The sequence below is a fragment of the Erpetoichthys calabaricus genome, chromosome 8 (genome assembly GCF_900747795.2).
Source record: "Erpetoichthys calabaricus chromosome 8, fErpCal1.3, whole genome shotgun sequence".
Classification (NCBI taxonomy): domain Eukaryota; kingdom Metazoa; phylum Chordata; class Cladistia; order Polypteriformes; family Polypteridae; genus Erpetoichthys; species Erpetoichthys calabaricus.
Genome location: NC_041401.2, coordinates 40952148 through 41096326, shown reverse-complemented (window position 1 = coordinate 41096326; position 144179 = coordinate 40952148). Strand labels below are relative to the sequence as shown.

General features: G+C 38.4%; 1 protein-coding gene across 1 annotated transcript; it reads right to left on the bottom strand.

The window, feature by feature from the left end:
* Nucleotides 1-24333: 24333 nt before the first annotated feature.
* chpfa (chondroitin polymerizing factor a) lies at nucleotides 24334-123843 on the bottom strand. Its single transcript, XM_028806480.2, has 4 exons — nucleotides 122845-123843; nucleotides 90662-91229; nucleotides 29444-29626; nucleotides 24334-27358 (listed from the first exon to the last, which is right to left on the bottom strand). The coding sequence occupies exons 1-4, from the start codon at nucleotides 123135-123137 to the stop codon at nucleotides 26096-26098; spliced, it is 2307 nt and encodes a 768-aa protein (XP_028662313.2). The 5' UTR covers nucleotides 123138-123843; the 3' UTR covers nucleotides 24334-26095.
* Between the last annotated feature and the right edge of the window lie 20336 nt (nucleotides 123844-144179).

The following is a 144179-nucleotide window of genomic DNA, read 5'->3' as shown; positions in this document are numbered from 1 at the left end:
ATTCAAAAGACGTTAATTAGCAGCAAAAACAGGTCAAAAATTAAGAAAAGGATTAGAATGAAAACCTACAGCCACTGTGGCCCTCCAGGACCGGAGATTGAGACATCTGGTATAGAGCATCATTCATGGAGCTTGCAGCTCAAGGCTCTTCTCACATACTGCATAACCATCCATTCATCCACTTGCCAAGCCTGCTTATCCAGATCGAGTTTACAGGAAGAACCAACCATGAATGTGGCGGAAGTCCACTGCAGTGCCCTTTCATGGGCACATTCTCAATCACTCATGTAGGGTCACCTTAAGGGTCACCAGTTGAAGACCTTAGCTCAGTACAGGTGCATGGATGGTCAGGCAGTATAAAGTGAGCAGCAGATGTAAGAGAGGAACGCTGTGCATGGGAAGTTAATCCATAATTGGACATACAGCTGATTTATCAATGCACCTAAAGTAAGGGATACGTAAAAAAAACAGACACACTTTGGAATAAGATCAAGCACACACACAGGGAGAATGCGGACTCAAAACCATCATGCCTAGGGCCCAGATTTGAACCGAGTTTGCCAGAAGTGTGATGTGGTGATGCTAACCAATAGGCTTCTCTAATTTATATATATATAAATAACAATACACTGTGGCACAACTACAGACTGATACAAAATAAAGAATTTTAACTTACCTCAATATAAAACACTTTAAATTTTCATTAAAACGTATATCCATGCAACTGGAGTGCTGAAAAATGACCTGCTTGGAATCATAGACTGTGACTGAGGTCTGCATCTTGAAGCTTTCAAGGTCTTCACCTGAATCTGCGTTCTGTGGTGCGTTTGGCGTGAACATTCCGGTGGGGCCACATGGACTTGGAAGATGGAATCTGTTAGAATAGGAACTGCCATCCAGTGAAGTATTGGAGGACATGTGTGTGTGCACATCTGTACTTGTGTGTGTGTGAGTGTCAGTAAATAAGTGAGAGATAGAGAGACAGACAGATAATCAAGTGCTTAAAGAGCAGAATTAATGGGACACGCTCCTCTACTAAAATTCATTGTCCTCATTGGCCACTGGCAATCGCGAGAAGGATCCTAGCTTGGATTAGCTCATTGCTTGGGAGAAAGTGAGTGCACATTGGGTTGCCTGTAACTCCAAGTGAGCAGTGAGGGGTTGAGCCACTGACATGACTGCGAAGGTAGGAGACATGGCAGAAAAAAAAGATTATTACAGCTACAAGGAAGGAAACCATGAAAGACTGGAGTGGTAACAGCATCCAAGGAAGAAGAAAGCCTCTGTAAACCTCACCTGAGGGACAGAGGGACAGACATTGCACTTCCCAATTTATTAGGCTTCTAGCACCAGTAATGACAAAATGTTAGCTGAATAATTCTACAAAAAAAATCACATAAAATCAGGATCTACCAACGCGTTACAGGGTAAGTATCCCTAATCCAAAATTCTTGAGGGGAGCAGTATTTTGGATATTGGAATACTTGCGTATACATAATAAAATATCTTGGAGACACCCTTGATCAAGTATCACCAGCTAAAGGACAACTTATACATATAATAAATCATATCACCAAGCTCTTTTATGTTGACATGTGAAGTAAAATGTGAAGAATATGAAGTAGACTCTGTGTTAGTTCCTTTTTAAGAGGGCCAATGCTGATTAATCACACTGAAGAACCAAAATGTGTGTACACAACTTTCCATGAATTTTCCACTTGTGGCATCCTTTTTTTTTTACAGGTGACATGTAGCACTTTTGAACTATCAGGTGCTATCGTTTCATTCTCCCCTGCGTAGCATATTGAAACTGATGCCCAGTATCTATCCCACATCATTTCAGTGGGAACCCCCCCCCCCCCACTAATAAACAATGGAGTGATGGTACTTTGTGGCACTTGCTGCTTCATAGGTGACTTCCACCCCACTCACCGATCATGTGTTGTAAGTTTGTAGCAATCAATCCTTGGAATCTGCACATATGGTGTTCACTCCTGCGCAATAATAATAATAAAAAAAAAATCAAACAAACATAGGCAATGTCAGGTCTATCGTTACGTTGCCATGAAATACAGAAACCAACAGACAGTACTAAAAGATACCTGAACATCGACCACTCAGCACCAAAAACAGAAACACAAATGAACACTCATAAATTTTTAATTTTTGTTCAGTGGGTAAAGTACTAAATTGTGTTGTACAGAAGTAATGTGAGTCATAAAGATGATGACTCCTCCAAAATAGTAAGATGTACATCTCATTCTTCTTTCGGCTGCTCCTGTTAGGGGTTGCCGCAATGAATCATCTTATTCCATATCTTCCTGTCCTCTGCATGTCCTCTCTCACCACATCCATAAACCTTCTCTTAGACCTTCCTCTTCCCTGGCAGCTCTATCCTTAGCATCCTTCTCCCAATGTACCCAGCATGTCTACTCTGCACATGTCCAAACCAACGCAATCTCGCCTCTCTGACTTTGTCTCCAGACCATCCAACCTGAGCTGATCCTCTAATGTATTTGATTCTAATCCTGTCCATCCTCGTCACACCCAAATTAAATATTAATATCTTTAACTCTGCTACCTCCAGCTCTGTCTCCAGCTTTCTGGCACCGTTTCCAACACATATAACATAGCTGGTCTCACTATCGTCCTATAGACTGTTCCTTTCACTCTTGCTGATACCCATCTGTCACAAATTACTCCTGACACTTCTCCACCCATTCCACCCTGCCTGCACTCTCTTTTTCACCTCTCTTCCACAATCCCCTTTACTCTGTACTGTTGATCCCAAGTATTTAACCTCATCCACCTTCGCCAACTGTACTCCTTGCATCCTCACCATTCCTCTGACCTCCCTCTCATTCACACACATGTATTCTGTCTTGTTCCTACTGACCTTCATTCCTCTCCTGTCTAGAGCATATCTCCACCTCTACAGGGTCTCCTCCACCTGCTCTCTACTCTCACTACAGATCACAATGTCATCAGCAAACATCATAGTCCACGGGGACTCCTGTCTAATCTCATCTGTCAACCTGTCCATCACCATTGCAAATAAGAAAGGGCTCAGAGCCGATCCCTGATGTAATCCCACCTCCACCTTGAATGCATCCGTCACTCATACTGCAGACCTCACCACTGTCATACTTCCCTTGTACATATCCTGTACAGCTCTTACGTACTTCTCTGCCACTTCCGACTTCCTCATACAATACCACAACTCCTCTCAAGGCACCCTGTCATATGCTTTTTCCTGGTCCACAAAGACACAATGCAACTCCTTCTGGGCTTCTTTATACTTCTCCATCAACATCCTCAGAGCAAACATCACATCTGTGGTGGTCTTTCTTGGCATGAAACCATACTGCTGCTCAATAATCATCACCTCCCTTCTTAACCGAGCTTCCACTACTCTTTCCCATAACTTCATGCTGTGGCTCATCAATTTTATCCCCCTGTAGTTACTAAAGCTAAGATGTACATTAGCCCTTTAAATTATGTGACAAAACAAAAACATGCATGGACACCTAAACAAAGCCATGACAAGAATACTGAAGGGTCAAAAGACCCACCCAAGCAAACCAGAAACAGACTTGTGGCACCGTTCAGAAAGAAAATTTCACATGCTCCATATAGAAAACTTCATCGAAGCTTGCTGTGGTGAGGAGACTTGTGTGTTAACAGGATCTAAAGAGCTATGCCAGCATGACCAGCAGCTCCTGGTAGGAAAAAGCAAGCCAGACAAGTGTTTAGTGATGAGCCACACAAAGCGTGGTACCCTGGACCTCCAGACTGGGGTGTGGGCATGAGGCTAACAACCCCATGTAGCAAAATAACATTTGTTACACTTAGTAGACAACAGACAATGGGGCAGATTAAAATTGTGATTGAACCCATCCCATTACTGGATTAAGAAAGAAGGGGAATTATATGATCTTGGGAATGTGGAATGTATAAACCATGGCAAGATCTGGTGCATTGAGAGTGTTGAGCGAAGTACTCAGGAAATACAAGGATACAGTGTAGAGGAAGACCAAGGAAAAGGTGGATGGATGATATGGAGGAGGATTTAAAAGAATGAAAGTTCAGAAGTGAAGCAAGAGAGCAGATAACAAATAAGACTGGAGAAGTGTTGTTCTTGATGCCAGCGTCTTGCATGGGCTGTACAGTAGTTTCAAGACTGATGATGATGATGATGATATAAAATAAATATTTTTCTTCTACTACATTGAATTGATTATATTATGAGAAACAGTGAAAACACGGATTGTTTTAAGAAAGTTAAATTATTGAGGCGCGTTTACTTACACAACAATGCAATCTTCTGGGAGATGGAGGACAGTACCCTACTTACCCTTAATGCAGAGATGTCACTGGACGCATCATCAGTGTAAGTGAAGTGAAACCTTGGCAGAGAAGCTGATCATGAAAATGTGTCTGAATTATAGACAAACATAGTTGGGCTGGAAATGTACTATAAGAACATATGAAAGGGAAAACCTTCTCAGAATTTTAATTAAATACTTTAACGTGTGAAATTACTCCACTAATACTATCTAAATTTTATAGTAATGTTTGCATTATGATATTTAATTACAACACATTTTCTTTGGATAAATTGTGCTTGCAATATTGTGTCCATGCCAAGGTGATTCCAAAGCTTGGAGGGTATCCAGCTGAGCATCTAAGGGTTGAATCTCTGCTCTTTGTAGATGATGTTGTCCTCATTGGTGCACACTGGAATGGCTCCTTGCTAAAATGTGGTTGGAATGACAATTAGCACCTCCAAATCGAAGGACATGGTCCTCTCCTGGAAAACAGCAGCTCATTTCTACAGGTATGGGGTGAGCACTTAGCCCATATGGAAGATTTCAAGGATCTCAGGGACTTGTTCCCAAGGGTGATAGTGTGACTAACCAATGAATTGTGCTCATGTCATACCAGATTACGCTAGTGAAATGGGAACAAATTTGGTAATAGACCTTTCATTTTACATGTCAGTCTACCTCCACTTCCTGTCTAATGGTGATGAGCTCTGGATAGTGAGTGAAAGAATGATATCATGAGTACTAGTGGCCGAAAGGAGGTTCCTACACAGGGATGCTGTGACCACTTTCTGTGACAGGATGAGGAACACAGCAATAAGGGAAGACCTTGCAGTAGAAATGCTGCTTCTCCTGACTGAGTGGAGCCAGTTAAAGTGAACATCACTCACTGGAGGTATACAAAGTATGGATGACTGGGACAATGCTCTGCTGTGTCATCTATAAATCTCACTGGATAAGGCATAGAGTTGTGTGTTCTGACCAATTTCATATACTACCAATAAGACCCTTAACCAGGACATGCAGGAAGTGGAGTGAGGGTGACGGGCCCTAAAGCTTATCCCAACAGCATGGAAACACACCTTCAGTAGGCCAAATTGAGCACTTAATCAATCAAAAATGTGTATGGAAGGCAAAAGAAAACTGGGGCTTAGTCTAGGATGGTTCCCAATGCTGTTGGGTGGTTACTGCCCTGTTCCCAATGCTGTTGGGGGTAATCTTTAACACCAATTCCCCAGTTTTCTTCTACGTTCTATCTGAGGGTAGGTGACCTGGAACAAATTTCTAAGGAGGTGGAGAGAACATGCAAACTCCAGGCAGACAGTGACTGAGGCTGGGATTTAAACTGAGTCTTATGGAGCTGTGAGTGCTAACCAATTAATTCTTGTATGACACTCTATTATAAAAAACTTAAAAATAGTACCAACATGCAACATTTACAGGCACAATAAAAAAACTCATTAAATATAATGAATATAACTTTGCTCTACAGTACTCTGAAATAGTCACAGAACAGCATATTATGCCTTTCATCAAAATAACAATCTGAAAATGACGCGTCTCTCGGGTGTGCTTTGTCATCAGCCCCATCCCTGTTGGGTGATCTAAGTATGAGTCAGATACTAATAAAATGTAAAAACTGTAAGAGCTTCTGTGGTTGGTACATTAATGAACAACATGAAATGTCAGCTTTCTATTAATATATTTGCTATTATTTTCAAAGTTATTGTCATGTGAACAGAGTAAAGTGAAATTCTTACCTGCATGTCTGACCAACATGCAACACATTCTTGACTCTCCAGCACCATGATCAGTAAATATTAATTGAGTCCAACATGACGGACCAGTCTAAAAAAGTTCCCATGTCTTGTATACATTTTTATGAAGTTAATCTTGTTTGTGCTGCACTTACTGCCAAACAATTTTTCAACCCTAGTCTGTAACCTCAGTTCTTCTTTGCCACCTACAATGCTACCAGTTGTTCATCTGGAATGATGGGAGGTGAAAGCACTATACTGGCCAAAGGAACAGTTTCACCTCTTAACTCTGTTACGTTCTTCTACACTAAATATCCCACTGAAAGTGAGGATTATCCCACTAATAACACCAATGTACCCTAGGTTCTTGTCTATAAGCCGGACTCGTGTATAAGCTGGAGACCAAAAATCATACGAATTTTTAAAATAAAATCTTATCATAGATAAGCCGGACTCATGGATAAGCCGAACGTACTATAACCTATAACTAATAGAAGGGAGGGAGGTCAGTGGTCTCACTCGCACCCATTTAATTTCTTTAAGGGGGGAGAGAGTGTGAGATATTGGCGTCTCTCTCACTCCCCGCATGGCGCGGTTGGAGCAGCCGGAGCGCGTTCTTTCTGCTCTGGGCGTCGCCGAGTCAACACGCACGCGTAGCGGTCATTTAAATTGTGATTTTATATGTAAGCATATTTAAATATATATCGCTGATTTTTTGCTGGTTCGCGGATTTCTGCGGACAATGGGTCTTCTAATTTCTGGTACATGCTTCCTCAGTTGGTTTGCCCAGTTGATTTCATACAAGGGACGCTATTGGCAAATGGCTGAGAAGCTAGATTGCTTACTTTTCTCTCTCTCGTGCGCTGACTATCTGTGATCCTGACGTATGGGGATTGAGCAGGGGGGCTGTTCGCACACCTAGACAATACGGACGCTCGTCTAAAAATGCTGAAGGATTATCTTCACGTTGCAATCTTTTGTGCAGCTGCTTCCTGAAACGACATGCTGCACAGTGCTTCGCATACTTAAAAGCTCGAAGGGCACGTATTGATTTTTCACTGTTTGTTTTTCTTTGTCTCTCTCTCTCTCTCTCCCTGCTCCTGACGGAGGGGGTGTGAGCTGCCGCCTTCAACAGCTTTGTGCCGCGGTGCTTCGCATACTTAAAAGCCAAACAGCACCATTGATTTGTTTGCTAGAGATTGTTTTCTCTATCTATGTGACATTCTGTGCTCCTGACGCGCACTCCTTTGAAGAGGAAGATATGTTTGCATTCTTTTAATTGTGAGACAGAACTGTCATCTCTGTCTTGTCATGGAGCACAGTTTAAACTGTTGAAAAAGAGACAAATGTTTGTTTGCAGTCTTTGAATAACGTTCCTGTCTCTCTACAACCTCCTGTGTTTCTGCGCAAATCTGTGACCCAAGCATGACAATATAAAAATAACCATATAAACATATGGTTTCTACTTCCCGGATTTTCTTATTTCGCGGGTGGCTCTGGAACGCAACCCCCGCGATGGAGGAGGGATTACTGTATAAGCCGATATTCTATTTTTTCATTTTCACAACTTTTTTCCTTAGATAAGCCGCGGCTTATAGACAAGAACTTAGGGCAATAACCTTTTATCATGTCCAACTCAGGTTGGCTCCATATACCACTCAAACTTACATTCTTTGGCCAAACAGTAGAAAAAAACTGAAATTTATCTCCGTGACAAAACTAACATTTTATCTGCTGAGCTAAACCATCAAATTAACAGTCACTCTTTTTCTAAGCAGTATGATGACAACATTGTACCTCTCAAAGAAAGCATTTCACTCTTCAACTTATCAGTACTGAGATAGTACTTCACAAGTGACAGCGAGTGTAAAAGTTTGGAACCATGTTCACCTCATGTCAGCCTACTCCTGGACTTAAACTTATGACTTTGCATTGACCAGTCAGGCCAACAGAGTAGGACAAAAAGGGGGAATGTGTGCTGTTGGGCTGCACCATCATCACTTCACTCTTGCAGCTGAAGTTTCCCATCGTTCTGCTCCACAAACAGATGAATTTGTGGATAACAAAGACATCCATCCATCCATTTTCCAACCCGCTGAATCCGAACACAGGGTCACGGGGGTCTGCTGGAGCCAATCCCAGCCAACACAGGGCACAAGGCAGGGAACCAATCCTGGGCAGGGTGCCAACCCACCGCAGGACATACACAAACACACCCACACACCAAGCACACACTAGGGCCAATTTAGAATCGCCAATCCACCTAGCCTGCATGTCTTTGGATTGTGGGAGGAAACCGGAGCGCCCGGAGGAAACCCACGCAGACACGGGGAGAACATGCAAACTCCACGCAGGGAGGACCCGGGAAGCGAACCCGGGTCCGCAAGTCTCCCAACTGCGAGGCAGCAGCGCTACCCACTGCGCCACCGTGCCGCCCGATAACAAAGACATGTAAAATAAAAAACTGTCATAATAGTTTAGTTTTTGATCTGTCAGACGTGAGTCAGTATGATAATATTTGAAAAACATTTTAGGATATCTTCATTACATCCAGGCCAATTTGAAATATGATTACAGTATCTCAGAATACTGACAAGTTATTTTAAGAGATCAGGAAATGCATTTGGAGACACGTCAAACAAAAGCAAGATACATTTCAGGACATCTCAAAATGAGTTCCTGTTTAGTTTCCTATGTTTTCAATAGGACTTCTTACTATTTTATGATATATTGAAAAGTTTTCTTAGAGTGACATCTTGATTACATTTACAAATATTTTGAAGTAACATCCTGATCACGGTGAGACAGTGTACACAAAGTGTCCTTGCAGATATCATACAGTAAGTTCCCTGGTATTTTGGGAAAAAAACTTTAGACACATGGAATTAATTACCAAGTAGTGTGGTAGAGAGTAGGACTTAAAAGACTTTCAAATCTTTGAAAAACATCAGTGAATAGGTTTGGTGAATTTGTTGTTCAGATGTTCTAATATTAAAAGAACAAGGACATCTAACAGGAAACAATTTTAAGATATATCTTGGATTGTATTACAGGCACATTAGTCATTCTAAAACGTCTGAAAATGTATTTGAGATATTTCAAAATGCACTTAAGGCTCTTTGGTGACATCTCGAAAAGCGGTTTAGATATCTCGGGGACTGTTGTCATTTTAAGATACCTTGAAATGCATTTGAAATTAGAGGTATAATCAGGTGTCTTTCATTTAGTTTCAGATGTCTTAAAATGCTTTTCTAAATCTTCTTTAACATTAAGTCGGGTTGACACACATTTACTGACAATGAATCACACAAATGGGCAAATCATTCAGAAAAGTTAAGTAAAAACGAAGTGACAGGCGAAGACGTGAGAATACCGAACAGAAACAAAATATGTCTACTTGTTCGCTTATTATAGCGGTGTCAGTTAAGAACGAACTGTTTGTCTTATTGTTTAAAATACACTTTAGATTAAATGAAAACTACAGTGAGTGTATGCAAAAGCCGTGTATCCCAGCATCACAGTGAAACATCGCAGCTTCAGTTATCATACTGTACAAAGTGACTGCTGCGCTTTTTATTTTGAAAACGAGATGTCCCGTTACTGTGGTCTTTGCTGACATCTAAGGGTCGATACCAGAATAACAGGGTCGTCTATTACTCACCTACTTCTTTCGTCTTCTTTCTCCGGCAGTTTTTACAAGGTGTAACAGAAAATGACAACTTTTTCATTTTTTGACAATTTTTAATTCAGATGCGAGGTCCCGGCACAAAATGTTTACTATCACAACCCGCTTTATCCCGTCTCGAGTTCGCGTTGCGTCTGCAATCATACGCAATTCCACAATATTTAAATTTGTTAATTGGTAGCTGCGTAACACTGCTGTTTTTATTACCTTGAAGAAAATCCTTCCATCCCTGCGGTGGGTTGGCACCCTGCCCAGGATTGTTTCCTGCCTTGTGCCCTGTGTTGGCTGGGATTGGCTCCAGCAGACCCTCGTGACCCTGTGTTCGGATTCAGCGGGTTGGAAAATGGATGGATGGATGGAAAATCCTTCCATCCACTTTCCTAGTGGACTTTTTTCCTGGCTTAGTGACGAGGAATCGGAAAGATCTAAACCCAGATGTGACAGCCGCCGGGCGCACGCAAAGCTTTACAAAATGGATGTAACTCTTCGTTTGGCGCGTTAACATGCGCTGGGCTTCAATAACCCGATTATTCACGGAAACTTGGCTTCTAAAATTCCGTGTAAAATCCTATTCCGATTAGAGAAATCCTTTCTTCTCCTGGCATAAATAATCCGTCACCGTATTTCAGAATTCGATAAAGTTCTACTGATGAGCAGTGCTAAACTCGGCAAACAAAACGTCGGGAGCAGTAGAGGAAGACGTAAAAGTAACGTGCGTCACATAGTCTGATTATTTTTTATATTAACGAGTATAACCTAAGACAATACATAATCTTATTGAATTTTAATCAAAACTATTTATGCATAGTGTAAAAATATGTAATAATAAATACTTCAATTTTCAGGCATTACATATATAAATACACAAAAGGATGCACTTTCATTGAATAAGAAAAATCTTTATTATTTGCTGTAAAGTTTGTTAAAGATGGCCTTAATGTACAGGTGTCTATAAATTCTTAACCTCCTTGGAAGTGTTCACATTTTATTAGTATACAACATTGAATCTTAGTGGATTTAATTTGTCTTTTTCGACCTTGATCAACAGAAAAGAAAAGACTCTTTAATGTCAAAGTGAAGACAGGTCTCTGTGAAGTATTCTAAAATACCTCCATATATGAAATACACAAGAACTGATTGCATAAGGGTTCACCCAAACTCAAGTCACCATGTAGTAGATGCACCTTGGGCTGCCATAAGAGCTTTGAGTGTCCGTCCACAGGTCTACTGAGATGAAGTATGAACAGCAAGTGAACTGCTCTGATCTGGCTGTTCTGGACTAAAGAAAGGGTCCACAGTCCAGATGTCAGTGCTGGGACTGATGGGGCACCATGGAAGATCAACCACAGCTTTGGGGTCCTGTGCTAAAGGTTCAATAATAATAATAATAACTTTATTTATATACAACCTTATCATGCATTTACATGCAACTCAGATCAATCAACAAAAAAAAGATACAGTATACCAAATTTATACCAAATACCAGATATACTAAATTTACTTATCGTTAACTAATACTATGATAATTTCTAAATGTAAGTATACTAATTACAAAATCAACCAGGTATTGTTAACAACAACATTTATTTTTATAGCACATTTTCATACAACAATCATGTAGCTCAAAGTGATTTACATGATGAAGATAGAGAAAAAGACAAAATAAATAATTAAGATTAGGGAACACTAATTAATATAGAATAAAAGTAAGGTCCGATGGCCAGGGAGGACAGGAAAAAAACAAAAACACAAAAAACTCCAGACGGCTGGTAGAAAAAAATAAAATCTGCAGGGGTTCTGAGACCACGAGACCACCCAGCCCCCTCTAGGCATTCTACCTAACATAAATGACCTCAATCAGTCCTCATTATATTCAGGGGAAGAATTTGATGATGACGGTCATGTGGACTTCTGGCCTTTAATCCATCATTGTAGGGACATCACGGTGCTTTGATCAGGTGGTGGTGGCGCAGGTCGCCAACACAGAAAACCGGAAAAAGAAGCAAGATTATTTACAGCTTTTGTAAACCATAAGCAGTATTTTAAAGTCAATTCTGAATGACACAGGTAACCAGTGTAGTGACATCAAAACTGGGGTGATGTACTCGGATTTTCGTTTCCGAGTTAAGATTCTAGCAGCTGCATTCTGCACTCATTGCAATCAATTGATGTCTTTTTTTTCGTATTCCTGAGAGGAGTGCGTTACAGTAATCTAGCCGACTGAAAACAAAAGCGTGAACTAATTTTTCAGCATCTTGCAACGTTATAAGAGGTCTAACTTTTGCTATATTACTTATGTGAAAAAATGCTGTCCTAGTAATCTGATTAATATGTGAGTAAGTAAAATGAAACCATTAAAGTGCAAAACAAACCTTCACCCTTATCAAACAAAAGGTTTTCTAATTCAATATTTATACATTAAGGCTGACAATAGAACAAGCAGATCTAATTAATTTATATAAAATAAATATGTATAGTATGTGTCTACATTTTACATGGACAACTCATTTAGTAGAAACAGTTTGATATTATTAAAGTTAATGAAAAGATCCAAAAGCAAATAAAACAGAATGTATATGGAGTTCTAGATTCCTGAATGTGAATGTTTGACCAGGTGACAAGAAGTTAAACTTCTTGAGGCCACGGTCAGAAAACAGAAACAAGCAAGTCAAATAGTTAGGTCTGATGGTAATCAGTTTCTGCATCATGAAAGTCAGAATGACCCAGGGCTGCTGGTCACCCACCCTCTGCTGGGCACAGCTGATCAAGTTAGCACAGTTGATAATAAAGGTTTCCAAGGCCTCCTCATTTCCTCCAGGTGACTGCAGAATAGAGCGCTTTGAGCAGGTGTGGGTGGGGCAGGATAGGAGACAAAAAAAACAACGGATTAATTTCTGCGTACTTATTAACACATTAAAGAGCTAAACTTATCATTCAGGTCACTATATTATGATATAATTACTGGAAAGCCAGATTACAAAAAGGGTTTTTAGGAGTTTTCTTGAAATGTTCCACAGATTTATCCTGGAGTATTTCTATTGGTAAATTATTCCAAATTTTAGATGCATAAGAACAGAAACCTGCCTCACCAGTTCTTTTATGCTTTGATCTTGGAATAACAAGCAAACCAGAATTTGCAGATCTAAGATTACAATTTAGTACATACAGTATGGAAACAGGCATTCTGAGATGTAGGTAGGGGCAAGACTGTTTAAAGCCTTATATACAAAAAGAAGTATTTTAAAATAGAAACTAAAGAACACTGGCAGCCAATGTAAAGATATTAGTATTGAGGATATATGCTCATATTTTTTCCTTTTGGTTAAAATTCTTGCTGCTGCATTCTGGACAAGTTGTAGCCGATTTATATCCTTCTTGGGTAGTCCTGATAGGAGAGCATTGCAGTAATCTCTTTAAATGTGATACGAGATTGCACCCTTGCAATGTTCCTTAGATGGAAGAAAGCAGTCTTGGTAATATTATTATTTTGTTTAATTTTATTGTAATCATTCATATAAATCGATCAATTTTTACAAAAAAATAGGATTGGTAATATTATTAATGTGTGATCTGAAATTAAGGTTGGAGTCAATAATAACACCGAAATTCTTGACCTCTGGTTTGATTCACAGGGCCAGATGATTAATTCAGTTTTTAAGATTCTCACTTTGTTTATTGCTGCCAATAAGTAACAATTCTGTTTTTTTCCTTGTTTAGTTTAAGGAAATTCATACTAATAAGACAGTGGATTAAAAGGTTTAGAGTCTCTGGGTCATCAGGCGTAATGGCTAAATAGAGCTGTGTGTCATCAGCATGTCTATGGTAATTTACATTATACTGTACAACTGAAGCATGTAGAGTGAAATGCTAGAACAAGTACTGATATTTTATTTGCATCTCCATTAATTCACATGTCATTTACTAATTTCACTAGAACTGTTTCAGTACTAGGGGTGGCACGGTGGTGCAGTGGTAGCACTGCTGCCTGGTAGTAAGGAGACCTGGGTTCGCTTCCCGGGTCCTCCCTGTGTGGAGTTTGCATATTGTTGTCTGCGTGGGTTTCCAACCACAGTCCAAAGACATGCAGGTTAGGTGCATTGGCGATACCAAATTGTCCCTGGTGTGTATGTGTGTGTGTGTGCCCTGAGGTGGGCTGGCACCCTGCCCAGGATTTGTTCCTGCCTTGCGTTCTGTGCTAGCTGGCATTGGCTCCAGCAGACCCCAGTGACCCTGTGTTAGGATATAATGGGTTGGAAAATGACTGACTGACATGACTGTTTCAGTACTATGATTTGATCTAAAACCTGACTGATACTTATCAAGAATAAATTTTACTGAGAAAAGGCAAATTGGAGATTGGCTTATAATTACCTAAGATAGAACAATCAAGGTTATTTTTCTTGAGCAGGCACTTAATTACAGCAGTTTTGAAAGAATCCAGAATCTAATGAACAATTTGCTATTTCAAGAACGTTGTTAGTACTAGGGTGTTGTACTGTGTTAGCCATTAGGAATGTTGTGAGAACTCAAGCAAAACGACACCTTTTATTGGCTAACTAAAAAGATTACAATATGCAAGCTTTCGAGGCAAACCTGCAGCAACTAATCGTCCGAAGCTCCTTAAGTGAACCAACAGAAAATGAAACAACTCCCTGCATACAGAAAAGATATAAATGTGGGCACTAGTGTGGAGTTTGCATGTTCTCCCCGTGTCTGCGTGGGTTTCCTCCCACAGTCCAAAGACATGCAGGTTAGGTGCATTGGCGATCCTAAATTGTCCCTTGTGTGTGCTTTGTGTATGGGTGTGAGGGTGTGTGTGCCCTGCGGTGGGATGGTGCCTTGTACGGGGTTTGTTTCCTGCCTTGCGCCCTGTGTTGGCTGGGATGGTTCCAGCACACCCATGACCCTGTGTTAGGAAATAGCAGGTTGGATAATAGATGGATGGATAGATATAAAATTGAATGTATTACCAGGAACACGACAGTGACGTAGCTTATTGTTCCCATTACATCTTTATATTTACATGGCATGTTCAATGTGTACACATTATTATTAAAATGATGATGCATAAATTAAAATAAAATTAATAACAGTTATTGATTTTAATATTAAAGTTTTTAATATTGTGTACACATTTGTATTTCCATGATACAAAAAATGTGGATGTTTTTTTAAATAAAATACTACTTCCGTTCGAGTAATTTTTCTCAAATTTCATATCTGTTTGGTTTTTATCATTATAAATATCTATACAAAATTTGAATCATCTATCTATCTATAGATATAACCATAGTTTACCTGAAAATTTGCAAAAGTATTCAGTTAAAGTACCACTTCCAGGTGTCGGAAGTGGCCCAAAAGTTGATAGGATTCCTGCCTGATTTTTGATATAAAGCAAGTGTACAAAATCTCATTGACCTAGATTAAGCATTTTTGAGTTATCGTGTTTACACACAGACAGACATAATTTATGGTATGGTATTTTTGGACTCGGGAAGCTCTAAAATGTCAAGATTCATCAAAATCTCGAGATTGAATTTCTTCACAATCCCTATACTTTGTCTATACTATGTATACGAGAAAGAAAAAAAAATGGTCCATGACAAGGCTTCATCCTGCAAAGCTGATCTGTCAACTGCTATACAAGAAAGCTGGAACCCAATTGATGAAGAATATTGTTTTTTATTTGTGAAGTTCATGCCTCAGAGAATTCCAGTTGTCACAAAGGGTGCAACAATGTGCTGATTGTAAGTTTTTGGTTTAAGGATTCCATAATTTTTTCCTCATCATTGAGTAATTCCATAATTTGTTCCTCTACTTGGTCTGAATAAAAAATGTGCCATTAATTAAAATTTCATTTAATTTTTTGAGGTATGTTTAACAATGCCAGAATGTTCAGCTGTTCGGTAAAATAGTTTTGTGTCATATCTGTGATTTGTTTTTTGCAACAAAGAAAAACAGCTGAATGAACATCCACCAAGACAATAATTTTTTGCTAGTGGTGGTATAAACCTATGTCATTTAATGCAGTGCCTTTTTCAAGTGACCCTAACCCACCTATTGTGAGGGAGTGTAAGAGGTGAAGAAACACATTTACTGTTGCAATATGACAGCACTAGTGGTAGCTCGTCCTTTGGTGCCTTCCTGATCGAACCCACTGTCTCCTGCTTTGGATGCCCCTGATGTTCTATGGCTCCAAGTGCTCCTGGTTGCCTCACCCTGAGCCTACACACACACTGCTCTCCTGGGGTCAGTGGCCACACCATCTGTCAAACTTTCTCCAGCTCCCTGAGCCACTCCAAATCCAGGATCCTATTTAAGACTTGCTGGTGGTCACACACCAAGGTCGATGGACATTAGTAGCTGAGGTGCAGTCTTCTGGACGTGCTTCTCTGAAGTGCCATATCTGCAAACCTCCTATTCATGCTCTTGACTTTTATGGTCATATTCTCCAGGTAACTTCATCTCCCTTGACAGTCCTCGACCAATTGAGAAACGTGTCTGTCTTGGGTACAGACCAAGAACCTTACAATGTCTCGCTCAACATGTTATTAGGGTTGTACAGGGATTACAACATGCATTTTTGTTTCACATTTAAACATGAACTCTGCCATTTCCTTTTAGTATACTGCTTATTTACAGACTTATAGTTAACTAGGAAACAATTCATTTTAAGAAAAAAATATCTTGGTGACCTTCCACGATCCCATCTTGGCAGTCATGGGCACAGCCATTTTGTGAACATTTGATTGCCAGATTATTGCTACGTTCACATGCTCCTGGACTATTTGATGCGCCAAGTTGTGACGTTTCACCTTCCCACTTCAATACATTAATGTGAATTTTCAGCAGGTCTTTTTGGAGAAACACGAGTTTGCTGTTAATTTGTTACTCGCTCTGCAAATAAATAAATTATATAAATAAATGAGAAATAGCATTGTTATGTGGAAGGAGAGCAAAAAACAAATCTATTGAACGTGTATCACTTTACTCCAAATGCAATTCAACCAAAAAATGGCATTTCAGGCTGCCCAGGATACTGTTTTATTTTAAATAACTGTCTAAGGTGAAAGGTCAGCACTAACTCAGACAATTCGGTCGCTTTGCTTTGTCCAAATTGGATTTCTGAGTTTGTAGAGTGTTCAACATTGAATTTCTGACTCTGCAACTCAGATTTACCATGTTTGTGTACATGAATGCAGTGTATGACTGGAAGATCACAATGTTTGACATCCTGGGTCAAATGTGTAAAGGTCAGCGAGGACACTTCCTATTTGTTCGAGTTTGACAAACTGAAAGCAAGAGGAGTGTGTTTAAAGTTGATTGGCTGCCATTTGGCAACTCTTCTGGTTTCAAATTAGATTTGTTTCGACTATGACTTTCTCCCAGTCCCTTTTTTAAAAAGTATTTGTTCCACCAGTACCACCTTATGCAGATCACAATATTTATTAAATTTGACTTGTTATTGTAGAACTTGACAAATGAAACATTTTCTGTTAACAGTTTACACATGCTTACGGGCAACTGGCTATTCCTGCAATCGATCGATCGACAAATCTTTATATGATGTAAAATGGAGATATGCACACCTAACAGATTCTCATTATCAGCCCTAAATCTAACAAATGCTTCTGTATAAATGATGTACATATTAAAATGTAACCAGATTAGTCAGGGCCAAGTCTGAATTTACCTGAGGAAAATGTAAGGATGGATGGAGTGGCTTACCAGCCTGTGTCTCTGTTGCAGATAATAACGTTTCTGTTTAACTCAGGCATAAACAAAGGCACATTTGTTTTCTAAATGATTTTGTGAGGCTCTAATACTTTATGTAGGCTTGATTGATAAGTGTACATAATAAAAGAGATGGAAATAAGATAGTGGATTCTATTAAATTGTTACAGATTATTGGAATTACAGTAAGTCTTCATTTTCACACATCTCTTTCTGGGTGTACTGAATGACAAACTGATCAAACGCTTTTGTTTATATGCATTTTTTTATTGTATTATTTCTGCTTTCAGGTTTACTTTGTGCAGGATAATTGTTCATGTTTGATGAAGGTTCATGGTATTCCACCAGTACAGTTTGCCAATTTTGTAGTTTGTTTCAAACTGTAATCTTCTTTTGTTGTGCTACTTGAAATGTGCCACATGGCATACTGAACAAGTAACAGGTCATTTGGATTAAACATGAACTCTGAAAATGAGTAAAATATGTTAAGGACGCCCAGCTCAGAAGTAACTCCAGCTCACCAGTTTCAAGGACTCCATTACATTAGGCAGCTTTAAGACACATTAGCACAGAATCAATAACCACACACACACACAAATCAATATTAAATAATATTTAATGGATTAATCTTACAAATTCACAGTTGTTCAATCAAGTGTTTAGTGATAAATAAACTTTATAATTTGTACCAAATGATCCTGATACACTACATGCCTCATATCGTCTTAATGTGCACTGACACTTTTCTGGCTGTTAAATGTCTAAACAGAAGGGATCTGTGAGAATATAAATAATTAAAAATGATCTCTGGACCAGCTACTCTGTCAATGGATCAGAATGTTTTAAAATCTTTGCAATTTCAATAAAGTAAATGCCCTATTCATCCATTTCTACGTTGTCTTTTTCAAGTTCAGAGATTGGGGATTCAAAGTTTACACGACAGCTAAAAAACCTTCCCCAGACAGAATGCCAGTCCATCACTAAATTAAATATTAATGCTGGCCAAATGGCCAATGATATTTACAGTTATATTTTAATACTTTATATTCACACATCTTTATACTGGAATATGCTGTACTTTTACTGCAAAACATCAAACCTTCTGCTTATCAATGGTTGCCATGGCTATTATATGGTACTTTTAATTTTCAACTTACACATTGTCAAAACAAAATTATACAAACTTAACAACCGAAAAAAGGCAACATTTCGTGGTAGGTGCTGTCAGTAAGAACACTAGTGAAGAAAAAAAAGCAATGACTTATCAGAAGCCCAACAACTTTTATAAATTTCTGTGCATATTGAAAACTTCCTAAGATTTAGTTGGCATGAGTAAAGCTTGATAGGTAATCACAATGGAACAGAGTAACATTACTATAATTAACAAGTTATCACTAAAACAGAAATAGTATAGTGGGAGCAGCTAAGTAACATATACACCTCCAGCTATTAACAAGAATTTCATAAAGAAAAAAAAAAAAGAAATAGCCCAACACTAGTCTAATGTATACCTGTGCAAAGGGAAGGTTATCAGCAGCTAACATAAAATGTCCATAGGGCCACTTCAGGAAAACAAAGTAGAATGGTTGTTGATGTATATATTAGAGCATCAAGCAATGGACTGGTCCCCGTTAAAGGTTAGTTCCTACCAGGAGTGCAATATTGCTGTGATAGGCTTCAGCTCCCAGCAACCCTAAACACTATCAGTGGAATAAAGAAACAATGGTGGATAATACAGGGCAATTTGCTCCAATGGCTGGTACAGTAAGTGTATGTACATATAATGCCAGTTATTTGTTTCATTTACTCTCTATAGACTCAAATCAATATGCTACAGTATTAGGCAGCAGGACAAGAACAGTCTGGAAAAAAATTGTGTCAACCTCAGAGAAGCTGACAACCTAACTGTGGTAATTCAAAGTCTGACTCCATCTTCTTGTAAAGATTAGCAAGTACAGACAATGACGTATTGGCAAAAAGCTTCATTGGGGTTGGTTGTCTGTATCATTCCTTTCTGGAACCTGCCAACTTGTATTATATACACATCAACCACATTAGGTGTCATGTTCGCAGTTAAAAGACAAACAGTCCCACTGATGTGCCACACATGGAAATGTAGCAGCCTAACGAGGGTCCCATATATATATATAGTCAAGTAGGTTAAAGGTGGGTGAGGTTAGGAACAGGAAGTCTTATGCTGCATCACTGTCACCAATCACATTTTGAGTCTGTTCAAAACTTTACCATCTCCTTAGCTAAATAATGCTATTACAGTTCAAAGTACAAAAATGAAACGGGCACAAAATGCAGCCAAATAACCCTAGCAGTACAGCTTCCTTGGGACTTAAACCAGCTCCATGATAAACAACATTAGGCAGGAGTTTTATTTCTTATTTAGAGTTCCTCTTGAGGTACAGATTAGACAGCTGTCAAAAATTTGCGTTGGCTCAACACAGCTATAGTATGTAGGCTGATTTCATGTAAATCTACAGAAGAATTTCAGCTGATTGGTAGAAGAACAGAAAAGTTACAATTATTGCAGGTGAAATTTATTGCATGGGCAATAAAGCCCGTTATGCTTTTACTTTTCCTGCCTAACCCCAGTAAAGGACTGTTGATTCTACCCAAGAAATATGACTGTTCAACCTATTGCACATGCACTACCTTATGTAAGAAGAGCACTATCTGAACAAAATAAATGGTTGAGTTTATTGGCTCAGTATGACTGTGTCTTGTTATTGACTGGCATTCTGCCCATGGTTGGTTCCTGCCTTGTGTCTCATGCTGCCAGGATAGTCACTAACTCCCTCCTAACATAACACAGATTAGCTAAATTAATAGATCCTCCTATTATATGAATTTCAGCTCTGGATTTTACCACCAATGACATTGTTGTGCACTTTAACATATTTCGGAGCATTTTCTTCTATTACAGGAAAGTCATTTTTTTCATAAGAGACTAAACAGCATGATTTATTATTGAAAGCAAGTAAGTAATTGCAGAGTCTGCTGGCAAAACATACAGTGATGGCCACAGACTTGGGCTAATGGAATAATTTGAACAGCTTTCTTGTGGGAGTCTCAAGGTTTTGACGACTAAACCTCAACGCACCATATGGGCTTAAAAACTGAAGATTTACTTCTTAGACACTGCAGATCCACAGATGAGTCATTTGGTACTAATTGTGAGAATCAATAAATCATACACTTGTCAAGAAAATGAACGCCATTTTCTTCCCCTTAACAGACCTCTGAGTCAAAGCCTATTTGTACAGTCACACGACAATACTGCAAATACATTTGGAACTGCTGTTGCTTTTGCCAGGCTGAATTATTCAGTTTACACTTGAGGCAACAAACTACATGGGTATACTATATGCCTGTAGTAGCTCTGCAAATTAGACGCTGGAGAGAAAGCCTGAAGTGACATTTATTCAAACACAAGTGACTGTAGGCCTTGAGAAGAAGAGGTCTAATCAGGCCAAGTCTAGTAGCTCTCAGAGGTGCAAATCAGACTACTGTTGGGCCACAACTGGATGAGGACAAGGAAAGTAGAACAATGGGCTAAAAAAAGTTGCATGAAGGCCCATGAAAGGTGCCTTCATTTTTTAGTGTCAGGTTAGCTGCTTTCAACTTTAGGGAGGCAGGATTTAAGAAACCCCTGTTGAACCTTTAGTCATAGCTGTCACTTGTTTTCTTTTTATAGTTAGAAAAGTTAGGAAACGTTCCTGAAATTATGGTATTTACGGGTAAGTAGGAAGTCCTGTGTCTGAAGCCTGGAAAGCCATTTAAGACAATGTCATATTAGACAACCAGCGATTTTCAGTAATAGCCTTCATTGACATAATCGGTAATTACCAAGTTAGAAGCATTTGGCAACGTATTTCCATGAAGGCCAGTCATCTAGTATGACTCACTCACACTAGTCAATGACTCACCTCGACAAAATCATCGCAGTGCATACGCATGCACACACAAAGGAACCGTACATCTGTCACGTTATACCAAATTAAAGTCTCCCATTCACCTAACCTTCATTCCTTTTGGATATGGGATCAAACTGACGTCCAAGTGGACATGTGAATAGTGAATCCAGCACCACCAATTCTAAATACTACCTCATTCACGATGATGATGATCGTGATAATAAATGTCATTCTCTTCATTTTGCAAATGTGAGCTCATTTGCTTTTTGCCTACCTATATATACACATCAAATGTTTATTACTGTAAATCTGTGGGGCACAGAAAGCCATTCACTTTACTTGGTGATAAAACTCACATCTGCCCTGTTCTGTGTTCTGTCCATCCATCTATTAGATGAACCATCTGTCTTTCATGGCAGCATTCCTCACAAGGCAAGATGGGATGCTATCTATCAAGGGGCACACACTGTACATACTCATGTCAGCCTCAATTACAGTAAAATTCACCATTGAGTATTTAACCCTGGAAACAGCAGGGTCACATTAAAAGCTACATCATAGAAGAAAATGATCAAAAAATTCATAAAGTAGTAAAAACAGAAAAATATATAAGAAACATAGCAATTACCAAGTGTATTGTACCATGAATAAAACAATCTTTTTACAACAAAGGGCTAAATACATATTGATGACTGAGACCCATCACTCAGCACAGAGGGTCTGTGTGAGACAGCACTTCACAACACTTTGGTGAAACACACAAACATTAAAATTGTCCTTTCAAATGTCTTCCTACTATGAGCAGCTTGCTGCAGGGACTTGCAAGTGACAGGTCTCAGAGATCAACAGTGAAATATACAGAGTTTGGATTAACTTTGCCAGTAAGTCACCAAAAGCATAATGTAAAATAATATCTGAAGCAGAGAGAGCAGTATCAGGGTCATTTGTACATCACAAGCTGCAAGAGACACCTTGGTTCTACAAAGATAAATAACTCAAACTGCAACATATACTTCATTAGTGTACAGACTTTCTTACTGCTTATTACCATCCACGTTACTGTGTATTCAACATTTGAGACAGCTCCTTGTTGTCAGAGTTAAATAACAAAACGTGCTTACAACAGACATTTCAAATCCAGAGTCAGTGCTAACAAAGTCATGTGTATTGTATGTACTTTATATTTTCTAAAATCCATTTGGTCTATTGCTCATCTCATTAATTAGATTTATGACAAATTTACCTGTTATATACATTAACATAGGTGTTGGGTGAGCACAGCACACAAACATATCCTGTCCTCACCATCATCTGCAATATATTTACAATAAACTCAGCATACAGTAATACATTTACCTCAACACTTCCCTCACCCTGCTTTTGCATAGAATTCACAACAATAAGCACAGACTTTCTCCAGTAACAACGGCACACATGTGAAAAAACTCAATCAGCATCTCCCAAATAAGGCAGAAATATGCTGAATAAAACAATTTTGTTGATGTATGAAACAGAGTACAATTGGTGATTTATTATTAATGGTGAAGGTATACCTTTGGAATGTATATGATGTGTGTAGTTGGCATCTGCAAATGACACAGTGTCATAGAAATGAATAAAAAAAGGAAGTGCAATGTAATGCAGTGTGCCCAATGAGAAGCGCGATACATGAAACTACCGAGTACATTACATTCAAGTCTGTATATATACAAATCTCTTTAATAATCTATTAAAGGGACGTCTATACAAAAGACCTACACTAGCTTTAAAAAAATAAATAAAAATAAAACTTTTTTGGTAACATGTTTTACTAGTACTGCAGTATATACTGCATATAATGACGGGGAAAAAATGAAAACTAAAATGTAGAATCCATAATCTAAAATTACAGCAAACAGCTCCATTCATGCTTTTCTGTTATTGGAGGCTGGAGTCCATCCTAAAAGCATTGGGCACAAGGCAATAATCACTTCTAAAAAGGACACCCAGTCCCTCATTGGCCACAGTTATGCCCACAACATTCACACATACTAATTTAGTCAGCTAAAGGCCATGTCACCTCAGACAACTTTCCAGTAATTTTCAATCATAGCCTATGTTTGCATGATCTTCGCAAGTTAGAGGCTATTGTGGCATGCTGCCATGGAGCTGCTTGCGAAGTCTGATATACCTAGTGACTCACTCCAACTAGTCTGTGACTTGGTCCCTTAAAATCAAATTTGCCTTTAGTTGTAGACAGTGGGCTTAGTGTGCATGACAGTTGACAATGTGTAGAATGCAGCAATGAGGTGTTTTGGACATTATAAACAGAAGAGAAGCTCATCTGTCTGATGTGTCATGTTTTACGTACCATGACAAAATGGTGGGGAAAAAAAGGGGCTGAGATTGCAGCTGATCGTTTTGTACCTGTTAACTGTTTGTACAGCACCTGCTCCATCAGGAAGTACTCCAACTGGCAGTCACAAAATGAAGCGAGCATGACTGTGCTGGAAGGTCAGCATGTAATCTTTAAATCTGACATCCACTACAATTTAAAGTATCATGGTCCAGCCATGAGATTAGCAACTGCTGTTGGCAAGTCCAACATACTCCATGACAAGAAGTCACATAATGTGATATCGGCTTAGCTCAGGGCCACTGGTTAACCTTTCATTCATGTCATTTGGTAGTCCCCACAGAAAAACAAACTTGGGGAGAACCAACTAGAGTAACCCAGCAAACTAACTGGACTCTCTAGAAAAAATCCCACAATGAAGCTGGGAAAACATGCAAGCTGCACCATGACTGACCTAGCAGGGAATCAAACCCAGGTCCCTAGAAATGGGAGGCAGCAACACTAACCATTGTGCTGCCTTGCCACCTAACCAACAAGCCATCTGTAAAAATGACATACATATATTATATATATATATATATATATATACACACACACACGCACATTCATGCTTACAAAAAGGGTCAATGAAATATAAGTAAATTTTAATTAAAAATGAACTTTGGAATAAAAAAAAGTTAACATACTGTATATGATTAATGTGATGTGAAAAGGGAGAAACATGTACATGACAGTGCAAATATGTTTAAACTTTAGTCTGTGAAAGTGATCATGAACTGGAAATAACTGACAGGTAGGCCTGTGAATACAGCATATTGTACGTATGTAATCATTTTCAAATATTGCACTGTTTATCTCTTTTCCAACTTTGTGGTCACATTTCTTTCCTTCACTACATAAATATAATAAGACACACATTACTCCAAAAATGTAAATTAAAGCTAAAGCAAATGCCACTGTATGTTGAAAAAGTCGGCAGTACAAGTAATATTGTGCCAGAATTCCTAATATTATCTCTGTTATAATATGGAAGTGTTTCTAGAAATATAACAAGTCAACACAATGCTAACTCCTTATCTGGCTCAACAGCAATGTTTGCCATTAAGCTTGTAATTATTGCACACGGTCAGTTTTAGCTAATTAATAAAACAAAACAGCACAAAGCCCGAGAGAGACAATAAGTACAGAACTAATGTGAACAAGTCATTAAGAATTGCTTTCATTTACAGACTTGCTAAACAAAAAAATAAAAGTCAAATTTCACAGGGCTTATGGTCATTATTTGTTCCCCTATATACATGTAAGCTATAAAATTTTGCTTAATGCTTACCTTTAAAATGTTTATTTAACCATCCTTTTTAATGACTATGTCTCCCAATAGCAAATAATTCTTACAAAAATATATTTCTAAGAAAAAAGTGTTACACTATTTGAACATGAACAAAGAGTTTTTGATTTACAAAGTGAAACAATGGAACAGCAGTGCATGTCTCACATGTTAACTAAACAGAATGCTACTGTACATTCATACATTCCAGTATTTCTCATTTAACATACTTTGGTATGAGCATACTCTGCCTGCTGGTTAACTCTTAGTCCAGTTTTGGCATCCTGGAGTGGATTTAACTATGAAAAGCCAGCAGGACACATTAAACACATTCCTGCTTAAACATTAATAATCTCATATTGCACTATACTGAAACCTCCAATGAGTCTAAGATTATCAGGTCAGTGCCAGTATGGATTCTTTAAAGCCTGATATAAAGCAGCCTTGGTTAAAATTTTCAATTTACTTATAATACACAAATAGTATAAAAATAGTTCAGTATTTCTTTACACATCTTAAAGAAAAAGAAAAATTTCAGTTTAGGATGATAAATGAAAGTCGCTGGAATGCCTTTATGTTAAACCAAAATGGAATGACTGAAGACAACAGAGAGGTGTTTCAAGCTAATCTGCAGTTGTAAACTTGCAGAACCACAGGGTAAAAGACACTGCAAAATGTAGAAAAACCAGGAAATCAGCTTTCTATCTTTAAATATTCAATTTACAGTCATTAATATTGAAGCCAGCAATTTGGACTGAAATCTTATATTTTTTATTATATATATATATATATATATATATATAAAGAAAAAAATCCAGAATCTACTTCATTTAAAGAAGAATAGAGATAGTGATAAAATGGATAAAGCAGCCCTGTCCAGGTGCTCTGTAGTGTAAACTTTACTCAATGATGTGAAAAAAAACATAACAAAACAAAACAAAAAAAAAAACTTTAAAAACACCCTATGATTCATTATTGAAAACGCCAGCTCTACTATTCAGTTTGGTCAAGTACTGTTCCCCTGCTCTTGATCAAATAACAGCATTGCAAGGTGAGACCGGGATCCAAGGCTCTCCAAATTACTTTGAACACATCTGTGGTAAATATCTTCACTTAGTCTCGGATTGCACACTTTCTGTTGGTATTTCAAGTGTAAAGCAGGTTCAACTGCTCGAAACACGTGAAGAGTGGCATATTTGATAAACATTTCATAAATATCCAGAATCTCCAAGATCTCTTCATTCTCTTGCACATCTGAAGACATTTTTGTTCTTGCTGCCATGTAATCAGCATTATAAAAACAAGCTTCATCAAAAACATTGCGGTCAAAGTGACCGGCATCCTTCACCAGGTCAATAGTTACGGGGCGCTGTTGGTTATGGTAAGCAATGTCAGGGTTGTAGTCTTGAAAATGGATTGGGAAGAAGACCTGCCAGTTGTTAATAGTGTTCATTCTGCAGCGATTGAGGAACTCTGAATTTATATTTGTATTGACGTTAGCTATGAAAAACAAAGTGTCAACGGGATGTTTCTTTGAGATTATGTCCATGATTTTAATCTGTGATGGTGCTTCAGTTTTGACACTTATCCAGGGTATTTTCGTTGCAGGGTACTTGTGCTCGTAAGAAGAAATTTTAGCTTTAATGTTTGCAAATATATCATTCTGATTGACTTGTTGGGCTTCAAAAGAATCATATATAAATAAGAAAGACAGAACAGCATTTTCGCTGGTTTCAAAAAAATTGGCTGCATATATTTCTAAAAACTGGTTAACATTATCTCGATCGTGTACAGTCATTGGAAGCACAATATGAACCCTTGTTGCTTCTGTGACATACGGCATAGGAATAATCTCTACATTACTTAAAGGTCGCATGAGATGAACTCGCTTTGTAATGGAACGGCTCCTCCCTTTCTGGTTAACCACCTCAATTAAAAGATCCAAAGTATACTCCATGCCACGTGTTGGATCAAAGCGCCTGTAGCCATTTAAGAGCTGCTGCTTTTTAAGATGCAGTATGGGCTTGTATTTTTTGTTAAGCTCTCCCATTGCTGTTTCAATAATGTCTGCCACATCTGCTTTGTCAATTCCCTGAAGCTCACATTTTGGAGATCCATCTGTGCAGGTATAGACTAAGTCTTCAGTAAAATAGTCCCATCTAAGAACTTCAAAACGGTTCTTTGGCTGGAAAGGTGGATTAATACCAATTGGCCAATGGGCACTTCTGTTTCCATCAATGGCAAGCTCACTGATGTTCTTAATTTCCACCTGTAACAAAAAATAACAAAAATGATGGAAAAGTCATTCTAGGACATGTGTAACTCAAAAATGTATTGTCACCATAGATCAGAGGAATAATGTGTTCAATTTCAAATGAAACGTGTTTATAAGAAAACTACAGAGAACATCTTCTGTAGACAGTTATAAGTGCTGGAAAAGAGCCTTTGGTTAGCATTTAAAATGAAGAGTCTGTCTTACTGTCATTAGAATATTTAATGATGTATATAATGAAGATGCAGAATTGTAGTGTAGAAAAAAATCAACCTCTTCAAACACTCCTCTTTTTTTGTCCCTTTCTAATCTAACTTTTCAGGGTCAAAGATAATCTTCTTTAAAAATAAACATGAAAATCAGAGAATAATCTATTAAGGTATTAAACTCCTGAGATCTTCATTCACTCAGCTTTTGGGGTGTTCTGTTATAAAATATAAAAGGACAGAATTGTGACAAAGCTGCTGATGTTTCTTAGCTCCTGAAAACTGAATTCAACCTTACAACATGTTTGAGTCACCTTTAACCCAGTTTTAGGTTTGAAATCAGTAAAACATCCTAAATTACATCTGTTCAGGATTAAACTTTATTAATTGGGGGAAATTCAGGAAAAGTCGCAAACAATTAATTATGAACATTCAATATTGTGGACAGCTTCTGTTTTTGTCTTACTTTATCATGTCTTTCAGGTCAGTTTAGTCTCACCATTGACTATATGTATTATTCTACTAGTTAGGTTAGTGTATTTGTTCACAACCCATAAAAACATCCTAAATCTCATCTTTTCAGCTCAGAAATGTGTAAAGTGACCTAACCTTACACAAAAAAAAAAAAAGTTTCCAAATGTCATATTTTTACACTGCTACTGCACATTTTGAGCACTTTTTTGATCCACCATATTTTATAGGTATAAGAACATCCAGATGTTATTTGTTCTAAAATTTAGGATTGCCACACTACAGATTACAATGGCCAATCAATATAAAATAGGTTTGGTGTAAAAGATCTTAATTCCAGGTTACCTAAAAAGTGGTGTCAGAATCTGATCAAAAAAGACATGGAAGGTATGAGGGAAGGTCAAAAAGTTTCTGCACTTTTATATTTTCATTGGAAACAGTGAAGGTGGAAGGAGTAGTAATTGGGCATTAAAAAGTTGGTATGACGCTAGGAAAATTGCATCGCAAAGAAAGGTGACTATGTAGAAAAGTAATGTAATTTGTTTTTGAAATTCTTAATAAACAAAGTTAAAAAAAAAAGTGTGGAAAGAATTTGAACGTACAAGATTGAGTCATTATTTGAAGACAATGTAAAGGTTAAAAATCTCTGACCCACTTATGTCTGTGGGATTTGTGCATTTCTCTGAGCATTACAGCGACCCACCCAAGCTGTGAAAATATGCACATCAGGTTAGCTAGAATGGAGTGAGTATGAGAGGTGTGGTTACTTTGACTACTTTGTGCGCAGTACTACTGGAATATTCTTCCCAAATTAATATAGAAAACTGGGTTTGAAAAGACAATGTCTGTGCGTACACACACCACCATGTGTATAATAAATGTCTTCTCTTTGTACAGAAAAAGTGGAACACTTCTTATCTTATCTTTAAGCAATACCAGCAATTTAAGGAACATATTAGCTAAACTCTATCATGGTAAAAAGCTTTATAATAACATAAAATAAGGATATTTTGGTTAATGCTCCACTTTTACAACCTAATCTTTTTCTATAGCATTTCCATTTTTAATAAAAATAATTCAGAATGCATTTAAACAATAAAAAAGCTATTTACACAGAAGTTATTAATGAAAATGGCAGCAGTTACACAACTTAACGAATGTAAAAAAAATTAATGCTTTCCCACAAAAAAGAACCAACAATGTGTGTGCCACCTAATTTACTGTATGTAATACACCATTACTATATGACGTTTCACAAGACAGTTGATGCAAACAAGACCAGAATTTAAATCCAAATAGTATGACGTGACTTTAGGATTAGTTTAAAAGTCTTCACTGAGCCTGAGCTTGTCTAACCAGTTGTACACCATAAAGCTGATTGAATAAATGTTTGAAGACTACCTACCTGAAGTTTTTCAATCTCATCGTAAGTCTTCTGCAATTCAATTTCAGTAAAGCGCTTATGTAATTTGTACATTTGTACAGGATCCAACACAGGGTGAACAGCAAAGGCATTTTTAAATTGCAAATTATCTTCTTTACTTGGATCTGAATTTTTTCCCATTTCAAAGTGATTGTAGAGGATTCCCTAAAATGAAAAAAAATAAATTGAACAGATGTTGTAACTTATTCATCTCTGTTAACACCTGGAAAATATAAGTAAAGGCTTTTTTTTATAACAAACAAAAATAAAAAATGTGTGCAGTACTGAACAATAACACTTCACACATTTTCACCATCCACCATGCAATAATGGTGATGTTATCCACACACTTAAATGAACATATCACAACATTTTCTAAAGAACTGGTCATTTAGACCAACCTTGCTTATAAACTGTTCTTTGTCCAAGCTAATGTTGAGATTTCAAGGTCTCTGAAGTACGACTTTGAACTACACTGCTAAATAACTTGTTCTACATGCCTACTGTACTCTAAGTGAAGAAATATTTTGTAACATTTATGCAATATTTATTTTGTAGATGTTTCACATGTTCTTGTTGAAAAATGGATTTTAAAAGGTACAGCTTGTATCCACCCAGTTTATTCTGATCATATATTTTTTTTTAAATGTCTGAAATGTCATCCTCAAATTATTGGTTTAAGCTGAATAAATTAAATTACTTCTGTCTTTCCTCATATAATACGTTAGGCAAGTGAGCAATTATTCAGTTATTCCTTCATGTAACCAGAACATATACAACAGATTCATTTCCTATATACACAACTTTACATTTTTATAATTTTAATTCATAATGAAGTGAAAACAGGAATATGAATACATTACTGAGGTACGTGAAAATGATTACACATCAAACATAAAGGCCAGTGCAATTCACAGAGATTCATAAATGCTTTACGGTAAAGTGGTTCAAATTACTCTACAATTATCAGCATGATAATCCTCTACAATTAATAGCATACAATGAAAAAATGAAGGAGTATGATCAATTAAATCACATTATTGACTTTACAGTTAATTTAAGAACTGATTATAAGATTCTCTTATATACAGTATACAAAGTTGTAAATAAACAGCTCAGCTGAGTTTCCCACCCACCAAATATTACAGAAATAATTTAATTATCTATAAACAAGGGAGCGCACACACACACACACACTGCAATCACAAGAAGCAGGTCTTCTTAAAATTCCTGAATTGACTGAAGTCAATGGGGAAGGGGAAATTAAACTAGTTTTGAGTGGATTGAAGTGGTGAAACGGTTTTTAAAACTGTCCCTGATGGCTCAGGAAGCATCTGCTAACTATGTTGGGCCAATTATTGTTAGCAATAATTGTGAGCTGAAAGATAGAATTGCTAGCCAATATTCCACCATGTCACCCCAAGATATAATTATGTCATATATGGGGCCCCGTTGTTGCTTTCTAGAGCCAGTTTAGTTACAGAGAGAAAACACACTTTCACAAAACAGAAGTCAGAGAAATGCTGGAATAATTGTCAACACACACATGCCTCATATCTCACAATAGTAAAACCTTTTATAAGTGATTGAGTCTGAGATGCGATCAGCAAAAAACTGACTGTGATGCTCGTGAAAAACTCAAAGGGGCACCAAGAAAAGCAGACTGATAAAATAATTACTGAACCATTATGGCTGTTGCCAATTGGCATTGTATTTTTAAATCTTTAATTATTTTATCAGTGTGCATGTCATGCTCTTGTCCTTCCTCGACTTTTCCTAAATTGCTTTGCTTCAAATGTCATACCATTGCAAGGTTGAAATTCTATTCTAAAGCATGACTGATGATGTATTTTCTTTGTTTTTCACACAAAAGACCCATCTATTATCATCATAAGAAATACCATTCAACACTGGCACCGAGGTGTGAATCGCCATCTCTTTCCTCCAGATTGCACTTGACTGCATTTGCATATTCCTATCTCTGTCATCGATATTACTGAAAATGGTTTCTCAGACATGAATTGTTGCCACCTGAAGGTAGACAACTATGAAATAAGCAAGGTAAAAAAGTCACACTTCATAATCACTCACACACACCATTATGTGTGATGAAGAAGAAAAAAAATATATTTTTAAACTGTCTGCACTTTTTTTTTTCCAACCTACCTAAAATAAGAGTACAAACTCACTTGAAATAGCATTGCAACGATTTTCACACACCATGGAACATGAAGTACACAGCCAGCATGAATTTGATGTAGGGAAGGGAGAACATGCAAAGTGGCACATGCAGGACAGAAAGAAACTTATTAAGCAGTTGTTAAAGTACTGTAAAACTCAAACTAACCCCATTGGGAATTAAATTTTGGATACCTGCTGATGTAAGTAACACATAAATACCAGGTATTATACCATGCAAGATTATACTTTGTTGCTAGGGAAAGACAATGTGACAGACAGACTCATGTCTTTCATGGACAATGTGAGAAAAGTCATTCCTGACGATGTTTTCACATCCCTTTGCATGGTAAATAAGTAACTTGCTCAAAAGAAAATCCCACTCCATACTGAACTGGGGCGGCACGGTGGCGCAGTGGTAGCGCTGCTGCCTCGCAGTTAGGAGACCCGGGTTCGCTTCCCGGGTCCACCCTGCGTGGAGTTTGCATGTTCTCCCCGTGTCTGCGTGGGTTTCCTCCGGGCGCTCCGGTTTCCTCCCACAGTCCAAAGACATGCAGGTTAGGTGGATTGGTGATTCTAAATTGGCCCTAGCGTGTGCTTGGTGTGTGGGTGTGTTTGTGTGTGTCCTGCGGTGGGTTGGCACCCTGCCCGGCATTGGTTCCCTGCCTTGTGCCCTGTGTTGGCTGGGATTGGCTCCAGCAGAACCCCGTGACCCTGTGTTCGGATTCAGCGGGTTGGAAAATGGATGGATGGATGGATACTGAACTGTAAACAATAAATAAAATAAACCTTTTTTCCTTTTGGATGTGAAGCTATGACTGAATCTACTGAACATTTCAATGCAGTTTCACTTCTCAGGGTCCTGGAGTAGCACTTGGTGTCACTGAATGATTTTTGAGGAGGCTATTCCTCCTGGAATTTGAATGGGATCTAAGTGTATTAGTATTTTTATCAGTAACGAACCAATGTTAGAATCTAATTGTATTTAGCAAGAGTTACTAATCTGTAACTGTACTGTAGTGCATTGTGCAAAGCCTGAATGAAATATGACCAACAGCAGATACAATTAGAAAAAATAACATTACAATTTGTTCAATTTACCAGTTGGTATTAACTTACTATATTTTTATTTTTTCCTCTCTAAGAGCCCAACATAATTTAAAAAGTCTATGTATTGTAGGTGCCAAGGCAAATGGACTGGCATCCCGACTGGAATGGAGAGTGATCCATTACCCAGCTGAGAGGCCATAATGGAAAGACAGCATGGAAGACATGTGTCAGTGTCCCTCCAGGCTGGTCCCAGTTAGGATTCTCACAGAGTTGAACAGGAGTTGGAGTGTAGAAAAGAGCAGCCCTGTCAGGGTCCTTGGGTACCGCAACATGGCACTGTCGGGGAAGACTGCCCTGGTTTCCATATTACCTGGAAGTGCTCCGGATGACAGCCACAAAACTGGGGGCATTCCCGGGTCCAGTTTAAAAGAAGCCTGCCACATCTCCTTGGGGAGTCAGAGTTGGGAGGCAGTAAACGACACTCACCAGGAGTAGAAGAACATTGTGATTGCGTATTTAACACCGGTGTTAACATGGAAAGGCTGGTGATAAACAAAAATCCTTCATTTGAACCCAAGATTGTGTTGGGCGTATTGTGTCAGTGGTTTGGGGGCTCAGTGGCACTGGCATACCCTAAATTAGTTACAGTATATAACTGCTTATGTCTATGTGTATTTTGCACAGTGGCTTGTATTTAGTATTATGTTTTTTATATGTTGCTTCATGTTATTTTGTAATTTAACTAAATTGTACATTGCCCCTGACTTGTATACTGAAGAGTGCTTTGTAAGAATTAACTGAAACACATATGTAATACATGTCTACTGTGCAGAATCTTTTTGAGAAATTTAACACAGCCCTACAAAGCTACAGTTGAGAAGATCGGGCCAAATTCTTAATTTAAATGTTTCATCTAAACGAGCCTAACTATGGAATGACTGACATCAGATATAGAGAGCTTTTCAGGCTGGAAAAAAAATGTGATTTGTCTTTATAGATTCATGTAGGATAAGCAGAGATGGCAGATGCTGTAAGATAAATCTTAGTTTCCTTTTGCAAATGTAACTCTGCCACCCGATCTTTAACACTGTCACTATATTTGATGAGAATGCAAGAGTTGCCTTTTGAACTTGTTGGAAAGGTAATTAAAGACAGTTCTGCTCAAGTGTGGATTGATAAAGAAAATGTAAAATATCTGAAAACAGAAATTAAGTGAGACTGTGCAGCAGGAAGAGCTTTCTTTTGCACTTTATTTCTCCCCGTTTCCAGCTTACTATGTTCATTTATTTTATCCTTGATGATCTTTCAGCTCTGAATAGTCTAGTCTTCTTTTCACATGGTACTAAGACTTCCTTTGCTTTTTGACTATTGAGCCTCTCTGAATAACTTTCCAATTTGTAAGCATATTTAAACTGGACCACGATGACCCTTAGTCATGCTGAAAATGTCAGTACAGAAGTGTATATTTTACAAGCTCATGCTGCTTTGCTAAAAGTAGCTTGTGTGTGTATGTGTGCACACGCATTAACCATGTTGGCAACTGATTTAAAAATGAGACCATAGCTTTAGTTTATTCTTAAATAGTATTAGAATAAACAAATATTATACAGACACAATAAAATATAAAATTATTATGAAATATCTAAAAGAAAATGACACATTAAAGCAAGACAATCTTCTCAAACTTATTTAATGCAGTGCACTGGGTACAAGTAGGGTACCAGTCCCGGACAGAGAGTCAGTTCATTATACGACCAATTCACACACACCCACACTGTTGGGGGCTACTTAGAGAAGAAAAAAAAAGTGTTTTCATATATGGATAAAAAATAACTTAATTCCTCATTAATTCACAAGTTCTTATAACCTTAGGATGGCACAAGATTTTAATTGTGTATTAAACTTTGCTTTAGACAGGTCATCATTAAATGCTTTAGACAGGTCCCCAACAACTGCAATTAACTGCAACTGCAATTAAACAATGTTACATTTTTCTGGATGCATGAAAGTTTCTTCATTCATGACATCTTGTACTGTACTACTTGCTTGTCGTCTTTTCTTACTCTATCAAAACAATCCACTATTTAACCCACCATTAACTTGCTGGGAAGAGGATGCCTTATTTTGCTTAAAATTAGAAATGCTCAAATTTTTTACACAAGGAACAGCGCAAAGCTTCTTTAGACTCTGGCAAGAATTTACAAATGCTATTCTAAAAAATAAGATGGGCCATTTTGATTTTTCAGTGAAAGGCTGCTTTATATTCAGCTTTTTTATAAACACATTTTTCCAAACTGGGTAGAGAATGGGTACTACAAGGTAGGGGATGCAAAAGTGCATACACCTGACGAGCCTCAATAAGGGCGAAACATGTGTCATGTACTCTTTGTATTATTTGGCAGAAACTGTATCACATATCAATGAGGTGCATCTCACCCCTGAGAGGACATGGCGGATGTTTGCCAACTGCCAGACCAACCACAAGTATTACCTGGTATTTAACCACCTAATAATCCGATTGCAATTCAGACTTTAAAAAGTATATAAATATAAAACACACATATTTGTTTTAGTTTTTTTTCAGTCATTCATGTTTTAATGCTTCTAATTGTGATAGTACACATAAAAGGCAATGTAATAAAAAGTAAATTAAGTCAAGTTAAGCTTACTATTTAGGTTTTAGAAGCACAGAAATTAACTGTTAAGTTTATTAATTGTTTATGAACATATTTAAATTTTCAGTTAGCTGTAAAAGAAACCGAAGCCATTTTCACAACAAACCATAAACTTTAAACGGGATAATAGCTGGAAATCTTAATTTCTACCCAAATGTGTATTTACAGACAAGCTTTTGAAAAAATGGATTCAAATAGGTGGGTTTAGAAATCAGCTGTATTGAAAGCAAGAAAAAAAGAAACAATGGAGAAAAAAAAATGCTAAAAGAACAAACTTTTCTATCAAATGTAGCTAAATTGTTACAATAACAGAGCAGATGTACATTGCTTAAAACCATCCATAAAACCATCTATTTGTACATTTTCTGTGTAAACATTACTTATAGTGGGTCAATGAAGTGTATCTTACTGTCCTCCAAGTCTGAATTTTTCCTTCACATGGAAATACACAGACACCAGGAAAAATGTAAATTACACATGACTTAGGTAGTGGTAATAAAGTCTTTACTAATATGAATGAGCTGATAATCGCTATAATTTTTTTGGATTTTGTTGTTTCGTGGGATGCTCTGATCAACCAGCAGATGATCTAAATTAGACGATTTTCCAAGCTTTAAGATTACTTATTTGTAGTGCTCCTTTACTTGGAGTATTATGGTACCCAAGTAAGTGTTCGTGTTGCTGCATCCGGAACTTCCTATAAACGGTGAGCAGCCAGGAACTTTATGAGAGGAAAAAGACTGGAATATTTTCTTTTACACTAAAGAATGTGAAGGAATAAACTAAGAAGAAGGGATCTGTGTCATCTTGTGCATGAAGATGAATGGCAAATGTATGTATCGTTGAACTGAGGGGAAGAAAAGGGTGGCGCATCTTTGGCACAAATGAAAGGAGCAGTTGATTTAATATGTTCAGACCTTTTCATTTAGTTCTTTAATTAAAACAGAGGTTTGTTGTCCGAGTGTAGGCAGTGATGAAGTTCATGTTTAGTACAGCGGCTCACACTTTTAATTAGAAAAAGAACAGATAAAGAAGAATTTGCCCTTGCTGTTTACTAAACAATAGGCTTGCTAGCTTAAAGGCCAAATTTGTCTATTTTATGTGTAAACATGTTGAGCATGTTGGCCTTGTATCTTCTTGATAAACATTTCACAAACATTTCCTTAGAATATAGGCTCATAATTATGACAAGTGCTTTATTTTCTTTTATAATATATATATTACTGAGAAAAAATTCTCTACATTAATTTAAAAGTACATTTTTCAGGAATATTATATATTTTAAAATTTTTTACAGTCACCAAACAATAAGCCAGCCAAACTTAATTTTGTTCATAAAAAATGAACAAGTAAAACAAATATGTTGTCTGTATTTTACTTGTAAAAATACCAAGCTTAACGCATTGGCCCGAAAAAAATGTCATCTGAGCATCCCTATTTTTCTCTAGCATTTTCTGTGCTTATTTTGAATTGTGTTTGGTTTCCTTTTTTTTTTGGTGGTCTGGCACACATGGCATGATCAAGGTGCACTGCACACAGAGTTAAGCTACCTATGCAAGTATGCACTTATGGTGTCATGGATGCCATGGTTATAAATTCACATAGGACTACTACAACATTTTGGTGGGTATTTAGTTTAAGGAAGCAAGTTAAGTAAGGCTTTATTTAAGCAGTATTTGCTTTCTACATTTGCTAGGCTATGGGACAAAAATGTCTCATAGCTCAATTACTAATTAAGGAGTGTTGAAAGTTGTGAACAACTGATTTAAAATGTTTAATTTTATAATCATCCATATGACAGTTCCAGATGTTATATTGTCTTGAAGTTGGCAAACAGATGTTAATTAACAACTCAAGTGACCAAGAAAATCCTGAATGTTTTATCATATCTATTTATAGGTATGCATTTTAAAAGTTTAAAAGCATATTTTCACACTGACTATATATTATAATGGTATCATTATTAATAATTTGATGGCAAGTGTATGGATATTCAGTTATAAGTTTAAATGACCAAACAATTAAAACAATTACTAAAATAAATCATTAAACACAGACATAAAGCCATGTTGTTTTTTTTAATTGTCATCTTTCTAAGTAAAATAGTGGTTAAGATTAAATATAGCTGTGGCTGAGAAAAAGAAGCAAACAATTTTTGGCTTTCATTTTTAATTAGACTTGAAAAGATTTTTTAAAAATTACAAAAAAAGCTTTAGGAGTTTACAGAGCAAAAGGAAACATCTTTCAAAGAACAAAAAACTTTTTGAACACCACCATTCTATGTCCATTCATTTAATTTCTACAGCCACAGTCTAGACAAGCTGGCATCATAGAGGGCAATATTCAAAGTAGTTATAAATGGTGCAGGTCAGTGGAATGTGTAATCTGACTTTATTTAAATATAACTGGTTAAAAATAGTGGGTAGAAATACTTTCCGGGTTTAAAGTTTTTCAAATCAAAAAAGATTTACTCCTGTAAGGAAGAAAAAGGTGCAGTAAAGTTTCTGAAGGAACTTGTCTTCTCTTTAGTAATTGAGCACTACACATCATGTGCCTTTAATGTATCTGGCATTTGCATGGGTATGCCTTGCAATGGACTAACATTCCAAGGTTCTGCAAATGGATCAGTGGAGGGGGTGATATGCATGTGTGCCTTTTGATGGCTGGCATACCAACCAGGGTTAATTCTTGCTACCAGGACAGATATTGGAGAATGTGCTCTGTGATGGTGACTCCATCTTCTGTGGCTATCCAATTGAATTTTCTTTTTTTAAAGGGATGAATTGAGGCCTTTGATGATAGTTAGTTAAGACATATTTCCATAAATCATTGGTGTCCAAATGTTAAGACTGAAAGGCCAAAATCAACATCAGCACAAGCCACGGGGCAGAACACCAACACATTACTAAAATTAGCATTTGTATTCCATAATGCTTAGTTTTACAGCAAAGTCAGTAAACAGACATAGATAGACATGTTTACTACCATCTATTTAAAGCAGTTCCTTATTTACAATGAATACCAAAAATATTTCTTAAATTGCTCTTATTCTCTGGACTTCTTTAACAGTCAAATCATATGCTATAGCTTGTAGTCTCATGTTGGTCTGGAGGCCACAGATAGAATATTTCTACTGTAGATGCTATAAGCCTGTGAATCATTTTTATGTTGCCTTTATTAACGTGAGATTTTGTAATATTAAAGTACATGACTTTATCAATCTCTGGTTCATTAAGACCCTAAAATAACTAAGCTTTCAATTACAGGTGACGTATAATGTTGGAAATAATCAATAATATTTATGTATACACCATATGAAAATAAAAATATTACCAAACTTTGGAGCACATGGCGTTAGGTCACCTTGCCATGCTATTCAGTGAAATTTAAGATTAAAAACTTTAATCCAAAAGACACACAAAGTATAAACAGTTTTAGACTTCCTTTTTTAGATTATCTGAAGAGAGAAAAATACACCCTCTGTTTTTAGAAGTCTGATGACTTCCTTTAGGAGGAGAAGCTGCACAACTCAGGAAGCTCATTGCTGATCTTTGGTAGTGAGTCACTTGTTATTACTGTTTTTTGGCTCTAAGCTAAGCATGTATTGGTGTCTGTTCTCCACTTTTTTAGTCTCTGTAAAATGCTCATAGAAATGAAAAGCAGTGTATTAAAATACTGTTCTTACTTTTGGGTGAAATCTGAATAATATTGCATTTTGGTTTAAAAGAAACACACCATAAAGTAGACAGAAGCAAAGTGCTTTGATTACAGGACTGCCCTGACAGAGTTTGTGTATGAGACATTACATAACTAGTACGGTGGTGTGGACAGACGCAGCGTCTCGGTGGCTCTCGGCTTTGTTTTATTTTTAGTTAAGTTTTTACTGTTAGTTAAACCACTCGAAGCGTTAATCCATTATGGAAGGGCTGATTTCAATAATACAGGGAAGCGGTTCGAGCTCCACGCATCCCCAAGGTTAGACTTTATTCCACCAGAGGTACGGCGGACTACTGAGGCTTTTACCATCCCCCCCTCTGTGGCCTTGAAGGCGGAGGAGACACCGTGAACAAAAACGGGTCAGAAGGAGCGGCCTACGTGCTAGGCTACATGCTAACCCATACAGACCGGCTCTTCCCAGTCTCTTCCTCACTAATGCCAATAAGATGGACGAGAATCGGCTGAGGATCGCCTCACGTAGGGTGGACAGCTGTGTGGCAACTATTACAGAGACCTGGCTGGATAGTAACATCCCAGACGCTGTGGAGCTAGAGGGGCGCGTTCTGTTCTGGGCAGACAGTAAAGGTGGAGGGCTGGCACTGTACATTAATAAATCCTGGTGTACAGCTACAAATATATTGGAACATACTTCTCCCCCTACTTGTAATATCTGGCAGTGAAATGTAGACCATTTAAGATGGTAAGAGAGTTCTCCTCCATCCTGATATTGGCTGTTTATATCCCACCGCGAGGTAATGCTAAATTAGCATTGGAAGAGCTGTACTGCCTGATTAGCAGACAAATGAATCCCAATCCAGATGTGGCTGTGATTGTGGCTGGTGACTTTAATCATGGAGAATTAAAAGCAGTGCTTCCCAAATTTCGAGCATTCATAAACTTTCCAACTAGAGACAATAACATTCTGGATCAAGTTTATTGCAACATCCCAGGAGCATACAAGGCTGTAGCAGCCCCACATCTGGGCATGTAGGACCACATCGCAGTGGAGCTGATCCCAGCCTATACTCCCATGATCTGCAAGATGAAACTGACTACAGTAATCCCTCCTCCATCGCGGGGGTTGCGTTCCACAGCCACCCGCGAAATAAGAAAATCCGCGAAGTAGAAACCATATGTTTATATGGTTACTTTTATATTGTCATGCTTGGGTCACAGATTTGCGCAGAAACACAGGAGGTTGTAGAGAGACAGGAACGTTATTCAAACACTGCAAACAAACATTTGTCTCTTTTTCAAAAGTTTAAACTGTGCTCCATGACAAGACAGAGATGACAGTTCCGTCTCACAATTAAAAGAATGCAAACATATCTTCCTCTTCAAAGGAGTGCGCATCAGGAGCAGATCATGTCAGACAGATAGAGAAAAGCAAACAAATCAATAGGGCTGTTTGGCTTTTAAGTATGCGAAGCACCGCGGCACAAAGCTGTTGAAGGCGGCAGCTCACACCCCCTTCGTCAGGAGCAGAGAAAGAGAGAGAGATAGAGAGAGACAGAGTTTGTTTTTCAATCAAAAATCAATACATGCCCTTCGAGCTTTTAAGTATGCGAAGCACCGTGCAGCATGTCGTTTCAGAAAGCAGCTGCACAAAAGATAGCAACGTGAAGATAATCTTTCAGCATTTTTAGACGAGCGTCCGTATCGTCTAGGTGTGCGAACAGCCCCCCTGCTCAATCCCCCTACGTCAGGATCAGAGAAAGTCAGCGCAAGAGAGAGAGAAAAGTAAGCTGGGTAGCTTCTCAGCCATCTGCCAATAGCGTCCCTTGTATGAAATCAACTGGGCAAACCAACTGAGGAAGCATGTACCAGAAATTAAAAGACCCATTGTCCGCAGAAATCCGCGAACCAGCAAAAAATCTGCGATATATATTTAAATATGCTTACATATAAAATCCGCGATGGAGTGAAGCCGCGAAAGGTGAAGCGCGATATAGCGAGGGATTACTGTACCAGACAAGTACAGGTATGGACTGAGGAGGCATCTTCAGCATTACAGGACTGTTTTGAGCATACTGACTGGGGAGTGTTCAAAGAGGGCTCAGATCTAGAAGGATATACATCATCTGTCCTATCCTACGTGCAGTTCTGTACTGATGCTGTTCTGCCTATGAAGACCTTTAGGTTGTTTCCAAATCAGAAACCGTGGTTGGACAGTGCGGTGAGGTCCCTGCTTAAAGCCGGGACACTGCATGACCAGGTGACAGGCTGGCATATAGCAACGCACGAAAAGAACTGAAAAATGGAATAAACTTGGCAAAATACAGATACAGAGTATCGAGGAGCATTTTGATAACAACGACCCATGGAACACGTGGAGAGGCTTAAAGACCATAACGGATTATAAGCACAGCAGCAGGTCAGCCATGACCCTAGTCTCCCTGACACCTTGAAGAGTTTCTTTGCACGCTTTGATGCATCTAGCAGCAGGGACACTATACATCTGACAGTGTGGTACTTCCAGCACAGGACAGGAAGGACTTGGCATTGGGTGGTGAGAACAGCAGAGAGGATCGTGGGAAGTCCTATCCTAGACCTGGACTCTGTATATGCTGGAAGGGTGTAGAAGAGGGCCAAATGTATAGCTGCGGATCTCACCCTTCCAGGAAATGGACTGTTTGTACCGCTTCCTTCAGGAAAGCAGTACAGCAACATAAAAACACGTGCCAGCAGACTGAAAGACAGCTTTTTCCCCAGAGCTGTGAAGTCCATCTGCCCCTGCTGATACACACACATACATCTACCCCAACCTGTGCCCCTATAGACATGCACACGCACTTTCCCTCGTAATCAAACACACACACTCGTATTCCTCCCCTGCAGACCCACGCACACAGATCACTGGTCTCCGCAGGCGTACTACCTCAGGAAAAGTCTGGACTTGATGATGTCTTATTGCTGCTGTCCTTTATATTTATTTTATTATTTATAGTGTATTGTGTATTTTAAGTATTCTGCCTTGAAGCCAAGTCCTACCAACAAAAATTTTGTTATGTGTATGCATAGTCACAATAAAGAATTCTATTCTATTCTATAATAGTGCCTGTCATTCTAAAGTCTGCCTCCAGGTCTGCTTCCAGAGTACTATGCCACATATGCGTTATGGCGGGCACTCATCAAGAATTCTTACTAAATGTTTAAACCACCTAAACTGTCTCCACTCAGTACTCACCTCCTCTACTCCAAATATCACTAGCTTCACAATGATCCTTGCTCTTTAATTGAGGATTAGCCAGGAAATTCTGTCCCAGAATGTTTCTAACACTACTCCAAGTTCAAAATCATAGCTGGGCACAGTTTTGCAGACTAAAAGCTTTCTACACTGATCTTCATTTGGGAGCTATATAAGAAGTCTGTACAAAAATAACTGAACCAATTTCTAAACCCACTTCATCCAATTTGGGGTCCTAGCTAAGCCAGTCCAAAGACTGAGACCTGAAATGAGATCAGCAATGAAGACACTTCACATACGGTCTACAAAACAATCTCTGTGGGTCATTTGTTTTCTGAATCTGCAACTCCTACAGAAACACCAAGCAGAAATGACACACCGTCAGCACCTCAAATAAAAGAATACAGAGAAGATGTTTCCAATTTGAGAAAGTTGGTAATTACGCTGGGGTTGGATGTGAAGAAAATGAATGAAAGTATAATATATGACTGAAGGACTAATTCCAAGCAGGAAATTAAAGTTGAAGTGAAACGCCCAAGTTTGTTTGGAAAAAATTGGTAGTACAATGAATATGCTTCATCTTCAACTCTGCTAGAAAACACATGTTTTAACAGCCCATGTTCAACACTTGGAACTAATGGTCAATGTCACCGATTAAAGGGTAACTACCTTGGAAAACAAATGTAAAATTTTTTTAAATAAAAATCGTCAAGAAAGAACTTGTGGGTATCCTGTAAAATGTACAGTTTTTTCTTTTTATTCACTAAAATCCTTGGAAATAGCATTAAGGAAAAACCAGAAATTGAAGAATAAACAACAAATCTAAATAAAAATCGTCAAGAAAGAATTTGTGGGTATCCTGTAAAATTTACAGTTTTTTCTTTTTATTCACTAAAATCCTTGGAAATGGCATTAAGGAAAAACCAGAAATTGAAGAATAAACAACATATCAGGTAAAGACCCCATGACCTTTTTCACTTAATATCTTGGAAAAAGAAAGGGTGTCATTCAATGCCAGAGACAAAGAACAGGTTCTCTGTGAGAACAAGCAGACCAATATTTTTCAGATCCTTCTGTTTCAACTACTGAAAAGATATGGCCTCTATAATCCAGTTGAGGGGTATTGAAGGTTACATCCTCACATACAACAAACTCTGAATATGTTCTGACCAAGGAACTGGAATGTGCAATACAAAGGAACATACAGAAGTAATATTCGGTGGCATGCCCTTTGACAATAACAACTGCAGTCAAGCAACAGTGCAAATATTTTTTAGCTACAACATTACACAAAGCACTTATAAAATTTTATGTAGTTACTCAATGCACTTTAAGTTTTCAAGAAAGAAATCCAATCAAATAATGGTTTAATACAAATAGAAAAGTCTATTGTATATTTATATATGTACAGTATATGTGTGTACACACACACATTATATATATATATATATATATATATACATATATATAGATATAGATATATATATAGATATACAGTGGAACCTCGGTTCACGACCATAATTCGTTCCAAACCTCTGGTCGTAAACCGATTTGGTCGTGAACCGAAGCAATTTCCCCCATAGGATTGTATGTCAATACAATTAATCCGTTCCAGACCATAAGAACTGTATGTAAATATATTTTTGTAAAGATTTTTAAGCACAAATATAGTTTAGAAAAAAGGAACATTTGAACAAATCCGAACTTTATTTAAAAGCCAACCAAGAAAGTAACATTACAGGAGTTCACTCTAATAGCATTACAACCCGATCGCTGTAAACACTCTTTTTAAATGAGTTTTATGCACAGGGGGGAAAAAAGGAACATTTGAAAAAAGAGAAAAGTAACATTGCAACACTTTCTTCTCACCACTCTTCACTTGCTTAGAAGCCATAGTTAACAGCAAAAGCATACTAAATACTGCAGCGCACAAAGAGTTAACAGGTAAAGCACGCACGTCTGACTGAGAACAATGAACAGGGAGAGGCTGAACATGTGTTTAAATAGAGTAATCGGCACATACGAACCGGAAGGGAAATGAAATAGAGCACAAATACTTCACAGCGAAAGCACGCACACACGTCTGACCGAGAACAATGCAACACGTGCGGAAATCATCGGCGCACACAAACCGAAAAGGAAACTGGCTTGTTCGTATACCGAGTGTGTGGCCGTGAACCGAGGCAAAAGATTGGCGAACTTTTTGGTTGTAAACCGAGTTGTACGTGTACCGAGACATTCATCAACCGAGGTTCCACTGTGTGTGTATATATATATATATATATATATATATATATATAATAATGTATGCGTGTGTTTGTGAGATTGCCATGCTGTTACATTCAAACAGACAAAGAGACATTGCCAAATGTATAAATTTACTGTCAATCAAAGGAATAAATTGTGACATTTATAGAAAGAAAATTGCAGAGTACACTAATTCACATGGTGCTGTAATATGTATGTAGCCATGGTTTTGCATATAAACCACAAAAAAATTTAAGGGGCAAACAGAAAAAAACTGGAAATGAAAAACAACTTAAAATTAGAGGGAACAAGAAGGATGATGCAAAAAAATAGAAGTAGTAATTAATATACATATATGTGGGGGTTTTGCTTCCCTGCTGGATCTTGAGTTACACCATTGGGCTTTTGCACTGCATCTAGTATGGCTTTAGGGCTCTCCTTTATTCTTTTATTTCCGCTATTATTTTTAATGTAGCGGGATTGGTTTGGGTTGGATATGATTGTGTTATGGGTTGCTAGGGTTACGAGGTGGGTGCAAAACATGGGGTTTTATTTTATTGTGATTCCTGTCAGAATGTCTTATGTTCCCCTTTAAAGTGCGTGATTTGTATTTCAATAAAAACATGATCACAAAAAATACACATACTGTACACAGCATATACTCAAACATTTTTTATTCATTAAAATCAAAAATTATCTTTTCAGTATGAGAAATAGAAACATTTGAGAAAAAAGAAAGTTATTACAAATTAAATAAAATTATTTGATTATGAATGTTTGTTTTGATGTTACAAACTGAGAGCTTGTCTATGCACTCATTTTCAGAGTTTAAAGCATTCAAACAGCACATTAATATACAGAATACAATACTTGTATTCTTTCATTTAATGTGACATAGTTTGGAAATAGTGCAATAGTAATGCTTCTTAATCATCAGACCTGACAAGCTTTTTGAGGAGCCTAGAGAAGCAAAGTTAATGGCAAAAGTGCTAGAAAGTACAAAATACGGTACATGACAGGTGGAGTGGTCAGAGGAGGTATTCCTTCAATGGATAACAGCCCAAAGGACATGGGTCATTGGTGAGCAAAGCCAGTGTTAAAAGTAAATGCCTTGAAGATTTGATTAAAAACATTTTAATGAAATACACTAATTCCATTTAATATAATAAATATTTTGCCTGGTCCATCTAGTTATCTTATATTACATTTCTTTCTATAGTATATTTTCATATAAAACATATAGCTCAAATTTCTAGATGTGTTCAGTACTATCTAGACTAACCACAGGGATACCAAACCTGTTACAACAGGAATTCAAGGTGTTCCATTCCTTAACACTAGAATTCCTGAAGTCTAAGAAAAAACTTGCAATCCCAGCCCACCTTAAATCCCTTCACACCTCTACCATTAGCGTCTTTTGTTTTGTTAATGCGTCGATCAGCACAAGCAGCAAGCAGCCTGCTGTCCCATCCCCGCCTTGACGGAACTCAGCTCACGGACAAAAAGCTTTCCCACCTCAAGCCAAGGCTCCTTATTTGCGTGTGAGATCTAGAGTTGTATAGGGTAAATAATACAGTATATCGTGATTTGGATTATAATGTATTTCATGTGTGTTTAATGTCTACAAAGATATAGGTAAGTGAAGGATGAAAGGAAATGCGAGAAATGCTGAACACACAGCTAAAACAGAAACATTTTCCATATTACACTAATAATAACGAGAAGTGTATAATGTGTGAAGACTTTAGTCCAAATATCCAATAAACACATGCGCTTTTATTTAAGAATATAACCAAAGAAAAAAAAAAAGCATTCAATTTACAAGTAGCTGTCAATGAGTTAAAAACTCAAGCAAAAAATGTCAATAGACAGGGAATTTACACGTATTCTTGAATGGTGCAGAGGTAAGAACTGCAGCCTTATAACCCTAAGGTCCTGGGTTCGAGACCAAGCGCTCCGTGTTTTGAGTAGTGAGCTGCTATTATCATTATTATTTCTACAATATAATAAAAACATACATTTGATTGGAGTCTGTAAAACCTGGTGTAAATTTTGGTTACTTGTAAAAGTTAGTGCATGTTTTTTTATTTTTCATTTTAATTCTCTCAGTGACATCCAAGTAGTACAACAAACTTGACTCTACCTCTTAAAGATGATGATGTTTTTCTCCATTCTTTTCACAAGAGCAGCGATGTGGCTGATGCCTGCTCAGAACTGTTTGTTGTACCGGCAATCAAGGATACGTTGTCCCGTGACCACTATCAGACTGGACAAAGGTAGGACCGTAGCAACAGACAGCTTCTTCGCAGAGCTTTTGCCGGCTAATAAACTGCTCTGCACCACAATACAACTCTGCTTGGCATCATAAGTAAAATAGGACTTCCACCTGCAGCTAAAGTCACTTCAGTACGTGAGCAATTCGACACACTAGTGTTTAGATTTGACAACGCCGTAATGACGGAGCGTGCACCCAAACTTACACCGTCTGTTACAGACTGAAATCAAAGGCTTCTTCTTTTTAGGCACATACACCAATCTACAAGTCAGTTTCCATGCTTTTGCTTAAAATGTGCAAAATGCACACATTTTGTGCTAAAATATTATTAGTTACTTTAATAAAAATGAGCTCACATCATAAACAGGAATAGTAAACTATAAATATAATTATGTACAATGGCAGCCTAATATCTATCCATTTTCCAACCCGCTGAATCCGAACACAGGGTCACGGGGTCTGCTGGAGCCAATCCCAGCCAACACAGGGCACAAGGCAGGAACCAATCCCAGGCAGGGTGCCAACCCACCGCTGGACACACACAAACACACCCACACACCAAGCATACACTAGGGCCAATTTAGAATCGCCAATCCACCTAACCTGCATGTCTTTGGACTGTGGGAGGAAACCGGAGCGCCCGGAGGAAACCCACGCAGACACGGGGAGAACATGCAAACTCCACGCAGGGAGGGCCCGGGAAGCGAACCCGGGTCCCCAGGTCTCCCAACTGTGAGGCAGCAGCGCTACCCACTGCGCCACCGTGCCGCCGGCAGCCTAATATTATAATTTAAAAATATGTAATAAATAAGTTATTGTAAGAGAATTAATAGTAAGGCATCATGGAGGCCTATGCACTGCCCTTAGTTTGGATGCAGATGGACTGTGGAAAGAAGCTCTTCCTCATTCTCTCTGAACTGATCTTTAGGCAGCAGTAGGCTTTCCTTGAACACAGCACATGGAAGAGGCTGTTGTTGCTGTGGCTGGTGTCTCTAATCATTTTCTTTGAAGACTGATCATTTATGTTAGGTAGAATGCCTAGAGGGGGCTGGGCGGTCTCGTGGCCTGGAACCCCTGCAGATTGTATTTTTTTCTCCTGCTGTCTGGAGTTTTTTTGTTTTTTCTGTCCTCCCTGGCCATCAGACCTTACTTTTACTCTATGTTAATTAGTGTTCCCTTATTTTAATTCTTATTTATTTTGTCTTTTTTCTCTTTCTTCATCATGTAAAGCAAATGTTGTTGTTGCCCTGGTCTGACATTGCTTGGTATAGACGTCCTGGAAGTTAGTGCACACTCTATGACAAATTCAACTGACTGTACCTATGTCTGTAGAGCCTTGAAGTCCTGCTGCATGTTGTTTCTAAACCAGGCAGTAATACTTCCTGTCAGGATACTTTAGATGGTGGATTTACAAAAAATTCTTTAGTTTCTAGGAGGCTAGTCTAAAATCCCTGAGACATCTGTGGTCATAAAGATGTTGTTTGGCCTTCTTCACCATGGTACCAATATGCTTAAACCAGGTCATGTCCTCTGTGATGTGGACACCGAGGTATCTGAAACTGTCCACCCTTTCTACCTTAGTGCTGTTAATTCCGAGGGTGTGGTAGTGCCTGTGCTCTTTTTTCCCCTGAGTCCACAATCACTTTTTTTGTTTCGTTGACATTCTGGAGAACACGGTTGTTCTGACACCAGTGTAAGAAGGTCTCTACTTCATCCAAGTAAGCCTGCTCATTGTTGTAAGAGATCAGGCCTACCACTGCTGTGTCATCAGCAATCTTGACAATGATTTTAGCATTGTGTGCAGCCATGCAATTATACATATAAAGGGAGTATAGTAGAGGGCCCAGGACACAGCCCTGTGGAGTTCTTGTGTTGAGGGATGATGAAGTGTGGTCACGCACTTGAACCACATGGACTGCATGTTAACAAGTTAAAAACCCACCTGCACAGTCAAGTGTTCTGATGCAGGTCCCTGAGCTTGGTGATGAGCTTAGAGGGGTTTATTGTGTTAAATACTGAACGCTTTCGTGACACAAGTAACATGAAATTTTTCATTCTATTTTCCACGGACGTTTTTCACATCTTTAGCCGTTGTAAAGCATTCGCCAACATTGGGTTCTATTATTTCATATATTTTTTTCTCTGTGTTCTGCTTGAGAATATTTTTTTTTCTTGGCCATCACTACAAAGTACATGGGGCAAGCAATATATTTAAAAAAAACATCTTTGGGTGGAGTATTCCTTTAAAAAGAACTTGTTAATGTAGCCAAGACTCCACCATTTTCCTACCTGATTTCCTGCACAGTCTACATTGCATATTTTTGAGAAGAAGCACGCAAGAACTTAAGACAGTTTTAAATAAGCTGTGATGACCTGTTTGTATCTGCTAATCACTGGACTGACTAAAACCTTTGATGGTAAGCTAGATTTTGATTTCCTACCACTGATATGGATTGAGTACCATTTTCCATTCCTAAAGTTGTGCCTACTACAGGTTAGGAAATAATGCCTTCAAGGTTGGGAAATAATGTCTTAAATGAACCCTTTAAGATATTTAAGTCAAGAGCAAGAGAGGATGTGTGTGCAACATTATAGAATTGAAACAAAAAAAGTCTTTATAACACCAGATTAAGAACCTTGAAGCATCACAACAGTTAGACCCTTTTAAAGAAGCAAGACATTAGATTATTTAGTTATGTATCACTTGGTGAAAGGATACAAAAGAAAAAAAAAAACATTTACTGTGACAAGCAGTGTACAATTGTGAATATGAAATCATCCCAAAACCAGCAAGCAACAACTTTATACATGAGTATCATTAGTACTGAATTAATCCCCTCCACAATGCATCTGTTATAGTCAGGCTATCCCTAACAAGCAGCAAGGGTAGCTCAAACCATCTCACTCTCTGTTCTTAACATGTAATATTTGGCAATGTATGAATTTTAATGTTATTCATGCTATTGGTATGAGCTATTAAATGGTCATTAAATCCAATTGAGAAGCAGGGCGTGTGAATGTAGGCAACATGACACAGTTCTACAGCAGTATTGCCTGTTTAAACCAGTCCAAATTATGTCTGTGCTTACGACCAAATAATGGCACATATCTTAATAGATGTTTTAAATGGAATTGCTCTTCTTTGACTTAAAAATCTATAGTTCAAGGATATATCTGTTGATCCATGAAACACATCACCTCAGAGTAGGTACAGAAAAAAGTGACATAGACACTAATGGTCCAGTGTTCAATCCACAGATCTTTTCATTGAGTTGTACTTCAGGGACTACCAATAGCTGTGAAAGCCTTCATGCTATTGAGCAGTATCATCTCACTGTCACATCGATATACCTAACATGTACTGTGATGTTTTGGACTGACCACCCAGCCTCAAACACCCCAAACATTTGTGTCCTTTCAAACTTATTTTGCTGTTCATACGGCTGACAAATGCACTGATGAGATGTCCTTCAAGTGCAATTGTGAAAAAAGAAATATTCAGAGACCACCATGATCCAGTATTGCCTGGTTATGGTTATGTGTCTTTTTATAATAAACCCAATATGCAGCCCTCCAGAAGAGGTCACAAACTTAATGGGAGTTGCAAAGCATATTATTTATATTACTGACCATAATGTTCACCTTCTCTGGTTCACAATCAAACTGGAGTGCTGTTACCCTAGGTTCCCACTTAGTTAACACCTTACATACATTACTAAGTGGAACCTCATTTGTAATTAGAGTTCTATATATACAGCAAATGAAAATGAGAATAACTGTGTGCTTTTCAGGTAATAAGGCATACCTACAGCCATGACTTACCAAGAACAATGGATTCTACTTTGTATCTCTCCATGCTCGAGCCATTTTTCTCAGTTACTTTTTAATGTAACAGTTACAAAGAACTTTTGACAAGAACTGAGCAATATAAAAAAACCCTGAAACTCTTAAGCACCAAAAAGACTGTTCAAATACCAACTTTATTTGAATCACAACACCAAAGTATTCCTCATGAGAGGTGACATACTGATGAGTCTACTGAGAGAGCTTCTGAATTTGTTTGCCCAGAATGTGAGATTGCAGACAGATGCACAAATTGCTACTGAAATATTACATTCAATGAAACTAGAACTGAATTTCACAGCAAGACACTTAATGTTATTGCTTGTCTAAATGAGAGACAAAAGCATAAGCAAGCTGCTATTCATAGTGACTAGTGCTCACTATGGAGTCTTATTTGAAAACACAGAGGCAGGCCATACTGTGCAAAGAAAGCAGATTTGTCATGATGGTCAGGCAGAGTGGGTGACCGGATATTGCAAGTCAAAATGAATAATCAATTAAAAGCTAAGGAAAAGTGGGTGAAAACATTACCATGTAGAAATTATGCCTAGTTTTTTATGCACAGGTGGGATGCATAAATAATAATAATAATAATAATTAATTCTTTGCATTTATATAGCGCTTTTCTCATTACTCAAAGCGCTCAGCAATTGCAGGTTAAGGGCCTTGCTGAAGGGCCCAACAGAGCAGAGTACCTTTTGGCATTTACGGGATTCGAACCGGCAACCTTCCAATTGCCGGGGCATATCCCTAGCCTCAGAGCCACCACTCCGTCCAATAAAGTCAATTTACAAACTGCAAATGTAAATGTAAGACCAACGAATGAGGGGACAGTTGACTCATTTCTAGCACATTATCTGTACATGGTTTATTTAACAATATTTCAGTTATGATGTGTGAAAATATTATGACCACCTGCCTAATATGTGTATGCTTCCACAACAGCTCTGAACCACTGAGGGATGAACTCTACAAAACCTCTGAAAGTATCCTGTTGTTTCTGGCACCAAGACATTAGCAGGCAGAAGATACTCTGTGCCAGTGCTATGGAAAACATCTTGTCTGGTTCCTGTTCCAAAGAAGGCACATCCTAGTGCCCCTTCTGACTACAGGCCAGTGGCGCTCACCGCACACATCATGAAAGTCTTTGAGAGACTAGTCCTGGAAATACTTCGCCCCCAGATTAAGTCAGCACTGGACCCTCTCCAGTTTGCCTACCAGGCAAGGATTGGATTCGAAGATGCAATCATCTACCTGCTGCACCGTGCCTACAGTTACCTAGACAAGCCAGGAGGAACTCTCAGGATTATGTTCTTCGATTTCTCATGTGCCTTTAACACCATCCAGCCAGCCAGACTGGGGATTAAGCTATCAGAAATGCTGGTGGATGCTCCCTTAGTTTTGTGGATCATGGACTATCTGACAGGAAGGCCACAGTTTGTGCGGCTACAGGGCTCTGTGTCTGATACCATGCTGTGTGGCACTGGTGCTCCACAAGGGACAGTTCTGTCACCATTCCTCTTCACACTGTACACTACAGATTTTAGTTACAACACAGAGGGCTGCCATCTGCACAAATTCACTGATGACTCTGCAATAGTTGGTAGTATCAGACATGGAGAAAATATGAAATACAGGAAGGTAGTGGATAATTTTGTTGACTGGTGTGAGCTGAATCAACTGCAGATCAACACCAGTAAAACTAAAGAACTAGTAGTTGATTTAAGAAGATCGCAATCTCCAGCCACTCCCCTGTCTATTAAGGGTATGGAGGTGGAGATAGTTGAGGAGTACAAGTATCTAGGGGTGCATACGAGCAATAAGCTAGACTGATCCAGGAACTCGCTGGCCATATACAAGAAGGGTCAAAGTAGGCTGTATTTCCTACGCAAGCTCAGATCTTTTAGTGTCCGCAGCACTATGTTGCGGATGTTCTATGACAGTGTGGTTGCCAGTGCCTTTTTCTTCACTGTGACATGCTGGGGGAGCAGCACAAAAGTGGCAGACATCAGGAGCTTAAACAAACTAATTCAGAAGGCTTCCTCTGTGGTAGGAGAGAAACTGGACAGCTCGGAAACTGTGGCAGATCAGAGAATGTTGTCTAGGCTTTGGTCTATTATTGAAAATGCTAATCACCCACTTCATAATGTTGTGGTTGGACAGAGGAGCGTTTTCAGAAGTAGACTGACTTGCATCAAGTGCTCCACTGAACGTCACACAAAATCCTTCCTCCCCACAGCCATCAGACTCTATAACTCCTTTTCCGGTCACTCACCCACACTTCAAGCTATTACCCTTTTTCTTTATTGGATATCCAGGTACATTTTACAAGTACTTGAAATATGCAACATACTATCTGTTCTTGTAAGGTGCAACACTCTGCACTCTAGTTTGATACTTACTGTACATTTATTATACTCTATTTATATTTACATGATTACTTTATACTTGCTCTTAGTGTAACATATCCCTTGTCTCTTGTTAAGTTGTAACATAAGTAATTTCATTCAGGATTAATAAAGTTTTCTGATTCTGATAACTCCTCTGATTTAAAAGGTGGAGCTGGCATGGATTGCTGTTCCAACAAATCCTACAGACGCTTCACTGGATGGCAATCTGGGGAATTTAAAGGCCAAGGCAACACCTTGATCTCTTTGTCATGTTCCTCAAACCATTCCCAAACAATTTCTGCAGTCTGGCAGGGTATATAATATCCTGCTGAAAGATGCCTCTTCCATCGAGGAATACCATTGCAATAAAGGGATGTACCTGGTCTTCAACAATGTTTAGATAGATGATACTCCTCAAATTAACATCTACATGCATGCCCAGACCCAGGATTTTCCAGCAGAATGTTGCCCAAAACATTACAATCCCTTCATTGGCTTGTCTTCTTCTTACAGTGTACAGTATACAGATGCCATGTCTTGCCTAGTTAATATCTTCTGCATTCAACATGCTGACTTCCAGAACTTTGTTCAAGATTCTCACCATTCTCAAAATAAAGCTGTTCTTTAATCTTTTCTGTTAGTTTTTTTTCTGTTAAGTGAAAAATGCAGCATACACAAACAGGCAGGGAGAAAAACTAAAATTAAAGAAACACATGTAATAGAATGTTATCCATATTTTGCACCCACGTACTATATAGAAACCACCCATTGTTCCATTTTCAATTAAAATTTAAGCAAGTCTAACGACTAACCTGTAATGGTACAAAATGGTAATTATGTTAAAAAAACTGAAAAATATATTTTTCAGACACTTTTCAGGGAACAAATAATACATTAACAACTTACAGCTTTTCTGCAGTATTGGAAATTAATTACGACTAGAAAGTTGATTCAAACAATTTCTACAGGTGTCCCCATTTTTGTTGATTACTTACAAACCCTCTGTCTAGATTTTCCAGCAGAATGTTGCCCAAAACATTACAATCCCTTCATTGGCTTGTCTTCTTCTTACAGTGTACAGTATACAGATGCCATGTCTTGCCTAGTTAAATGATACACACATACCTGCCCTTCCACATAATGCAACATGAAAACTGGATTCATCGGATGAAGTTCCTCCATTGATCCAAGGTCAGATTCGACACTCATGTTTGTTTTTTCTTCCTCAGACCACTGTTGATAGGTATTCACCATGGATGACTATAACCACCCCACAAACCTTATAATTTTGAAAATGCTGTGATCAGGTCACCTGGCCATAACAGTTTGGCCTTTATCTAAGTCACCCAGCTTTTTACACCTGCCAATATCTTCTGCATTCAACATGCTGACTTCCAGAACCTTTTTTTTTTTTTTTGAGCACCCACTACATGACAAACTACCTTAAGATCCCAGATTAGGACCCGAGTGCAGCCATTTAATGGGTGACACCTCAGCACCACACTAGTTCAGATGGAATGGAACAGTGTGAGGTTTTTTATGGTGGCTGGAGTGCCAATCCTGCCACCAGCCCCCAAGTTTTCCCTGCAGGTTGGAGGGCCTACTTGCACGGCTAGATGCAGGTTAACATCATATGTCAGCTTAATGTACCCCCAACCCTGACATGGACCATTGTTATGAAATAGTCAATGTCACATGCTTCATATACTATAGGAGTAGTCATCATGTTTTGCCTCATCAGTGTATGTTTAGGATGTTGTGAACATATAACTGGACACATGGCATTTGTATTATGCAGCAAACAATTTTTAATGGATGTTTTGATATTGCTCTTATTCCATTTGGGTCCACATTGAAGCCCACTGAACGAATAATTCTGTTATTTCTGCTCTCTGTGAAATCATGAGATAAACATTTTTTTCTGACCATCTACAAACCAACATTAAAATAAGCATCATTCAAAAAAGTGGTTATTAATAATGCTGGGCCAGTGAAATGAAATAAATGTTTGGATTATGAGAGCATTAAAATATGCTTAACTCTCTGCTCCAACTGAAAAGCCTTTTCAAATATTTGCAAGCTTTTTCTGTTGCCTCTCACCTCCAGTCCGTGCCTTGTCTGTGCTATCAAGATCACCTAGGCTTGCTGAAAGATCATCTCCCTGCTTGAGGCCAGGCTAGAACTTCACTGTTTTTTATTGACTCTCCAAGCAGCCCTCAGGAGAGTAGAGCTGAGTAAATAGCAAAGCCCCAGCGTATTCCAGTATCACAGAGGAGGGCCTGTATCGTAACCGTTACTGACTCCTAACTGAAGCACACAGAGCAAGACGAAAAGAGGCAGTAGCTTTCTTAAGAGTTTTCATTTATTTGGGTATGTTCTAGGAGCCAATGTGAAGAACACAGCACTTTCTAAAATGGGTAAGTTCTCCCTGCCCCCAAAAGTCCAGAGTGACGAGGAAGCTGTTAAACAAGGCACTGTGTTCATGTTTAGGTAATGGCTCTTGAGTAAGCTGGTTTCCTGCTGAAACCAGAGCCTACAGGCAAGAAAATAGAAGGTTGTTGTCACTAAAAAAAAAAAGGCACCTCGCATGTTTACTTTATCAGTTCGACAGTATATGAATCATCTGGACTTCATAATAATCATTCTTTTCATAAATCACTCATTTGACTTATAAGTAACAAATATATGTATGAATGATTCTGGTATGGTAAATGTTTCGCATTTGGTCAAGTATGATAAGTGAATACCACAGATGCTTCCCCATTAAGGCCTGAAAAACTAAACACATCTAACAGAAATTTCAATACAACTGAAGGTTTGCGAAACACAGAAAGGTTATTATGGTCTTGGCCGGAATTGTTCTTGCAGAACAACAAATCTTCCAAAAACCCGCCGGAAAGGTTGCCCGAGCTCATGTTTAATAATTCTTTGCATTTATATAGCGCTTTTCTCACTACTCAAAGCGCTTATCGATTGCAGGTTAAGGGCCTTGCTCAAGGGCCCAACAGAGCAGAGTCCCTACTGGCATTTACGGGATTCGAACCGGCAACCTTCCGATTGCCTGTGCAGATCCCTAGCCTCAAAGCCACCACTATATTGATAATATAATGTCCATTACAGGACATATGAGTGTTCTGAGTTCAAACTCCACACCCGGTCACTGCATCACTGAGTGCTCTGCTTTTCTAACTATATTCCAAAGATGTGCAAGTTATGTTAGATGGCATAATGACTCTAAACTAATACTGAGGATTTGTTCATGACTAGGTCCTTGACTGGATCGATGCTCTGTTGAGGTTTGGTTCCTGTCTTGTGCCCAATACTCTTGGAATAGGCTTCATCCTCCACTGACCCTGAAATAGACCAACCATACCTCAAACTGTTGCTTTAATTTGATGACTGAGGAAAATCTACACACTAAGAGTGGATGGGCCAGGTAATGTCAGAGGAACCAGATATCATCTATAAAGTTATTAAAAGTTGAGATTTCAAAGTAACCGCACAGCACTTTGTTCAAGATTCTCACCATTCTCAAAATAAAGCTGTTCTTTAATCTTTTCTGTTAGTTTTTTTTCTGTTAAGTGAAAAATGCAGCATACACAAACAGGCAGGGAGAAAAACTAAAATTAAAGAAACACATGTAATAGAATGTTATCTATATTTTGCACCCACGTACTATATAGAAACCACCCATTGTTCCATTTTCAATTAAAATTTAAGCAAGTCTAATGACTAACCTGTAATGGTACAAAATGGTAATTATGTTAAAAAAACTGAAAAATATATTTTTCAGACACTTTTCAGGGAACAAATAATACATTAACAACTTACAGCTTTTCTGCAGTATTGGAAATTAATTACGACTAGAAAGTTGATTCAAACAATTTCTACAGGTGTCCCCATTTTTGTTGATTACTTACAAACCCTCTGTCTGAATATAAAGCAGTACTGGAACAAACTGTGTTGCTACACCCTCCAAAAATTTATTTTGACAACATTGCACTTTATAAGGGTATCCTAATGGCAAGAAAATGGCAATTAACAAATAAAGACAAACAGCCCAGTGTAACCCTTAAACATGTTATTCCTTTACGGAAACTGCAAAGAAAGCCAAGGTGTCAGGGAGTACAGTTTCCTAAACCACCACAGGTACCTTGGAAACTAGAGAAAGCTCTGACAGGAACAGATCCAGCAGACCCAAAGCCAAGTAAAAAAGTAAATCTTTACTTCAGTAAATTAGTAAACATCGACAATGATTTTTCACTCCTCCTCACTGAAGCATCTCACCCAGGATTGGTTCTTGGTTTGTGCAGTAACAGAGAAATCAAAGTGAGACTACAGTAAGAAACAGAGATATCCAGCTTAGCACGATTGCTTTTGAAAAGACTACATGTGCATGGATTTGTTCATATGTGAAAAATCAATGTACAAAAATGGGACTTCTAAAACCTGTAATTGATACGAAATGTCCATATACACAAACGGAAAAGCATGTGTACTGTACAATCTTTTCTTTTGTGCACAATCATTGGTAAGCTACTCCTCACTTAATTTATTTTCTCTTTGGAAGGTTACTCATGATGGTATGAAATTTAAATGAAAGTAATGAAGAGTAAACAAAAAAACAGCATATTAGATCCAGCTCACATGAGCTGTGAAAATCTTAAAAAATAAACAATAGAAACCCAAAATAAGAATGGATTAATATTGATAAAGGTCAACAAAAGGGTTCTGGGGAATAAATATTGAGAAAATGAAATAGAAGGACAGTTTATCTCCATTAGAATAAAAACATGTGATATTAAAATGTTGATTTTGCTGTGAACTTTAACAAAAACATTCCCATTTGTTTGTCATCGTATTAAAATGTGACATTCTCCTCACCAGTCTAGCATTATTAATCACTACTTATAGTAGTGTCCACTATATACAATATATATAGGCAGAACTCTTTGAGGAGCCATAGATGCACTTATTCTTCTAGAGGATGTCAACAACTACACAATATGCAGAGTGTGCACTTTTAGAGATCTTACAGAGTTTTGGGCTCATGATAATGAAAGCTCATAAGTTCTTATCAACTGCCATGGGCTATCTTTATGGATGATTATCAGCATCTTTATCCCATTCTTGAGAGCTCAACTAGCTGCAATCACGCTATTCCAGTTGGACTGCAAGTTCTCTCTATACAAGGGTTCTTTGCAATGGGGATTCTTTCAGAAAGAACATGCAAACAGATTGGGAGCATCTCTGCCTGAGATGGAGCATCTCTGCCTGAGATGGAGCATCTCTGCCTAATCTCAGGCAAAGCCTGCCTAATGTTATGAAGGCTACAATTCACATGTCTCCACAGTTCATTAGTTACTCTTAAAATAAAAGAACTTAAGGCGCAATTAAGAGTGGATTACCAGGAAACAGGATTCCCAAACATGAGTGGTACAATACAATCATCTAATGTTGCACTATAAGCACTTTCAGTTAACAAGCAATCCTATGAAAGATCATTTGCTGTTTCACTTGCCATTTAAAAGTTAAATGGATGACTTCTTGCTATTTATATGGCATTATATCCTACCATATAAGGATATCTGAGGGTATTCTTTGGGTGGAAATAACATGCTTCTTCATGTCCATACAAATTTTAAATGATTTGTGATTTTTCTGCAGGAAAAAGGTACATTTGTGTTTGCATATGCACATTTTAATGTCTCTTGAAGAGAGAGAGAGAGAGGTTTGGAGCACATGCTGATACAGTGCATTGCCGCACCCACCACATGACAAACCAACTCAGGATCCGAGTGCAGCCATGCATCGGGTGACACCTCAGCACCACACCAGTTCCGATGAAATGAAACAGTGTGAGGTTTTTTATGGTGGCTGGAGTGCCAATTCTGCCACCAACCCCCAAGTTTTTCCCTGCAGGTTGAAGGGCCTACATGCAGGGCTGGATGCAGATTAACATCATACCCAGGACAGAGCAATTGCAGGTTAAGGGCCTTGCTCAAGGGCCCAACGAGTCGCTTTTGGCATTTATGGGATTCGACCAGCAACATTCCGATTGCCAGTGCAAGTCCCTATCCTCAGAGTCACCACTCCACCCTCGGAGGAAATAAAATAAATTAATCATATGCTCAAAATTTCGGATAAAAAAAAAATTATGCGTTCAAAATTTAGGATCTATGCATGCCCCAGGTCTTGAACTGTAAAATTGCCAACTCCAGTTTCCTAGTCCACTTGGCTCTGGCTTTATTTATACTTGCCCACAACCTAACACCTCACCTCTGAATTTCTGGGATAAGAGGAGTAATGTATTTATGTATGTATGAGAAGTGACTAACATGCAGGTTAGATTACTTGCTAACTGTAAATTGCTCCAGTGTAAAAATGCATGGATATATGCTTGGATGTGTGCTGTGCCGTGCTCAGAGCTGGTCACTTCCTTGTTCCTGGCTTGCAAAATGAACACACGAATGACTACTGCAACACTTAAAACATTTTCTCACAACAAATGTAACACATAAAACAGCCCATGATGAAGTAAACATATTTCATGTAATAAGCATATTAAAAAATAGCTTTTGAAAAATACTAAGTAATATCTTGATATGAGTGAACCATATAAACTCATTTCCATGTTCATTTATGTTCATAATGTAAATTCAAGCTAATTTATTCTCTATGCAGCAATCTGTACAGACAGGATTCTGATGATGAGAAGCAACAGTTATTCCTACTTCCTAATTTATTTGGTTTTCTATCAATGGGCTATAAAAGTGTCATTTTTAGTAGGTCAATAAAAAAGCAGGAACATCTAATTTATTTCTGAATTTAGCTTGCTTACTTCAAGATAACAAGAATCATTGCCAAGATTACGAATAAATGCATCTCTCATAAGCAGCTGCAACAGACTTCAAAAAAGATTCTTTTTTTATTTCCATGTGTAGAAGGCCAATTCTAAAATATAATTTTCCTACTTGTAACTGAATTACACAAGATCTCTGAATGCTAACAGTAAGGAAGATGAACACTGGTAGCATACTCACATGATTTTGCTAAATAAAAACAGAAGTAATATAGATTAAAGGGTAGCACGGAGGTGTAGTGGGGCACCTAGTAGCACCAGAAAGCAAGGTTTAAATTCCAAACTAGTCACACTCCATAAAGTGTTTGCGCAATTATTTCATCCTGCTTGTGAAAACGACCATAGGGAACTTTCTGTTTCTGGGAGACATCATGACAATAGTCTGATTAAAGCCCAACTGTGAGATCCTTCTTATAAGGGTGAAATACCATACCTCTAAACAACTAACCATTTGGACTATATGATCATTCAATGGTAGTTCACTCTTAGAGAACGGCAAAGTGAACATGAAGACAGCACTGCTCAAAGATCTGGTGATGGCTGTGATGTAGAAGTAACTACTTAAGGAAAAAAAAATGTGGCTAGAGGACTGAGAGAAAGATGGATGTATGCTTACATTGAAGATCTACTGCACTGTGCCTTACATTACAAGGAGACATGTAAACATCACAACTGCTGCCTGAGAATTTTGCAAAGTGTGTCATAGGATGCTGTGTGTACTGTGTCATCTACTTTATTGAAGCTGACGCAGGCAGTTACAATTTGGGCATAAACCATACTGTATAGATAGATAGATAGATAGATAGATAGATAGATAGATAGATAGATAGATAGATAGATAGATAGATAGATAGATAGATAGATAGATAGATAGATAGATAGATAGATAGATAGATAGATAGATAGATAGATAGATAGATAGATAGATAGATAGATAGATAGATAGATAGATAGATAGATAGATAGATAGATAGATAGATAGATAGATAGATAGATAGATAGATAGATAGATAGATAGATAGATAGATAGATAGATAGATAGATAGATAGATAGATAGATAGATAGATAACTTTATTAATCCCAATGGGAAATTCACATAGCGTGTCCTCCAGTAATATTGGAATACTTGGTATTGTTTATCCTCTTCATCATCCTCTTCAGAGAAAGTTCCTTATGCTCGTTTTCACAAGCAAGCTGAAATAATTGTGTACACTCATTCTTCCATTCAAAAAATGAACAAAAATCTAAACTTTAACTGAAGTAAAATAATTGAAAGGAAAAATAAGTTTTCATCATAAAACAAATTCTTCTCACAATTATTTGCTCTCCTTAGAAAGTCATGCAAGTATAATCTACTTGAAGTATATTTCCCTTTATATTTAACATTTTTAAGTTCATCTGAGTGTGCAGAAACATTTAAGTGGTTAGCCATGACTTCCTGGCTCCCTGTGGTGCGAATATGAGGTGACATACAGGCCAAAACCCGTTAGTCAACCATCACAATGGAAAAGACCCAAAAACACAGTAATGACATAAAACAAAACTGTCACTGTGTTGAGCTGCAAAAATCACGAAATGGAAAATAGTAAAAAAGTCGAAAATGGCCATGCCAACTATCAGGACAATTACTATTAAGTAATAAAAAAAAAAAAAATAAGATTAGAAGCAACTGAAGTTAAGAATCAACCTGGAAGAAAATGTGTGTCTATACTGACCCCAAACATTGAGGAGGATTGTTCAAGAGGCCAAAGAATCTCAGAGGATTACAGCTGGAGAACTGCAGGTGTTAGTTGGCTACAGGGGTCAGAAAGTCGTCAAAACTGTGATCAGGGACCACCAACATATCCACAAGTTGTTTAGGGCAGTTGCTAGAAGAGAACCAGCTTGCCAAATATTAATGGAACTTTTTATGGGATTGAACTCTATGGTATGGTTTTTTCAGTTAGATTTTACTCATGTGACTTTCTAGAGCAGGGGTGCCCACACTTTTCCGGCTTGCAAGCTACTTTTAAAATGACCAGGTCGAAATGATCTACCTACATTAAAAATGCTATATATATATATATATATATATATATATATTCATTGCATTCGTAGTCTGTGTCACAATCTGATTGTATGGGTGATTACCTACCGGGTAACGCTTGTGGTTGGTCAGCAAGTCAGCTAACATCCGCCACGGTGCCCTCATTTCAGTTGCGAGAAGCAGATCATAGAATGGTTGAAATAGTTTACTGTCAAATAATGCAAAGAGTACGCGACACGTGTTTCGCCCTAATTCTGGGCTCATCATGCTGGTCTGATGAGACAAAGATTGAACTCTTTGGTGTGAATGCCAGGCGTCACATTTGGGGGAAACCTGGCACCATCCCTACAGTGAAGCATGGTGGTGGCAGCATCATGCTGTGGGGATGTTTTTCAGTGGCAGGAACTGGGAGACTAGTCAGGATAAAGGGAAAGATGACTGCAGCAATGTACAGAGACATCATGGATGAAAACCTGCTCCAGAGAGCTCTTGACCTCAGACTGGGGCGACAGTTCATCTTTCAGCAGGACAACGACCCTAAGCACACAGCCAAGATATCAAAGTAGTGGCTTCAGGACAACTCTGTGAATGTCCTTGAGTGTCCCAGTCAGAGCCCAGACTTGAATCCGATTGAACATCTCTGGAGAGATCATAAAATGGCTGTGCACCGACGCTTCCCATCCAACCTGATGGAGCTTGATAGGTGCTGCAAAGAGGAATGGGTGAAACTGGCCAAGGATAGGTGTGCCAAGCTTGTGGCATCATATTCAACAAGACTTGAGGCTGTAATTGCTGCCAAAGGTGCATCGACAAAGTATTGAGCAAAGGCTGTGAATACTTATGTACATGTGATTTCTCAGTTTTTTTATTTTTAATAAATTTGCAAAAACCTCAAGTAAACTTTTTTCATGTTGTCATTATGGGGTGTGGTGTGCAGAATTCTGAGGAAAAAAATTAATTTAATCCATTTTGGAATAAGGCTGTAACATAACAAAATGTGGAAAAAGTGATGTGCTGTGAATACTTTCCGGATGCACTGTATGACAGAGTAACATTTAAAAAAAAAATTTTTTGAATGCAACGCGATCTACCTGCACTACTTTTCCGATCTACCGGTCGATCGCGATCGACGTATTGGGCACCCTGTTCTAGAGGTATCAATAATTGTTGTACACATATATTTGCTTTATGATGGGAATTGCTTTTCCATTCTAATTACTTTATTTCATTTAAAGGTTACATATTTTTGTTAATATTCTGAGTCAAAGCTAAACAATACTTTTTTCAGATCTCATTTTGCACTGTATATGTAAAAAATATATACAGTATATATTGCATGAAGTTTCTGTTTATACTTTAAATTCTAATGCTGCTTTACATTTTAAATCTAAAGTTTCTATATATTATATGGTACGCTGGGTGCATGACTGGAAGTGAGCTTGATAAGAATAAAGTGAAAAAACTTATATAATGAGTAAGAAACAGCTTGGGAAACCACACTGTTGGTGAACTATGGCAGCTGTCTAACCTTGACTGTACTGCATGAACATATTACTGCTGCCAACAGGAACAAGGCAATTTTCAATGTGAAAAATATAAAAAAGACACTTATATTCCAGTTACCATACAGAAAGTGTCACTGAGTAATCTTTGTCATGGATACCAAGCATGGTCTGACACTCTGACCGGGATGGTTTAAGTTGCCTTACCTAGCCAGGAGACCAGTTTAACAGAAGGACACTTGCAAGAACTATTTGCTGGCCGGATATGTTAGGTGGCAGTCTCAGTGGGTTACACAGCCTGCAAGGACACCTGCAGGGCAGGCTGGGAATTTCAGTCCCATTAGACTGCCCTGGTTGGTTCCATGAGTACCAACTGGGGTAGCTGCAGGAACAGACTTTCCCTACTTCAAGGAACTTTCACCTGACTTGGAAGTGCTTTCAACGTGTAGTGCGGTAATACCTGAAGCACACACGGGTCTGGTATAAAAGGGGTCTGACATCTCTCCTAAGGGAGTCAGAGTCAAAAGGCGGAGGATAAAGCCCACCTGGAGGAGTGGAAGGAGAAGAAGAAAGAGAGGGAGAGAAGGGAATTGTACTTGGATGATTCTATTCCTGAGTGACGGAAATTTGTAAAGATACTGTGAAAATAAAATTCACTTGCTTTAAACCCAGGTCGTGTTGGTGTCGGTGTGTTGGGGGCTCAGTGGCACCCCCTTTAGGTCACACCTTGTATGTGCACGTGCTATGTAAATTGGGTAGTCCGTGATGATCAAAACATTCCTTATGTATCCAAAACAGACTTGACACCACTGTCTTAGTATTTTCTTTTCATTTACCTTGGCTTTATACAATCTTTAATCTAATACAGAATTATTACTTCCTTTTATAGCAATTTATTAAAGACTTACCTAAAGGTGCTGACTGAGAGCGCTGAAAAAATGCAGAATTTACTGTAATTTACGATTCAATATAAAATAAATCAATAACATATTCACTTTTCTATACTGTATGTGTTATAACACTTATCACTGTTAACTCCCACCACAATCTGGGTCAAGCACATCTATTTCATTTCTTTCCCTTACAATAAAACCTGAATCAACAATGCCATCTCTGCTAGTTGCTATGTAATACGCCCCCAAGCAGGTTTCAAGCTAATTTTGATTTTTCACAATTAATTTAACTCATTCATACTAAATGCAGTTGTTTTATCCAACCAATTGCATAACACAAAACACTCTTATTTTAATGTATGTGTGACACAGAGGAACAGAATACAAGCAAGTCACTGTAAAATTACTTCATTCCCATTTTTGGCCTGCAGCAAATTCCCCACAATGGTTCAGTAAAATGTGTTTTTACTAGAGGAAGACTCAAAGGAAAGGAAAGCAAGAAGAGTGAAAAATCTAATGCAATTTTCATTATTCTTATAATCAATTTTATTTCAATGATCTATCCTTCACATTCAGTTACTTAGTTATCAAAGTCTACTTATTTCACTGAGGAGTCCATGGGAGATTATCCTAGAAGTTTTGTGTAAAGTGGAAACCAGGTGGGATTCCAGGGTACGTTTCACACTATCCAATTTAGAGATATCAAATTATCTAAAATGCATGTGTTTAGGATGTGGGAAAATATAAAAATGGAGACACAGGAGAATCTGTCAACATAGATTGTTGAATTGATTGAATAAAGATAAAGGCATTAACCACTATACACTGCCATGCTACCCTAAAAGTGTCTTTTTTGTTTTAAAAATAGTAAACATAAGCATAATTTCCATTTATTATTTTATACAGTGGGACAAAAAAGTATTTAGTCAGCCACCAATTGTGCAAGTTCTCCCACTTAAAAAGATGAGAGAGACCTGTAATTTTCATCATAGGTAAACCTCAACTATGAGAGACAAAATGAGAAAAAAAAATCCAGAAAATCACATTGTCTGATTTTTGAAGAATTTATTTGCATATTATGGTGGAAAAAAAGTATTTGGTCAATAACAAAAGTTCATCTCAATACTTTGTTATATACCCTTTGTTGGCAATGACAGAGGTCAAACGTTTTCTGTAAGTCTACACAAGGTTTTCACACACTGTTGCTGGTATTTTGGCCAATTCCTCCATGCAGATCTCCTCAAGAGATCTGATGTTTTGGGGCTGTCGCTGGACAACATGGACTTTCAACTCCCTTCAAAGATTTTCTATGGGGTTGAGATCTGGAGACTGGCTAGGCCACTCCAGGACCTTGAAATGCTTCTTACAAAGCCACTCCTTCGTTACCCGGGCGGTGTGTTTGGGATCATTGTCATGCTGAAACACCCAGTCACGTTTCATCTTCAATGCCCTTGCTGATGGAAGGAGGTTTTCACTCAAAATCTGACGATACATGGCCCCATTCATTCTTTCCTTTACACGGATCAGTCGTCCTGGTCCCTTTGCAGAAAAACAGCCCCAAAGCATAATGTTTCCATCCCCATGCTTTACAGTAGGTATGGTGTTCTTTGGATGCAACTCAGCATGCTTTCTCCTCCAAACACAACGAGTAGAGTTTTTACCAAAAAGTTCTATTTTGGTTTCATCTGACCATATGACATTCTCCCAATCCTCTTCTGGATCATCCAAATGCTCTCTAGCAAACTTCAGACGGGCCTGCACATGTACAGGCTTAAGCAGGGGGACACGTCTGGCACTGCAGGATTTGAGTCCCTGGTGGCGTAGTGTGTTACTGACGGTAGCCTTTGTTACTTTGGTCCCAGCTCTCTGCAGGTCATTCACTAGGTCCCCCCGTGTGGTTCTGGGATTTTTGTCACCGTTCTTGTGATCATTTTGACCCCATGGGGTGAGATCTTGCGTGGAGCCCCAGATCGAGGGAGATTATCAGTGGTCTTGTATGTCTTCCATTTTCTAATAATTGTTCCCACAGTTGATTTCTTCACACCAAGCTGCTTACCTATTGCAGATTCAGTCTTCCCAGCCTGGTGCGGGTCTACAATTTTGTTTCTGGTGTCCTTTGACAGCTCTTTGGTCTTGGCCATAGTGGAGTTTGGAGTGTGACTGTTTGAGGTTGTGGACAGGTGTCTTTTATATTGATAACAAGTACAAACAGGTGCCATTAATACAGGTAACGCGTGGAGGACAGAGGAGCCTCTTACAGAAGAAGTTACAGGTCTGTGACAGCCAGAAATCTTGCTTGTTTGTAGGTGACCAAATACTTGTTTTCCACCATAATTTGCAAATAAATTCTTTAAAAATCAGACAATGTGATTTTCTGGATTTTTTTTCTCATTTTGTCTCTCATAGTTGAGGTATACCTATGATGAAAATTACAGGCCTCTCTCATCTTTTTAAGTGGGAGAACTTGCACAATTGGTGGCTGACTAAATACTTTTTTTGCCCCACTGTACTTCTTTTTCAGAATGACTTAACAGGCTAAGTGAACGAAGCAACAAGAACTTGTGTTATCACGCAAACAAGCTCTTTATTGAAAAAATGCTCCATTGCTCCATATAATTTTTAACTTTTAAATAAATAAAGTCATGGTTGTGCATAAATATGATGGGTTTGACAAGAGTCTTTGTCTGACTGGCAACTGTGAAAAATCAAGGTAACAGAGGAATGAGAGGAGTCATTGGGGGTTTGCATTTCATTATTCATTTAGTAAAGAGGTGGACAGGTACTTAAGTTTTACAGTGACTTAAAATGGTGAATTGCAAAGAAAATCAAATATAGCACATTCCTAGGGTAAAAATGTCCCAAACTTAGATGATTGCCAATGCAGACAAAGTAAGCCTTTCAAAAACCATGAATACTGGCAGTAATTCAACTTAAAGTTTAAAAAAAGCCATGTAATGTAGTTTATTGGATGAAACTGTTTCAACATATTCATCCCTGGTAACATTTAAAATGTATTTTTTAATCAAGAAAACATGAACTTAGAGAATAGAAAACAACATTCCGTTCCTTATATAAATCCTTAAAGTTGTAAGGAGTTAAAAAAAAAAAAAAAAAAAAAGTCTGTCTGTTAATATTGATTTACCAAACACAGTAGTTTGTGTTCACCAGATTTTTAATTTATAACCCCATTTCAGACCTAAATATAACACATTTGGTTTATGTATAAGTTCAATCTATTTTTTTAGCATTTTATTGAATTTATTAAAATAAAATAACATTCCATACAAGCAAGTCGAATTTTACAAAACTAAGTTCAAATCCAATCAACCCCCACCCATGAGAAAGAGAGCTAGGCCAACAGAGTAAAACTTTAATAGTAGGGTAAATACGTAAATACAGTATTTCACAAAAGTGAGTACGCCCCTCACATTTTTGTAAATATTTTATTATGTCTTTTCATAGGACAACACTGAAGATATGACACTTTGATACAATGTAAAGTAGTCAGTGTACAGCTTGTATAACTGTGTAAATTTGATGTCCCCTCAAAATAACTCAACACACAGCCATTAATGTTTAAACTGCTGGCAACAAAAGTGAGGACAACCCTAAATGAAAAATGTCCAAAGTGTGCCGAAAGAGTCAATATTTTGTGTGGCTACCATTATTTTCCAGCATTTCATTAACTTCTTGGGCATGGAGTTCACTCTTCCACTCCTCCATGACGGCATCACGGAGCTGGTGGATGTTAGAGACCTTGCGCTCCTCCACCTTCCGTTTGAGGATGCCCCACAGATGCGCAATAGGGGTTAGGTCTGGAGACATCTTTGGCCAGTCCAGCACCTTTACCCTCAGTTTCTTTAGCAAGGCAGTGGTCGTCTTGAAGGTGTGTTTGGGGTTGTTATCATGTTGGAATACTGCCCTTCGGCCTAGTTACCAAAGGGAGGGGATCATGCTCTGCTTCAGTATGTCACAGTACATGTTGGCATTCATGGTTCCCTCAATGAACTGTAGCTCCCCAGTGCCGGCTGCATTCATGCAGCCCCAAACCATAACACTCCCACCACCATGCTTGACTGTAGGCAAGACACACTTGTCTTTGTACTCCTCACCTGGTTGCCGCCACACATGCTTGACACCATCTGAACCAAATAAGTTTATCTTGGTCTCATCGGACCACAGGACATGGGTCCAGTAATCCATGTCCTTAGTCGACTTGTCTTCAGCAAACTGTTTGCAGGCTTTCTTATGCATCATCTTTGGAAGAGGCTTCCTTCTGGGACGACAGCCATGCAGACCAATTCAATGCAGTGTGCGGCGTATGGTCTGAGCACTGACAGGCTGACCCCCCACCTCTTCAACCTCTGCAGCAATACTGGCAGCACTCATACGTCAATTTTCAAAAGACAACCTCTGGATATGACACTAAGCACATGCACTCAACTTCGTTGGTCGACCATGGCGAGGCCTGTACTGAGTGGAACCTGTCCTGTTAAACAGCTGTATGGTCTTGGCCACCGTGCTGCAGCTCAGTTTCAGGGTGTTGGCAATCTTCTTATAGCCTATGCCATCTTTATGTAGAGCAACAATTCTTTTTTTCAGATCCTCAGAGAGTTCTTTGTCATGAGGTGCCATGTTGAACTTCCAGAACCAGTAGGAGAGCTTGTGAGAGTGGTAACACCAAATTTAACACACCTGCTCCCCATTCACACCTGAGACCTTGTAACACTGGCGAGTCACATGACACCGGGGAGGGAAAATGGCTAATTGGGCACAATTTGGACATTTTTCACTTAGGGGTGTACTCACTTTTGTTGCCAGCGGTTTAGACATTAATGGCTATATGTTGAGTTACTGTATTTTGAGGGGACAGGAAATTTACACTGTTATACAAGCTGTACACGGACTATACTTTACATTGTATCAAAGTGTCATATCTTTAGTGTTGTCCCATGAAAAGATATAATCAAATATTTACAAAAATGTGAGGGGTGTACTCACTTTTGTGAGATACTGTACATACATACATACATACATACATACATACATACATACATACATACAGTACATACATACAGTACATACATACATACAAACATAAGGAAAGAGAATCCACTTCCTCAATTTAAATGGTTATTCTAAAATGTTATTGATTAGATCCTACCAGGTTTTAAAAAGTTTTGCACAGATCCTCTAAGTAAGAATTAGATTTTCAAATTATATATAACACCAGTGGCTACAGCAGACTCCCCCCGTGACCCTGTGATAGGACATAGCGGGTTGGAGAGTGACTGACTGACCAGTTATACATTGACTTAAAAAGAGGTGAGTTAGGATTCTTCCAGTTGAGCAAGATAAGTCTATGTGCCAATAGTGAAGTAAAGGCAATTACTGTTTGTTTGTCCTTCTCCACTTCAAGCCCATCTGGAAGTACACTAAACACAGTTGTTAATGGATTAGGAGGGATTGTGACACCAAGGCTGTCTGAAAAGCATTTAAAGATTTTTTTCTTAGTATCAGAAGTATCTTCAATTTTATAATCAGTTACTCAGCTTATGTGAATAAAGCAAAGTTCTCACTCAGCTGTGTTGCTTCATTGTGTGCATCACATTGACCAAAGCCAACAAAAGGAAAAGCAAAAAGTTGTCTGAGGTACTGTTGGATCGGTGTAAATGTTTTGACTTCAGTACTGATGCCAGCTACCGGTACAAAAATGGTTACATAGCAAAAAATGGACAGCTGAAGGTGGAAGCTGCCGTCGTTGTACTTTGTATATAAGAGCCAGATCAAATGTTATTTACTTACTTACTATAGCGTAAAGTCACAAGTAGACTGCAGAGCTTCCCGTGTACATATACAAAGTACAGAGATGGCAAAAGTGCGACGTGCATTCTTGCTCCAATGTAGAACCGTCATCATGATCTGAGTTCATCTCTGTTACAGCGCGTCTTTATGTGAAAACAGCAGTGTCAGATGGGGTTTTGGGGGGGGGGGGTCGTGAACGCAACTGAGAGAATAAAAGTGAATAAATAACCTTTACAAGTATCATACATTTACACCAGCTGTTACAGACTGAAATCAAATGTATGTTTTTATTCTAAATTAGTAAGAATACGAGCAGCTCACTTCTCAAAACGGACTTGTCCAGGGTCGAACCCGTGAAGTTTTGATTACCAGTCAATAGTTGATACCATTGCGCCACCGAAGCAGTTGTAGCAAATGCGTGTCAATGTCGCACCCTAACGCGGATTCTTTTTTTGCAGTTATATTCTTGAATAGAAGTGCACTTGTTCTGTTATATTTGTACCTTTTGTGAAAGTGTTTATTTGATATTTAGAATTCAGGCTTAACACTAGAATTACCAGAGCCTACGAAAAAACTCATAGATCCGTCCCACCATAAATCGCTTCTTAAATCTGTTCGCACCTCTCCGCCATCGTCTTTTGTCTTCTAAATGTGCAGATAAAGACAAGCTGCAAACAGCCAACTATTTCATCCCCCCACCGACTTAGAATGTACACAAACTTCTCCCAGCTCATACCTTGATTGATTATCTGGGAGTGAAGTGGAGTTTTAGAGTGGAAATAATAGATCGTTATTTGGAACACAGGCATTTCATGTGTGTTCCGTTTCTACAGTAATCTGTGTAAACACATTTTTAAAACAGAAACGTTTTTCATACTCTAGTAGCAAATGACAAAATGTAGGCATAAACTATATAATGTATGAAGCCTGAAGTCCAAACAAGGCATGAGCTGGGAAAACTTAGTGAACGTTTTGCGATGGTGGGGATGGAATAGCCGGCTTTTTACTGCTCGTCTTAATCGGCACATTTAGAAGACAAAAGAGAGGTGAGAACGGTTTTAAGGTGGGCCGGATCTACATGTTTTTTCGTAGACTCTGGTAATTCTAGTGTTAACACATTATACACTTCATGTCTACATTTTCTCAATTATTACTAAAACATGAAAAACATTTCTATTTTAACAATATGTTTACTGTACATAGATTGTTGTAGACACGGAACACACATGAAATGCATGTGTTCCAAATAACAATATCTATACTAATAAAAGGCAAAGCCCTTACTGACTCACTCATCACTAATTCTCCAACTTCCCATGTAGGTAGAAGGCTGAAATTTGGCAGGCTCATTCCTTACAGCTTACTTACAAAAGTTAAGCAGGTTTCATTTCAAAATTCTACGCGTAACGGTCATAACGGTCAACAACATCCGCCACGTTAAACTTTCTTATTTATGGCCCCATCTTCACAAAATTTGGTAGGTGGCTACCCTGCGCTGACCGAAACCGATGTACGTACTTATTTCGGTGGTATGGCACCACTGTCGGACGCCATATTCAACTTTCCAACAGTCTTTGTTACTTATGGGCCCATCTTCAAGAAATTTGGTATGCGGGTTCCCAATGCTAACTGAATCCTACTTACATACATATATACGTCCACAGCCTGCAGCTCGGTCGCCGTGTGAGGCGCTGTTGGGTCCCCCATCTCCACGCCTCCCACGTAATTGGCTGCCTGCCTATATAAGGCCGTCCGTCACTCCGGTCTCTTCATTCCCTTCCTTGCTTCGCCACGGTATTCACGTCTCCCTGCTGATAACTGTAGCCTTTTTATTTAATCCACGGCTTCTCCGCTGTTTTATTGTTCGTTTATTACGATTATAGTTATTGTGTAGGTATTTTAGACTTAGTTTACATTGTTCAGGTACCCATTTCCTTTATTGTTCCAACCGTACCCCCATTAACATGTCTATAGAGGTGATCACCATCGATCAAAGAACTGTCACTTACCGAGTTGTTTCCATGCCCGGAGATGGCAACTGCCTTTTCCATTCTCTGTGTTACATATTGCACGGCCATATCAGGCTCACTCTTGATATCCGGAGGAACATTGTGTCTTATGTATTGAATGACTGGGACAGGTTCAAGGTGTGGACTGATGACGGATGGTACAGGAGATAATTATACTACACAGGAGCACTATGAGAGTGAAATGCTTAAGCCCTTCACCTATAGTTCTGCATGTGAGTTGATGGCTGCTGCTGAATTGTTCAGTTGTCACTTTCAAGTGTACGGAAATGGCCAAATATTTTACACCTTTGGACAACAGCCACTGCCTCTTAAACATCTTAGATTCACAGGTGACGATTTGAGTAGTGGACACTTTGATGTTTATGAATGTTTAAACTCTCAAAAGCTGGATGCGAAGTTATCGATGAAACCCATTTCAATTCAAACGCCTCCAATTTCCAGTAAGGCTCTGCTTCGCAATGAGAATTAATAAGTCTCAGGGACAAACCCTACAAAAGGTTGGCATTGATTTGAGGCAAGATTGTTTTTCACATGGCCAACTATACATTGCATGCTCAAGAGTAAGCTCAGCGCACAGCTTGGTCATATTACAACCGAACTGACAACGTGGTATACAAAGAGATCCTTAACAAATAATTATTGGTATATTTTTCCTCAGTTTAAAAAGGTTTACTTTTCTTCTTAATAAAAATTTTAAAGCAGTACTACGCGAATACCCACTGCGAAGCGTGGGTATTTTTCTAGTAGTATTTATAAAAGGTGTCATTTTGCTTGACTTCTCACTCTATACAACTCCAAGTAACTGACACGCAGGTAAACAGACTTGAGCTGAGAAAACTGTGCAACGGTGGGGGATGTGATAGTAGGCTGCTTGCTGCTTATCGACACATTTACAGGACAAAAGACGCTGATGGAGAGGTGCGAAGCGATTTAAGGTGGGACGGATCTACAAGTTTTTTCGTAGGCTCTGGTAATTCTAGTGTTAAACAGTTTCCCACTGTGCCACGTTCCGAACAAAATGAAGTAAATAAATGAGCACAAAAATAAATGCATTGTGAAATGTGACAATAAATATATAATAACAAATTTATTTGTGAGTTAAAATAAATAAGATTGGCTCAGGGTCACGCCGCAATTAAAAAAGAACTCATTCCAACAAGGGAGCTAGCGCCCCCTGCTGGATACAGCTCTGTGACTGCCTTCTTTAAAGATAGAGAAAAGTTCTTTTCCACAACAAGTGTAGCATAGAAAAATGTGTATTGTGGAAGCCAAATCATCATTGTGCAATTCTTTGTACAATGGTGCAATACTTAATTACTAGCCAACCTGTGGCGTAGCATACACCACATAATTATTTATTGATGGATGAACACTTCTCGAACGACACAGTTGTCCAAATGGGGTGGGTTTGAGGATACGACTGTGAATGAATGAAAAGATGGAACTCTGGAGAGAGCAACATACAATTGTCTGTGACTGAAAACTGGGTTTAGCAGATACAGGCATATCATTTTGAAAGTTTGTCCCTGTGCCTTATTAATTGTCATTGCAAAGGCCAATCTAACAGGAAATTGTCTGCGTGTAAAAGTAAAAGGCAAATTTGAATCTGATGGGGTCAGGGATATCCAGGGAATAAGGACAGTTTGTGAGGTAGGAGCTGCGATAGTTTTACACTCCAGTACATTGCGGTGAATGCTGGTAACAGTCCGTCTAGTGCCATCAGAGAGACTTCTTGCTGGCATGAGGTTTCTGAGAAACATGACGACTGATCCTATTTTAATTTTGAGTTTATGCAGAGGCATTCCAGTGGGAGTAAGACTGTTAAGAAATTCTTTGGGGAATGAAACTTGATCTGCAGGATCGTCTGTGACGATGGAGGCAATGCTGGTGAAAGTTACTTCGTTGGTAGGGATAAGTTTCAGTACTTGTTCATTAAGGTGTAGCGAGTCTTCGTTGGTGACGTTTAATATAGCTTGCGTACTGAGTTGTTCCGGAGTCACAGTTGAGAAACACTTTTTTAATATGAATTAAGCACAGGGAAAAAATGAACATTTGAAACATCTGTAATGTAATAAACCACCAAGAAAAGTAACATTGCAACAATGCACGCTACGAATCGATCGCCGTAAACAGAAGACAAAACAAAATCAAGCCCGGTGCATTCTTTAACTGCCTTCTCTGCCTTATGTGTCCAGCCCCCTCTCTTTCGCGCGCGCCTCTGTCTGTCTGTCTCTGTCTCTTGCTCTCTCGTGTGTGTGTGTGTGTGTGTGTGTCTCTCACGCGCCTGTGTGTGTGTGTCTCTCTCGTGCGCCTGTATATGTGTGTGTGTGTGTGTGTCTCTCTCTCTCTCGCTCGCTGCACAGGGAATGCACAGGGAGAGACTGAACACGTGCGGAAATCATCGGCACGCACGGCTGCTTAGTGAATTATTGTTGGTGTGCAGGGCTTTGTGAGTTGGCGGGAGTGGCGCTGTCTTGCGTGCATCTTGCTTCCCATGGACGGTTTCTGAGAAGCATGACGACTGAACCTATTTTAATTTTGAATTTGCAGAGGCTTAATATAGCTCGCATACTGAGTCATTCCGGAGTCACAGTTGAGAAGTCGATGTCGCCATATAGTTGTTGAACGGGATCAGAAATAAAAGGAAAACAATGTGAAGGTAATGGACGTGGGAGGAGTGTTAAGAGTTGGCGGGCGGGGCTCTGTCGTGCGTGCCATGGTCGGCTGCTTAGTGAATTGTTGGCGGGCAGGGCTCTGTCTTGTGTGTGTCCTGCTTGCCATGAACTTAGTGAATTATATATATAGATTATTAAATAACTTTTATCTTATTTGTGTAATATTTTCAACTGCAGTCCAACTAGTTTGCAACTTGCTACGAAAAAATCAAACAGATTTCATTTTTTCTTTAGTTGGAGAGGCAGGCTGTCTGAGCAGGACAGCTGACAACCAATAAATCCTCATCTGGAAGTTCAATGCAAAGAATGTACTGACATGAGAAAGGAATGGGTGTGTTTTGAAAGATGAGAGGTTCATCTTTCTAATGTCTCTTGTTTTATATACTTTAAAACAGAATGGAAAAAACCAGGGCAGAGACTGAGGTTAAACTCACCACAGCTGTTCACCCTTCTCATGGCTCCATCAGGCAGCATAGGAGCTTAGGACCTCAAAAACAGAGAAGAGGCTCGCCAGTCTAATGTCTCAGAATTTACAAACCAAGTCAAAATGGAAATAAGAAAAAGGGGTCTGAGATTGCTCCAGAACGTGCAACAGCTGTTAACTCTTCACAAATGCCCCAACTTTGTCAGGTAGCATGCTAAAGGCGGTCAGAAAAAGGGGTGAGAAAAACTGTGTTGGAAAGTGATAACCCGACTGGTAGACATGTCCAAAAATTTTCAGTCATTTATTCTGACATGGTGCAACAATGAGATCAGAGACTGTGGTCGACATGTCTGACAAAAATGTGACATCGGCTTTAAGCTAGTATCCTAAAGTCACATTTTCTCTGATGCAGATGACACTGGTATTTGGAGTGTATTTAAGGAAGAAGCTAACTGAGGACATTTAAGGTACAGTTGACCCTCGATATACGACCAGCCTGACATGCGAACAACTTGGTTTATGACCAAAATTTTTGTTTTGAATTACGACCAACGTCGTATCCGCTTGTGTGATTGTAAACAAACAGCCAAGACCGTTCGTAAGCTTCAGTCGGAGCCCAGATACAGTGTTTGTGGACGTAATTTCGGTCAGTGCAGTGATTTATATAATTTATTTCGATAATTGCTATCAAAATGGACCCAAAAAAGCTAGAAAAGAAGCTAAGGAAGGAAGAGACGGTAACGAAGGTAAAGAAAGCGATCACAATCGAAACGAAGAAGGAAATTGTGCGGAAATATGAGAGTGGCGTTTGTGTGACCGATCTCGCTAATATGTACAGCATGTCGAAATCCACCATCTCGACAATTTTACTAAGAAAAGATTTGTATAAGGAAGCTAGAGTTGCTAAAGGTGTTACTCAAATTAGTAAGTCATGATTGTGTTAGATGAGGTAGAAAATCTATTATTAGTGTGGATAAACGAAAGGCAGATGGAAGGTGATAGCCTATCTGAGTCTGTAATTTGTGAAAAGCTAGGGCTATAAATGCAAATCTGTTAAAGGATAAGCTATCAGCAAGTGATAGTGGTGAAACATTTCGTGCCAGTAAGGGGTGGTTTCACAATTTTAAAGGGAGATCTGTGATTCATAGCGTAGTTAGGCATGGTGAAGCAGCCAGTGCTGATAAAAGGGCTGCCGAAAATTACATACACCACTTTGAAATGATAACACAGAGAAATGGCTTTTGCTCTCATGTTGAGGAACTGGTGGAGGAACACTCAGAGGAATTGTCTACAGAGGAACTTCAGCAACTTCTGGCTGAGCAACAGAGAATGGCAGCTGAAGAGCTTTCTGAAGAGGAGGGGGAGGATCAACAATCAGTGTAGCAAATTTCCTCTTCTGAAATAAATGACATCCTGAAAAAATGGACAGACCTTCAAACATTTGTAGAGAAGACCCACCCAGACAGAAAAAAAGCTAATCGTTGCATTAACTTGCTTAAAGACAATGTCATGTCATACTACAGAACAGTGTTTAAGAAAAGACAGAAACAGACAACCTTAGACTAGTTTTTATTTCCGAAAAGGTTGAGAACTAGTGAGCCAGAAGCAGGTGCTAGTGGGCTACAGCCTCTCCCAAGGAGAGAAAGGACACCAGAGAGCCAGAGTCCTGATGTTCTTATGGAAGGGGCTCTCCTTCCAAACAATAACCACCTTCCATTTTATTCTCCTCCTCCTCCCTTCCTGCAAGCCAAAGATGTCTACTTAAATGGTGAATACAGTATGAAATTGTTGTTTCTGGTAGGCTAGGCACTTTTTATAACTTTTTGGTTAGTACATTAGAAAAATTATTCATATTTTTGGAAAATTATGCACATTATAAATAAGTGTTGCTGTGGGAGGTTTGGAACGCATTATGGGTATTTCCATTATTTCTTATGGGAAAAATAGTCTTGACTTACAACCAACTTGAGTTACAACCAGCCCTTGCGAATGAATTGAGTTCATAAGTCAAGGGTCCACAGTATTTGTTTCTCAAATTACAAACGCTGATATACTTTCTCTCTTATGCAGTTATGCATCTGGGCCTTCCCCTTCTTTACCTGTTCTGGTTAGATCCATATTGCCCTCTTCACTCTAGACAGTATTAGACATTTTTGTCTGAAATCTTCAGTTTATTAGGCAATTTTTCACATGGAATAACCTTTGGTTTCCCCAAAAAAAAACCACACAACAGACTGACATGTTTTTTGAGAAAGCTGATTAATTTTCGCTGTTTTTGAGCCCAAAACTGAATTTTAAGAACGCGAGTACCTTGCAGTCAAAGTGAATATATTAACAGGTGTCAGGGGTGCCAATGCAATTAAAAAAGCTTCTATAAACAAAAAAAAAAATTAGCATGTATACATGACTAAGAATAAGCTAACGGAGGTTTTATTACAAGGACAATAAAGGAATGACTGCTGAAAATGGGGATTTGTAGTCGTGTGTTAATAATCAGTTATTTCAAGCTGTAATAGCCATTGGAAACACTAGTAATGTCCTGGATATATTTTTAAATCAATTTGATAAAATCAATTTGACTCTTGATAAAAAGCTATCAATTTCTATCAAAACATGACAAATTTCTTGGTGTGTCCAGACATGACTGGTAGTGTGTGTGTAACATATGCATACATACTATTAATACATACACTTTCATTTACAGATCTTCTTTAGAACTGCATTATTCTGCAACTGTTTATAATGTATGTTGTTTAACTTTTGTTATTTGTATGTCATGTTGTGCTCCATTATAAGCAGCTCCTTAGCAAACAAGATACATTCCTGTACTTTAAGTACTGGCAAATAAAAGTGATTCTGATTGACAATAGTAGAAATGATTGGATGTTCTAAGTCTATGCAGAGTAGGCAAATCGCAAAGATCAATATAACACAAAGCACAATAATTTATATTAGCCTGTACATTTCTCAAAACCTGCTCATACTACTACAAGATGTCAAAGTCTAAGCCTGTGGCATCTAGTGCAGAGCAGGAAGCAATATCGAATGATACAGTAGTCCATTTCAAAGTACACTCTAAACAGCATATATAACATTTTCATATCTATCTTCAATTATTCTTCATTTTTCAAACTTGCTTACTTCAAAAAAGGGACATGGGGAACCACAGACCTTCTTGGCCACACAAAGTGCAATGGAGTACCTAACCCTTTATTACTGTTAAATTATTCATTTATTTTGCCTTTATTCACGGTGACATACAAAACAAGTTAAATACATACAAGGATGAAGGTGCAAGCATCAAAAGCAACACAGAAAAAGATAAAAATTATTGAACTATGTAACAGGGCACACCCAGAAAGGACTACGGCTATCCATCAATTGATTAGGGATGTGGGAAAAAACAGAAATATCTGAAGAAAACTCAACAACATGAGAAAAATTAATAAACACACACAGTATCAGGGCCAGACTTAAAAAACTGTGCCACTCACGATCATTAATAACCAGTTAATTAAGACTTACCATTCAAACAAAACTGCATGTTTTTGGAATGTGAGTGAAAACTCACCCACGTAAAAGCATAATGTATAAAATTCATACAAACCCAGGTCCCTGGGATTGTGAGGAGACAGAGCATAAATATGCATTATGCTACAAAAAGAATCTCGCAGAAAGCAAATTTTAACATGTCTACTCATCTGTCCATGAAGCAGTTATTGCAACATTAGATGCTGTTGACAGAAAGCCTATCAGATTTTTGAGGGGTTTAAAATAAGTCACAGTGCAGACTGAGCAAACAGCAGCTGCTGCTGCTGAATAAGATGTAATTTAGGCCTGCAGGTGTAAACTGATGAGAACTACAGTTTGGAATACAAGGTTGTTTTATTACCTATTTATATTTAATAAGCACCCGTTGTCATAGTGATATCCAAGGGTAAGGTCATACTCACATTATGAATATCTTAAAAGTAATATGAATGCTGTTATATAAACTCAACAATAGCACCTTGTTTTAGAAAAAAAAAAATATAAATGGAGATTTATCAGGTATGTCTCCTGCAAAGGCCAACAACTGGGGATGCTTCAATCAGGTTTTTTTAAGGCAGATACCGATCACCAATTTCATGTTACTTGATCGATAGATTCCAATTTTTTTTCCTTTTGATTGGAGCGGATTTCAATGGACATGTTGGTGAAGGGAACAGCGGAGACAAGGAGGTAATGGGTAGGTATGCTGTCAAGGAGAGGAATGAAGAAGGTCTGAGGATAGTGGATTTTGCCAAAAGGATGGACATGGCTGTGGTGAATACATATTTTAAGAAGAGGGAGGAACATTGGGTTACGTACAAGAGTGGAGGAAGATGCACACAGGTAGATTACATCCTATGCAGAAGAGTCAATCTGTAGGAGATTGAAGACTGCAAAGTGGTGGCAGGGGAAAGTGTAGTTAAGCAGCGTAGGATGGCGGTCTGTAGGATGACGTTGGAGATCAAGAAGAGGAAGAGAGTGAGGGCAGAGACAAGGATCAAATGGTGGAAGTTGATAAAGGAAGACTGCAAGGTTGAGTTTAGGGAGAAGGTGAGACAGGCACTGGGTGGCAGTGAAGAGTTATCAGACAGCTGGGAAACTACAGCAGATGTAGTAAGGGTGACAGCAAGAAGGGTGCTTGGTGTGACATCTGGACAGAGGAAGGAGGAAAAGGAAACCTGGTGGTGGAATGGGGAAGTACAGGAGAGTATACAGAGGAAGAGGATGGCAAAGAAGAAGTGGGACAGTCAGAGAGATGCAGAAAGTAGACAAGAGTACAAGGAGATAAGGCGCAAGGTGAAGAGAGAGGTGGCGAAGGCTAAAGAAAAAGTGTATGATGAGTTGTATAAGAGGTTGGACACTAAGGAGGGAGAAAAGGACCTGTACTGATTGGCTAGACAGAGGGACCGAGCTGGGAAAGATGTGCAGCAGGTTAGGGTAATAAAGGATAAAGATTGAAACATACTCACAAGCGAGGAGAGTGTGTTGAGCAGATGGAAAGAGTACTTTGAGAGGCCGATGAATGAAGAGAATGAGAGAGAGAGAGAGAGAGAAGAGGTTGGATGATGTGGAAAAAGTGAATCAGGAAGTGCAACGGATTAGCAAGGAGGAAGTAAGGACAGCTATGAAGAAGATGAAGAATGGAAAAGCTGTTGGTCCAGATGACATACCTGTGGAAGCATTGAGGTGTTCAGGAGAGATGGCAGTGGAGTTTTTAACCAGATTGTTTAATGGAATCTTGGAAAGTTAGAGGAAGCCTGAGGAGTGGAGAAGGAGTGTACTAGTGCCGATATTTAAGAATAAAGGGGATATGCAGGACTGTAGTAACTACAGGGGGATAAAATTGATAAGCCAAAGCATGAACTTATGGAAAAGAGTAGTGGAAGCTAGGTTAAGAAGTGTGGTGATGATTAGTGAGCAGCAGTACAGTTTCATGCCAAAAAAGAGCACCACAGATGTGATGTTTGCTCTGAGGGTGTAAATGGAGAAGTATAGAGAAGGCCAGAAGGAGTTGCATTGCGTCTTTATGGACCTGGAGAAAGCATATGACAGGGTGCCTCAAGAGGATGCTTTAGTATTGTATGAGGAAGTCGGGAGTGGCAGAGAAGTATGTAAGAGTTGTACAGGATATATACAAGGGAAGTGTGATAGTGGTGAGGTCTGCAGTAGGAGTGACGGATGCATTCAAGGTGGAGGTGGGATTACATCAGGGATCAGCTCTGAGCCCTTTCTTATTTGCAATGGTGATGGACAGGTTGACGCCAGTGGAATGGTGAGGATGCAAGGAGTAGAGTTGGCGAAGGTGGATGAGTTTAAATACTTGGGATCAACAGTAAAGAGTAATGGGGATTGTGGAAGAGAGGTGAAAAAGAGAGTGCAGACAGGGTTGAATGGGTGGAGAAGAGTGTCAGGAGTGATTTGTGACAGACGGATATCAGCAAGAGTGAAAGGGAAGGTCTACAGGACGGTAGTGAGACCAGCTATGTTATATGGGTTGGAGACAGTGGCACTCACCAGAAAGCTGGAGATAGACCTGGAGGTAGCAGAGTTAAAGATGCTAAGATTTGCATTGGGTGTGACAAGGAAGGACAGGATTAGATATGAGTACATTAGAGGGTCAGCTCAAGTTGGACGGTTGGGAGACAAAGTCAGAGAGGCAAGATTGCGTTGGTTTGGACATGTGCATAGGAGAGATGCTGAGTATATTGGGAGAAGGATGCGAAGGATAGAGCTGCCAGGGAAGAGGAAAAGAGGAAGGCCTAAGAGAAGGTTTATGGATGTGGTGAGAGAGGACATGCAGGTGATGGGTGTAACAGAACAACATGCAGAGGACAGAAAGATATGGAAGAAGATGATCCGCTGTGGCGACCCCTAACGGGAGCAGTCAAAAGAAGACGACGACGACTTAGCTCCTGCATAAACAGACATTTAGAAGCCTTATGATTTATATTGACCTGTAATTTTATAATTAATCTATGGAACACAGGTGTTAACCTTTCATTTTTTTATTAACAAATGAATGAAATTTTGTAGGCTTATTGTTCAGTGGCCATAAAAATACTAAAATAGAATACATACAAATAAAATACGTACAAAAATATTTATCCATAATACACATGGCATAAAAGAAAATGCTTCTCATAATTATAAGCTGTCAAATTGTTTAATTTTTCTGTAATATATATATATAGGGCTATTCAAAATGAAAGAGCAGATTTCAAACATTTATTTCAAACAAATTGTATAAGACAGAAAAACATTCTGCACATCACGGAATAGAGGAAAGTTCAAATTTTGGTCCTAGGGACCTTGAGATTGCATGCACTGAAAATAAGCACCATGTGTAGCACGACAAACATCAAAATGATAAACCATTTCTTGCCACACACGAGTCAACAGGTCCCTAGTTACTGAATTCACAGCTTCCTCAATTCAAAGTCGCAAATCTTGAGGATTAGCAGGCACAGGTAGAAAAAAAACTCTTTCTTTAATGTACCCCCATAGATAAAAATCATAGGGGGCAAGATCTAGAGACCTGGGAGGCCATAGACGATGAGCAAAATCTTGTTGTCCACCTCTTCCAATCCATTGTCCTGGAATAGTGTCGTTCAGGTAACGCCAGACCTCCAAGTCGAAATGAGGCGGGGCACCATCTTGCATGAAAATGAAGTCATTTGAATCTTCCTGAAGTTGAATTTTTAAACTTTGAACTTTCCTCTATCGAGTGATGTACAGAATATGTTTGTCTTCTACAGTTTGTTTGAAATAAATGTTTGAAATCTGCTCTTTCATTTTGAATAGCCTTGTGTGTATGTATATATATATATATATATATATATATATATATATATATATATATACACATACATACACATACATACATACACATATATATATATATATATATATATATATATATATATATATATATACATACACATACATACATACACATACATACATTCACACAATATATACACACACACACAAACAAACACAATCAATTAATTGGTATTGACAAATAAAACACTGCTTAAATGTAAATATACCTGCAGTGATTTTAACAGCAATTCCAAATTCTTTATCTTTTCGTTTTCCAATTGAAAATTTAAGCTGCTGCACTTAAAACAAGCTTGCTGTCCAAACTGAAGCAGTGTCCATTTTAACTTAAAGGGCAAAATAAAAAGGTCTGAATTCATTATAGAACCTATTCTTGCCATATGTCTAATTTCACAGAACGACTTCAGAAAATCCTGAAAATAGACCCTTCCCTCACCCCTTTTTTTCAATAGCATACTATGTGAACAAGACTGCTCTGTTCTTTCTGAACCCTGCAAGTAATAAAGTAAAAATTTCCACTGGGTATAAATCGTGCATCTTTCAAAGAATTTCTGCATTGGAATTTACAGTCAGTATTTGCTAAAAATCAAAGCAGTCAAAGCTTTGAACTGCATTGCTCTGTAAGGACATCCTTATTTACTTCAATAAATTAAAAGATGGAGAGTTTCAGGATATACATATTCAGTAACACTGACAACTCTGAAGGGGAAAAAAGTTTCAATGCACAAGTAATTGACATCTTTTAAATAATCACTTGTTAGTAACTTAGAAAAAACTACTATAAATACTCTCAAACTGCATCACAATAATAGTTGTATTTCAGACTGATATTGAAAGCTAATAAAACTTGCAATTTAAACATTGCTACATGTCATCTGAAATTCCCTTATAAGACTTTAGAAGATGGGAGCTTTGTAGTAAATCCAACATTGGAAAGACAGCTGGTTAGAGCATTTGTTTCTCCACTAGATGGTAGACTAGTAAACCACACTGCTCAACTTTAATCACAGATGAGAAAAAAGGTACAACCGGAAACAAAAAAACAAACACAATCTTACACATAAAGATGAGATTATTGAAAATGTCCCACTAAATCCTGACCAAATAATTAAATTTTTGTAAAGCTTGATAATTCATATCAGACCAGTAACATAAAGAATCTGAGCAGTCTGTAGTGATGTGAAGGTCCAGATTCATGTTGTTGATCCTGTTCTTTAAGACTCACTCTCACGAACGAGCTACAGAAACTTTTTATTACAGTGATGAATGAAAAGGCTTTACATGAAACTTTTATGCTAGTACACACACTTCTTCCAATGCAAGGTCCAGTGTGGTTTTGATCATTATCAGACACATCCAAATGAAAAGAGAAATTATAAAGTGGAAAATCTCTCCATTGTTTCTGACTACAGCTGTGAAAACCCTTATTTTCCCTTTAAGCACTAGCAGAACTAGGCAGAATTTAAGTCCTAGACAGTGAGCAGTATAACACAAGTCATATTCACACACAGAATCAGATTCACTCATCACCAATCAACATAAGCTGAATGTGTCTGGGCTATGTGAGGAAACGGGTGTACCTGGAGAAAAATTACACAGAAATGTGTAAAATATGTAAAGTTAACTCAAACAGTGAATGGACAGAGATTCAAACCCAGTTACCAAAAGTTTTATATATGTGTATGTATGTATGTATGTATTATATATATGAAATTATTATATTTTTGGGTAAAGACTGAGAAAAAACTTGTTAGATAAACAAAGGAGTACTGGCTATTCTATTATTAAATGTAGGAAGCCATAGTCTGAATACATGGTATATCCTCTTTTTTTAAATCCCCCTCCTGTATTAGCATCAAGTTAGGTAAATTACAGAAGGGTCACATGGTGGGTCAGTGAACAGGATTTGAAACAAAAGCCTTCTTTACTCAAACCTTTCTCTTAAACTAATGAAAACATACAAAGCCTCTTGACCTCATTTATGCAGCAACATTACTGTGCCAGAGGTACCCCTAACCTTAATATGCTTAGTGCTAAACAGGTTTGATATAATGAATGCAGGCACAAGATAAAAAGATGTAAAAAGTTATTAATTCAAACAAATTTTTCTTACTGCATTTTTTTAATCCTATCCATTTTGGGGTCAAAAAGTTCCAGGCAGTTTATTTTAACGCATACCATTTAATGCAATACCACTTTTTATTCATTCATTTATTTTTTTATTTATCTATTAATTTGACTTATGTATCAGACTCCCTAAACTATAAAATACTCTCTAGAGACCATGATAGAGTCCCCACCACACAGTCTGGAAAACAGGCATCATGGCACTTTTCTCTACCTTTTCTTCTGACAGACTCATTACTTTGTAAGGCTTTAGCCACTGGCTGCCACTCCAAGTTTTACGGTTTTTGTGTTGTTTTTTTTTTTTTTTTTTAAACTGCAATTTCATCTGCATGTTGTTTTTCCACAAGAATGATTTCTTAGCTCCATCACTCCAATTTCTGTGTTATTTCCTAACAAATGACAATGCAATGTGATGAGCAAGTAATCCTCTGGATTTCCTTCTGAAATTATCTTTATCTACTGTTCATCGGATTCAAAGAGCTTCTTGGGTCTTTCACTGTGTTTTCAGTCTTCAACTTGCCAAGTTTCTTCAGATTTCTGATCATTTAGATACCACAGTTCAGTGTGCTATTACTCACTAACTATAGCCTTATTGATACAAAACTGTGATTTTATGTCTAAGAAGTGTTAGCTTAGCAATTTCCAAACCTGTCCTCAAGGCACCACATTATCTGTGGCTATAATCCAATATAGTCATTTATTTGTTAAATCACCCCACTAGCACACCTGGTTCAGCTAATCACTACCTCAATCAGGTGTGCTCTTCAGGACATTTAACAAATACTTTGAATGGCTGGGGTGCCTCGAAAAGAGGTCTGGGAAACTAACTTGTGTTACTTCAGTCATCTTGTGCGATATCAGTGAATTTTCAAAAATTTCTGTTACTTTTCATTGTATTAATATTTATTTGTATTTCTTCTAATGTAAATGTATATAGTGTTTTCATAAGCAAAAAACACAGTGGCCAGATGTTCTACCAAAAACAATTCTTACAGCTGTACAAGACCCCATGCACAGTACTGTATATTCACTGTATATACTGTATGTATATTATATATACACACACACTAGCTGTGGTTGGTCTTTGGGACAAAAAAACAACCTGAAAACTCCACAGCAGTTTTACTATATTCATGAACTTGGAGAGGCGTCAATGAACTCTTAAGAATTACACATTGCAGAGGACGTGAACCCACCTATGCTTGCTGCCCCAATGGCTTTCGTAAGAATAACACTGGCGATGCCACATCTTAGCTGTATCTCTGGCATACAAGTCCTATTAATCTTTGCCTGGAGAAAATACCTCCAGATGTTTTTAATGAAAACTTCAAGCCATGCCTTGTTGCTCAGGTTTTTCTCTTGCAAATGCCGCTGTGTGGCTTTTCATAGTGAGAAGTGAGGTGCATGCAAGCACAGAAGAAATTTACAAGAGTATGCATGCTCCATCTAGTGGCTGTGGTTGAGCGTGAGCAGAGAGGACTGCTCCATACACATACAGGTCTTTCATTTATGTATGTGTAATAATATATTTGCTTATGCTATATTTTTCATGTGTTGTGTTTTTGACTATCATGTAATGGTAGGTGTGTACAGCTTTATTAAAAATAATATTAAATGAACCAAATTGTTGTTTCTATGCTGGCCTGGAAATAAAGTGTAGACATGGAAGTTTTACCTATCATTTAATATGAAGAATGAACCAAACCTGAGTTTGGGAGCTGTTTGATGTAAAAAGAAATTACCAAAAAAGCAACAGTCAAACAAACATTCTGACAATGCAGATTTGTAGAACAAACAGCCAATTCAGTTCAGTTATTTAGAAACTTGACACTCTAGAAGACAATAAAGTACTTCAGTCCAGGAAGCAAGCTGTGATCATCAATCACTTTGATCACTGCGATCAAGAAGCTCATCAAACTTAACTCATTCACAAATGAGTTCTGTTTAAATAGTCTCTTCAGTGTGCACTCATGCCAGAATTTTAAACAAATCCGTTGTTCCCACATACACAAAAATGCAACAGAGATTGCAAATACAATCACATTGGCCATTAATGTTAACCCCTAATTACATCCTGGCCAGGTGTTGTAGTGAATTTTCAGTTTAGGTTTAAACAGATTGTTATCCCAGGAATAATTTATTTGCAGCAGGAATATGCAATGTGTTTTCCCCAAAGGTACAAGAAAATAAGTCAATAGACAATAATGTTCATTGTTAAAATCTTTGATATGATCACAACTTTAATCCCATATGGCTTAAAGGTTTCCCAGGTTGCTTGTAACAAATAAACAGCTTTTTATTTAATCAATAAAACATTACTGAAAAAAGATGCCCTAAATCTGGAGTGTGCACAGTCAGTCCATGAGGGCCGTAGTGGCTGCAAATTGTTGTTCCAGCCTAATTTCATAATGAAAAGTCAATTATTGGTTTTAAAGCAAATATGTTTAAGCTATATTTTTATGCTTCATTTTAGTTGTCTCTCTTGTTAAGATACTCCACCCTTTATTTCTTATTTTAGTCTTAAACAGCTGCATTCACTGTTGCTCCTTATAAGTAACAATATAAAAATGACAAAAGAGTCAGCAGTTCTCAATGTAACGTTCTATTTGTGGTTGTGTATATTCATCATTATTAAAAAGAGCTTAATGGTACAATGGTAAATCGGCATCTGCTTCGATCTTTTTGTGTACTTACAAACCTCTGTTCACTGGATATTCCTTATATCTTTCTGTCTTTGGGCATCTCATTGCCTTTGTTTATCGGACATTCTAGCCCTTACATCCCACTTTCTTTGTGCTTGTGTTGCCTTTTTATGTCTCTTATCAGGTCTCAGGGCTGGGGTCCCTGACAAGTCAAGTCAAGTTGGGGAGCATGTACTGGTACAGTGTGTTGCTGCACCCAATACACGACGAAACAACTCGGGATCCCCCCAGGCAGACACGCGGCCCAGTCCCACCCTCCGGAAATGACTCTCTATCTGCCGCAGCCAGGTGTTAAGTGGGCAACCCCTTGGCCTGGTCCAGCCACTTGGGTCCCTAGCAATGAGGATCTTACGAGCCGGATCACCCTTGGGGAAACACGTCACATGGCGGTAGTGCCGTAACTGACACTCCCTAACAATGCAGGTAATGTGCCTCATTCGGGATCCCATGAGCAACCGCTCATTCAACACAAAGTCAAACCAATGGTACCCAAGGATTTCCCGGAGAGACACAGTATCAAAGGAGTCCAGTCTGAGTCTCAGGTCACTGGATAGCATCCATGTCTCGCAACCATATAGCAAGACAGGAAGCACCAGGACTCTAAAGACTTAGACCTTCATCCTTTTGCATAGATATCGGGAGCGCCACACACCCCTTTCCAGCGACCTCATGACCCCTCATGCTCTCCTAATCCATCTACTGACTTCATAGGAAAAGTCACCAGAGACATGAATGTCACTGCCAAGGTAAGTAAACCTCTCGACATTTAAAAAAAAAATGGAGACATAATTTATCCCCGACTACTGTTACATTATACAAGTTGGCACAAAAAGAAGTAGCATAATAAGGAGCCCCATCCCCATTTCAGCAGCAGCACACATACTCAAGTGAAAAGTCAAAGTCAAAGTGAACTTTATTGTCATCTCAACCATATACAAGTATACAGATAGACAAAATTGCGAAGCTCAGGGTCCACAGTGTAACAACATGACGTGCAAATAATAATTTAAAAATAGAATTAAAATTGAAATTAAAATTAAAAAACAAACAAGAAATTGCGCAAAGACAAGACAAAGACATAGAAGTAACAGCAATATTGATGTGTAAGATATGTAATATAATAAATAATAAATAATATATAGAGATAATACAGAAATTATCAGTGTATGATAATAGTTGTTTAAGATGTGTAAACAATGACATGTCAGAATATTTCACAGTAGAAGGATAACAAGAGTGTCAAAATACTTAAAGGTCAGTAGGAGATTTTCAGTTCTCCTCTACATGCACGCTCGTCTTTGCAGGACAGTGGCTCACATGTATAAAAGTTCTGTTTTTAGAGGTGGTTGAGGCCGTGTGGAAAGTCCCAGGGGGCAGCCTAGTGTTAAGGAGTCTAACAGCTTGGTGGTAAAAACTCTCCTGCAGCCTGGAAGATCTGGCTTTGATGCTATAGTATGTTCTCTTGGATGGCAGAAGTCTGAAAAGTCCTCCTAACAGTCTCCACATCTAAACCGTTGATGCTGAGTGGGATGTGAGCAGGACGTGATTTTCTGAAGTCCAAGATTATCTCTTTTGTCTTGTCGACATTGAGAGATAGATTGTTGTCTTCACACCATGCAGACAGCTGTTCCACCTCATCTCTGTATGCTGTTTCATCATCCCTGCTTATCAGTCCCAGCAACATTGTATCATCCGCAAACTTGATGATGTGGTTGGTGTTATGCGTGGCTGTGCAGTCGTGAGTCAGCAGGGCGAACAGCAGTGGACTAAGCACACAGCCCTGCGGTGCTCCAGTGCTCAGTGTGATGATGCTGGAAGTGTTGCAGCTATCCGAACTGACTGGGACCTCTCTGTCAAGAAGTCCAGGATCCAATTGCAGAGGGTGGTGTTCAGGCCCAACCTGCTCAGATTTACAACCAGCTTTTGAGGTTGGATCTGGTGATTATCACAAAGGATAGAGCAACATGGTATATGTCTGCCAGCTCAGTCATCCAAATACATGTGTATTTAATGAGGAAAGCGGTATCAATGCAAGGCTGTGGTTATCAAGCACTTCAGACCTATCATCTTGCCATTTTTACCTCCTGGGCTCATTAAAAGGAAACGTATATGGAACCAACCAGCAAACATTAGAAAAGAAGAATGTCACCATACACCAAGAGATGCACAACATCTTAGCCAATGAACTGATGTCAGTTTTCATGATGGGAGTGTGGGGCCTTTCATCACCACCAGCGGAGAATATTTTCAGCTCAGCTTTTCATAATGGACAGCAAACATTCTTTAATAGCACTCTCTAATAATTAAAAATCTGAATTAGCGTAAGCCACCCTAATTCAGGGTGTTCATAAGAAATATAATGATTTACTTCATGAGGTAGAAATAAGTAATAAAGAAGAATAGCTGTGTCAAATATTTGAAACATTAAAATGATTAAATGCATGATCCAGTTTAAATGTTTAAAGTGCAAATATTCGAGTAAATGATCAAAAATAGCAGCATATTCATAATCATTGACCTTGAAATAGTCTAAAAGATACCCCACATTCATATGTTTGAATTTTGCTATTTTTAATCTTCTGAGAAAGGCTCATAAGTAGTTCTTATGAACACAATAAAATAATGTTTACAGTATAACATTTGTCATTCTTCTATTGCAAATACAATTTTTAATAACTTTGGAACCAAGGTCAGGCTACTTTTCCATGTGCCACTGTGTCAGCACTTACTGCCTTATTTTCTACTGATTATTTCAATAATTATTTGATAGTTTTAGTCTACAGTTGTTGCCATTCAATGTTGATCAACTTGACAGCCTGATCTGAGACTGGTTTCAGTTTTAACTACAGAAAAGTTACAAGGTGCCACCACAGTCAATTTCTGACGCCACTGTTACACCCACGTGTTACAAGTGACTCCTTGTATTAAATGTAAAAGCCTCTGCATATACAAACACACCCAAAATACACCATTTAACAATTAATAATGAATGAATGGGTGGAATGTTACTGCACAAGTCTGGCAGAAAAACATGTGAACCAGGTACTCTTTTAGGAAAACTGCAGAGTAATTTTAAAGTTTCAAGAATATTAAAATTCAGGATTATTTCAAATATTAGTTGCTTTACATGGTAAAATTGTTCCACCCTGCACTTCATTTTTTTTTTAAAGACTTTAGTTCAATGTAATACACAAAATCAAATTACAAGACAGAATCTTACCTCATGTTCATTTACACAGTTTGTACTGCCGTAATCGATGATGCATCTTCCTAGCCATTCATCTGGCCTGGCGCTCACTATGTCATTCCGACAGTTTTCAAGGTAGGGCTGCAGTTTAAGAAGAAGCATCCTAGACAGCAAATAGCCAAATCCACCATAGCAGTACCTTCCTTCCAGCTCCCCTCCAATGAATTCCTCCGGTTTGCCCATGTAGAGATCCACATCAATGCTTAAATGCCCCACTAGCATTTTGATGCGGTCTGCCTCCACATAGGTATCATCTTGAAGAAAATAGAACCAGTCGTACTCATTGATGTAGTGCTCAAGCACATACTTAATGGTCTGGAACATGTTCCAGATATGGCGTTCATCACCATGAGTGACCACAAACATTCCATGGGGGGGTTTTTTCGGTTCCGCATCTCCGGTGAAATAGACAACGTTTTCCAAATGATGGCTAATTGTTCGGTTTACAGCCACTGCCATAGTGTTAAGGGTATTTTTGGATGTAAGGACTCCAACAAAAAGTCTCTCCCGTATTCCTAGTTCAGTGCTGATATATTTTGCCCTGCAAGTAATTAAAAAAAAAAAAAGTTATCACATCACTTAAAAAAAAACATAAAAAGCAGTTTGAAAGCCATGACATTTATACAGAAAAAAAATGAGACATTAAAGTGTTTGTTTACTGAGATCAAGGCAAAATCTGTCCCTTAAATTATCCCACTCTGAAAGAATGATTGTAACCCATGTTGGAAAATCAAAGGCACTGTATATATTTAAAACAGAAAAAATAACACATATAACTATAGGATTAAACATGGTAAAGAACACATTTAATTCACTGACCCAAATTACATTCAAAAACAAAACACAAAATGTTAAGAACACACTATTACTGTCCTAAAAACCATTTATTAAATATTTCTTCAGCAGTAGCCAAATAAAAAAGAAAGAAAAAAATGTAACTCAAGCCTTTTTGATCCATTATTTTTTAATTAGCTTCTAAAGACCAACCATTGTTCATGGCTTTGAGTTTTGAAGTGGTAGTATTAATAAAATAAAAACTTCACAACCCACTAATGTAATCAATCTACAAGACCTGCCTTTTGTCATCAATATAAAGAAGAGGTCTGGCTTTGACAGAGCCATGCATACTTCTGAATTCTGCAATGATCCTATTTTTGAACCTTTTTTTTTTTTTTTTTAATTACTAGTTTACTGCGGTGGGTTGGCACCCTGCCCTGGATTGTTTCCTGCCTTGTGCCCTGTGTTGGCTGGGATTGGCTCCAGCAGACCCCCGTGACCCTGTGTTCGGATTCAGCGGATTGGAAAATGGATGGATGGATTACTAGTTTAAGCATTAAATTCACTTAAGATGATGAATCCATCCATTTTCAAGTTTGCCAGCCAATAAGTGATGCTGGTGATCTACTTCAGAAATAAACCTTCTTTTTTCTAATGTGTCTCATTTTCATTCGGTTTACTTAAATTTATTCTCAACACTGAGCTCACCTTAGATGACAGGTTTAGAGTAAAACTTCCCAAAATGTTGTTGTTTTATGGAGAGCAAATCCCAATATATAGTACCATTAAAAAGTATTCAAATTTTTTTGTTCTACAACACTGAATGAACCAAATTGATTGCAAGATTATTTTAATAATAGATTATACTGGATCATAAATGGTTTCTTATGGTCATTAGATACCATGGTAAGTCATTCACACCTGAATCATACCTACATTAAGCACACCCACATTCACAATTCAGTGAGATTAATAAATATTCTTTAATATTATAGTTAGTATATACTAGCCTGTAAAAATAAAATTTGAGAAATTATGAAAGAATTAATTTCTTTTATAAACTATTAATTTTATCAAAGCATACTAACTTTCTCCAGAATCAATTGGACTCTTTGCTGGCTGCCGCTTTCTAAAACTGTGTTTGGCTGGTGCATGCTCCAAAAATAGTAGTAGTAGTACTTTCAGGAGAGTTTTGGCTTCTTTAAATTTATAGAGTTACCCTTAATAAAAGCAGTAAAATTTAGAGGAATGATTACAAAAGGTACCTTCCTATTTTCCTTTCTTTAAGGAGACCATCTAAGGTTTATTTTTTCTGCTCATTTAGAACCATTCAAAAACATCCTTTAAAGAACAGTCCAAGTCTTCTTCTACACAAAGTCTTCTTCTACAGTCAAATTCTCTGGCTATGAATCTAGCTTGATCCCAGGCACAAGACAGATTGTGGCATGTCCTGAAAGTGAAATACATCTTGGTGGCAATAGAATCAAAAGAAGGAATGCCCTTTCAGTGAGGACAGTGTATTTAAGTGGTACATGTGTTCAATGTGAACGTCTGTTAATGAAATAACACAAAACTATTAGAATTGTTGAATATTTAACCAGAGGAAAGTCCCAAGATGCAGACTGATCATTTATGACCAAGTGTCAAAATTCACCCATCAGTTTTCTGAATCCGCTTAATCTGATTCAGGATTTGATGATTATGGGAGGATGAGTCGACCTCAGTAGCATTAAATGGCCACTAGTCATTTTAAAAACAAATTAGATTTGAGAAGAATGAGATGGGCCAGTGTATAACAATATACACTGAATACAGGCTGAGACAAAAATAAATTTTCCTTTTCTCTGTCTCCTCGTGATCTGCTTTTTTATGTTTCAGACATACAGAGCAAATATCAGTCCTGTGCATCATTTACCAGGAGACTGTATAGAGCAACTGGTATTAAACTGGTATTAACACCCACCAAATCACTTAAAATGATGAAAGAAAAGATTGGTTGTTCATTGATTAGACTAATAAAGTAAATATTACTAGGAATCAAATGCAAATGTGAGGAATGAGAATAAATATTTTCTTAATTTTAACTTGGTTAAGCTTTACAAATACCAGATGTAAGACAGATTCTAGTCTACAAAAACAAAAAGATCTGAAATTCACATAGTTTTCTTAAAAAGCGCTCCACTGATCCCTGTGTAGTCAACATACATTACACTGCTACACTATGTGTAATGTTGGAAAAATGGATCATGATCTATAGCCATAATCATGAGGCAAACTCTGACAATGCCTGTATTCAAACCATACTTTCTACCCTGAAGCACAAGCACTGACATGTTACCAATGCTAATTTTTTAAGTACTTTCTCATTTTCCCATTAACATGAATGCACTCATTCGTAGTGGTTACTCGTATTAGAATGGCATTCACTGTACACAGAACATGCACGCTAGGAGTCAAGTGACTTATTCCATGTGCCAAGTTATCTTGTAATTAAATATGTTTGAATAACAATTTTTATTTTCTACAAAAAACAGTTTTAAATATATATTATTATTATTACTCCCACAACACAAAGATGTGTGTTATGTTAATTAGCAACAGGAAAGTGTCCCTGTGTGAATACTGGGATTGGGATAGGAAACAGATTTTTGTGAACTCCAAACTGGATATGTGGATTACAAAAATGGAGCAATGTTTTAATACACAGCCATACTGTACAACATCCAGGTTTTCACATGGACAATGCATCTTGACAGTATGCAACATACACTATTTATTTGTTTATTCACTCCTTCTGTTCCAATATATTATTCTAGGGGTGGATGCATAACCTGTCAGCATTAGATGCTAAACAAAAACTAACCCTAGACCTGGGATGGACAAATGTTTTTGGTGGCACACTAAATTGTTAATAATGACTTGTACAGCAATCCAAATATAACATGAACACTGGCAATCTAACATGTTTTATTAACTTTAAAACAGGTTGCTTCAAGAAATGGTTTAAGTAAAAAACTTTTTATTAAAAATAGGGCTGCTGTTTAATCACCATTTACACAGGTGATTAATGCATTAAATATTTCTGCATTAAATGCATTAAAAATTTTTTAACACCACTATGTTAATTTGGGGCAGCATGGGGACGCAGTGGTAGCGCTGCTGCCTCGCAGTAAGGAGACCTCGGTTCACTTCCCGGGTCCTCCCTGCGTGGAGTTTGCATGTTTTCCCTGTGTCTGTGTGGGTTTCCTCCAGGTGCTCCAGTTTCCTCCCACAGTCCAAAGACATGCAGGTTAGGTGTATTTTCGATCCTTAATTGTCCCTAGTGTGTGTTTGGTGTGTGGGTGTGTGTGTGCCCTGCGGTGAGCTGGCGCCATGCCCGGGGATTTGTTCCAGCTTTGCGCCTTGTGTTGGCTGGGATTGGCTCCAGCAGACCCCCGTGACCCTGTGTTAGGATATAGCGGTTTGGATAATGGATGGATGAAATAATTTATGAAATAATTTATTGCAGCAGTACTCTCTCTTTCAAATGTACAGTACAGTAATCCCTCCTCCATCGCGGGGGTTGCGTTCCAGAGCCACCCGCGAAATAAGAAAATCCGCGAAGTAGAAACCATATGTTTATATGGTTATTTTTATATTGTCATGCTTGGGTCACAGATTTGCGCAGAAACACAGGAGGTTGTAGAGAGACAGGAACGTTATTCAAACACTGCAAACAAACATTTGTCTCTTTTTCAAAAGTTTAAACTGTGCTCCATGACAAGACAGAGATGACAGTTCCGTCTCACAATTAAAAGAATGCAAACATATCTTCCTCTTCAAAGGAGTGCGCGTCAGGAGCACAGAATGTCAGAAAGACAGAGGAAAGCAAACAAATCAATAGGGCTGTTTGGCTTTTAAGTATGCGAAGCGCCGCAGCACAAAGCTGTTGAAGGCGGCAGCTCACACCCCCTCCGTCAGGAGCAGACAAAGAGAGATAGAGAGAGACAGAGAAAAACAAACAAGCAAAAATCAATACGTGCCCTTCGAGCTTTTAAGTATGCGAAGCACTGTGCAGCATGTCGCTTCAGGAAGCAGCTGCACAGAAGGTAGCAACGTGAAGATAATCTTTCAGCATTTTTAGACGAGCGTCCGTATCGTCTAGGTGTGCGAACAGCCCCCCTGCTCAATCCCCCTACGTCAGGATCAGAGAAAGTCAGCGCGAGAGAGAGAGAAAAGTAAGTTGGGTTTCTTCTCAGCCATCTGCCAATAGCGTCCCTTGTATGAAATCAACTGGGCAAACCAACTGAGGAAGCATGTACCAGAAATTAAAAGACCCATTGTCCGCAGAAATCCGCGAAGCAGCGAAAAATCCGCGATATATATTTAAATATGCTTACATATAAAATCCGCGATGGAGTGAAGCCGCGAAAGGCGAAGCGCGATATAGCGAGGGATTACTGTACTAACCCCCAATTCCTGTCCTTCCTTTTCTTTCTCCAAGTAACCAATTGCCACACAATAAGTTCAGTAATAAATGTGAAAATAAATGTGTGCAAGAACAATCCCCAGACGGGGGGCCAGCTCATCACTACCGCTGTGCCATACATACTTTAATGCATTTCATCTTAAAAATTTTGTCAAGATGGCTCTCGGAAATCTAAATCGACTTAGAAGTCAGTCATCATCATCTGCAAATACATGCTCTCTTCTATTGAATTGAATTCCTTTATTGTTATTGTATGGTTCAATGATATTCAATATGCAAATCCTCCATAAACTTTATTCTTATAAAATGATAAAATAACAACAACAATAATAATTAATAATAATAAAAAAACACCACTGGAAAAAAACAATGAAAAATACACAATATGAAAGCATAAGTACAATATACATATACATATACTATATAGTGCAGATAGTGCAAATGATTCATAGAGTGCCTCAGGTGGTGCAATATTACAACTGTAATGCAAGTTTACAGTGAGGTAATTGTATTTATAAGTACACACAGTTCTACCAGGAGCACTTGATGGACTGACTGAGTGCATTTATTGCTCTTGTGATTAAACTGTTTCTGAACCGCGAGGTTCGTGCAGGAAAGGACAATATATAAAAGTTTGGGAACCCCTCTTAATTCTTTGGATTTTTGTTTATCCTTGGCTGAGCTTTCAAAGTAGCAACTTCCTTTTAGTATATGACATGCCTTATGGAAACAGTAGTATTTCAGCAGTGACATTAAGTTTATTGGATTAACAGAAAATATGCAATATGCATCATAACAAAATTAGACAGGTGCATAAATTTGGGAACCCCAACAGAGATATTATATCAATACTAATTTGAGCCTCCTTTTTCAAATATAACAGCCTCTAGACACCTCCTATAGCCTTTGATGAGTGTCTGGATTCTGGGTGGAGGTATTTTTGACCATTCTTCCATAGAAAATCTCTCTAGTTCAGTTACATTTGATGGCTATAGAGCATGGACAGCCTGCTTCAAATCATCCCATAGATTTTCAATGATATTCAAGTCAGGGGACTGTGATGGCCATTCCTGAACATTGCACTTCTCCCTCTGCATGAATGCCTTTGTAGATTTCGAAATGTGTTTTGGGTCATTGTCTTGTTGGAATATCCAACCCCTGCGTAACTTCAATTTTGTGACTGATGCTTGAACATTATCCTGAAGAATTTGTTGACAGTGGATTGAATTCATCTGACCCTCGACTTTAACAAGGGCCCCAGTCCCTGAACTAGCCACACAGCCCCACAGCATGATGGAACTTCCACCAAATCTGACAGTAGGTAGCAGGTGTTTTTCTTGGAATGCGGCGTTCTTCTTCCACCATGCAAAGCACTTTTTGTTATGACCAAATACCTCAATTTTTGTCTCTTCAGTCCAAAGCACTTTGTTCCAAAATGAATCTAGCTTATCTAAATGAGCATTTGCATACAACAAGCGACTCTGTGGCATGAGTGCAGAAAGGGCCTACCATACAGATGTTCTTTGTGCAAATTGCACTGAATTGTAGAACAATGTACAGATACACCATCTACAGCAAGATGTTCTTGCAGGTCTTTGGAAGTGATCTGTGGGTTGTCTGTAACCATTCTCACAATCCTACGCATATGCCACTCCTGTATTTTTCTTGGCCTGCCAGACCTGCGTTTAACAGCAACTGTGCCTGTGGCCTTCCATTTCCTGAATACATTCCTTACAGTTGAAACTGACAGTTTAAACCTCTGAGATTGCTTTTTGTAGCCTTCCCCTAAACCATGAGACTGAACAATATTTGTTTTCAGATCTTTTGAGAGTTGCTTTGAGGATCCCATGCTGTCACTCTTCAGAGGAGAGTCAAAGGGAAGCACAACTTGCAATTGACCACCTTAAATACCTTTTCTCATGATTGGGCACACCTGTCTATGAAGTTCAAGGCTTAACGGGCTAATCCAACCAATTTGGTGTTGCAAGTAATCAGTATTGAGCAGTTACTTGCATTCAAATCCCAAACTTGTGCACAGCCAGTTTTTCACATTTGATTTCATTTCATACAACTGAATAGTGCTTCACTAAAAATCTTTGTTCGGAAAACACCCCAGTACTCAGACGTTCCTAGGAAATGAAAGACATACCACTGTTATCCTTTTTGTTGAAAGTAGAATAAATTATTATGCAGGCTGAGGGGGGTTCCCAAACTTTTTCATATGACTGTATATATAAAGTATCTCACAAAAGTGAGTACAGTAATCCCTCGCTATATCACACTTCGACTTTCGTGGCTTCACTCTATCGCGGATTTTATATGTAAGCATATCAAAATATATAACGCGGATTTTTCGCTGCTTCACGGGTTTCTGCGGACAATGGGTCTTTTTACTTCTGGTACTTGCTTCCATAGTTGGTTTGCCCAGTTGATTTCATACAAGAGATGCTATTGGCGGATGGCTGAGAAGCTACCCAATCAGAGCACACAGTTAAGTTCCTGTGTGCTGCTGATTGGCTCACCGACGGAGTGCTACATTAACCAGGAAGTCTCATCTCACTCATTCAGCATTAACGTGCTCCTGCTACTACTTCAGGGGCCGTGTCCAAGTGCCAACAGAAGATGCAAATGATTGCAGAAAAGGTAAAAGTTTTGGATATGTTGAAGGAAGGGAACAGCTACACCGCTGCAGGCATCAATGAGTCCACGATTCTTTTTATTTAAAAAGGAGGAAAAGCATATAAGATCTACGGCCGCAGTGTCCTTTAGCCAGGGCGCAAAACGAGTTGCAAGTGGACATGATAAGGCAGTAGTCTGGATGGAATCTGCTTTAGGGATTTGGATTGAAGAGTGCTGGAAGAAGAACAACAGCTGTGCTACACAGTCGCCTGAAGAGGCTCCTTTAGAAGAGCTGTAACACTATCCTTTGTTGTGCAGTAAAATTAAACTCATCGTTATCGGACAAGTCGTCGTGTCATTGTTGGTGAGTAACCATGATTAATTATCTACGTACAGTACTTATTACATGTACATAGTTTAGTGTCACTGTACACGCATTTTACTGTATACAATTTTTCTTGCATTGTACGTATTTATTGCTGGTGGCCTGTCTGTCATAATGGATGTAATATATGTGATATCGGAGACGCTTGATATCTTTAAAATAATATTTAGCTTTTACTGTATATAAACTGTGTTTACATACATAATTTCAACGAATCTTACCTAATATCTAAGAGAATACAAAGGGTTTATGCTGTATAATTGTGCGGGAAATGTTTATAATAGTGTGGGAGAGTTTATAAGGGCTTAAAATATATAAAAATAACCATATGAACATATGGTTTCTACTTCACGGATTTTCACAGTTCGACGGGGTTCTGGAATGCAACCCCCGCGATGGAGGAGGGATTACTGTACACCCCTCACATTTTTGTAAATATTTTATTATATCTTTTCATTGGACAATACTGAAGATATGACACTTTGATACAATGTAAAGTAGTCAGTGTACAGCTTGTATAACAGTGTAAATTTGCTGTCCCCTCAAAATAACTCAACACACAGCCATTAATGTCTAAACCACTGGCAACAAAAGTGAGTACACCCCTAAGTAATAATAAAAAAAAAAAGATTAACTGACCCATGTTTTTTTAATTGCTGCTAAATTTTATATTTGTTGAAAGTAGTTAATATTATGTTAACATACATGTGCTGTGCTGAGAGCGAGCTTCATGCAAATAGAAGAGAGAGTAGAAGTGATTGACGAGCCACACAAACAGCAACAATAATCAATATGGTAAATAGATGACTAAAGTAAGGGCGGTGTCTTAGACAAGGAAAAAGAGATGTGATCAAATTTGGCATGTACAGTGAATTGTGAAATGAAAGGAGAAAGTCTGGCAAAGCTTAATGAAGATGCATAGCTCAATGGGTATCAAGCACGGTATAAAGTTCGAGGGAGTTTGCCAGCCACTATGGGTGTGAGCATAGTGATTTACTAAATCCAACAGTTGATTTACTAAAGCCAAAAGGGAGGGAGAGAGAAGTAGAGGAGAAAGAGGTGTCCTCAGATCCAAGATAACCTGGACAAGTCAGTTAAATTTAAAGAGATCCCCCAAAAGCTACTCCATCGTAAAATACATCTATGGATTTGAAATGGGAGCTCCACTCCATCTGCCAGAATTGTTTATAATTACATGTGCATCTGATTACTGTGAATGGAAATGCTCCACCCCCTAGCTCTCCAAAATTGTTCACATATACATTTGCATTTGATAACTTTAAAGCAGGACAACATACAACTGATGAAAAACACAAAAATAAATACTTGAGTGAATGATATTAACAAGTGAAAGATTGTAAACACCTAATAATGATAATAACATATACCTGAATTTCACATTATTCCTACTCATTACTCACATGAAATCAAAAGTAAACACTTTCCTGTAAAATTCTTAGTTAGTCTTGCAATGACTATTGACAAAAGCTAAATCACTCGAAAAAGCAGGAATTGATCTAATGCAAGAATCTTTTAATTATGGACAATTATGTACTTCAAGTTCCATTGAGTTTATAATATTATTATTAATTATTTGACTGACACCTTTATCCAAGGCAGCTTCCAACAGCTGAGATACAATAGGTTACATTTCTTTTGTTTTTCCAGTTGGAGTACAGGCAGGTGAGGTGACTTTCTTATGGTCACACAGTGTCAGTACCAGAATTTGAATTTACAGCCTAAGGTTTTTAAGTTCTAGGTCCAAAGCTATAACTAATGAGCCTCAATAGCTCATTATATGGTTATATAAAAAAAAAAAACTACAAATACTGCATACTAAAAATAGTATTTCTGATACAGTTGGTCGATGGCACTTTAAATGAGGCCCACTGTCTTACAAAATATCCCAGATGAAGCTGGGTGACACAGCTAGTCAGAACTAAAACTGAGAAGTTGGACCTTATATCTCCAGTTCTTAATACCTTCCAAAGGCTTTCTTGGTAAAATTCTTCTTTTGCCACATAAAGTCACAAATGGTTTAGTTCCCCAATCTACTTCAGAGCTTTGACTGTGATCTCAAGACATGTCTGCTTAAAATTCCATGCTTAAAAATTAAAACTACTGTAAATTGCAGAGCTTTTAGGCACAGTGTTCCTGGAATGATCTACAGTACTACTAAACATCAGTCTCAATCATGGCTGAAGTTTCAATATTTCAGTGTAACGTACTGTTGTTACAGCAGTCGCAGAGGTTGCTCATACTGATTTTAAAGACTGTTATCACAGCCTGCTATTAAGTGTTAGTCATTTGCTTTCTTTTGGCAGTCTTTTGCTGTTTCACTTGGTAAGCCTTGGAGTGGACAGGCTTCACCCAAAGAGGAATCCGGTTAGAGACCTTCATTGGATTGTTGTTGTTTGTAAAGTAATGTACTGAAGGGTTGGAGACTACAAAACTTAGGCTAGAATGTTAAATGGTTTAGGAATTTAAAAAAAAGACTTTATAAGTGCAACATTCTGTATATATTGCACAGTGAAAATACAAACAAGAGTAACATATAATGGGGTCAGAGTCCATAGGCAAGTCCCATTTAATGCCAACAAAAAAAAAAAAAATCAAGCAAGGTGAAATACAAAGAAAGAAATGCAACCCTCCAGTTTGGCCACTGGATTCCTTTGTCTAGAGAAAACACTTCCAAGGACTCAGAAGGGACACATTTGGATGCTGGTTTAGAAATGAAAGCCAACATCCAGTCTTTGTCAGGTTTATAAGTCAGCTGGAGCAAAACATGTGGGACTGTCAGAGTTGGGATGAGACAACATCATGGTTCCTCGCGAGTCTCTTCCTTTGATATTGTGTCGGGCACATGCACCTGAGGAATATATTGTGGAATCAAAAATGGAAGGAAAACCAGGGAAAAAGAATGATATGACACCAGATCTAAGAATCTGGTGACACAGGGGCTTATATGTACTGTATATTGGCATACTATTGAATACTATAATACAATACATACTATTGAATTGAATAGCTGTAGCAACAGAACAGTGGAGCAATGGTTTGAATTACTACCTTGGTCTTTTGCATGATTCCTGGATCCAGGAACCTCCTTTGTTGAATCTGTATATTATCCCCATTTCCTAAAAATGTTTCTCCAGGTATTCCACTTTTTTACCTAAAGACATGGAAGTTACTCTAAATTGGTGGCGTGTGAAATAAAGTGTTAATGTGTGCCTGGTGGTAGGGTGGTGCCCTGCTGAGGGTTGGTTCACACCCTGTTACTGGAGTAGGTATTGGCTCCTCAAGACTATCAACTGGTTAATGTTGATTAAAAAAAAGAGATGAATGAGTAACTGTATCAGAATTCAGTTTTATAGTCATTTCATTTTTTCTGTATAAAATATTATTTGTTTTGTTTGTCTTCTTCATTCTTTATTAGGCCGGCTGACTTTACTATTCCTGACAATTATGTATACCTTTCCTGTATAAATACTCCATTTTGTCTCTCTTTCCAGTATGACAGCAAGCAGATCCTGCTAAAAGTGACATTACCCTTTATCCCCTTACTACTGAAAAAAACTGGTCTTTCATGATAATTAAAAGCAATGTAAACATTCTGTGAGCAATTACAATCTATCCAACTATTATTTCAATTAGGGATAATGGAGAATAAATAACAGCAAAACAAGGGAAAAAATTATGATGATCAGAAACAAGTTAAATCAACAGTGACACAAAACTAGAATAATCTAATACTAAGAAAACGGATCTTAGACAATCACACTTAAAATAACAATGAGCCTCAAAGCACTGCAAATGCCACAATTGTCCAATGTGTTCTCAAATAGCTTTGGTACTTAAAACACTTGGGTCCACTTGAATTACCTACAACAATGCTTGAAAGGCATCCGTTGGCTCTACGGGGGGTCTCAAAGGACATAAGGCAACCATTCCTCTAGTAACATCAAACACATGCTTGCCTCAGAAGGAAAAGTAACGCAGCAGATCTGTTTACTGACAAAGACATGCAGATTATACCTAAAACCATTCTAACAGTCTGGGTTTGATCTGGTGTTTGCTTAGAAAATGGATTAAAATTCATAACAAAATGAGTAACAAACTCAAAAACCAAAGGCTCTCAAAACTTTAATCATTTTACAATTTAGTTAAATATGTTAATTATCAAAGTGCAGGGACTGGGGGTGACACGGTTACATAATTGTTATCACAACCACTGCAAAAATAGTTGGATGTTTACTTTTAGAGTGCTTTGAAAATGGGAAAGGCTTGTAACACTTAACTGCATTGTCTTGCTCAGTACCTCTGTGAAGTTTCTCCCCTCTGTGAAGTTTTTCTCAAGTACTCTTACATCAAAAAGACATGCAGGTTAGTTTGATTGGAAACTGTCATTTGCTGAGTTTGACTGAGTGTGGGTTTGTGAATAAGTATGTATGTAATGGACTTGCACTTCATCTAGGGCTAGACCCTGATATTCACATGATAGACAACCAGTCCATAAGATCCTGTAACGAAAACAATGAGTTCAGAAAAAGAAGCAACCTTTATAGAAGCAAACATACTATACTTTTAAGTATGTTAATCTTATGAGGTGAGTCATGTGTAAGTAGGTACTCTGCTGCAATAACACTGACAACAATACAATGAAGCTAACGTCACAAGAAAAGGGCATGAGAAGTACAACAAAAAGACAAGGCAAATGACCAGCTTGAATTTCTGGTTTCTCTGGTTCAGTTGTACCATTATGACAAAAATCTGTTCCTAATTTTGCTCAAGGGCTTAAGAAACATTTTTTTCTAAGAACCTCTGTGTGTTCAGTGCAATTTAAAGGAATACTCCGCCCAAAAATGGTATTTTTTTTAAAATGTTCAAAATATTTAACCTCGTGTTTTGAAGAAAAACAGAGATAACCCAAGTTTATGCTTTAATGTAAAGTGGGCAATGACCAATGCTGAACAGCAGCAAACAGTATCAAAATAATTGGGAAAAAAAAAAAATCTTCCATTACTTGTAAAGCATAATCCACATCAAGTCATCCAGTTGTACACTCAAGATGTGCAAAATTAATGTATTTATTGCTAAAATTCTGCTTAACAGATTCCTCCGGTAAAATGAAAATAGCCCATAATCCAGAAGCTCTTTCACACTGGGTCACACTTTGAATTGGAGACCTGTCTCTCCGCCTGATACATTGGTAAAGAGCCCTGTCTTTAATTCAAAAGCGCAAATTCATGTGATGGCCTTCTGCATTGCAGACCACTTTCATATTACTGGAAGGATTGATTTAATAATATTTTAACAAAACATGCATACATTTTGAGTACACAACTGGATGTCTTGACATGGGTTTTACAATACACGTAATGAGAGATGTCCTTCATTGATGCCTAATATTGTTTTACTGTTGTCCAGGGTTGGTCACCATCCGCTTCCAGTAAATCATGAACTTTGTTGTGCATGAGATCAAAAATTGTTCTTAGCCATCACTACAAAGCACATGGGGTATTCCATTAAAGCACATGCACATTCTATTTAACAATAAAAAGTGGACGCTCGGTATGCTTTTGTATGAAACAATTGATAGGGTGGACAAACATCATTTTCATTTAAATACATAAATTTCCACTATTATTTATTTTCTGAAGTAACATTTTCCATTACAGAGTTGTGGAAAGACAGAAGTTAATCTAGAAGTTATGAAATTATACATGGGCAAAAATACTTGGAAAATGTCACCATGGAGAATATAACCAAAATACAAAAAATAAAAAGCAAAAATAAATGATCAAGCCATCTTAACTGCCAATAAACGCTTGGAAGCTGCTCTAGAGAAAAGTATGCTTCTGTTTTTGAACTAAGTTTGATTTTGAAACACATTTTGTCCAAGAGAAGACAGTCCAAAAAGTAACTTGGCTCTTGACAGTTGTTTTGCTACTTCTGAACATTTTCTAGGTATTGCTGGGACAGCCTGTGACATACGGAAATTGATTTATGTGGTTTCTAGAAATCGATTCATAGATGGAATATGAAGAATAATTGGAGTTAACAGTGCAATGCTATATAAACAAACAAGTAATTGCCATTCTTATCTCCTTATCTTATAGGGTAATCCTCTTTATAAGGGACATAAGTCAATCTCTCATACTCTCTATTCCTGGTTAATTTAAATTGTATTCCCACACAACACCAGAGAATTTGACCAGTGAACCAACTCAGGAATGTATTCACATGTGTTCTTTTAAAATTCTAAGGAAAACCCTGTAAATTCCCATGTTAACTGCATTCATGTATAATGGGGATCCAGGTAAGGGGTAAAAGGTCTTCTAATCCTGACAACATAGTTGTTGTGGATTTGTCTAAAGGATACTCTTAAGTCATAGTGCTTAAATGTCCAGTTTGATCTATTACCCCACTTTTCACACAAATTAAATAAAAACAAAAGTAAATAAAAATGGCACAGCCAAATACATCACAACAAGAATTCAAAACATATGCATCTATATTTGCAAAAACCTTAGCTCCGACCAGATGAATGCTAAACACTGCCCTAATTACTGCTGCTTCACAGGATATGGCTGCAGCTGGTTTAAAGCAGGCTAAGTAGCTTTATTTTCTTTATTTCTTAGTCCATGTAATTTCCAGAAATTTCCCAAGTCTCTGATGAGTTCATCACAATAGAAAAGTTTATATAACAGGCCTTTCACACCAGTATATACACTTAAAAATAAAGGAGTTCTTTAGAGCTATGTCGTAGGGAACCATTTTTGGTCCCCAAAAGAATTATCTGCATAAAGGTTCCAGAAAGAACCATTACTACATAGATCCACATCAGGTTCCATAAATGACCATGCATTATTGATAATAGATTTAGTAAAATGTGTTTGGGTTCCTGGTTTTAAGCTGACTCTTAATGCATTTAATAACACAGACTAAGTTCAGGTTTTCATGGTATGTTGTATCCTGTTAGACAGTCTACTTTACTATACATTACAGATCTATATTTTGTCCACATACTGGAAACCTTTTTCAAAGACCAAAGAGCCAACTTCATACGCAAAGAACCCTTCCCAGAATTAATTGGTTCTTTGACAAGCAATCGTTATACGAGGAACCACAAGACCCAGAGAAGTGCCATTAAAGAACCAGTATGTTTATGAATGTAGCTCCATAAAGATACACAAGGAAATGATGGAAAAAATATTGAGAAACGGTGATATGAACATCTTCAGAGTTCTCATATCCATCCACCTTCCTAACCTGCTTATCCTGGGCATGGTCGCAAGGCAGCTGGAACCTATCCCAGCAAGCATCACAAACAAAGCAGGAATCTGGCAAAGTCCCTGGACAGGGTGAACACGTACATTCATGTATCAGTGATTTTTTTTTTTTTTGTATGAAGAAATACTGTGCTGCTGAAAATCTGTGCAAACCTTAACATGAACGCGGTTACACACCTATCCATGTGTCAATATGGAAGAATTGTACGCTGCTAACACCCATAATAATTTCAAGCAATTCTAATTTTCATTTATTCTGCATACTAGCATGAAGGTCAACAATTTGTAGGTAAGGCTGTAGTGAAGTGTGTGTTTCACTTGGCAGTCTTGTAACTTGCTTCACACATAAGATGCCCACTAAACTTCCACCAATTATACAAGGTTTTGACCTAGGAAACGGCTGGGTCAAGATTCAAAGTATATCCAAACCTACTTTTGTTCACACATGTCCTTAAAATGGCAATTTATTCATAAATTCCTGACATAGCCTGCATTTGTGAAATGGATTGAAAGTCATCAAGTAAACTAAAATGTTATGTGAGAAGAAACTAGGAGTACACTGAGAAAATAAACACGGACAAGAGAAATATATGCAAATACCATAGAGAATGGAACATGGAATAGAATCCATGTTCCAGGGACCAGTGAGGTTACAGAGCTTTCCATTTTGCCACCATGCTACTGTTCAGAAAATGATTACATTAGTCCATGTTGTAAATTTGTGTTAATATATTATTTTTGGAATCTTTAGCAATAGCAAATGTCATTGCTGTCGTAAATAAGAAAAAGATATAGAAAAGTAAGTGGAGACAAAGTTCTAATTAAATGGCAGGTTCCATTAGTCAGAAGAAATGATGCCTGATTGCTGGTTGGAGAGAAAGTTGGCATCGTCTCTGGCCCTACAGAATCAGCATTGGATACCACATTCCTAACATAGGTCAGAACCAGCTATAAAATGATGAAATATCTCCAAATGTATGACTATGAAGTCCTAAAGGAGTTAAAATGTAGGAAGAGGAGGAGGTTGGGGGCATGCACTGATAGCATGTTGCCGCACCCATTACACAACGAACCACCTGGATTGGGAGCGGAGTTCAGCCATGCTGGGTGAGACCTTAGCACCACACTGGAACAGTGTGAGTTTTTTTACGGTGGCTGGAGCGCCAATCCTGCCATAAACCCCCACATTTCCCTGTAAATTAGAGGACCTGCTTCTAGGGCTGAAACTTAGCTTTACAATCCAAAAATAAAAAATAACCAGTCAAGAACAGAAAAACAAATCCATTTAGATTTCTACTGCACGAGAAATTTTTATTGCCTACATAACAACTAGCCCACAAGGAAAACTAAAAATTTGTAAGTAAGTTTGACCATGAAGGTTATATGAGTGCTTCCTGAGATAATATTTTACAAACACCAGAACTGGATATCTTCCAGCACACATTGCATTATTGGTGTCCTTGACATATCAACTGAAGACTACTAGAGGAATGGTGGAGGCATGGTCTGATAGAAAAACAACCACAATATCTGTCCTTCTTTGACGGGGAGTGTAAATAAATATATGGAGTCTCACCCCTGCTGCCACTAAGGATGTTACAATCTCTGAATTTCTGTATTCAATACCAATTTCATTGAAATTTTACAGTAATCCATACTTTTTGATACCATGGCAGAAACAGAAAACTCATTTAATCGCTTTTTATTAAAGTATCTCATTACTAAAGTGAACAATATTGTACTTTTGTGCAATACAATATAAATACTGATATATCCATCAAGTACTTAACCAGCTATCACTTCATACAATGCAATGAATTTTTATGTGTGGCAAGGGTGGGACTCCCCCCCAATGTAACAACAACTAGGAGGTTTATAACCTTCGGGGGGAATTTAGCATAAGGTTTATAAAGAACGATATTATCATAAACTGGCTGATTTATCTTAGCATGTGCACGTTCTAAGCGTATTCTCTGACATTTTCTATCCAGTAACTGAAAAATACTGCTTAAAACCCATACTAAATATAAAAATTTAAAATTATTATATGTGCACTGTTGAATTAGTTAATTCGAAGATAATTCAGGATGTTTCAATTTAAGCAAACTATTTAAATCTGTGTTTGTACCAACATGCTTTAAAATCTGGTTTTTCAGTGAATCTGGTAAATTTCTTCTAACATTTCTTATTATAACATTTATATTTGAATCATTAGCTGAAAAAAGCTGGCAGCACTGTGAGGATTATGTTTTATTGATTTCTCCAGTGCTTTCAATACCATTCAGCCATCCTTGTTAAGGGATAAACTCAGAGATATGCAGCTGGAGGAGCCTGTGGTGTCCTAGATAATGGACTGTCAGGGAGATCGCAGTTTGTGAGACTCAAGGACTGTGTTTCTAAAACGGATGTGAGCAATACTGGAGCATGTCACATTTGGAAATTCTCAAATGATTTTGCATTTATGGGGTGTATTGATAAAGGGGCTAAGACAGAGTATAGGAGTCAGGTGGAAAAGTTTTGCCTCTTGGTACAAAGAAAACTGTCTGCATTTTAACATTAACAAAACCAAGGAACTGGTTATTGACTTTTGCCACACCAAAGAGCCTTTATGTCCGGTCACTATTCAAGCATGCATTGGCAATAATGCATCTCTGTTAACACAACTCATATTGTATTAATAGGGATTTGTACCTTGTCCTCCTAAGCATTGATACTTAACTACACAAATTTTATTTTGGTATGAGCAAATGGAGCAATTCCTGATGAAGGGGTCGCACATTTTGTATGCCACTGTATATATACTATGTAGTAGGAAGCACATCCTTATGGCATTTTCCACTCCTGGAATGATGACACGTAATCACAAATACCTACAAGGGTGTACTTATTAAATTAAACATGGCAGGCAAACAAAGAGAGTGCTCAAATTTTCAAATGAAACTGCAGTCAAATAAAACCCGGAGGCCCTGCTGGGCTTGTTCACATATATTTTTCAGCTACTTTCTATCTGGTGTAGTGACCTAACTCTCTTAACCACTTTTTCTCCCTTCCACCCCAATTCTCCTCCAGACCCTATAACTAATGTTGCAAGTGATTCACATTGGTTTTATGAGCACACCTGGGATTGGGTCACTTCCAAAGTCAAGAGTTTATTCTTTACAGAGTCAAGCAGATCTTTTTTTTTATTTTTTGATATTTGTATTTTATTAATTTTCATTGTAATCATTCCATACAAACAGATCAATTTATAACCCAACAAATTTGAAGACAAATCAAACCCCACCCCTGTGAGTCAAGCAGATCTTGCTGAAACTGTCCTAGTGGCAGCAGCATACCTGATCCATTTAAAAGGACCACTTCTCCAAGACTAGCAACCTATCCTCATACAGAGGTAAAAGTGGTCCTGTGTGTTCCCACTTTTGACCATACGCATTTCAGAATTTTCCTGCCCTCCCTTCACTATTTTAAGGCAGAGGTTCTTAAACTTTTTAATCCGAGAATCCAAACATGACTATAGGTGTCATACTAGGATCTAGCTCCAGCTACAGGGGATCATTTAGCTAGACTAAGCCCCCCCCCCCCCCCACCGTACCAAATATTATGTTAAGCTCCCCTACCCAAGTTTACAAAAATAATATAACAAAACAGCTGTGTAAACTTAATAATTACATACACAGCCAGATCGTTATTTATATACTACCTTTCAAAATTGTGAGCAATATTTTTATTTTAAAAGTTTAATTTTGCATAACCTTGGTCTGAAGTGTCCAAAGTTCTAATCACCACAGATGTATTTCAAAGCAAAATGTCTGTACACAGTATTGCTCCCCATGTTTCTGATTTGTACATACTGACATAGACTTTTGGGGGTTTGGGCTGTCTTTAAAAATGTATTCAATATAGCAATGTATTCTAAGTCTATTGTTTCAGTCCTTCTCCCATGTTGATCGTTTTACTTTGCTACATTGATATCTTATATGTTGTAACAGTCTAAGTATTATGAATTGATTTCTGGAATCTGATTCAGGTGTCAGCCATAATGTCTGTCTCATAAGTTTGAGCCATGCATGTTTATTTAAAAATGGATGGTGCCTTTTAGATTGTAGGACAGAATTTGAATTCAGCCAGGGTAAGTTAGAGTAGTGGTACACTTGAGTTTCATTTCATAAAGACATGCACGTTAAGTGAACTGACCTTGCTAAACTGCCTCTAGTGAGCGTGTGTATTTGCATTGGACTGGTGCCCCTCTCCAAGTTCCATTTCTGCCTTGAGCTCAAAGATTCCTGAGAAAGGCTACAGCTACCTGACTAGTTTGCACGGATTAGTGGGTTGGGAAGATGGATGGAAGATAGTGCCCTATTATACATTATAACTTTTAATGCCTATTTTGTATATTTATTGTTTAAAAATCTGATAGCTTTCATCGTTTCGTTTTTTGCCAAAAATATTAGCTTTTGATTTTATTTGTTTAATGTTAACAGAACACACTGCTACATGAAGCCTATACAGCAATACGTATTGTGTGTGAATTAAATGTATCATCTCATGCCTCTTATTGATATATAAGTATTAGGATGAATGGGCAGCAAAAATGTACCTTGCCTCAGGAGGCATCATTTAAAAGGGCAGCTCTACTGTTGAGTAAACGATTACCTGTTGGATTTTTAGGACTTTATCACACCATGTCCTCCCCTAGCATTTCAGATGCCCCCCTAACTATTTTCGTCTGGAGCCAGGGTTGCTGGGACCAAAGAAGAAGACTATTGCCATAATGTCAGTAGAGCTGTTCATAGACAACAATGGCCACATAATAAAAAAACTATTTTATTTTGTTTACATACACATATTTTCTGAATATTTTTGAACATTACTAGAAGAGAAATGTCTGTCCTCCATAACCCCAATTACACTCTTAACTAGACAGTAAGGTATTGCTGACACACAGCAGGATGTTTGTCCTCTAACATCCTTGAGAAACCTACCAGGGTATGGATATCTCTATCTTGCATTGTTGCATCTGCCCATTTCCCTTCTGGGACAAGTCTTACAACTGGATTCTTTGCTTTCTGTTTGTACACAACATACTTATACTTTGCCGTACAATCTTCATAAACATATCACATTTCTTGCCAATATGCAAACCTCAGAAGAAACATTAGTTGAGACTGGGGATTAAAGCCAGTAAAGCTGCTAAATCATAGGCACCACGTCGTAAAATGCTGACAGCATGTTTCCTCCATACAAATGGGCGCGTGCACACACGCATACACACACAGGTGACACAAAAAACTTTGTTGATGGTGCCAAGTTTGAGACTTTGAAGGTAAAACAGCAATACATCTAATCACAGGTAACAAATCCATTTGTTCTTTTTCCAAGACACAAATCCAAAATGCTTTTAGCTGCATTATCCACACACCATTTACAAAAGCAGGATGGACAAATAATATAACAACCTGCTGTCACAAAATATTGTATACTGCTTTACTATATATGTGGTGTACTGTTCTCAAAAAACAATAACAGGACTGTGTTAAACTATATTGCATTGTTCACATCGTGTCTAAGGTATGTCCATGTGAAGTCACTGCTTCTTGGTATATGCCAAAGTTTCTTTAATCTCTTTATCAATAAAAAGAAAACAAAAGTAATAATGTCACAGCAGTCTGTTTGCCCAATAAGCACTTTTCCTTCTATTGCTTTTATGAATCCAAGCCTAAACAATTTCTAAAACTGTGTTGTGGAAAGCCATCACCAGCTCTTACAGTACTGTCCTTCAAAAGCAGGTATCATTTCTGAATAATGTATGACTTTCAAGAGATAAACCATGACTATACTGAACATTCATCAAAAAAGCATTTACAATGAGTCAAGTGTATCACAAGGCAAGGCACACTTCTCGGACATTGAAAGTTAGATCATGTTTTCCCACCACTATGCAAAACAAATATTTTGAAGGCCTCCTATTCACCAATTTTGTTTTAACCCACTAAACACAACTGTAGGCTCACAGGTGGCCTGAGTCTATTAAACTTAAACAGGGTGCCAGTCCACTGTAGGCAAACTCAGGCCATGCCAAAACAACAACTAAAACACACGTCTCTGAAATGATGAAGAACTTGATCATAAGGAGAAAATTATCACTCTATTAAAAACGTTTTCTGCCGTGTCCACATTATTCATCTTTGACCACTACCCTCAACACCACTCGCCCAATCATTACTCCTACTGCACACATCCTCTCTCTGTACCACCCTGTGACACACTCAGTGCTACTAACTTGCTCTTCAGTTGGTTATAATGGCAAGGCAGAAAAGCAAATTATCTATTCAAGAATGTCGAATTTTAGATTGGGATAGAAAAACAGCGACAAGAGTTGATAATTGATAATACACATGGAAAAAAGAAAATGAACAAAAAAGACCTGCATATAATAAAAATCAAGAACAAAAAGAATCATCCAATAATGAAAAAGAGAGAAACATTCCAAACAATGTGAACAAAAATGCAATGTTTATAGATTGTAAGTTAGAAGATAAAGTAATTCATAATATATTTTTTGACGAGGCGTTAATGTAATTTAATTTTTTATTTACCTTTTAATATGTTTTACTTTTTTACTTCTACATTTTTACTTTTAATTACATTCTATTATTCATTGGTATTTAAAATAGACAGTAACTCAGAAAAAAAACTTCTTACTCCCACGCCCTGCATACTTTTCTATATACTACTTTTTAAATACATTCATTTTCTCTGATGGAGGGGTGCCCCGAAACACCTTTTCGAGAGGCTGAGCTGTGAAATAGCAGGCGACCAGTGCCCACGCCAGAGGGTTGGCGTGCGAAGCAAGCAGAGGGCAGAGCCAGTTATTCATTATTATTAGGTATTTGGCTGGTGTATTTATCCAAGGCAGCTTACAAGATCAGGATATGGTTTTAGAGATATTTTTAGCAAATGAAATACAGGCAGGTTAAATGACTTTTTCATGGTCACAGTGAGGCATAAGCAGGAACTGAACAAGCAACATTGTGGTAAAAAACAAAGACAAAATGAGAAAAGTGCACACTCCACAAAGACCAGATTTGAATGTTGCCTCTTGCAGTTAGTTGTGAGGTACTGGCCTGTGCACAATACTACTCAGTACGAGCAGTATTTTAAATAATGTGGTTTAAAGCCCAAAATTCTATCAACTTCACTACACTGACTAATAGATTGAGGTTTCATATTATAATGCTTGGATGGCAGAATGGCTGAAAAGCAAGAAAAATGTCTGACTTCACAGCCATGGTCATAGTGGATTGTAATAGGTACAAAAAGAGCCCCCATAGCATTTTCTCACACACTTCTGATTCACTGACTGAAAGTATTCAGTGTTAGGGCCGGTTTAAACTCCATGCTCAGAACACGTACACACACGCATCATGGCTGCCACACATTGCCAGCATTCATTTGACACATCCTCTGAGCACGCCCTCAGAAATGAACGCGACACGTGCGTGAGTTGCAGTACCAGCAAAAAGTTGGGGGATGCAGTGTGATAAAATTGGAACGTGACGTTAGAGTCTCTGTTTACTATCTACATGTAACAGAAAGCCACTTTGAGGATCCTCCGGGATTGATGTGCGTGCTTCAATATTTGATGAATGGTTCGATGGGGTGAAGCAAAATGGCAACATACAAAGGTCTGTTTTGTGATAAAAGTAGAAATTTCAGCTTTAATCTCGAAAGAAATCTCTCAGTCCAAAAGTTTGTTTTAAAATATTTAGTGAAAATTCAAAGCAAATAATCCACACAAGAATAAAGAAAAAAGGTTGTTACACACGTAGAACAAAAGGCAGAACATTAGAAAAAATGTATCTTCTCTAAACTTAACATTTCTTTTCAAACTTTAGTTGTTTCTATACTTAAAAATGCTTTACTTCTTCTGTATGCTTTAAATTACGGCGCTGCACATTCAATAGAGCATGTTGTCTTTCATGTAACTTGGCACATAAGGCACAGTTTAAAACCATGTGCCCTCAGCGCCTTAAACATGGCAAGGCAGGTTACGAAGTGAATATATATATACTAGCCAACCCGCGGCGTAGCATACGCTGCATAATAACACCGCTTTTTTAATGATTTTTAAGCAGAGGGAAAAAAATGAACATTTGCAAAATCCGTAATTTAATAAACCACCAAGAAAAATAACATTACAACAATGCACGCTACGAACCAACATACAATCATCGTTCAGTACGCACTGCCTGCTCATGTGCCCGCCCCCAACTCCTCAAATGAGTCGCTTTCGTCTGTGCACCTCTGAGCCACGTTGTCTTTTCATTGTTCTTTGCGGTTCCGGCTGCTTTTCTATATATAATCCACCAAGTCACCCGAACATGGTAGTAGCGAGGGGTTTGCGTACAAAGGGCAGGGACGTAATCAGTGCGAGTGTATGACCCGTACTTACTGGGTATTCCTCATTCATGGGGAACAATTGCAAGCCACGGTCCCCATCACGAATGACGTTCAACGGCTTACCCACGCCTGTCGGCGCCGGGTGGACACACGTTGATCCATTCAGTGTAGCGCGCGTGCAGTACCGGACATCCAAGGGCATCACATACCTGTTAATGCTCAATCTCACGTGACTGAAAGCCACTTGTCCCTCTAAGAAGTTGGATGCCGACCGCTTGACGATTGTGTAACTATTTAGCAGTAGGGAGTCTCATTCGTTTTCGGAATTAACCAGACTAATCGCTCCACCAACTAAATACGGCCATGCAACACCACGCACAGAATCGAGAAAGAGCTATCAATCTGTCAATCCTCTCCTTGTCCGGGCCGGGTTAGGTTTTCCGTGTTGAGTCAAATTAAGCAAAATTTGTGTGTGGCGAGTTGTTGCGTCCGGGCACATGAGCAGGCACTGTAAATGCCTTGACAGCGTGGGTGGATACGTGCCGGGGAATAATGAGTATCTATATATCTTCTTAGATATAGACAGCGTCTGATAGTTGTGATAGTTTTACACTCCAGTACATTGCGGTGAACGCAGGCGGGCGAGCGTTCTCGTCCCATGCTCTTAGAGTTGGTGGGCGTGTCTCTGTGTTATTTCGAGTTGTTGGGAGGTGCTCTGTCGTTTGTATCCCATGGTCAGACGACTTGGTGGATTACATATAGAAATGCAGCCAAAACCGAAAAGAATAATGAAAAGTCAACGTGGCTCAGTGGTGCATGTGTACTGCAGCAGAGACAAAAGTGAGTTGTTGCGTCCGGACACATGAGCAGGCACTGTGAATGTCTTGAGAGCGTGGGTGGACGCGTGCTCGAGTTGGTGGGCGTGAGTTGGTGGGCTGGGCTTTGTGAGTTGACTGACATGGCTATTTTTTACGTATCCCATGGTTGTCTTCCGGCAGTGTGAATGCCTCGAGAGACAGGGTGTCCTTGTTTGATGAGTTGTTGCAGTTTGTGAGTTAAAAGCTGCGATGGTTTTACACGTTTGGTGAGTTGTTGCAGTTTGTGAGTTAAAAGCTGCGATGGTTTTACACGCTGGTAAAAGTCAGGCGGGCGGGCGGGCAGGCAGACATTCTCGTCCCATGGTCTTAGAGTTGGTGGGCGTGGCTCTGTGTTGTCAGCGGGCGTGGCTCTGTGAGTTGTCGGCGTATCCCATCGTCTTAGCATTGGTGGGCGGGTCTCTGTGAGTTGGCGGGCATGGCTATATCGTGCGTATCCCATGGTTGTCTTGCCTGTTCTGTCGGCTTAGTGAATTATATATATAGATAGATAGCTGTATAGTTAGAGAGGCTAGAAATAGTTAGAATATACCAATTCAATTCAACTTATGGGGGTTGTAGGAACCTAATATTACCTAATATTAAGGCAAATATTTATATCTATAACATAAATAACTAGCAAATGGCTCTTACAAAAGTTGTAAACGTCATCTTAAAACCGACACAGTTGTTAATTGCTACATACTTCTGGGGCTTCCTCTTGGGCTGACAGCAGAGGCAAGCAGCAATCGGCACACAAAACACATTAAATTTATGATATTCCAGGTCTCTGCACATTTAGAATCCTTAGATTTATACTTGATATCAATTTCATGGTGAAATACATTAAAGTCTGTATGTTACATTTACAGATAAGTTGTTAACTTTGTTTAAATAATGAATACTGTTAATAATTGCACATGTTTGTGTGGCACGGTGGCAGAGCAGCAGCGCTGCTGCCTTCTCAGGGAGTCAACATCCATAATGTTCCCTGCCTGGAGTTTGCATGTTTTTCTGGTGGGTTTCCACAGTGTACTCTGGTTTCCTTCCAAAGATATGAAGGTTTGGGGATTTGGTGACACTAAAATGGCACTAGAGTGTGTGTGTGCTCGTATTCACCTTGTGATGAGCCGATGCCCTGTCCAGGGATTGTTTCTGCCTTGTGCCCGACGCTTACTGGAATGGGCGCATTCCTGGATTGATGGATAATCATTAAACATTCTTTTCAGAGATATTGTGGCAATGAATGTTTAAGGCAATTCACAACACAGCAAAGCCGAACGTTTTCTCACCATGATGATGTCTCGCACTGCTACCTGGTGGAATCTTAAAGATTTAAGTAAAGTACGCGCACAAGTATAAACAGCACACTGCTTATGTAGCAGTAGCGTCCGCTGGAGCATGCATCACATCGCATGAAGTATAAACCCGGTCCAAGTGTGTCACAGAGAGGATGTTCAGTATTGTACTCTCAGTTTTGATTTAATCTTCTCTTTTGTTACTGTCCCTAGGGGTTCCAGAGTGTGTCCCATAACTGAGTTTGCCTTTTTAATTAACTTGTTGATTTGGTGGGCCAAGTGTCCTTTGTTTTAAATGTAATGGGCACTGAAAACATCTCTTGAAGTAATGTAACCAGCCCAGCACACCACAGCATAAAAAATGACACCAGTCATCACTGAGTTGTAGGAAACATTTAAGGAAATATGGAAGTCTGAGCGCCAGACACAAAGCAGAAATGAAAAATGGCTTATTTAAAATTCCAATCTATAAATTAATATTCATAAATGACCTGCTTTTCCATAATACCTATATTCTACTACACCTTAAAGCATTTGTTCAACCAGTATTTTAAGAACATTAGAAAAACTTCTGATGAGAACAAGCTATTCTGCCCAACAAAGCTCACCAATTCTATCCAAATTTATATCAAGTCTAGTTTTGTAAGTCCCTAAAGTCTGACTTGCTACCATGTTACTTGGTAACATATTCCATGTGTTATGGCTCTTTGTGTGAAGAAAAACTTCCTAATATTTGTGATTCCTTGTTCTTGTTGAACTCATTTTAAAGTAACCATCTCAAACCACTGTACTAATAACACTGTCATTTTTTTTCCCAAATATTTAAATGAATTGTATGTTCATTTTTGGTATGTCAATTTGGCTAAAGACATGTTGATGGGTACCTTCAAATAAGACTTTCCCTGTACTCAAGAATGTAGTGAAAAGTCAAGCAAAATGTCACCTTTTATTGGCTAACTAAAAAGATTACAATACGCAAGCTTTCGAGGCAACTCAGGCCCCTTCTTCAGGCAAGACAGGCTAACACGGTACAACACCATAGTACCCTGTACTCAAGACAATAATGGCCCTACAATCTATAACTAATGAACAACAACACTGGTGACATGGTCAGTCAACTATCTGGAGATTTAATACAGTTCCTGTGTTCATGAATATTTCCACTACAGCTCAGAAATTCATCAGAGAATGTTTAAGTCAACTGGAGACTTTAAATGGATATGCTCTGAATGACTGTGTTCTGATCAGTTGGTATTCTTAACTAAGTTGGTTCCTTCTTCATTTTCATTACTACTGGAGGGACTCTGACATTTAAAATTTATGGCACAATACTCAGATTTTACTTTGGATTTTTGAAAGTTTCAGTAAACAAATTTCTATATACTACGCAGAAAATTTATGGAATTGAGATAATGCTTCATTCCAATGAATGCAAACACCTTCACTAAGATATTCGTGAGAGATATCCACCAGTGAACTGTACCACTCAGGAGATTTTTGAAATTGTGACAGGCTCTCTCCTCTTTGTGTCCGTATGAGTTTTCTCTGGTGTTTTTTTTTTTTTTTTACTGGTTAACAAAGGTGAATACATTAAACTGATTGGAGATGTTAAACTGGTCTGAGGCAAGGGGTGAGCGTGTATGTGAATCTACCTGTCAGCTAATACAGAATTGGATCCCACTTTGCTAGTAATGTGGCAGTAACAAGCTGGGACTCTCTGTGACTTTAGAACTGAACTAAGCAGTTTTATTTAAAAAAAATTTATTTAAAAGATTTATGAGGCTGTTATAAAAATATGACCCCCTAATCCACATACACATAAACAGAACCCTGAGTTGATCACTGGTGATCTATGCACTCCATACTGTATGAGTCTCTTTAAATCCTGCTGCACAGTATTTTCAGTTCTAAATGTACTAGTTAGTTACGCTTTGGTTTAGTAATTAATAGGATGTGTCTACAGGCTGTAAAGAACACATAAGCAGATTTAAGGCAGTGTGGTGCAGTGCAGTGGCTAAGGCACTAGACTTCAAACAACAAGCTCACCAGTTAAATATGGCATGTACTCCAAAGAGGGATCCTGTCCCTGTTCCAACTGTAAAAATAAATGTAAACAGTTGCATGCATTCTAATTTTGCTTAAACAATAAAAGTGTCAGCAAAAAATGCAATTATTAAATAAACTGGAATAAACTGGCTAAAAAAAACAAAATGGACTGATTTAAACATTCAAGTATTACTCTTCAAAGTTTCTTATGTAAAAAAAACCAAAAAGTATACAAGCATTACTTTAAAAAGTAAATATTCTTGAAGAATTGTGTGGAGCATATGCTTTCTGCAGCCAGTGACATTTATTTAGGAGACTGAGAAAAACAATTTAGACTACAGAGGGTCTTAAATGTCTGGGCTAAAGCAGGATATCACAAACTTATTTCCATTACTTCTCAATGTGTACTCATGTATTAAGAAATAACTGATGCAGTTGTTTGCTTGGCAAAGAATTTTTAAAACAGAGAAAACAATAAAACAACAATTAATCATAACTTTGTGTCTACTAAACACATAAGTAATGGTACTGAAACACTGCCAGAAATTAGCTTGAAAAGTTTGAGTTGGGAAAACTTTCAACCTGCACAACTTGAGATATATATTACAAATTGTAAAGAATTATTTTTAGGGAACTTGGAAAAACTGCACACTCTGGTCTCTGAAAACAATTTCAAGTTTGGGGTGATCTTATTCAGTCGTATTCTACTCGGCTGATTATGTGGGCAAGATCCTGTCTTTCATTTAAATGGGTGCAACCGGAAGTAATATATTAATAAGGTGTGTGAAATGGGCCCAGTCTATGACCTTGATTCCATACTGTTTTGTGCCTTTTACTGGGACAGATATCACAAAAGTCATGAAATAGGCAACTATACAAATAAACTATAATGCAGTAGAAAAGAAGCAGGCCTGGCACAGCCCCAAAATAGGAGTCAATGAAGAGACACTTTTAAGTCATACAGCTGTAAATGAAACAGGCCAGTGAGATTTAGCGCAGTACTTGTCTCACAAGGCCAGATGTATAATACAGTACATACATCTGGAGACAACCATGACTAAATTATTCTTAAATATGAGTGTGAACAATTAGACGGTTAACTGAATGTCACGTTTCTAAACTAAGCCTCATGGAGGCAGAGCTCAAAGTAGGGACATTGATTTTAAACAACAAAAAACAATGGTGCTTTTGTTAACTTCACCCGGGAAATATCAAACTTATATTTACAATTAACAAACCTTTGATGGTTTAAAGGTCTTCCAAAAAGACCAGAGTTAAACATTCAAATGGGTGTCATGTGTAAAGAACACATCACATGTGTTAAATACAACCCGTAACCTGTTGAAAGGGGAAAGCCATTCTGTAAAACCAGATTATACTTTGGCATACAAAGTCACCACTGGACTAGTGGCAAACGTTAATGATGCATGTTGTCTCAGTCATTCATTACTATGAGATTATAGTTGGAGTCAATGTGAGGTTCAAAGAATTGGCAGCTTGCATTCACAAAGAAATGAACTCCAAAAAAGCCATTCAAACTAAACTTTGTGCCATTACACTCAGTTTACTGAACTTCTGTTCAGCACTGTGATAACTAAGTACCTCGCCCAATACGTCAAAAACTGCAAATGTGCCTAGCGACACAGACACCACGCCAGCAGAACCATGGATGACGCTGCAAAGCATTCTGTTTCTAATTGGAGGTCTAAACAAACAACTGAAGTAATTTAACATTATCGTCTAAATGGAAATACAAACATGCTACACCAGAATGTTAAAACGCTGCATGTATATTTACCATATCTCTTATATTAAACGATATAAAATCCAGCATTCATTTACGGCTGGGCATAACACTTGAAAAAGTCTGGATTCCGTCTGTGGCCGGGCATAACATAGCAGAGTTTACATATGTCAACGTTGGCCATGTAAGTAGATACCTTGAATTAATCCCTCATGAATTAACAAAACAAAAAATGGATTATTCTTCAGAAGAACAACAATTAGAACTTGAGAAAGATGTAAAAAAAAATAAAAGGTGGAACTTTAAAAAGAAAGATGTGCTGAAATGTCAGATGTAAGGGCTTGAAAACCGAGGCAACAAGAAACACAAACAAAGACCGGATCTAAGTCCGGTTAACAGCGGTTCGTGAAATACACCACATAATAGAAACAGTTGTACTGCTCCTCACATTGCCACCAATTCTCATCTTTTCTACAACATACCCACCGATGAATCTATTGTTATCAGCGAGAATTATTGACCATTAAATTGCATTTGTGTATCTTACAATGCAAAGCATTTTGCTGCAGAGTGATCGTGCAATGAGGGATTCACACAGTGAATCCACATATATCCACAAAACCTGAAAAATCCAATAACATGGGTGCTACCTCTGCTCTCTCAAACCTTTCTGCCTTTAGTTGAAAGGTTATAGACTGCAATCTTAATATCAGCATAAGATATAGATTCACATTTTGTATTTTTTACTTCCGTTCTCCTCCTGTTCTAGCATTGTAGCATTTTACTGAACAGGCTTTCGCTACAATAATCTCTAAACACGTTGTTACTGTTATGTCATGTAGTGATGACACAGTCAAAATGACAGCAAGATACAGAACTTCATTACACTTCAGTTAGTTACAAAGCTCCTGAATGGATAACAGCAACTTTACCTCTCTTATTTTCACTCCTCATCAAGATTCTCCTTCTGTCTTGCCATACTTATTTTACAAAGTTGTCTAATATGTGAGGAGAAATGGGACACTACAACTCCAAATGTTTAAAGTGCACAGACAGAAGGAAATTGGAGGTGGGTTTTTAAGAAGAGACCCTGTAGGAAGAGCCTTTTTAGCAGCGGAAGTTGCTGCCGTTAACTACAACTTTTTAATAAGTTGTTCCCAGACTAGCATTTTTGATCCGAGAAACACATCTGGCCCTACGGGACTAAGGCAGTACTGGTGTACAATGGTTAATGCTGCCATCTCAAAGCTTTGTCAGTCAGCCTATAACTTGTCTTAAGACGGTTTCTACCACAGGCAAAGACATATATGGCAATAAATTTGCCAGTATCAGTGGTATGCACAGGGTCAGAAAAAAGATAAGAAACAAGACCAATTAGGGATCAAGAAGTGGTAGTGGTGCGAATTCAAAAGTTGAGCATCTGTTGTAATTTTGTGAACCCGTTCATATGCATTCTGAACCTATTCTATTATGAAACTTACCTAATATAGTTTAGAGTGATTGGGGGCAAGAGCCAATCCAAGAAGAATGGGGTGCAGACAGAAACCATCCCCAGATGAGACACCAGACCTTCACACTCATATGCACTTGCTCAGACTGCGTCAACGTCAAGGAGTCAGTCAACCTAAAACATACATCTTTCAGATCCTAGCTGGAAGAACATACAGGCATGAGTCTCAAAATTGCTAAATTGAATTGGGCAGTTTTTGGCACATGCCAGGAAATATCCCTGGAGAAGAGGCTGACCCTGGGCATGTCCCTCACACTCGCACCGGGTCAATGTGGAAAAGCCAATTAAATTGCTTTAAGAAAAGTTAATGGAGACACTGGGATAACATTCTCTACCTACATACTGAGTGGTTATATCTGGGAGCTTTGAAGCAACTCTGACAACCACTGAAATGGCCAGCATAATTCACAATTACTGAACAATATGCAACTTATACAGCAAGTAGATGAAAATTTCATATTCCATAAGGAAGAGAATCTCTCTCTCTCGATAGATATACAATACAGTACACACACTCCATATATTCCATAGATGTCGCTCGTCTTTAATCCCAAGCACTCAGATAAACCTTTACTGTAGGAATAAACATCAAAATTTGGAGTTATTTTTTTCTCTTGACAAACCGACCCCCTGTCTATTTTTATAGTGCAAATGAGAAAGGCGCTATAAGATACGCGACGGAAGCGACAACCCAGTCCGTCTTTTACAACCACTCAACTCCTGCTTCTCTTTCCCCTTCGCAGCATCTCACGCGCGGCCTCACCTGAACACTTTCTTCGCCGTTGACTGCTTCTGGCCCGGTTTGTACGGCACTATCTTGGGCTCAAATTGCTCCTCGGCTTCACCGTTGTCAACACCAGAAAGCGAGTTGGGTTTACGAGCTCCATTCAGCTTGCCCTCCTGCTGCACCGCCACTTCGTCCCCTCCTTTGGCGTCGGAATCGCACGGCTCCTCTACCCAGGTTACGCTCAGCAGGCTTAAGGTAAAGCCGAGAGAGATGCCGATAACCACCGGCCCGATCGGCCTGAGCAGCGAAATGAGCATGGAAAACCTCATCCTGACAGAGAAGCGACGAGCGACTGACTCCCAAGAAGCCCGGAGACCAACGATACCAGCACCCACGTGGCTACGTCTGGAGAAAACGCACGCAGCCTGCCGATGATGATTTTTGTGTATGAAGTGGTAGGAAAAAAAAATCGAAGGATCAAACTTCACAGCACTGAGAAAACATAAGTCTCTGTCGCACTCCTTCTAGACGTACTGTAACATTCTTACGTGTCACCCCGTGAGCTCCACCTCCTGCATGTAGATCTTAACGTCAGAAAAAAAATCCTCTTGAGGGACGGGACGTTAACCCTTTCACGTCACGAACACACAACACACTAGCTAACGACTTGGGCACAGCGAAGGCGAGGTCGCGCGCAACCTCATGTGCACGCGCGCCACTCCTGATCGGCTTCGAGGTGGTGTTCAAAAGTAAAGCAAGAGGACATGGATGGCGCTCACATTCTTTATTCGGTTCATAAAGTTTACTAAACCCTTGATTCCAATAGTTTTTTTCTAAAAAAAAACGAACTTATCCCTTCAAATTCGTACGTAATTCTGAACTGAATCAGCATCCTACCCACCAGAGGGCGTCAAAGTAGAGCGAATGATGCTTATTTGCATAGAGCTACGTCATTTTAAGGAATCCAGACGGTTGATGCTCTCAGATTCAAGTAATACTGGAGGAGCAAGCGTTGCATTAAGAGTTTCAGTAACAGGGTGGTTAAACAAATCTAGTAAAGATATTCTATAAACCTACAAAATCTTCAAGGGTAAAAACTCTCATAATAATTAGCATATTCATTAGCACAACATAATTTTTATTTCTATAATAAGTGATAAGTAGCTACTGAAAAACGAATTTTCAGTGTGGGAATCTAATATGAATTATATTTCTTATGTCAATTCTATTTCTTTTTATATTGTCTATATATATGTATATATACAGCTCTATTAAGTTAAGTTCATTTGCAATATGTGGCTTATGTTGCTTGAATGTGCAGTCTAATGGAGGAAAATTATAGCCCTTCATTTAAAATTGCTTCAGGCATGATGACACACAAGCAGGTATTTTTGGCTTTGTTTTTGCTGCACTGACTTTTAAATTTAATTCTATACTATTTCCTTGTGAATATCTCTCAAACCTTTTAAACTGTTTTTACTATTTAAAAGCCCTTATTTAGTTGGAATCAAGATCAGTTGTCCATTCATCCAATCATCCATTCTAGACTGCATGGGGCCACAGTCTATCATGGCAGTATTGGTAGAAAGTATGAAGAAACCCTTTGTCTGGAACCAATCACCAGGTACATTCATTACTGGATGACCCTGGACAGACTCAACTATAAGAATGCCCCAGAGGGTGTCGGTGGCCAGTTAATCGATGTCTCCAGGACTGTGACTGTGTCTGACTTTACCTTTGACCTTCTCTCCTACAATTCTAGTCTCTTCTATTGTCAACTGGCCATCGTTCAACAATTAATTAATGGACAGATACTATTGGTTTCCATTTTTGTTAATCAATTTCTACTTAGTTTTCTGTGTGTTTTAACAAATCTGTATCTGTATATGAACCAATTCTGTATTTAGTTGAAAATGTATATATGCCTACACTCAGTGAAGGGCTCTATATAAAAACAAATTGTATTCTGTTTCATTGGATTCATACACATACCCACAATCCTGTGCACTAGTTAATTTTATAGTCTCATATTAACCCATCTTCCTGCATATCTTTAGGATGTGACAAAATTAAGCAGAAATAAAATTAGTCAAACAATCTTGATATAGCATTTTTGCATTTGAAAAATGGTTCTTGGGGTATTTGGCTATTAATTCGATTCGATTCAGTTTATTTTTGTATAGCATTCTTCACTGAGTGCAGGCACAGAGCATTCTGACAAGTTCTCAGTTAAAATGTAAGTACAGATTTTACAAATTACTAAATACAGAATTAGTACTTATAAAATAGTAAAGTATGAATTAGCATAAGCTGCACTAATTCGGGGTGTTCATAAGACATTTGATGATTTATTTCATGAGGATACATAATATGTCAGGTATTTGAAATATTAAAATGTGTGCTTCAATTTAAATGTTTAAAGTCTAAATATTCTTGATTGTAATAGAAAATTGTCATTTTTTTTTTAAATCTGATAGAGGTCCATGGAGGGCTAGGTCCCAAGTAAAGGATTAAAAATCAAAGGTAAAATCATATTTATTATCACTTACTTTGAAATAGTCTAAAATGACTACATTTGAAATTTGTAATTTTTTTATCTTCTGGGAGTGGCTTTTTGAGGGCTAGAACCACCAGTAAGTAATTAAATATCAAAAATATATTTGTGATCAGCAACCTCAAAATAGCATAAAACGACACTTCACACACCTAAATTACTGATCCCCATTTTTTCGAAGTTTTGTGAAGGGTGTGGGGGTTTGTTATACCAATGAGTCAGGAGGTGTTAGACAAAAAACAATTGTGCTTTCAAAGCGTAAGCAAGTAAATCTTATGAGCACAATTAGCACACATACTGTATTACTCAACTAACTTAACTTGACTTTACTCACAATGAATAGGTTTTAATGTTATGTGTACCGATTTCTAGTACAACTGACTTAAAATTTCTTGAGTATCACATTAAGAGGTACAATTTACATAGAAACAATATGAGTAGACTCCTTACAGAAATAATTTCTGGGCTTTATTGTAAGTAACCAAATAAACCCAGCCACAGGGGATGCACAAACCAGTGTGTTTCTTCGTGCCGGTCCCAGGTGTAAAATTTTGCCAAATCAATATGCAGACAACAATACAAATTTACATTATGGTGATACGCTGTGGCAACCCCTAACGGGAGCAGCTGAAAGAAGAAGAAGATTATAAGTAACCAATTACTTCAGGTTCACTTTATTCAAAATTAATATTTTTATGTTTTAAAAATGTTTTTTTTGGGGAAAATGTGTCATTACAGGGCAGCACGGTGGCACAGTGGTAGCGCTGCTGCCTCGCAGTAAGGAGACCTGGTTTACGCTTCCCAGGTCCTCCCTGCGTGGAGTTTGCATGTTCTCCCTGTGTCTGTGTGGGTTTCCTCCGGGTGCTCCGGTTTCCTCCCACAGTGCAAAGACATGCAGGTTAGGTGCATTGGCGATCCTAAATTGTCCCTAGTGTGCGCTTGGTGTGTGTGTGTGTGTGCCCTGCGGTGGGCTGGCGCCCTGCTCGGGATTTGTTCCTGCCTTGCACCCTGTGCTGGCTGGGATTGGCTCCAGCAGACCCCTGTGACCCTGTGTTAGGATATAGCGGGTTGGACAATGACCGACTGACTGTGTCATTACACAGCTCCTTTAAGTTGATTTAATTGGGCGTCTTTGTAGGCTTTACATATCTGTTTCTAGTCCAATTGACATAATTTGTTTGGATGTCATAATAACTAGGTTAATGTATATTTATTGAAAGCAAGTGGATCTTTTTGGTATAGTATTTTTTTATGTTTACATTTTCCAGTGTTGGGAAAAAATGATTAGACAGAGTGCTATGTTTTGGTGATATTTTCTGGAATGTTTGAGCAGTTATGTATTATTTTTGGTGCATTATTAGGGTAAGTTTAGCTCATTTCAATCAAGGGATATCACTATTTGTAAAGATATTGCAGATTTTTTTCAATAGTAGTTTTACAATGTTTTACAATGTTCGCTCATCTCATTTTTGAGAAAGATAAAGACTGGATATAACAGTATTTTAAGTGCCAAGGGTCTGTGTGGATATGAAAGTGGATTTGGGTACATTTGTCTTCGATAATAAAGCAAACCCACTACATACCCTGCACCCAGGGCCGGATTTTCCTATAGGCTAACTAGGCTTCAGCCTAGGGCCTCAAGATCAAGAGGGGCCTACATTCAAATTGTTAGCAAAATTTTATTATCTCTCATGTAATTTACAAACTTAAAAATGGAAGGTGAAAGGGCCTCATAAGTGGAATAGCCTAGGGCCTCTTTTCATATAAATCCGGCCCTGCCTGAAACAGGTTTTCTTCTCCTTGTGAGGATAGGAGGCTTCCTAATATTCTAATTACCTTGGTATAACTGGTTCCTTGGTGGATCATCTACAGCCTAAAAGAAGAAGAAGAACTAGTCTCAGACCATAACTAGTGTGAATGCATTTTGGAGGAAAGAGTCAAATCGGGTAGACACCAAAAGCAGTTAACTCTCTCCCACCAATTGATGTAAGAGACTGATGGGAACACAGCTTATTGGAAAGACTTTGACTGGAGGTGGGCCTTGCATCTTAGATATCAGTTTAAAAGAAGGATCAGAAACTCCATCATTCATCTACCAGTATTTGTATTTTTAAGGCTTCTGGGATTCCTTTCGCCCATTTCTTGTATATAAAGTGTAGTGATGGGCTATTGGGACGTAGAACTCTTTTGGAGCCAGGGACTCAGTGCTGTGAAAGTCTGTAAAAATGATATAAGAAAGCCACAGTATTGTGCTACTCTATATTGTAATTCTATAATGTTAACATGTTACAGAGCTGTGCTACAGAGTTGTGCAGTGCTGATGTAACATAGATGTATCAGGGTGTTTAAGGTTCTTGACCACATGGTGAAGTATGTTAGAGATCCGTGGCGGTGTGTGTTTTTTAATATAAAATCAGTGCAGCTTGGCTCAACCTTGATGTTGCAAGAGCAATCCGCACTGAAGCATTACAGCTGTGAGGTGTTCGATGGGGAGGTGAGCTGATTGCTTGTTATATGCAAGCGTGATCAGCTCATCTGTTCTCCATTGACATTCTGTGAGTAGTCAGGCAGAGGACCTGCACCTACAAGGTTTGAAAGGAGCCTAGGGGTGAAGAGTGACAGAGGACAAAAAATCGAAAGAAAGGATGGAGGTAAAGTCAAGTAGAAGACAATGGATCAGAAAAAAAATGTCTCAATCAAGGCAGAGCCGGCACAGTAGAGAAGAAGCATGATGGGTGGGGAAGAAACCCCATGTGGAGCAGCGTTGCAGGGAGTAGGGTCACTCCTGCTGAACATGGCAGAGGAGAAAGAGCGGTCAATTGCTCCTAGAGGTCTCACAGTTTCTGAGGGATTGGCAATGGGACAAAAGAGCAGAACTTGGGAGGACCTCACAGATGCTGTTGGGTGGCGGTGGGTAACACTTTATCATCATTGTCTAACACCAAGTCAATTAAGCTTCAGGGATATCAATTTGTCCAGTTAAGATTGTGAATCAAGTTCACATGCTTTGGTGCAAATGAAAATGACAACAGGTGCACTGGAGAGGCAACAAAAAGACAACCCCCAAAATGGGAATTGTTTTGCAGATGCTGGTCATAGATAATTGCTCTCTCCTTATCATTTCTGACTGATTCTTGTCTAGTTTTGAGTTTTGCTAGTATCCTTGTCACTACTGGTAGTATGAAGTGGTACCTGCAGCCGATTCAGGTTGCACAGGTAGTCCAGCTCCTCCAGGATGGCACATCCACATGTACCATCGCAAGAAGGTCTGCTGCGTCTCCCAGCATAGTCGCAAAAGCATGGAGGAGATACCTGGACACGGGCCATTACACAAGGAGAACTGGACAGGGCCATAGAAGGACATCATCCCAGCAGGAGGACCGGTATCTGCTCCTTTGTGCGAGAAGGAACAGGAGAAGCACTGCCAATGTATCCCCAAAGCTTAATTGACTGGGTGTTAGACTGTTGTGATTAAGTGTTCCCTTAATTAATAAGTTTGAGTAATTTAAATAACATTACATTCATATCATTCTATCCACTGTGGGCCGGTGTAACTCATTTTAACTGACTTTGAATTACTCAATTCATTTTTGTGAAATTATGTGAAAGATCCTCCAATTAATCTTCTTTATTTTAATTTTAATTTTGAAAACCAGAACATAAGAGTGATGTACAACTCAACCAAACAATTAATAATCACAAAGCAGACACAACAATTTACATACAGTATATAGATGCTAATGTTTGTCCGTTTCTCACATGATTAATCACAGACTACTGGGGCTAGTATCTTGATCTTAATCTTGATAAACACTTATAACCTGATACACTGTAGTAATGCAAAAAAATTGGAGGTAGCAGCAACCTTAGCAAACTGACCTCTCGCTCATTGGTTTCTTACACAATGTGATAGGCAAATAAAGTGACATAATGAAGAGAAAATGAAAAACAATGACATTTGCTGAACATCAAGCAAATCGCAAAGGCCAATGTTGTGACAAAGAACACAATAAAAGGATGAACAAGAAGAAGTAAAGCAGCACCATCTGTTTAGAATCAAATGAAGGGTACACAATGCAAGAACGACAAAACAGAGAAATGCATGTGCCTGGAGATCAATTTGTTTCACTAGTTTACTTTATAAAAATACAAAGGAAAAAAAACACAAACAATACTCAATCCTTACCCAAGTACAAATCATTTTTGAGTGAAGGACTGCACAATCACAACATACTGTGTCTGTTTTTCTTTTCATTTTATGCATATTAATTTTCTTACATTTATTACCAATGTCATTAATTACCATCAACCAGACATAGTTGCTCTTCTCTGGACTTACTGCTATGTCCTTTTTGTAGCCTGGAGACCAAAACTGTCCACAGTACTCCAGATGAGGCCTCACCAGTGTGTTATAAAGCTTGAGCAGAACCTCCTGTGACTTGTACTCCACGCATTGTGCTTTATAACCAAACATTCTGTTAGCCTTCTTAATTTTTTCTGAACACTGTCTGGCAGTTGATTGTGTCAAGCCCACCACAACTTCTAAATCCCTCTCATAAGATGTACTTTCAATTTTCAGACCTCCCATTGTGTATTTAAACCTAACATTTTTATCTCCTACACATAATAGTTTACATTTACTTACATTAAATTTCATCTGTTACAAATCTGCCCCAACCTGAATGCTGTCGAGGTCACTCTGTAATGATTCAATGGATTCCAGATTATCTGTCAATCCACCTTTTTTAGTGTGGTCTGCAAATTTAACCAGCTTGTTACTTATATTCCTATCCAAGTAATTTACTGTACATATATTAAAAATAGCAGCGGCCCAAGCACTGACCCAGTGGAACACCACTCTTAACGTCAGCCAATTCTTATAAGGTTCCTCGCATCATCACCCTCTGCTTCCTGTGTCTGAGTCAATTTTGCACCAATCTAAAAACAAAACCTTGAATTCCAACTTCTTTTAGTTTGATGCCCTCATACCCCAGATAACTAATATTATATGTTCCACTTTGATCATATCCTTTTGTTGCTTCCTCATAGAATTCCATCATGTTGGTAAAACAAGACCTCCCTCTTCTGAACCCATGATGACTGTTCAGTTTTATTCAAGGTAAAGAGAATCTCAAAATATCTGTTCATGTATGTTATCAAAAAATATGTTTTTATTTACTTATTTAATTGGTATTAGTAAAAGGAGTATCAAATAAAACATTAATAAATTGAGAGAAGTTGAGACTTACTTTGTATAGCAGCTTTCAATGTGGACAGTATTTCCAAGCAATTTACATGGACACTATCAAAATGGTTTTTTTTTAATTTTTAATTATTGAACTAGTATTATTAGCAGAATATTAAACTGGTTTTAATTTAGGCTAAATAAAATAGTCCATGTATAGTGTCTTTCAAGACAAACACTGTCTTCAAATATTTTGCATGTACATTTCAAAATATATTCAACATGGATTAAATAAGATGACAGACACTATTACCCAAAGAGACTTACAAATCACAAGAGTATATTGCAATTGTTTAAGTTCTCTAGGTGTGCTCTCTTGGAGTGCTGGTAGTTAAAGGCTATGTTATGGCTCACTCATGAAGTCAAGATAGTACTAAATCAGTCTTGCTGTACTAGAACATTTACATTATTACACAGCACAGGATATATTAAGGGACTATACTTTCTCCGATCCTGTTCAGCCTATATACATCGGACTTTCAACACAACTCGGAGTCCTGCCACATGCAAAAGTTCGCTGATGACACTGCTATCGTGGGCTGCATCAGGAGTGGGCAGGAGGAGGAGTATAGGGACCTAATCAATGACTTTGTTAAATGGTGCGACTCAAACCACCTACACCCGAACACCAGCAAAACCAAGGAGCTGGTGGTGGATTTTAGGAGGCCCATGGTATGCACTTTTAAATTACAAGCTCATTATTCACCTAGATTGTCTAAAATAATGTGAGATTTGAGATTTGAAAGTTTCTAAAGTAGTGCTCTCCACCACACTTTGTGGTCAATTATTCCATGCGTCCATGGTTCTTTGAGTAAAGAAAAACTTTCTAACATTTGTGCATAATCTCCCCTTAACAATTTTCTTCCCATGTCCCTGTGATCTTGTTGCAGAATTTATTTTAAGGTAACAACTGGGATCTACTGCCCTGCGGTGGGCTGGCGCCCCGCCTGGGATTTGTTCCTGCCTTGCGCCCTCTGTTGGCTGGGATTGGCACCAGCAGACCCCCGTGACCAGGTGTTGGGATATAGCAGGTTGGAGAATGACTGACTGACTGACTGACTAGGATCTACTCTGCTAATTCTTTCTATAATTTTAAACACTTCAACCATGTCCCCTCTGCATCTTTGTTTGCTTAAACTGAAACGGTTCAACTTGCTTCAAACTCTCCTCATAGCTCATACCTTTTAGTCCTGGAAACAGCCCAGGCACTCTCCTCTGGACTTTCTCTAGCACTGCTATGTCTTTTTGTAAAATGGGGACCAAAACTGAACACAACACTCCAGGTGATGCATCACTATTACTATTATAAAGCTTAAGCATAACCTCCTTTGATTTGTATTCAACACATCATGTTATACAGGAATAACCCAACATCCTTTTAACCTTCTTGATTACTTCTGTACACTATGTGGATATAAATAGTGATTAGTGCACTATATAAAATCTAGATGTGAACAGGCCATTCAGCCCAACAAAGCTCACCAGTCCTATCAAATTAATTCTTCTAAAATAACATCAAGTTGACTTTTGAAAGTCCCTAAAGTCCTATTGTCTACCACACTACTTGGTAACTTATTCCATGTGTCTGTGGTTCTCTTTGTAAAGAAAAATTCCCAGGTCCTTCTAATAAGGTGTATTTTCCAGCTTCAGGCCTCCTATTTTGTATTTAACTCAAAAATTTCTATTTCCTATGTGGTCCGTAGATAGATAGATAGATAGATAGATAGATAGATAGATAGATAGATAGATAGATAGATAGATAGATAGATAGATAGATAGAGCCATGTTTCAGCCATATTGTGCTCACTGGCTTATGTTTATTTTCATTTCTTTAATTGCTGTTGTTATTTCTGGTGTATTTTTATGTGTTTTCATTCATTATTTACAAGTTAATAATATTGCTCTGTTTATTTACTTTTTACTGATACAAAAAAAAAAAACAATACTAAATTAAAGATTGATAATAATGCGGGTAAAAACAGACAATAACTTTGTATAATGTTAAATGTTAACGTTTACCCCCCCCCCCCGGGTGGAATTGAAGAGTCGCATAGTTTGGGGGGAGGAACGATCTTCTCAGTCTGTCAATGGAGCAGGACAGTGACAGCAGTCTGTCGCTGAAGCTGCTCCTCTGTCTGGAGATGACACTGTTTAGTGGATGCAGTGGATTTTCCATAATTGATAGGAGCCTGCTGAGCGCCCGTCGCTCTGCCACAGATGTCAAACTGTCCAGCTCCAAGCCAACAAAAGAGCCTGCCTTCCTCACGAGTTTGTCCAGGTGTGAGGCGTCCTTCTTCTTAATGCTGCCTCCCCAGCACACCACTGCGTAGAAGAGGGCGCTCGCCACAACCGTCTGATAGAACATCTGCAGCATCTTATTGCAGATGTTGAAGGACGCCAGCCTTCTAAGGAAGTATAACCGGCTCTGTCCTTTCTTACACAGAGCATCAGTATTGGCAGTCCAGTCTAATTTATCATCCAGCTGCACTCCCAGGTATTTATAGGTCTGCACCATCTGCACACATTCACCTCTGATGCTCACCGTGTCCATGAGGGGTCTGGGCCTCCTAAAATCCACCACTAGCTCCTTGGTTTTGCTGGTGTTGCAGGTGTAGGTGGTTTGAGTCGCACCATTTAACAAAGTCATTGATTAGGTCCCTATACTCCTCCTCCTGCCCACTCCTGATGCAGCCCACGATAGCAGTGTCATCAGCTTATTGATTATTTTATTGTTCAGATTGTTTATGTGTATTAAAAGAACAGTAACCCAGCACTGACCACTGGGGGAAATAAACACTTGAACATTAGAACAATCTAGATGAAAACTGGTTATTCAGACAACAAAGATTGCTAGTCCTATCCCTTTAACTCTTTCAAAATAACATCAAATCTAGCACTTGAATCTATCTTGAAGGTCCGGAAAGTTGTGCTGTCTACCATTCGGGAACTTATTCCAAGTGTCTACGGTTCTCTGTCCTTTTGTTTGTGTGAAATTTACCTTCAACAAGTTTCTAACTGTGTCCCCTTTTTCTTGATGAACTTATTTTAAATAGCACCTGATTCTGAATAAGTTCCCCTCATCCTATCCCTTTGCTTCCTTTGTTTGAGAAAGTTTGGAACCCACCTACACATTGTGCCTTGAATTCCCACACCCTTTCAGTATTTGTTATTGTTATTTCTACAATTGGAACACAGGCAGGCTTCGTGATTTGTTCAGGCTCAAGCACTGAGTCAATGGAGTTGCAGTCTAAAGACAAAACCACTAAGCTACACCCGCTTCATACATTTTCCTACAGATGTATGTACAGTAGCTTAAGTAGCAAGCTCTTGGTTATACAGTAAATTATGTTTTTAAAGCCATCTTCCAATCTTTTTGAATTTACCACTTAGCTAATATAAAATTGCACCAGTATTCTACACCAAACTGATTTTCCATCAATGCAAATATTCAATGCTGTTCAAAATGAAATTCATTCATTGAAATTGTATCCTCTAGGGTATAATAGGCAAACCTCCAACAAATGATGAAACAAGGACCACAGCCCGCATTCTAACCTGAATATATCTTTTAGGCACAGGGGACTTTAAAATTATTTCCTGCAGTAGGCCTCATAATTGTCATTCAGCCTTCCTCAAGCATCTGCTGCTGAACTGTAAACCATTAAAACTCTATTGTGCATTTGAAACCTCAGAATGCACACACATACACACTTTTTTTTTTCTTTATGTTATATTTTTCACCTTCTTGATAAGATTATTTCATAACCTTATTTGTTTTGAAGGACATACAATTCTATTTAATTTGCTCAGTCTTTAAATGTTCTGTTCATTTACTCATTTCTAAACCAGCTTTCTGCATTACAAAGTATCGTGCATTTGTGACAGTCTGTTGAAGGGTCAAAAAATTAACTAACTAACTGACTGACTGACTAACTAACTAATTCATTAAGGGCTGCTAATGATCTTTTATGCTATGTGTGTCTTTATCAAGTGAAAAGAAAACTAGATTATCCAGACAAAGCACATATAGATATAGTAAACAAAACTGCATTTAGGAACATGCTTGCATGCATTTACTTGCATTGTCTGATTTTTACTTGTTCTGTTTCATATATATTATATGTTTATATTAATAAAAATAAATATTACATTGTTTATTATTTGTTGAGATTACTTTGTTTAGTAAGATGTGTTTGCTCTGTCATGTATGGTGGCATAGTATGTAGCTGGCACTGCTGCCTCAAGAATCCAAAGTCTTGGCTGCTGTCCATGTGGCATACATATGTTCTTCTTGTGTATGTGGACTACTATGGAGGGGTGTATGTAAGCGGGCCCTGTGATGGACTGGCGCTTAGTCTGATGCTGCTTCATGCCTTGGCACAGACTTTGGGTTCCTTGCAAGTCTGATGTAGATTACATAAGTGGATGGCACACATGCGCTGGCGTCCCTATGAGGAAGGGTTTCATTCCCTTACCTGGCTGGAGGACCATGACAATGAGTGGGCACAAAGAAGAGCAAAATGTTCCCTGCCTGTCCCAGAAGACTGATATAGGATGTCAAAATGAAGGTCGGCATGTTGGCTTCCCGGCAGCAATGGATCAAAGACCATTCTAAAAAGGACAGGGCAAGAGAACCTGGCAGGGCTGCATACTCCCTCGAGCATACTTGGTGGCAACCACTTTGGGAAACATTACCAAAGCGGACATCTGGAAGGCATGCTGGGAGCTGGAGTTCCATGGGGCAGTCTTGTCAGGTTCAAGGGTGCCGCCAGGGGGTGCTGCAGAGATGTATGATCCCTACTTTTGTGGGGCTTCCGTTTGACTCGGAATTGCTTCCAAGGGGCTATGCCCTAGCACTGGAAGTATTCTCAGGTCCAAGATAAAAGGAGCTGCTCAACCTCATCCAGGTGAGATGGAGTTGGGTGGAAGAGGGCAAAGTTCGCCTGGGAGGAGTGGAATTGTGATTGTGTTTATTAAGCATTTGTAAAGGGAATTATTATTAATAAACTTGTGTCTGTGAGGTTGTGTCTGGGGTTTGGGGTGCTGCAATGCCCCATACTGGTTACATGTGTCGTACGTTATGTTATGTTTCTGTTTTTTTCATCCATGCTGCCAATAACATTTTTAATTGTACTGTAAAATATAATGACAATAAATTGAAGGGCACAATTACATGTTCACTCCTTAATGTAAAAATACATTTTTTTTATTCTTTAGGGCAGTCTGTTTATTTGAAAAGGGTAAGTTATTTAAAGTTATCTCAAAATGCATTTTGTTTAATTGAAAATAGACAAAAACATATTTTCATAAATCTAGAGATATCTTAAAATGTGTTTGATATCATCTTGTAATCAATTTGCTTTTAAAATACCTGAACTGTGCAAGAAGTTAAAATGCTACTGAGATACAGTATTTTAAAATGCATATAAAATATGTTGAAACTGACTCATTATGGATATACAGTATCTGTAATAGTGTTTTATTGTAGATATCTGAAATACATTTCAAGATATCTTAAAATAAGTTTCTTTTCTTGCTATAATATTTTAACATCTAAATTAAAATATTTAAAATGCACTACTCAGACAGGAGTATGGCTAATTCCTATTTTAATTTTTTAATACAATTATATTTTCTCCAGTCATAATCAGATATAGAAATATCTATAATTTCACATTGACCTTTTTCATTAATTTCATTTTTAATTAATTTACGGCTCTTTCAATAAAATGTAATTGTAAGTTTAATTTAAGTCTGTGTAACATTCTCTGAATGGCTTAATGCAATTTAGAATTGCAACACTAGGCTCTGGACAGGAAACAACCTTGAACAAGACCTGTTTCTCTCAGGGCCCACTCATGCACATGTCCACACTCATGTTTGCAAAAGGTGAATTTGGATTAGCCAAATAATGGAACCATGTGTTTGGGTATGCAGGTAGAAAACCATGGCAGACACAGGAAGAGCATGCTGATTCCACATGGACAATGACCAGGTGCAGGATTTGTATCCTCTGACCTATGAACCTTGAGATGGAAGCAGTGTCTACTTCATCACCGTACCACCCTATAACATTCAAAATTTGATCTATAAATATCTTTAAATATATTTTTAAAGATAAAAATTGTGAGATTTATTCCATTTAAATATTTCTACATGTAGCTAGCTAAGTTAACATTTAAATATAACATAATACTATATTCTTAGGGCTGCTTAATCTAATTCAGGGTCACAGGCGGCCAAAGCTTATCTCAGCAGCTTTAAACACAAGAAAGGAGCCAGTAATGGAGAGAACGCCAAGCTGTGGTGAAATGTTCTTATTTAAAAATGCACACTTTCCTGATTCATTATTGCTTAGCAGGGTATGCGCACGTAATGTCAGCTGGTCAAGTGAGGCTACTGGCAAAAGTAAATATTTACTTCTTTAAAGAAAAATATCTAGGTGTCAAACATGAAATGGTATTCAGTCCAAACCACTGTTTTTTAAACAGAATTTTATTTCATATTTTCAGAGTTATTCTTATTTGAATGTCCAACTATTAGAGCTATTTTCTTTTTTTGTAGTCATTCTGGTGTGTGTTCAGACCATAATGTGTGTATGTGTGTTTAGTTATTTAAGCTTTTTTAAAAAGCCAAATTTCCCTCGAGGAAAAATAAAATTCTATCTATCTATCTATCTATCTATCTATCTATCTATCTATCTATCTATCTATCTATCTATCTATCTATCTATCTATCTATCTATCTATCTATCTATCTATCTATCTATCTATCTATCTATCTATTGTGGCCGAGTGAAGAACAGCAAGTCCAAAGGAAAAATATTGGGGTGCCAACCCAATCATCCATATTTAATCAAGTGAACATCAATCAAACAAAAATAGGCACACCTGGACAGAAAACTGAACATAAAAGTTACAAAATCAACAAAAGAGGAGCAGTCAGGTCTGTAAAGGCTTTGTTGTCAGTCAGTAGGTAGGACCTCCATCCTGTGATGTGCTGTTTTCATAGAGTGACTCCTCCTTCCAATGCCCTCGAGATTTATAGGTGGGGGACTGAAAGGGGTGGAGTCAAATGAACTTTTTGGGCATCTTCTTGGTACAGTGGAGGGAACAGAAGAGGACAAAGCAGTTAGAGCCAGAAGACAACAAAGTTAGAACCAGCATTCCCCCTTGATCCGGGGTGGTAGTACACAGCTCAGATGAGCCCAGAGAATGATCTACATGTGTAAATTACTGTTTTTTTAGATTGAGGATTTCAGCTTATGGAGGTCAGTTACAATCAATTGCTATTTGTTTGTATTTGATCTAGATTACAAATGGTAAGAAAAAAGTAATAAATTCTGTGCCTCTCAGCCCTGCAAACACATTTCCCCCCCTTGGACTACAAGTCTCAAACAGAATATTAGGCATTTGTAAATTGATGCTGTACATGTACAGATCAAGGTAGTTCAAGTGGATGTCCAATATCGCTGTTTGGAACCAATACTCCTTTTTGGACTGGCCTTGTCACAGTACTTGCAATTACTAAGCTCTTCAAACTAAAAAAAAAAATATCAAAAACTCTTTTTAAAGTGTATTAATACCTGACTTGAAATTAATTTCTGTTTGCTTGTAAATGGTCTACCAAGACATTTTGCTTTTGGTTTTTCTATGTTTGTGAAATGAAAGTAGTATTCAGTACTGTAACCGTTTTTCTCCACCACAATCCGAGTTCTAAAAATAATTTAGCACAACATTTCTTTCATTTCTGACCCAGAGGTTTTTTAGAATGTGAGACACTCCTGTTCTCTTAAGTCAGCACAGAAAACAGATGCACAACAAGAGATGGAGATATACTGTAGATCTCAAGGGATCAAATGGCTTTGAACAAAATGATGTATCAAGTTGGATCCATCCATCCATCCATCCATTATCCAACCCGCTATATCCTAACTACAGGGTCACGGAGGTCTGATGGAGCCAATCCCAGTCAACACAGGGCGCTAGGCAGGAACAAACCTCAGGCAGGGCGCCAGCCCACCGCAACAAGTTGGATCAAATATGATTTTACAAGTTTTCATGCAAACAAAGAAAAAAAAAAGAAATTTCTGAGGCTTGCAACAAAATATTATTTAGCTTAACGGTTTGATTTTTTTATTACCAGTGTAAACCAGGAAGTTCAGCTTTGTCTGCATGTTCATACATATGAGGCAATGTACGTCCTAATGAAAAATCCCTGTTTACAATACAGGAGGATCAAAAATGGATTACAATTCAATATTTTGTGGTCACTGGAAGGATATCTCATAGCATTCCGGAACCCAAAAAATGCCAAGGCAGTCAGACTTTCCAAACAGTCTTTATCCACGGGAAGATAAATAAAAGACAACATTATCAGTATAATGCAAAAAAGGAGGTTTATGGATGTGGTAAGAGAGGTGTAGAAGAAGAATGTTCTCCTCAGCACCATATATTTTGTGTGTTTAGTAAATTAGAATCTTTATAATAACTATTTTGTAACTTGCCAGTGAGAAACGCTTTGGCTTATGAACTAACAAAAATATGTTATTCCAGGGTTCAGGAGAAATAGTGTCCAGATGAATAAAATGTAAGCTGTTTCTTGTTTTTCCCTTTCTCAGAGTGAATGTTTCAGGGACAAGGTCACAAGGCTGCAGAAAGTACATGTGGTTTATGCAAAGGCGTCTCTCCTGTGCTTAGCTTCCAAAACACAGATAATGCTTAGCTCAACAGACATATTGTTTAACTTTACTGTTTTGATAAGGATGTTCTTTCTGTCTTATTAATCATGAGATGCTGAAGTATAAAAAACCCCTCCTGGCTTTTGATCAGGGTTCAATTGAGCTTTGCGACAATAAGATATACTCTTTTGAATCTCTACTTACTGCGACTCCGAATGAATAAATAAAGTGAATTGAGAAAATATTATCTGTCTGCTTTCCAGTGTGCCTTTTTCGTCCACAGTTTTTGGCGCCCGAACGTGGGGCAGGAGACGGGCAGACGACTCCCTGGGCGGGTTCGTCCAAGTGGACCGATTTCCGCGGATCGAGGACCAGCTCCGGTAAAAGTTAGGACTGGCCAACCTCGGGCGTTTTCCTGCGTGGGGAGTCGCTGACCTCCTCCTGACCGAAACGAAAAGCAACTGGATGGGATTTTTCCAGGCAGGCAGAAGGAGTCGCGGTGAGTAGATTCGGGGGATTCCCGTTGGTTTGACTGGTGTGCTGGAAGAAATAGAAGTATACGGGGAAAAGAAAAAAGAAAATAATAATAAAAGAGAATAAAAAATAAAAGCATGCTGAAAGAATAGAGAATCATACCGTATCGACCTAGAAGGGTTTTAGGGATTCATAGAGAGTGACGGCACAGTGTGAATGCTAGTAAGTCATCCCTTAAGAATTCGAGTAGAAAGGACCGAGTGGCACGTTCCTATATTAAGAGGAATAGGGGTGAAAGGGGCAGTTAGAGTACGTGTGAAATTTGGAAGAGGGGAGGTTGATTTCCACTTGTCGACTGGTTGATTCCAGGGACGACAAGTGGGACGAGAAATAATCGGGGATTGAGTTGCTCTCTGTTGAAGGCCTGCCGCTTACTATGGGAAATTATAATGGCACGCCAGTCAAACAGGTCCCCCAGGGTCCTCAAAACCTAATGTTAGAAGGATTATTTTCAGAGAATCACCAGGCTCCTAGTACACCGTCGGGATTGAAAGGCGGGTCCCCTAAACAGTTAATAGAGAAGCAGACTGGGTTGGATTTAAAAAGGCATGTAAGAAGTGGAATAAGCAGAGGCGTAACAACCTGCTGGCTGCTGAAGTCAAAACACAAAAAAGACAAGGAAGAATTATTGCTAGCGTTGCAGAAAATGAAGATAGAGACAGCGCCCAAGCCTGAAAGTAAAAGAAAGCAGACCGAAAAGAAAGACCCCCTATACCCCGTAATCTGTCCACCCCCTCCTTACCAAAACTCCCCTGCTTCCACCTCCTGCACCCTCTTCTCCAACAACACCCCTGTTAACAGACGAACCGTCTGGAGCAGGTTTTTACGATGAACAATATCATTATGACCCATCCTCACATATTGACCCTAAAGAAGATAATTCAGATCATTCACAAGATGCTACTGGATTGTAATGGCAGAAATTAAAAGAGTCATCTGTCTCCCAGCGCACGAGCAGTCGGTGGACTGCAATTTGTGGAGCTGTTACAGCAGCTGGATAACATGTATAAAACAAATGCTGCAGAGTGGACACAGGTGCTCCGTCGACAGCTGAGCACCGCATGGGCAACTGTAAATCACGGTGATCATAATGGTGTCCCTTGGTGTTGGAATGAAGGTCCTTTCCTCGCCCAGTGAGAGCCTTTGAAAGGAGCCCTGGCAGAAAAATATAAAAAAAAAAGGCACAAACTGGTCACTAATTTCAGCCGGCTCACCGATTGCAAGATCTGATGGCTAATCACTCTGGGCTAGACAATACAAACGATAGAACTCGTGCTGCAGTGCCTCCTTTCATCTTGGGACTGAGAAGTGACATTCAAAGCAAAGTTTGCACGTCCTGCAAAAAGGCTGGAAGACCGCAACGTTCGAGGAAGACAAGCGTCATGCAGAGCATGCTGACAGTCAGACAAAATTAAAAGAGTCAGACACACAGACCAAACTTTTGGCTGCACAAATAAATTATTATACTGGAAGAACTGACCTGGCTAGGGGGAGAGGACGTGGAAAATTCTTTGGAGGTCGAGGGCGAGGGCACAGAAGAGGACGCGGGTTCCATTTATCAAACCCTAATAATCCTTTTGCTCAGATGCCTAACCCTTCGGAGCAGACGCCAGCGTTATATGCCTGCCGCTGCTGCGGTGAACTTGGACATTTCAGACGCAACTGCCCACACAAGCACCTCCGTCACCCCCTCTCCCTGAGCCTAATGACATTCCTTGGTCCTAAGAATTATCAGGGACCCAAGCCACTTTTTCCAGTTTCCTTTGCTTACTCGTCATGCTGAAACTGATCTTTTATTGACTTTAATGGCAAAGAAACTGCCTTTGAAATGGACACAGGAGCCACGCACTGAAGGAGGTTCCTGTGCAATTACAGCTCAGCATTAACAGTTTCATTATTGACTCGTTGCTTTCTGTTAAATCATTTGTGCCCTGTGAAACTGCTGGGATGGGATCTTATGACTTAAATTGTCAGTCTCAATTTTCTTTAACTGAACAAGGATTTTTGCTGCTCCATTCCTAAGCTCCTGTGCCACACTTCACACCCCAAGCCCTCTTTTACAGCCTGGACCCTGAACATCTCCCTGCACACCTTCCTCTTGAAAGCCCTTCATTCTTTCCCCTCATGCCTATTTTCCTCACTTACAAGTCCCGGACACCCTGCCTTGTACTGCCCAGTATTTCCCTACTGAAGTGGACACACCTTGGTTAGAATCTTTTCTTTCCTCCAGCACATGCCCTGAAACTTTGCACATTCCATGTATTTTTGTTGTCTACTAAAGCAGTTGCTTCAGTGCACCTCACATATTCACAAAGCGTTTTCTATTTAGGAGATTTGGTTCCCCATGTTTCCTTAGCACTGTGGTCCCAGGGGAAAAATGATTATGGAAGGATAGCACACTGAGCCACTGGTGATTTTCTCAAAATCTTCCTTCCGCCCGTACCGTGTCCAGGATCCTCTGTCTCCAGAGGCAGAGGCTGGCATCGCCGCTGTACATTCTGATCTCGTGAGGCGAGGAGCAATTATTCCAATTACATACTCTCCAGTCAACTCCCCCATTTTTTCCTGTAAAAAAGGCTGACGGGTCCTATGACAAGTTAACTCTGCGTTTTTTTCCTAGAACACCTATTGTTCCTAATCCTTCCACTATTCTTTCCACGATACCCCCGTCCGCCCGGTACTTCTCTGTTATTGACCTTGCTAACGCTTTCTTTTCCATTTCCCGTGCACCCTGATTCTCAATTCTGGTTTGCTTTTACCTTTCAAAACCGCCGATGGACCTGGACCGTCATGCCTCAGGGATATACTGAAGCCCCTTGTGTTTATGGTTTTGGCCAGAAAAAGATAATAAATTGATACAGTATATAGATAAGAAAAAAGAAAAGAAAAATAAATAAACAACAAGTGCACATGATACTCAGAAAATTGCTATTCTTTTTAGGTGAAAATGGCCATAAAAAAGTGTCGAAGAAAGAAAAAAAAAAAAAAAAAACTGCAGTTACTTCAAGCTATCGTTAAATATTTAGGTCATGACATTTCTTGCGATACAAGAGCTCTCTCTAGTGGCCGTTTAACCATCATTCAAAACCTTCCAAGACCGGTCACAAAACAACAGGTTAAGTCAGCATATTTCTCTGTGGCTGCATAGCTTTTGGTGGGAATGTTTTCTTGTTGTGGAGTTGTGCTGTGTGTTTCCCGAGATGGATTATCTTTGTTTACAGTTGGCACTTGGGTCGCCACGGAAATTAGTGTTTCCTTGTTGTCGCTGACCTGGTCCCGCCTCGGACTTTTCCATGATCTGGAGGCTAGCATGTATGGCACCACGGTGAGATGAATTCCTAATTTAAAAGTAGTACCAGCTTGCGGCCTGAGAAGTTGTTTGATTGTAAGTTTTTCAGGAGGAGCACAGCCTTTACAAAATCTACCTAACACTGCCATCTGGCTGCATGCAGTGGTATAGCAAGCTGACAAGGCTCTATGTGATTAAAAAGAATAAATAAATCAATAAATAAATAATAATAAAAATGCATTACTCTCACTGACCATATTCTCGTCCATTCACTGTGTTCGTGGACGAAAAAGGGGGGATTAATGAATGCAGTTTTAACGCAACCACATACAGACAAACAAAGTGCTCATGAGCCCCCTAACAGTAAAGGTACCTCACGCCGTTCATTTTATTTTAGTACAGGCTAAAACCTCACATCTCACAACTGCAAGAGCAATACACTATCAAAATGTACTGTATACTTTGTCCAATGTCACTGTTGAAAGATGCTCTACCTTAAATCCAGCCACTCTTCTTCCAACTGAAGAAGACGGAGAGCCACATGACTGTCATGATGAAATAGCTAAAGTTGTAAAGCCTAGACCAGACCTACACGAAACACCGTTAGATATTGGAGAATTAATTTTTGTGGACGGATGTTCTTTGCGATTGGAAAATGGAACACCCTCGACCAGCTATGCAGTAGTGAAAGGTGGCCACCTGCTGGAAGCAAACCGAATTTCATCAAATTTAAGCGCGCAGGCAGCTGAATTGATAGCTATCACCCGAGCATGTCAGTTGTCCGAAGGGAAAATTATAACAATTTATACGGATTCCAGATATGCTTTTGGAGTCTGCCATGATCATGGAGCCTTATGGAAATTAAGAGGATTTAAGACCAGCGCTGGCAAACCGATCCAACACCAAACACTGATTGAATCCCTCTTAATAGCTATAACTAAACCATCAAAGTTAGCGATTGTTAAATGTCAAGCTCACATAGGAAAACAAGATCCTGTCAGCAAAGGAAACGAATTAGCTGATCACTTTGCTAAACAGGCTGCATATAATAACACACCAATTTCTTTAT

Excerpts from the sequence above, each read along its gene's own strand:
- chpfa (XM_028806480.2), bottom strand. The coding sequence starts at position 123,137 with ATGAGGTTTTCCATGCTCATTTCGCTGCTCAGGCCGATCGGGCCGGTG. Across the intron at positions 91,230-122,844 it reads ACGGCGAAGAAAGTGTTCAG|GGCAAAATATATCAGCACTG; the intron begins GTGAGGCCGCGC and ends AATTACTTGCAG. Across the intron at positions 27,359-29,443 it reads ATGAGATTGAAAAACTTCAG|GTGGAAATTAAGAACATCAG; the intron begins GTAGGTAGTCTT and ends TTTTTGTTACAG.